Raw genomic sequence first — 144,179 nt, 5'->3', positions numbered from 1 at the left:
ACTAGAGTTTTCCCCATCCCCACCCCAACCTCCTGTGCCCTCTGTCATCCTCTCAGGCCTTAGGACTTGGCTTCACCGTGGAGCTTACAACCCATACCTATCCCATTCATTTTCTTCGTCCTGTTTGTTAAATTTCTACCAGAATCACTTCCTTGTCTGCATTTCTATGGCAAATGAAAGATAATTCCAGCTAATTTTAAAACATGTTTTGGAATTAGTGTGCATTGAGATCAAATATCAGCTCTGTTAATTGATAAGTATGTGCCTTGGAAAGTGTATTTAATTGTTCTGTGCCTCAGTTTCTTCATCTCTAAATTGGGAATAATGATATTTAGCACCATTATTGCTGCCCCCCAGAATCTCCACTCTCTTCATCTCTCCAGTTGTGTCAAGCATCGGTCTGCCAGGGAGCCTTACATGGCCCAATATATTGAGTTAAAAGTTCCCCCTCTGTGCTCTGTATACCCTGAGTACTTGCTTACATGATTATATTCACATTATAAGTGCCTGTTGCTCTTGACTGGATTGTAAGCTTTTTAGAAAACAGGAACCATGTATTTTTCACCTATGGGTTCCCCTGTCACCAATATGGGTTCTGGCATATGGTGAATCTTCAGTAAAATTGGTTGAATAAATGAAAGAATGCATACATGAACGAAGTGATCATTAACTTGAGTTTTGAAAGATGAGTGGTGGCAATCAGATAGAAAAGGAGAAGGAAGGAAGGGCAGTCTAAACAGAGGGGCTCCGTGAGCAGAGACTTGGAGGCATCAAGCTTCCGGGACCTTTGGGGAACTGAGAGTAGCTGAAATTGACTGAGATGTAGGGTGTAAGTCAGGGAGGCAGAGCACCAGGAGTTGAGGGCCGTCTGCTTCTAGGATCCACACTTCAGAAGCCTTCAGTCTCAGGATCCACTGAGGCTTGAAGGGAACAAAATATTCGTTCAGCTCAAAGGATGTTTTGTTGTTTTGGTTTGTTCCAGTTGAGTCAGTTCAGATAATGCATTGATTTGGTCACACTTTGAAACCATTCCAGTACGTGTATTTGTGGAGAAAAACAAACAAAAAATACTCTTGATTCAAGTCACAGTTCAAGGGAAAAAAGCACGTTTCTTTGATAAAAGAAGCACTTTAAACTACTTTGGCGTTTCACTGTCATCCATCACTCAAACTATTCTGTCTGTGTTGCCCCAGGGCAGGGTCAGACTATCTTTTCCTTCCGACATTTCTGGGGCTCCTAGAATGTGAGTTGTATCCCCTAGTGAAGTATTGGGAAGGGGATGTCTGTTCTTCCATTACTTCCTCCACTCACCCCTCCCTAAGGGGAAAAGAATAAGTTTTTTGAAAGATAGAGTAGGAGATTGACTCCCATTGGCTCAGAATTTTTCACACCGTGTTGGTGACTAATTAAAGGTCATGAAATCAGCAAAGGTTGAGATTTACTTTATAGAAAGATAAAGAACATTGTAAATATAGTTTCTGAGAAATTTTATTTTCAGTGTGTGTGTTTGTGTGTGTTTGTGTGCGTGTAATGCTGGGTCACAATATAAAGCATATCTCTTGTTGTGAGTCTTGGCCAAAACTTTTTACACCTGTGCACTCGTTGGTGTCCCTTGACCTGATGGACCATTAGAGGGCATTATTCCTGTATGCGGCGCCTATTTTCGCTTTTTCAGTCCAATTGGCCTGCTTCATTAGTGTGATGTTTACTCCGTTTGCTTTGTTTTCAACACAGTAAGATCATCTGTATCCATGGAGCATTCTAGAGGCAGGTGTAGAGGCCTGTGGTTTTCCTGGCTCTCTTGATCGATAGGTTGAAGCCAGCAATAAGGAATTGAATGGGTTAGTGTCCTGACAAAAGCACCTGGCCAACCATGAGGAGCAGTGGGGACCGAAATGCAGCCCTCATTTTATATGCTGAGCTCTGCACCCATGGAGCTACTTTCATCAGAAAGAGCACCTTTTCCTATTGCATTTAAAGCTTCCCCTAAGGGTCCTGCTGCTTTGCAGACTCAACCAAAGCTCAGGTAGTAGCCTAGACTTGGTGGGGGGAAACGTGCACAGCCTCCTTTATGACAGCCCATCTAAGTTGTAATTCTACAACCCAATGTCACCCATGATGAAGTTGATATTTCCTAGATGACACCAATATCAATTCTCAATAAGGTCTGAATTCAGAAAATGAAAGCTTGTAATGGTAACTTCAGAGCTTCTCTGGTGGCTCAGTGGTAAAGAATCTGCCTGCCAAGCAGGAGCCATAGGTGTGATCCCTGGGTTGGGAAGATCCCCTAGAGAAGGAAATGGCAACCCACTCCAGTATTCTAGCCTGGAAACTCCATTGGACAGAGGAGCCTGCTGGGCTACAGTCCATGGGGGTTGCAAAAAGAGTCAGACATGACTAAACAACAAAAACAAATGATAATTGCTAAGAAACCACAACATCTATGTGCCCATTTAATGAAGGGTAAGTTCCCTGCTTCCTCACTGCTTCTGGAAGTCTTTTATCAAATCAATATGTGTCTTACATTTAGAAATATAAGACATGATATTTCCGTGGGTGTTTCCAGCTTGGACCTGCTTTTCCCTACTATTGTCAACTCAGAACCAGAGCATCTGAGTTACTGAGAGACTTTATTCTTTCCTATTTCTTTTCCCTTCTTTTCTTTAAACCTATTCCTTTGTATTTCCTCTTTATCCCCTTTCCTTCCCAAACTCCCTCAATTCTCTCTTTTTCTCTTGTATTTGTTGAGGATCAGCTCTGGTTAGTCCATGTCATTAGTCCATGAGGGTCGTATCATTCTGTACAACACACACAGAAACAACAAAAATTGAATGTGAAGAAGAAGGTTTAAGTCACCCTGGTTATTTGTGTCTAGCCTATCCTCTTTCTATTTTGTATATTTAACTTGGTCACAACTGCAAAGACTCTGTTTCTGAATAAGGTCACGTGCACAAGTACCTGGGGTTAGAATTTCAGTATACCTTTTTAGAAGATACATTTCAACCTATATCAGTTTCAAGAGGGTAGGTAGAGTTAAGACTAGTGGGATGGCCCTGATGACTGTGACAGAAGTTGAGAAGGGGTGTGATTCTTGCAGGTTTGTAGGTCGTGGATACTGAAGCCACATCCTCCTGAGTCTGATTTGTAATGGAGACTACCTTTTATTTCTGGGCCTGAGCTGAAAGAACTGGTAATGAAGCAACCATGCCTGAGCTTTGAGCCTGTTCTGATGTGGAGTCCTTATCACAGAATATAACCTTGGGGAGTTGACCAGTTCACACCTCAAAGAATTATTGTTCTTGTTTTAAGAACCGTGGCTTCTTTGGAAGCCAGGAGCTCTGATTCAGCTTTGCATTTTGGACTTGACCTGCTGCCAGACAATCTTCTGTTTAACAGCCAATGTTCTTTCTTCTCTTTCCCATCATAGATATCATTTTCAGGTAGCCACTGAAGTGCCAACTCTTGGTTTTACTTCAACTTCCTCCATTAGAGAATAGTAACAGTGAAAACATTAATAGTTAACATGCCAAGAAATCTTACCACGTGCCACACTTTGTTCAAAGTGCTTTCTCTGTATTAATTCATTTAAGCCTCATAAAATTCCCTTGAGATAGGTGCTATTGCCATTCCCACTTTTCAGTTAAAGGAACTGAGATGAAAGGAGGAGGTAGCCTGGGCTCTGATGGGCCCCTCCTGTCTGCAGATAAGGAAGGGAGGTACAACCGTCTCTGCTTTAGCCTCCACCATCCTCTGCCCAGGGCTTCTGCTCCTCAATGCAAAGTTTCCTGCAGGCAGAGTGGCCTGTGGTATGGTAGAGAAGCCCTGCAGCCACAGTTTATTATTTACATGGACTCTGCCCAAATCGGCAGAGGGCACCAAGGTCTGTTGTACTCAAGACCTTCCTCTTGGGTACCTCTGTGCTAAGCTTAATTCTTTCTCTCCCAGACTTCCCCTCAGGCCTTCCCCAGGGGGAGCTTGCTAAACCACTTGTCCCATGTTTCTTTTTTTTCTCATGATAACATCGTGATCCTCAAGAAAGGGTTACCAAGGTAACCAGGAATGGTGCACATACAGTCTTTATGAAGACTTCAATTCTCCTTAATCGGATTATGCATTCTTGGCTTACTCTGTTCTTATAGCAAGAACACAACATTTTCTTCTTATGTAGTTTTCTTCTATTTTGTATTTTTCTCACAAAGTCTTATTGACTTTCAAACTTTTTCCAGAATTTACTAACAACTCAATTTTTCTGTTATCTAAACATGAAAGCTTCCTAACCTTCAATGAAATAAATAACCCCTTTGTGCTAAGCTTTTCCTCAACATTAAACACCTGGGGATTCCTGCATGTGTGAAATGGGGATGCATTAATGCCTTAGAATGGGACAGACCAGATATTTGTTCTCTCTCTTATACCACCGTGTACTGTGAGAAGTGACTTGGGAACATTATCAATAATTCAGATAGCAAAGGGGAACATTCTTGTTAAAAAAGACAATCATCACCTCCCATTTTCCTGATGATTAAAAGAGGCCATGTTTTGAGCTCCCTAAGTTCTGCCTCCTATCATATCATGCTTTCCTTGAATATCTAAATAATCTAACTCAAGGCCACATTCTATGTAACTAAGAGAAGTACAACATCGTCCCCAAGATTTCTGAAAATTCTTACCATTCTACAAAGTACTCCATTAAAACGCTATTCTTGCCTTTAATGACCTTGTTTTTAAAAATAATGGCAAGTGGTTACTGCAAAGAACAAAAGACATCCATTAAAGTAACTATCTGATGTCACTTTCTAATTTCCTTAGCTATTGCCAAGGATGGAATGTTTTCAGCCTGGTTCTTCTTAGGTCCCAGCCTAGCATTATTTCCTGGGATTTAGCACCCCGTGTATAGCAATTCTCTCTTGTCTCTTCTTTTTTCCCACTTTCAAGGACTCAACCCCACAATCTCCGGGGTTGAGGATTGGGGTGCCACAAAAACTCTTTTTCAGAGCACTTTATCTCGCCTTTTTTCAACTTCCTCCTTTCAGATCACAGCTAAGACTTGTATTAGTGAATTATTCATCATCATATACACTCACTTTAAGCAAGAGGGAGCTTTGAAAAAAATTTTTTTCTAAGTTCTCTTATCTCTTATTCTAAAAAAGGGTCCAGGACAACTCTTTTCCTATTAGCAGCTTGTAGAAGGGGGAGAAAAGAAAGCTGAGTGCCAAAGAATGGATGTTTTTGAACTGTGGTGTTGGAGAAGACTCTTGAGAGTCCCTTGGACTGCAAAGAGTCCTGACTATTCACTGGAAGGGCTGATGCTGAAGCTGAAGCACCAATACTTTGGCCACCTGATGCAAATAGCTGACCCATTGGAAAAGACCCTGATGCTGGGAAAGATTGAAGGTGGGAGGAAAAGGAGATGACAGAGGATGAGATGGTTGGATGGTTTCACCGACTTGATGGATGTGAGTCTGAGTAAGCTCTGGGAGTTGGTGATGGACAGGGAAGCCTGGTGTACTGCAGTTCATGGGGTTACAAAGAGTTGGACACAACTGAGCAACTGAACTGAACTGAACTAAGAAGGGGGAGAGAAGTGATGAAAAGAATTTATTCTCTCTATCCAGAACAAACCGTAGAGGTCATGGGATTTTACCTTTTTATTTCTTTCTGTTCCAGTTAAAGCACATGGTGGATGATCACAATGAGTCAGTAAACGTTGGTCTTCTCCAGGTCCGACTTACCCTCCTTGCTGCTGCTGCTGTTAAGTCGCTTCAGTCATGTCCGACTCTGTGCGACCCCAGAGACGGCAGCCCACCAGGCTCCACCGTCCCTGGGATTCATTCTCCAGGCAAGAACACTGGAATGGGTTGCCATTTCCTTCTCCAATGCGTGAAAGTGAAAATTGAAAGTGAAGTTGCTCAGAAAGTATCCGACTCTTCGTGATCCCATGGACGGCAGCCCACCAGGCTCCTCCATCCATGGGATTTTCAGACAAGAGTACTGGGGTGGGTTGCCATTGCCTTCTCCGACTGACCCTCCTTAGTTTCCCTGCAAATACAGGGAAAGCAGAATAGGGCCCTGGTGCTAAGTTTCTGTCAGTTATGACATTGGCTCACTCCTAAAGATGGAGCCCCAGTATTTTACCAGAAAATTTCAAGAGAAACTCAGACACTTTTTCTGCACTTGTCCTTGGTATCTGGCATCAGTCTAAAACTTACTGCAAAAGTCTTACAGCAACAGTAATGTCAGCATTTCTGCAAAGCTTACAGTGAGGTAATTTATACTTCTTTCCTGTGACTCTGCTTCCTAAATCCCCAGTGCATCTTCTCCATTTTTTGAGACCAAGGTTTCACTGGAAGATTCTGGGTCATCTATCACCATCTTCCAGATTCAGCAGGTTTTAAGGGAGTCCAGGAACAAGGTGTGAAGCCTAGGAAGGGGAGGATGTGAGAAGGTGACTTCAATTCACGAAGTCTGGGTGGTCACAGAAAGGGAGGTCTGATTGATTCTGTGTTTTTTTTTTTTTTAAATTTAGTGTTTATTTTTATTGAGGCCCATGAAAATGGTTTAAAGAGCCAAATTGTCCTACAAAATTTATAGAAATAAATCCAAATAGCTGTGTTCCACTCCTTTCCAATCGCCAAGTTCATAGTAACAATCACTTAGATCATTTTAGTCCCTTTTTGGGGGGCATACTCTTTCATATTTCACTTCTAAGTACTACTTTTTAGTTTTGGGGGTTCAGGTTTTCTTTATCTGGTATGCACTCTTGGATATGAGGCTTTAGTTATCTTTCTCACCTTTTCTCAGACTCCCACTGTAGACATGCGATTTCCCCCATTCCTGCCTTCCCATAGGTTTTATCTAATTGCAGTGAAATAAATCACCAGTGTTTCATTGTTGTTGTTCAGTCACTAAGTTGTATCTGATTCTTTGCAACTCCAGGCACTGGAGTGTGCCTGGCTTTTACATTATTTAAAGGATGTAAATGTTATTTATAAGTAAACCCTGTAATATATGAGGGTTGCATTTCTTTGGGGCACAGAGTTTTCTTTTTGCTGAAGTTATTATTTGCCTTTTGTGCTTGTTTCCTTTGCTGTACATCTCAGTAATAATACCCAGACTCCTTATTTCCCTGAATGTCCTCTGGCACATGAGGGGAGCCTCTCAATCTCATCTACTTGCAGAAATCCATCTAGAGCCTTCTCTGTCCAGAGACACAACCTTACTTCTGCCTCTCCCTCACCATCATCTGGGACTCTCCTGCTTTCTGCTGTTAGATCTCTTGTCTCCTGTGCTCCCTGAATCTCTTCCTTGTCTTATTCCCTTCTTCTTGTGGAACTCATCCTCAGCTAAGTTCCCAAGGAAAAGTGCATGAGGGTTAAATGAACATTCTTTAATTCTATGTGTCTGAAAATATCTTCACTCTACATTTACTCTTAATTTATGCTTAAAATGTGTCTTGAACACTTGGAATCATCTGATTTTCTTAGAATTTTGAAATTATTCCCTTTACCCTCTCTTGTTAAAAGCTAGGTTGTCCAAAGCCTTGTTGATTCTTGATCCTTCAAAGGGAAAATACTTTCCACCTCTCTCCAGAAATGTGTAGGATTCCCTCATTCCCATCCCTTTTTTTCTTGATTTGAGTTTTGGGAATCTTTAGACAGATCTTCGAAAAAAAAATCCATATGCTAAGTACTAATTAAATGGTGTAAGTTTTACTCTGAAAGTGCATGTCCTTCCATTGTGGGAAAATTTCTTCAGTTATTTTATTCAATATTCTTCTTTCCATTGTCTCTATTCTTTCCTTCTGGAGTTGCTGTCATTTGGATGTTGCATCTCCAGGACTGAAACTCAGGTTTCTTCCTTTGTTTTACCTTTTTTTTCCCCTCTCACTTTTCTCTCATGTTTTGTTTTTACTCTAGGGACTGAAAAATTGTCTCAACTTTAACCTCAAACACCTTGGTTGTGGTTCTTGACAATAGTTTACTGGTATCATAATTTCTGAGAGCTTTTTATATTTCTCTGATATTTTTTGCACTGCTTTTCAGTCCTGGGTACAACATGTTTAAGAATCATATTGTATAGCCTCTTTGTTTTAGATCCTACTTTCATACTGAAGTTTTTTCTACAATGTTGAGTGATGCTTAGGGGTTTGGGAACCCTAAACAAGACTGGGAACTGACTGTGGCTCAGATCATGAACTCCTTATTGAAAAATTCAGACTTAAATAGAAGAAAGTAGGGAAAACCACTAGACCATTCAGGTATGACCTAAATCAAATCCCTTATGATTATACAGTGGAAGTGACAGATATTCAAGGGATTAGATGTTAGACAGAGTGCCTGAAGAACTATGGACAGAGGTTCGTGACATTGTGCAGGAGGCAGTAATCAAGATCATGCCAAGAAAAAGAAATGGAAAAAGGCAAAATGATTGTCTGAAGAGGCCTTACAAATAGCTGTGAAAAGAAGAGACGCAAAAGGCAAAGGAGAAAAGGAAAGATATACCCAATCTGAATGCAGAGTTCCAGAGAATAGCAAGGAGAGATAAGAAAGCCTTCCTCAGTGATCAGTGCTAAGAAATAGAGGAAAACAATAGAATGGGAAAGACTAGAGATTTCTTCAAGAAAATTAGAGTTACCAAAGGAACATTTCATGCAAAGATGGACACAATAAAAGACAGAAATGATATGGACTTAACAGAAGCAGAAGATACTAAGAAGAGGTGGCAGGAACACAGAAGAACTCTCCAGAAAACATCTTCATGATCCACATAATCATGATGGTGTGACCACTCACCTAAAGCCAGACATCCTGGAATGAGAAGACAAGTGGGCCTTAGGAAACATCACTGTGAACAAAGCTAGTGGAGGTGATAGAAATCCAGTTGAGATATTTCAAATCCTAAAAGATGATGCTGTGAAAGCACTGCACTCAATATGCCAGCAACTTTGGAAATCTCAGCAGTGGTCACAGGACTGGAAAAGGTCAGTTTTCATTCCAATCCCAAAGAAAGGCAATGCCAAAGAATGCTCAAACTACTGCACAATTGCAGTCATCTCACATGCTAGCAAAGAAATACTCAAAATTCTCTAAGCTAGGCTTCAACAGTACCTGAACCATGAACTTCCAGATGTTCAAGCTGGTTTTAGAAAAGGCAGAGGAACCAGTGATCAAACTGCCAACATCCTTTGGATCATCAAAAAAGCAAGAGAGTTCCAGAAAAACATCTACTTCACAATAAAGTTAAGTCACTTTACTGACTATGCCAAAGCCTTTGATTGTGTGGATCACAGCAAACTATGGAAAACTCTTTAAAAAATGGGAATACCAAACCACCTGACCTGCCTCCTGAAAAATTTGTATGCAGGTCAAGAAGCAGTAGTTAGAACCAGACATGGAAGAACAGACTGGTTCCAAATCTGGAAAGGAGTGCATCAAGGCTGTATAATGTCACCCCACTTATTTAAATTATATGCTGAATACATCATGCAAAATACCAGGCTGGATAAAGCACAAGCTGGAATCAAGATTGCCAGGAGAAATATCAATAACCTCAGAAATGCAGATGACACCACCCTTTGAGCAGAGAGTGAAGAAGCACTAAGGAGCCTCTTGATGAAAGTGAAAGAGGAGAGTGGAAAAGTTGGCTTAAAACTCAACATTCAGAAAACTAAGATCATGGCATACAGTCTCATCACTTCATGGCAAATAGATGGGGAAACAATGGAAACAATGACAGACTTTATTTTCTTGGGCTCCAAAATCACCACAGATGGTGACTGTGGCAGTGAAATTAATAGCACTTGCTCCTTGGAAGGAAAGTTATGACCAACCTAGACAGCATATTAAAAAGCAGAGACATTAACATGGCCAACAAAGGTCCATCTAGTCAAGGCTATGGATTTTCCCAGGGGTCATGTATGGATGTGAGAGTTGGACCATAAAGAAATCTGAGCACCGAAGAATTGATGCTTTTGAACTGTGGTGTTGAAGACTCTTGAGAGTCCCTTGGACTGCAAGGAGATCCAACCAGTCCATCCTAAAGGAGATCAGTCCTGAATATTCATTGGAAGGACTGATAATGAAGCTGAAACTCCAATTCTTTGGCCCCCTATTCGAAGAACCAACTCATTGAAAAAGCCCCTGATCCTGGGAAAGATTGAGGGCAGGAGGAGAAGGGGATGACAGAGGATGAGATGGTTGGATGGCATCATCAACTCGATGGACATAAGTTTGAGCAAGCTCCAGAAGTTGGTGATGGACAGAGAAGCCTGGCCATGGGGTCAAAGAGTTAGACATGCTGAGTGACTGAACTGAGCTGGACTGATGCTTAGGCTTCTCATATTTATGTGTGTCTCTCAGAAGCTGCCATAAGGGTGGTATCATCTTCATATCTGAGGTTGTTGATATTTCTCCCAGTAGTCTTGATTCCAGTTTGTCTTCATCCAGCCTGGCATTTCTCATGATGTAGTGTGCATATAGGTTAAAGAAGCAGGTTGACAATATACAGCCTTGACATACTCCTTTCCCGGTTTGGAACCAGTCTGTTCTTCTATGTCCAGTTTTAACTACTGCTTCTTGACCTGCATACAGATTTCTCAGGAGGGAGGTCAGATGGTCTGGTATTCCCATCTCTTTCAGAATTTTCCACAGTTTGTTGTGATCCACACAATCGAAGGCTTTGGTGTAGTCAATAAAGCAGAAATAGATGTTTTTCTGGAACTCTCTTGCTTTTTCTATGACTCGACAGATGTTGGCAATTTGATCTCTGATTCATCTGCCTTTTCTAAATCAGGAGAAATATCAATAATCTCAGATATGCACATGACACTACCCTTATCATAGAAAGTGAAGAAGAACTAAAGAGCCTCTTGATGAAAGTGAAAGAGGAGTGTCAAAAAGTGGGCTTAAAAATCAACATTCAGAAAACTAAGATCATGGCATCTGGTCCCATCACTTCATGGCAAATAGATGGGGAAACAATGGAAACAGTGGCTAACTTTATTTTTTGGGGCTCCAAAATCACTGTAGATGACTGCAGCCATGAAATTAAAAGGCACTTGCTCCTTGGAAGAAAAGCTATAACCAACCTAGACAGCATATTAAAAAGCAAAGATATTACTTTGCCAACAATGGTCTGTCTAGTCAAAACTATGGTTTTTCCAGTAGTCACGTATGGATGTGAGAGTTGGACCACAAAGAAATCTGAGCACCAAAGAACTGATGCTTTTAAACTGTGGTGTTGGAGAAGACTCTTGAAAGTCCCTTGGACTGCAAGGAGGTCCAACCAGTCCCTCCCAAAGGAAATCTGCCCTGAGTATTTACTGGAAGGACTGATGATGAAGCTGAAAGCTCCAATACTTTGGCCACCTGATTCAAAGAACTGACTCCTTAGAAAAGACCGTGATGCTGGAAAAGTTTGAAGGCAGGAGGAGAAGGGGACAGCATAAGATAAGATGATTGGATGGCATCACTGATTGGATGGACATGAGTATGAGCAAGCTCCAGGAGCTGGTAACGGACAGAGAAGCCTGTTGTGCTGCAGCCCATGGGGTGGCCAAGAGTCGGACACGACTGAGTAATTGGTTGAACTGAACTCAGAAGCTGGTCAGAAGGCTGAGTGTGTGCTTCAGTTTCCTCCATTGTCCGCTTCACCACAGGAAGTGCTGTTTTGTTCATTTCACTGGGAAACCACTGCCATATTTAGGTGCTTATATCTTGGGGCCTATAGAACTTTGGTTTGCCTGAACTAGCCACTGAGACAAAACTGGAGTGCAGGATATTTTTCCAGGACACTGTGAAAGGAAGAAGCAGGATGGAGCAACAGGAAGAGAAGCTGGGATGCAGGCCACTCTGGTCGGCGCTCTGGGGGGAGTACTGTCCACCAGTGTGGCCCTTACTGGGCTGAAATGGCCACCTCTGCACCCCCCACCTCAATTGATGAGCCACTGGATGCAGGCTATCCCAAGACGGACTTGATGTTGGACAGGGCACTCCCCACAGCTGAACCAGACACCTTAAGGAGTTAGCATGACTGCCTGCAATGGTGAGGTCAGTCATTCTTTGAAGGTGAATCTGGGTAGAGCATCTCTGTGTTTACATATCCTCTAGGAAGTCTCCTCCAATCTCCTGCCTTTTTGCAGGATAGAAGCTGGTTCTGAGAGTTGACTGGGGAATTGGGCAGAGGGTGGGGGTGGGGGGAGGACATATTAGCCCGTAAGCTTTCTCATTATAACTTGCTTTGCAATATGGAAGCCCCATCTTTATCTGCGTCGTGTATCCTGCAAGCCAAGACCCTTTGTTTTATCCCTTCCGAAGTATAAATTTCCAGGATTTTTGCTGCGTGGAAAAGGGACTGACACTTGATTGAGATTTATAGAGAAAGAAATGTGGAGTTTAACTGCTTCTGCAACCTATAAAAAGAGAAACCTTCCTGCTATTAGCCCCCAGTCTTCCTGTTTGCGGAGGTACGCAGTACCACCAGTTTCTGATTCTCTGGGGACGTGTATGACATAAAGCAGCTCGTATGACCAGCTTCCCCACTGCAGCCTTGGATCAGCACTTTGCAGTTACCAGGTCCTCTCACTCATCCATCTGCTCTGCAGCTTCTAAGACTTCGTTGCTATTATGTCCTCTCGTGTTTTCTTTGTCCTTGAGGGTTTGTGCTTAATCTCTTTATTCTCTTTTGACTGAGTTTGGGTGATTGAAGTTGCCATCCTTGGTTGATTTTGTTTTTTAAAGAAACACAGTATGTACATTTTCTTTTCAAATAATTGCAGAATTTCCTCAGCATAAATTAGTGGAGCAGCACGGAATTATAAAATTAGTAAAGGTTTATATATTTATCTGCTAAGCACAATCTTTACCCATGTAAACCTTATTTAACTGTCAAATGGGATCAGAGTAGCTCTCTGAAAGTTACATGAAATCAAGTGTTTAAATTATTTGTGTTGCAGTAAATATATACTAAATTTCGTTCCTAGCTTTCTTGGAATCCTCAAATGAATGTGTTGTATAATTAAAACTTGACGAGGTCAAATAAAACCTTGAAATTGGATGGTGGGTGGGCTTGTTTATCATCTCAGCCTCTGCTTTCTCAGAGAGTTTCACAACAGAGTGCAAACTGGCCTTCCAGAATGATCCTGAAGCCAAAGATGGTGGAGCCCCAGTTCCCCACCTCTGGTTCACCAGTGGAACACTGGTTTCTTGGCATTTTCTGTTTCCACTTGTCTGACAGCTCATTTGTTTTATTTCCATTCTTGGCCTGGGTTTCAGACTAATAAGACAAATAGCATGTACATAAATTCACTATTGTCATAGATGCTGGTAGCTTCGCTTCTGTGGTTTAACAGTGACTGTAAGAAGTGAAAAATAAATTACAGTTGGGTGGCTAAGCGGTGTGCATGACTCATTTATGATTTTATCTTTAGGTTCCAGAGGGTGACATTCTTTGCACTGCGCTTAACAAACATTTTTGGGAAGACTTGCAAATTAGGTGGGGTTGACTTTCAGTCTCATTTTCATGTGTCATTATCTCCAAACTTCATTTTGAAATCTCAGTTCCTCTACATTAGAAGGACGTACACACATACATAAATACACATATATGCACAGAAACACACACACAAACATACAAATAAACATACTAACATGCACTCACAGACAATCCCCCTCTCCCAGTCACACACACATATACACAAACATAACCTGTACTAAGTTTGGTCCCTTGGCAGACTCAGGACCTCTGCTTCTCCCAGAAATTCCCTTGCCCAAGTCAGTTGGAAAGCCATCTTCCTTTTTAACTTCTCATTTCCTACAGTGTGAGACCACTGGCACTAAAAATATCAGGTTTGCATATTAAAAGTGGAGATAACTGGTTTTTGCTCTCTGAGAAGTCATTAAATTTTTTGTGCCACAGACCTTTCTGGCCTTTGGACTCACTTTTTATGAAACTGGTTTTAAACGTACACAATTAACTACATAGGATCAGAGAAGAAACTGGTTATACAATTTTCTATCTCAGTAACTGTATATAACTTTCCTGATGTAGTAATATATATGCTAATTTATTAACACATAAAATAGCAACATTTGGCATCAAGTTTAATAACTTCTGTTATTTCAGCATAAACACTATTTGGAGATATCTGAAACAATGGTAATGAAACATCAAAATATTTGTGGTTTCTGTCACAGATATTACTAATACTAACTAGTCTGTTGCCTACATTCAAAATGCTAAATTTCTGTTAGAGGTTAGTGAAAATAAAGATGTAAAATGTGTCCCATCCAAGGGCAGGGACTTCTTGAATTCTAATTATGTGTATTAAGTTAAAATGAAAAGGAAAAAAAAAAAACCCTCCTTTAAACCTATTGAAGTAAGAGTCTCAAGGAGAAGGCCTAAGAATCTGCATTTCAGCAAGTTTCCAGAGAAATGTGTTATTTTCTAATTAGGTCAGTCTTTTACATTTTTGTGTACTCACAAGGCTTGCCTCAGGATTGGACCAGCTTTCCAAGCCTAGTGAAGATTTTTCAGCCGGCTCGTATTTGTCAAGTCTTTCCTGATAATATTCCTTACCCTCTACACCCTTTTCTTAGTAGATTTAGTGTCTCTTTTATCTGGACTCCATAGCATTTCTGGAATGTACGCATCCCTCTGCTCCCTGCTCCACCCCATTATGGAAGAAAAGCATGGGACAGTGTGTTATGAATGTAAATGTTGTTATTCAGTTGCTAAGTCATGTCCAACTCTGTGACCCCATGGACTGCAGCACCCCAAGCTCCCCTATCCTTCACTATCTTCCAGAGTTTTCTCAGATTCATGTCCATTGAATCAGTGATGCTGTTTAACCATATCCTCTGCCACCCCTTTCTCCTTTTGCCTTCCATCTTTCCCATCATCAGGGTCTTTTCCAATGAGCTGGCTTTTCACATCAGGTGGCCACAGTATTGGAGCTTCAGCTTCAGAAACAGTCCTTTCAATGAATATTCAGGGTTGATTTCCTTTAGGATTGACTGGTGAGATCTCCTTGCAGTCTAAGGGACTCTCAAGGGTCTTCTCCAACACCACAGTTCAAAAACATCAATTCTTTTGTGCTCAGTCTTCTTTATGGTCCAGCTCTCACATCTGTGCATGACTACTGGAAAAACCATAGCTTTGACTATCTGGACATTTGTTGGCAAAGTGATGTTTCTGCTTTTTAATACATCTAGGTTTGTCATAGTTTTCAAAGGAATAAGTGTCTTTGAATTTCATGGCTGCAGTCACTGTCCACAGTGATTTTGGAGCCTTGTAGTTTGGAGACAAATATACAAGAAAATAAAATGCCACTGTTTCAACTTTTCCCCCTTCTATTTGCCATGAATTGATGGGACCAGATGCTATGATCTTAGTTTTTTGAATATTGAGTTTTAAGCCAGCTTTCCACTCTCCTCTTTCAGTTCAGTTCAGTTCAGTCACTCAGTCATGTCGTACTCTCTGTGACCCCATGGACTGCAGCACACCAGGCCTCCCTGTCCATCACCAACTTCCAGAGTTTACTCAAACTCATGCCCATTGAGTCGGTGATGCCATTCAACCATCTCATCCTCTGTCATCCCCTTCTCTCACCTTCAATCTTTTCCAGCATCAGGGTGTTTTCAAATGAGTCAGCTCTTTGACCCTCATCAAGAGACTTTTTAGTTCCTCTTTGCTTTCTGCCATTAAGGTGTATCATCTGCGTATCAGAGGTTATTGATATTTCTTCCAGCAATCTTGATTCCAGCTTGTGATTCATCCAGCCCAGGATGTCACATGATGTACTTTACATATAAATTAAATAAGCAAAGTGACAATATACAGCCGTTTTGTATCCTTTCCCAATTTTGAACCAGCTAGTTGTTCCATGTCTGTTTCTAACTGTTGCTTCTTGACCTGAATACAGTTTTCTCAGGAGGCAGGTAAGATGGTCTGATATTCCATTCTAAGAATTTGCCACAGTTTGTTGTGATCCACACAGTCAAAGGCTTTAGAGTAGTTAATGAAGAAGTAGATATTTTTTCTGGAATTACCTTGCTTTCTCTATGATCCAACTGATGCTGGCAATTAGATCTTTGGTTCCTCTACCTTTTTAAAACCCAGCTTGTACATCTAGAAATTCTTGGTTCACATACTGATGAAGCCTAGCTTGAAGGATTTTGAGAATAAACTTACTCGTATGTGAAATGAGCGCAATTGTGCAACAGTTTGAGCATTCTTTGGCATTGCCTTTCTTTGGGATAGGAATGAAAGCTGAAAAGTGAAAATGAATGTTACTATCAGCAGAAAAAACCCAAAGTGCGTGTAAAGTTCTGGACAATGTATTTCACATCTCTATTAATATAACTCAACCAACAGAGTATCCAGGAAATGACAGGCATTTTGGAGTGGTCTTTTTAGACCATTTATCCTGTCCCTGAGCTCCATTTCATGAGTTTGTGGATTTTGCCCTAGGAATTCCAAGAACATTCCTTGGTCACCTTCACTCTCTACAGAGTATGATCTGGGGCACTTTCCCACTTACCTTTGTTTCCCTCCCAAACCAAGACCTTTACCCTTCCCTTAACTGCATCATTCCCCCTAATCTATTCTTAAGCAAAGTCCACTCTTCACTGTTACTTATTCTCTTGTCTGTTTGTTTCTGCAGCTGATGGAGTCATGGTTCTGCTTTGAGATTAGAAGTGAAAGGACCAGAGAGGGCCTCTCAGTGCTCTGGTCTTTAAGTGGATTATATTTTTTAAAAATCAGATTTTTATTTCACAAAGACCAGCTCCATTAGATGCATCTTCTGTACCTTGTTATGCTGGAGAGAGTCTATCTCCTCTCTTAGTTTTAGTTACATTATCCAGGTCATTATCCAGAAGGACCAATGCTGAAGCTGAAGCTCCAATACTTTGGCCACCTGATGCAAAGAACTGACTCATTGGAAAAGACCTTGACGCTGGGAAAGATTGAAGGCAGGAGGAGAAGGAGATGACAGAGGATGAGTTGGTTGGATGGCACCACCGACTTGATGGACATGAGTTTGAGCAAGCTCCGGGAGTCAGTGATGGACAGGGAGGCCTGACATGCTGCAGTCCGTGGAGCTACAAAGAGTAGGACACGATGGGGCAACTATACAACCGGACAACTGAACTGACTGATCCAGGTCACCAGCTCCAGGAAAGTATGTGGTTGGGGAGAATGGTTAGGGAAGAAAATCCCATCAACCCACATTAAAGCTATGTGTTCACGTGCTTATTTTATCTTTCCCGTTAGGCTGATTTCTTCCACAGCGAAGTCTCCTATTTAAAAGAAGGTGATTTTTTTTTTCTATTGGTCAAATTAAACTCTTTAAGTTGAAATTCTCTGATTCAAGTATAATAATAATAATTGGATATTTAATAATAATAATAATTTCTGTTACAGGACTATATTATATAAAGCATTTCTTGATATCACATGCAGTCAGTTTTCAATAGAGAAGAGCTTTATTGTTATTTGTCTTTTATTGCCAACATTCAACAGAGTGCTGGCACATAATAGGTGCTCAATAAACTCTTAAGGACTTAAAGGATAAGGAGATTAAAAAACAAACAAACCAACCTGAAAATCAGGAAATTTAGGTCCAAGTCTTACCTCTGCTACTAACTTGCTTTGTGACCTTGGGCAAGACTCCTTTCTTATCTAGAGTCAGTGACCCCAGCTATCAACAGAAAGGATTAGTTTCTCTAACTTCAAAAGCAGGCATCCCAGTGTTTTAGAATCAACAGAAGAAACTTAATAATAATAAAAGCAGTTTTCACAAGGAAATCTTTTAGTTTTTGAGTGTGATTTTGTTCATCAGCCAGCTTGAGAAATACTGTCTCAATGTTCTCTTACTTCATCTCTCAAAGACTTTATTTTTGAGCTGTGTAAGTTATATAACTAGTCTTAACAGGAAAATAAATATGGAAACTTTCCCATACACTGAATTTTTATATCATGAGAGCATCTTTTAATTCTGGGGGATCTATCCCTTCATTTAGTCATTAAACATCTGTTTTAAGTACACTCTATGTCAGGAGCTATGGAAGAACCACGAATCCTAGAGGAAACAGCGCCTGATCTTTTCCTTGGAGGAACTGAGCGCTGGGGAAGGGGGAGACAAGAAAACCAGTGATCTCAATACAAGTAAGTGTCCTTGTCAGGATACAGGGGAAGACAAGACGCAGTGGCCCCAGGCGGAGGTCGGAACTCAGTCTTAGGTATTTAGAAGCAACCTCCTGAAGGATGTCACACTAGCTGCCTTCTCTCTTCCTTTTCCAAATACAAAGGGAAGCCTTCCTTGAAGTTTCACAGCTTTTTAAACCACAAACATGCTAAACTGGACCACAACCTGTAGATTGATTAAACATCCGAAACTCCCCTCTGTGAAATGGCAAAGCATAATTAAAACTTCCATGCTATTAAATCAGAGTGGGGGATGAGGGGGAAGACCACATCTTCTTTTTTTCCTAAGTGGCAGTTGAATAGAATTCTTAAGCATCCACCAAGTGCTCATTATAGACTCAAGCCAAGCTTCCTTTTGGCTTCCAGAGGAGTGGGAGGAAGTCACTCAGGAGCTGCCAGTTCCATCACTGGGTGGCTTAGGGGTGGGGTGGGGTTTTTTTTTTCCTGACTGCATCATTAAAATTTCCCTAGTGTGGACAGAAAAGTTATTAACTCACCAATGAAAAATACTTAAATGCCATTAAAAAGTTTCAGCTCTCTCATAATTCTCCTTAATGGTGTGAAAATCAGCTCTGGACTCCAATTCTGAGATTGCGTTTTCAAAGAACCCTGTGAGGGAAGTCTCAAATTACCTAATTACCATATTTATTGCCAGATTCTGTTTGCTAATCCCTGATGACTTTGTCAGATATATTTATGTGCTGTTCCTTTTCTTCTTTGGCCTTAGGTAGTGAGCTGGGTTTGTTCAACTTGAACAGAAGAGTCTTTTGGTTACAGATAATAGAAGGAAGCCGGGGCTGGAATGACCTGCAAGGCACACCCTGCCAGAGCCAGACCAAAAGGGAAAACCATGGCTGGCTTCCAAGCAATCATTACTGGCATCAGTCACACCATACTGTAATTGCAATGAATATAAATTAAGCTACACAAATAATCTGGCTCCTCTCCTGCTTAGAGGACCTGGGCCAGGCGTGCCCCGCCCCCCAATTCAGCTCCAGTCCAGAGAGAAGCAGTTTTCCTTCTTTCTTTCATTAATTGAAGTTTAACTACACAAAAAGTTTGTCATTAAGAAAAAGGAGCAAATAAATTAAATGGTAATCATACTTAGGTGTCCTGTGGTTCTATCCAAGAGAAAGAATGCCTGTGACTCTGAAGGTTTTAAAAGAACTGTAGCTTGATTTATGGGTGCCAAATTTCAGTTTTATACAGTTCAGCACACAAAGTAGTCTTGTTTTTGTTTTTGCTTCTCAGGAAGTTGGGCATTATTAAGAAAAGCAAAATCCTACTTCAACTCATTTCAGACATTCTCTGTGTCACATGCTTCCCTGGCCCGGGGTGGGGAGGCGGGGAAAGGGTGGGGGGCTGGGGGAAGCCTGATAGGCTAAAATGAACATAGCTTGACTTAGCAGTTCCTAGCCTATTTTCTTTCGCTGCTTCTTATTAAGATAAAATAAAGCACACAGACTAAGCAGAATAAAATAAAGAATCAATTCTTGAGAATTCTTTCTCTTTTAATAATCAAATATAGTATCTGAAAAGGTTTTGTGTTTACATACTGGTTATGGCTAGATAGTTTTAGTATTACTCTTGAGTTAAGATATTCTCAGCAACTTTTCCTCTAAACTAATACAATATTTTCGTATATGCTTTTCCTCCCCTTTTAGGTTAAAGACTGTCTTCCTATAATGGCTGGGTGGTTTTCATACATCATTTTAATATATTCTTATCTATGTTCTCCCTAAATTCTTGCAATATGCTGATGTATTACTCACCCCAACTCTAAGTCTGTCTTCTTTATATATCTTTTATTTGTTTCTCAAAAGATCCAATTGATTTAATTCCAAATAGATACTGTACTTAACACATAAATATTCTTAGCAAGGATACCCTTTGCTTACAACATGCAAATAGAGATTTGATTCTTAGAATATATTGTAATACCATGATAAGTAATACGCCTAGTAGTGAAAAGCACAGGAAAAAAAAAAAGTCCAAATCTTCTTAGTCCAATTATAGCATAAACCAACTCATAAGCCACAGAAGTTCTTCGTTAGAAAATGAAGGAAGGAGATGTAATATTTAGTGGGCATATACAAAGGTGAGAAACGGTGTGCAGTGCTTTCCCAAAGTTCTCTTACTTTTCACAAGAATGAAAGGTTGCCAGGTTGGCCTTATTATCCCAATTGACTATTCATCTATTGATCCATTCCTTATTTGCATACACAAGCATGCACAACCATTCTAAAATATTTGCTGGTTGCTGCTTTTAGCCAAACATTCAGCTGGGCTCTGCTATGCAAGGTGAGTCAAGCCTGTGTTTGAAGTACATATAGCTTAGTGGAGCAGGTGAAGGTGAGGGTAGAAAGAGGCAGAAGGATAAATCCTGAAATGCTGAGCGCCCCTCCAGAGATATGAATGAAATATCAGTGGAGCTCACAGCAAAAGCTAGAGTCATTGAGAGATCAAGGAACTTTCTCTCCTTTTCCCCCACTAGATAGCGACTCCAGAAAACAAGGGCCTTTGGCTAAAAATTTAATTTAATTCTTGGAAGGGCAGAAATTGCACTGATTTTCTTCCAGTAATGAAGGAAGCAGGCCTGGCCTTGGGCTCTGTTCATTTTCCCTGCAAGCTCCAAGAGACCTAATTTGAAAAAGGGGAAGTTTGAATAAAAGGACTAAACTCTGTAGGTTAATGAGAATTTACAGATGCTATCGGTAGAGATGAATGTTTCAAACTATGAAGCACTTTCAAAATTAGTGTCTTCAAAGATTGAAGGCAAAAGGAGTAGGGGATGGTAGAGGATGAGATGGTTAGATGGCATCATTGACTCAATGGACATGAATTTGAGCCAACTCCAGGAGTTAGGGAAGAACAGGGGAGCTTGGTGAGCTGCAGTCGATGGGGTCTTAAAGAGTCAGACATGGCTTAGTGACTGAATAACAACTTATGATTAAGACCTCTTTCCAAAAATTTTTTCTTGGGAGGTTGTATATTGAGTGAGTTTTGCCTAATAAGTGTGTCTGTACTTTCACTCGTGGGAGGTTGTAAAGGGGTGGGATTTGGAAGGTCTGAGAATGCTTAGACCATGCTGGGGAAATTCCTCCCCCTGTTCTTTGAACTGTCAAGGGCAGTCGTGGAAAGTTGTTGTGTGGGATTTTCTGACATCAAATGTGTGTTCATTTTTTAATGCTGCTCCTCTAATTCTCCAGCGTTAACTGAATGTCCAACAATTCAAGTCCTGACACTAACTTCCCAGTTAGTGCAGATCCCACAAGACTGCACCTGCTTCAGATACCAAATGCAAAGAGGATGCCCACACTACCCACACTTCTGCCCAAATTTGGAGGTTCCCACAAGTCCCCCATCTCTGGTTCTATAATTCACTAAAATGACTCACATGTGTGTGTGCTGTCGCTTCAGTTGCATCTAATTCTCTGTGACACTATGGACTATCTAGCTCGCCAAGCTCTTCTGTCCATGGGATTCTCCAGGCAAGAATATTGGAGTTGGTTGCCATGCCCTCCTCTAGGGGATCTTCCTGACCCAGGGATCAAATCCATGCCTCTTTCATTTCCTGCACTGGCGGGTGGGTTCCTTGCCACTAGTGCCACCTGGGAAGCCCCAAATGACTCACAGAACTCAGAAGCATGCTTGCTTAGATTTACTGTTTATTGTAAAGGAGAGAAATTAGAAACAGCCAAATGGAAAACATGCACAAGACCAAGTATGTGGAAAGTGAGGGATATGAACGACTCCCATGCCCTCTCTCAGCACAGTAGTATGTTCTCCAACCTGGAAGCTTGCTGAATCTCATCATCCAAGGTTGGTTTTTTTTTGGTTATTTATTTATTTTCAGTTGGCTGCACCTGATCTTAGTTGCAGCATGTGGGATCTTTAGTTGTGGCACACAGGATTCAGTTCCCTGCCATGTACTGATCTCAGGTACTCTACATTGAAAGTGCAGAATCTTTGCCACTGGACTACAAGGGAGGTCCATGTATAAGAGTTTTTATAAAGCAATCTCCAGCCATCCTTAACCTTCCTGGAGGTCAGGGGTGGGGTGGGGTGGCCGGGAGCTAAAAGTTCTCACTCTTTAATCATGTGTTTGCTTGTTCTGGTGGAGCCCTAACTCCGTATCTCCTCGTTAGCATAGACTGAGATATGGTCAAAAAGGGCCCCTTAGGAATCATGACAGACACTCCTCTGTTCTGTTCAATGGCTCAGTAGTGTCTGACTCTGCAACCCCAAGAACTGCATCATGTCAGGCTTCTCTGCCCATCACCATCTCCCAGAGCCTGCTCAAACTCATGTCCATTGAGTCAGTAATGCCAACCAACCATCTCACCCTCTGTTGTACCCTTCTCCTCTACGTTCAATCTTTCCCAGCAACAGGGTCTTTTCTTCCCATGAGGTGGCCAAAGTATTGGAGTTTCAGCTTTAGCATCAGTCCTTCCAATGAACACCCAGGACTAATTTCATTTAGAATGGACTGGTTGGAACTCCTTGCAGTTCAAGGGACTCTCAAAACTCTTCTCCAAAACCACAGTTCAAAAGCATCAATTCTTTGGCACTCAGCTTTCTTCACAGTCCAACTCTCACATCCATACATGACCACTGGAAAAACCATAGCCTTGACTAGACGGACCTTTGTTGGCAAAGTAATATCTCTGCTTTTTAATAGGCTGTCCAGGTTGGTCATAACTTTCCTTCCAAGGAGGAAGCGTCTTTCAACTTCATGGCTGCAGTCACCATCTGCAGTGATTTTGGGGCCCAAGAAAATAAAATCTGTCACTATTTTCATTGTTTCCCCATCTATTTGCCATGAAGTGATGGGACCAGATGCCATGATCTTCATTTTCTGAATGTTGATTTTAAGCCAACTTTTTGACTCTCCTCTTTCACTTTCATTAAGAGGCTCTTTAGTTTTTCTTTACTTTCTGCCCTAAGGGTGGTGTCATCTGCGTATCTGAAGTTATTGATATTTCTCCTGGCAATCTGGATTCCAGCTTGTGCTTTATCCAGCCAGCGTTTCTCATGATGTACTCTGAATATAAGTTAAATAAGCAGAGTGACATAATACAGCCTTGACGTACTCCCTTCCCGATTTGGAACCAGTCTGTTGTTACATGTCCCATTCTAACTGTTGTTTCCTGACCTGCATACAGATTTCTCAGGAGGCAGGTCAGGTGGTCTGGTATTCCCATCTCTTGAAGAATTTTCCACAGTTTGTTGTAATCCACACAGTCAAAGGCTTTGGTGTAATCAATAAAGCAGAAGTAGATGTTTTTCTGGAACTATCTTGCTTTTTTGGTGATCCAACGGATGTTGGCAATTTGATCTCTGGTTCCTCTACCTTTTCTAAATCCAACTTGAACATCTGGAAGTTCATGGTTCAAATACTATTGAAGCCTGGCTTGGAGAATTTTGAGCATTACTTTGCTAGTGTATGAGATGAGTGCAATTGTGCAGTAGTTTGAGCATTCTTTGGCATTGCCTTTCTTTGGGATTGGAATGAAAACTGATCTTTCCCAGTCCTGTGGCCACTGCTGAGTTTTCCAAAGTTGCTGGCATATTGAGTGCAACACTTTGACAGCATCATCTTTTAGGATTTGAAATAGCTCAACTGGAATTCCATCACCTCCACTAGCTTTCTTCATAGTGATGCTTCCTAAGGCCCACTTGACTTTGCGTTCCAGGATGTCTGGCTCTAGTTGAGTGACCACACCATCATGATTATCTGGGTCATGAAGATCTTTCTTGTATAATTCTGTGTATTCTTGCCACCTCTTCTTAATATCTTCTGCTTCTGTTAGGTCCATACCATTTCTGTCCTTTATTGTGCCCATCTTTGCATGAAATATTCCCTTGGTATCTTTAATTTTCTTGAAGAGATTGCCAGTCTTTCCCATTCTATTGTTTTCCTCTATTTCTTTGCATTGATCACTGATGAAAGCTTTCGTATCTCTCCTTGCTATTCTTTGAACTCTGCATTCAAATGGGTGTATTTTCCCTTTTCTCCTTTGCCTTTCACTTCTCTTTTCTCAGCTATTTGTAAGCCCCCCTCAGACAACCATTTTGCCTTTTGGCACTTCTTTTTCTTGAGGATGGCCTAGATTACTGCCTCCTGTACAAAGTCATGAACCTCTGTCCGTAGTTCTTCAGGCAGTCTGTCTATCAGATCTAATCTCTGCAATCTATTTCTCACTTCCACTGTATAATTGTAAAGGATTTGATTTAGATCATACCTGAATGGTCTAGTGGTTTTCTCTACTTTCTTCAGTTTAAGTCTGCATTTGGAATTGTGGAGCTCATGATCTGAGCCACATGTGTGCGTGCTGCATGCTAAGTCACTTCAGCCATGTCTGACTCATTGCAACCCTATGGACTATAGCCCTTCAGGCTCCTCTGTCCATGGGATTTTTCAGGCAAGACTATTGGAGTGGGCTGCCATTTCCTCCTCCAGGGGATCTTCCTCACATAGGGTTCAAACCTGCATTTCTTATGTCTCCTTCATTGGCAGGTGGGTTCTTTACCACTGGGGCCACCTGGGAAGCCCAGACTCCGTAACATGCATAAACTTAATTAGATCAGAGCCCTTAGAGTCTTGGTTATAAGAGTCCCATATGCAGCTTTCCTGTTATCAGTATTTCTTTAGACTGAAGAGCCTGAAAGGGAGCTTTGCATGCTTTCCTGATATCAGCCTTCTTCTGGAAATAACTATTCCTGTAGAGAATCCAATTTGGAGGGATTTGGAGTTTCAAAACTGAGCTTTAGAAGAATTGCTGCAGTAATAATGGCAAAGATAAGAGGAATGATGTAGACACTGATAATAACTAATATTTACTGACTGTTAGTTATGTGCCACCACAAGCTAAAGTGCCTTACGTGCATCATCTCATTTAATACTCAGAGCAGGATACTTTTGCACAGCAGATTCCATTTTCTTCCCATGAAAAAGTGGATGAGCAAGCTTGCAAGACATATGTAATTTGCCCAAAGTCACCCAGCTTGGAATCACCATGGCTGGGGATTCTACGCAAGTCAGCTTGATTCTAAGATCCGAGTTTTTAACATGGCATTACAGTTTTTTGTTTATAGGAGGCAAACATTTTATGTAAAAAGCCAGATAGTAGGTATATTAGGCTTTGTGAGCCAAAAGGCAAGACTGAGACTATTATACAGGTAAAAAAGAGAAAATACGTTTCTAAGAATTTTTCATTGATGAAACTCAAATTTTTATTTGTGGACACTGAAATTTGAATTTCATGTGCTTTTCTTATGTCAAGAAATATGATTATGCTTTATTATTTAGTTATTTATTTTCAACCATTTGAGAATGCAAGAAACCATACATAAGAAAGCAGAGTATAGGAGCACAATAGTTTGCAGACTGCTATTTAGCTGAAATGTCCTTGGGTAGGCGGTTGTAGATGGAGTGAATAGGATGCTTAACCAGCAATTAAAGGGAAAATGGAACCCTGGGATTTTGGCTCAGAAAACTGAAAAGATGCTGAATGCCAAGAAGGAAAACTCTAGTCATGTTGCCATTCAGCTGAAGCTTCTCTAGCACAACCTTCAGAAGTACTACCTACCTTTGCTGTGAGTAGTGGAGTTTCCATTTTGAATTTAGCACTATGAAAAACTCTTAAGGGAGAGTGAACAGAATACTTGAAATTGGAACTTGCCTAGAAAATCTAGCATATGTTTGTTTAGATGTAGGTTAAGTTTAGATGTAATAATTAGTTTGGAACTCTGCCTGCTTCTCTCTCTTTCTGACTGTAACCCACTTGCTCAAGTAGAAGAAAGAAGGGGAAGAAAAGAAAGAGAGAAAAAGGAGAGCAAAGAAGAGAAGAGAATATAACTATACTTACGGCACGTGTGTGTGCGCTAAGTTGCTTCAGTTGTGTCAGACTCTTTGCGAACCTATGGACTGTAGCCCACCAGGCTCCTCTGTTCATGGGATTCTCCAGGCAAGAAACTGGAGTGGGTTGCCATTTCCTCCTCTAGGAATCCCAGCCTAGGGATCGAACCCAGTCTCTTATGTCTCCTGCACTGGCAGACTTTACCACTAGTGTCAGTTGAGAAGCCCATACTTATGGCACATATTTCCTTTATTCTGTCTTCAGAAACTCTAAGATGTCATCATATTCCTTGGGGAATTTATGTACTTACATAGTATTCTGGAATTCAGCCAACTGTAGTGAAGGCCAAGTTGAAAAGACACTGAGAGGATATTCAGGACATGGCCCGCTCCCCATCTGGCTGGGTAACCTTCAGCAGGTGACTAACTACCTGGATCTCTGTGTCATCTTCTATAAACTAAGAGATGAACTCAAAATGTGGTAATCCTTACTAACTGAGACTCTTGGTTATGTCCACATCAGTACTAGAAATTGCTTCTCTAGGAAAAATATCAGGAGAAGGCAATGGCACTCCGCTCCAGTACTCCTGCCTGGAAAATCCCATGGACAGAGGAGCTTGGTAGGCTGTAGTCCATGGGGTCGCTGAGGGTTGGACACGACTGAGCAACTTCATTTTGACTTTTCACTTTTATGCATTGAAGAAGGAAATGGCAACCCACTCCAGTGTTCTTGCCTGGAGAATCCCAGGGACAGGGGAGCCTGGTGGGCTGCCGTCTATGGCGTCGCACAGAGTCAGACACGACTGAAGTGACTTAGCAACAGCAAGAAAAATATGAGCAGAGAGTACAAATAATGTAAGTGATCACATTTTGTCTTCCAGTGCTAGAACAGTCTTAAAATAAATTCATTTTAAAAGAGATAAGCTCCTAGAATCCCTTGAGGACCCTGCATCAAATTTTAGGAAAGAATATGGGGCTCTTATAGTTATGACTCAATGCCAAATACATTAAACTAAATCAGAACACTGTAGTTAAGACCCACATGGTATCAGCTGAATCCAGGGAAAGAGTTAAGATGGCTCAATAACAACCTGCAGATACTAAGGGATTTATATACATCACTAGGTAGCAGGCATGATGCTACCAATATGATGTGTTTTCAGATTTTAAGAATAAGTTGAAGTTGAAAAGAAGGATATGATCAAAAGAACTGGGATTGAGTCTGGGCTCTGCCCTTAGTAGCTGTGTGACCTTAGGGAACTTTTTTAGTATTCCAAGCCTCAGTTTCCCATTTTTGCAACAGATATAATATTTACTAGTCAGTGTTATGAGGATTAGACTTGTCAATTCATTCATCTATTCAATAAGCATTTCTTAAGTTTCCTCTATGTGCTTGATGCTAAAGATAAAAATATATATAGCTCATGATCGTGTTCCTCAAGAAGCTCACAGACGAGGGCAGGGTGATAGGGCAGAAAGTGTTCATGAAGCAGTGTGCCAGTGGTTTGAGGTGGCTCCTGTGGGAACAAAATGTAGTGATTCCCCATCCTGCCTGAATAGAGAGTGAGGGACCCAGAAGAAATATAAGTAAAGTTGGAACTGAATATTGACGGATGAGTAGCGATTAGCCCAGGCAAAAGGAGAAGCAACAGCATGCTTCAGGCAGAAGCGGCAGCATGAACAAAGAACTAGAGGGAAGAAAAAAAGTAGAATGTTTGCAAACTCCTGGAAACTGTAGTGAGAGGAGTTTAGGCAAAGGAGGTGATTTCTGACACACGATTTAAGGCTTGTGTCATTTTTGTTTAGTCCAGTTCTCAGGCAGGTGATTAAAGCAATCATCAGTGACACTCATGTTAGTCACATGTACCCTTGACATGACATGATGAGAATGGCATTTCAGTTCTGTGGTCTTCCTCCCCTCAAAACCCCAAATTCCAACCTAACCGTTTAAAAGATATATGACAAACCTGCGTGTGAAACCTCTAACCAGCAGCCCTCAGAAGGGTTCAGGTCATCAAAAACAAAGAAAGTCTGGAAACTGTTATTGGCCAGAGGAGGCTAAGGAGACTGCATGACTAAATGTAATAATATGGTATTCTGCATGGGATCCTGAGATAGAAAAGGATGTTAGATAAAATTTAGTGGCACCCAAATAGTATATAGTTTAACTAAAAATGATTGGGACTTCCCTAACAGTCCAGTGGCTAAAACTCTATGCTCCCAATGCAGGGGGCCCAGGTTCAATCCCTGGTCAGGAAACTAGATCTGACATGCTGGAACGAAGATTGAAGATCCCATGCACCATAACTAAAACATGGTGCAGCCAAATAAATAAGAATACTGGAGTGGCTTGCCATTTCCTTCTCCAGGGGATTTTCCCAACCCACGGATTGAACCTGCATCTCCTGTCTCGTAGCCGGATTCTTTACCCACTGAGCTTAGGGAAGCCTAATACATAGATGCACAGAAAAAAAGAAAAAGAATCTCTCTTTAAAAAAGTAATGATCCCTAATCTTGGTTCCTTAGTTATGACAAATGTACCATGGTTATGGACGATGTTAGCAACTGGGAAAACTAAGTGAGGGATATATGGGAACTTCTAAAAGTAAGCCTAAAATTATTCTGAAAATAAAAAGTTTATTTTAAAAAACGTAAAATATTCTACTATCTTTGAGCACATTTCACAACCTTACCATTACCTGGGAGGAATCTCCAAGTCTTCTTTCAATATAAGCTGTGCTGAGAAAAATGAATATTTGTGAGATCAGCTCTCATTAAACCTTATTTGAAGGTCAAAGAGAAACTGAGCAAGTTAGGAAGAGGTCCTTGGGTTTAAGATTTCAGTGAACTCTTTTTATCTGACACTTACTTTGATGTGATCATGTTGTAATCTTCCTTTTGAGTCTGGGAAAAGGTCAACAGAGCACTTTTCAGTTATCTTCATAGATCCTATCCTTTAACTGGAGGGAAAGTTTTACAAAATTGAGAAAGACAAATCTTCTACAGTGGGCAAGCCTGGGAGTTCCCTGGTGGTCTAGTGGTTAGGATTCTGGGCGTTCATTGCTGTGGCCTGGGTTCAGTCCCTGGTTGGGGGAACTGAAATCTGGCAACCTGCGCTGCTTGGCAAAAAAAAAAAAAAAAAATTACAGCAGCTGTGGGCAAGTTAAATGCAGTATGGTGGGATGGAGGACCCTGACACAGGAAGGACAGGAGTGGGTTGTAGGCTCGGCTTCAGCAGACCACTGCTCTGTCTCCTCATCCACATTATAAAATGAGGACTTTGGAATTTTCTTTTCTCCTTCTAGCTCTAATATTCTAGGATTCATTTTTTAGATAGTTGAAAGCATGTTCAGAAGCCTGGCATCTTTTTTTGCATGACTGAATATTTGCAAAGCCAAGAGGAATTCCTAAACCCTGATTTAACACAATTACATATATTTTGAAAAGAAACTTATTTTTCAAACTAATGAATTTGGGTGGCTCAGCCTAATGCAGCATATTTTCACAGAATTAACTAATCTATCCACCTCTTCTTTGGGTTTGCTTTTATCAGCTGAGGTAGTTTTAGGTAAAGTTTGTTTCTTTTTTCCTTTCCAGAGTTTCCCTTTCGAAGTATATATTTCTCAGAGTCCTCCTGTGGTCTGACTGCGGAGCATAGACAGTCAGGTCTCCCTGCCTCCTCCTCAGGATATAGTTACAGGCCTATGGAAAGATCACTCTTCCAGACCTGAATGTCTCAAGAGACCTGGAATTTAGCCCTTATTCTCACTAACTTCCAGTGTGGCCCTAGGCAGTGACTTTTCTTCTCTGAGTATCAATTTTCTTATCTATAGTCAAGAATAAACTACATCCTCCCCAGGGCTCCTCCTGGAGATGGATAAATACCTGTCTCATTCCAGAGGAGCCTAGGAAGGGAGGGGAAAAGCTTCACTCATTTATTCATTTTGTCAATCATTTTCTTAATCATTTATTGATTTCACTCTTCATACACTCAAATATATAGAGGGAGCCATGTTTAGTTAACCCTGTTTAGTTAGTTCCTATCAAGAAGCTTGTATTTAGGTAGAAAAAGCAAAGAACATTACAATTCAGTGTAATAAGAGTATATGGAAGGTACAAAGTTGCCTAGAGGAGGAATAACTACCTTTATCTGGTCAACCAGGGAACCCTGTCTCTGTTTCAGAATGTTTTCACTTACTGTTCGCTGGTTCTGTCATACTCTTTCCCCCAGACATGCTCATGGCTTGCTGTGCCACCTAAGCCAATTTTCTGCTCAAAATTCCCCCTTTGTTGAAGATTTCTGCTACTACCCCATCTCTCCCTTATTGTGCTTCATTTTTTTGTTTTTGTTTTCAATCTGTTTTATCATCTTACATATTCAGTTATTTATTTGTCATCTGCTTGTCCATTAGACGTAAACTCACAGGAAGGTAGGAATTTCTTTCCTGTTGATCACAAAATCTCCAGTACTAGCTCTGTGTCTTAGGAATATTTATTAAATGCTAAATGAGTGAATGAATAGTGAGTGATGCACAAAAGCTTCCTGGAGGAGATAGGTGCTAATTCAGCTGAACAATGGAAAGCATGAATAGGAGTTACTAGGGAAAGGGACAGAGAAAATAGAAATTCTAAATAGAAGAAACGTATGAGCAGAAGCCTGTAGGGATGAGGAAGCTCAGATTGTTACCCAAATGGCAAACAGTTTGGTGCTGCTGAAGTTTAGGATGAGATGGTGATGTGAGTGGCCAGCCATGAAGCTGGAGATGTCAGCAGACGGATCACATATGACTGTGCATGTGCCAAGCAAGGAAGGAGAGTGCTGGGCAATGAGGGTGAGGAGCTTTTGAAAAAACCCAGAAGCCCCTTATTTTCTCAAATCATATTATGACTTTTCTTTCACATCTTCATCAACTCCAACCCCCTTCTACTGGCATTTCTTTGGGCAGAGATTTTCCAAACATTTTTAACTATGAGCCTCAGTAAGAAATAAATTAAACATGATAGATAATAGATAGGTATGTGGATCACAACAAACTGTGGAAAATTCTTCAAGAGATGGGAATACCAGACCACCTGACCTGCCTCCTGAGAAATCTGTATACAGGTCAAGAAGCAACAGTTAGAACTGGACATGGAACAACAGACTGGTTCCAAATCAGGAAGGGAGTCCATCAAGGCTGTTTATTTTCACCCTGCCTATTTAACTTATATGCAGAGTACATTACAAGAAATTCTGGACTGGATGAAGTACAAGCTGGAATCAAGACTGCTGGGAGAGATATCAATAATCTCAAATATGCAGATGACACCACCCTTATGGTAGAAAGCAAAGAGGAACTAAAGAGCCTCTTGATGAAAGTGAAAGAGGAGAGTGAAAAAGTTGGCTTAAGGCTCAACATTCAGAAAATGAAGATCATGGCATCTGGTCCCATCACTTCATGGCAAATAGATGGGGAAACAATGGAAACAGTGACAAACTTTATTATTTTGGGCTCCCAAATCACTGCAGATGGTGACAGCAGCCATGAAATTAAAAGGCGCTTGCTCCTTGGAAGAAAAGTTATGACCAACCTAGACAGCATATTAAAAAGCAGAGACATTACTTTGCCAACAAAGGTCCATCTAGTCAAAGCTGTGGTTTTTCCAGTGGTCATGTATGGATGTGAGAGTTGGACCATAAAGAAAGTGGAGCGCCAAAGAATTGATGCTTTTGAACTGTGTGGTGTTGGAGAAGACTCTTGAGAGTCCCTTGGACTGCAAGGAGATTCAACCAGTCCATCCTAAAGAAAATCAGTCCTGAATGTTCATTGGAAGGACTGATGCTGAAGCTGAAACTCCAATACTTTGGCCACCTGAAGGGAAGCACCGACTCGTTGAAAAAGACCCTGACGCTGGGAAAGATTGAAGTTGAGAGGAGAAGAGGATGACAGAGGATGAGATGGCTGGATGGCATCGCCAACACAATGGACATGGGTTTGGGTGAACTCCGGGAGTTGGTGATGGACAGGGAGGCCTGGCGTGCTGCAGTCCATGGGGTCACAAAGAGTTGGACACAACTGAGCGATTGAACTGAACTGAACTGAGAGAAGTATGTGAATAGATAGATATTGAATACAATTCCATGCAACCTATTCTATTTTATTCTACTATGTGTGTCAAAATGAAAGTGTTAGTCACTTAGTCTGGTCTGACTCTTTGCAACCCCATGGACTGTAGCCTGCCAGGCTACTGCGTCCATGGAATTCTCTAGGCAAGAATACTGGAGTGGGTAGCCAGTCCCTTCTCCAGGGGATCTTCCCGACCCAGGGATTGAACCTGGGTCTCCTGCAATGTAGGCAGAGTCTTTACCATCAAAGTCAGCAGGGAAGCCTCTATTTTACTCTATTCTGTTCTAATCGATTTTTAAAATATTAGCTGCTCTTGCTAAATTGATTTCTCTACCCACTGTTTTCAAACTCACCTGTAACTTGATCATGATATAAATGTATATACACACATACATACACAGACACAAATACATACACAGGATATAAACAAATATATATATATATATGTATATATATATTTTTAACTGAGAATTCTCTTCAAGAAAGCCTAAGCAATACTGCTTTATGATAAGCCCAGGCCCAGACATTTCTGCATCAGAGAGCACACCCCAGGCAAATGGCCTTCGACCTTAAGATCACTCAGATCCCATGCTGGGAGTATTCTGTGATGAAGAGCCAGGAGGCCAGTTAATGGCCCTTGCCTTCAGCAGCCAAAACTCAAGGAGTGGGCTGCCTGTGGTAGTGTGCTCCTGAGCGTTGTCTTTCAAGGCATAGATGTATTAAATGAGTTCTTAAAATGACCTCATTCCTGGCAGGAAGCTTGAGGGGATGTGTGAGAATTTCTTGTGAAGATCATCATTGTTATCGGTCATCCTTGTGAAAAGGCATTAATAGACTTGCATTTGTCTGGCATGGTTGGAGTCTGCCTGGTTTATGGATTGCTGATTTTAACTTGCAGGAAGATAGATTTTTGCAATAAAGCTTTGCCTACAGCAGCCAGAGGGCTTCCAGATCGCCTTTAGTGAGGGAGAAGGTGATGTACCAATGCGAAAGAACATAGCATTGTGAATTTGAAGACCTGGGATTGAGTATAAGACCGTCTTCTTGGGTGGCCATGGGCAAGTCATCTAATCTCTTCAGACTCAGTTTCCTTACACATAAAACAGGAGAAATGATAACTTCCCTTGACGTCATAAAGGCATTTTGGAGATTTAAAAAAAAAACGCATGTGTTAAAGTAGTGCTTTGCAATATCCCACACTTTTATACAAATGATAATGGTTTCTATTGAACATGAATGACCATAAGTAATAAATACCTTCCAAGCAATAATAAAACTATCATCTTACAAATGAGGAAACATAGATTTAAAGCTTGACAAATGAAACAGCAATAAGTGATGATGCCAGGATTCAAACCCAGGCCATTCTGTTTTAAAGTCCTTGCTGTGAACCATTGTGTTGGAAAATTGGCATTTCAGAGAATGGATGGGCTCCAAGGCTGCGTGATTCTTGATGGAGAAGCATTGCTGTCTGTTTCTTAGTTCTGGCAGTGGCTGGTAGAGAGAACACACTCTGTGTTGGTTGAAAAGAAGTAGTGTCACTTGTCCTCCTCTTCCTCTTTCTTTTTGGGATTCTTAAATTATTGTTGTAATTTTTTTGGATGCAAAATTTGCTCTGTCAGCCCACATAGCTCACTGTCGCATTTGGAGTAGCAAATAAACAAGCAAAGGCTGGGCTGGCTTCAGCAATAAAATTTGTTCATGTTGAAAAATATATAATTAACCAAATGCCTGTTTTGTTCATTTTCAAATATGGACATCAACAAGGAACACAAGACATCAAAAAGTCACACAACAAAGGCTCACACTACCACTGCATTTTCACACTGCTAAAATGAACTTGAAGACTGAAATTGTTGTTAAGCTTAGTTGAACTCAATTAGGAACAAGCTCATTTGGAATTTTCTGCCTTTCCTATAAAAGGTAGAAATCAGGGCTTCCCTGGTGGCTCAGTGGTAAAGATTCCACCTGCCAATGCAGGGGACATGGGTTTGATTCCAGGTTGGGAAGATCCCCTGGAGAAGGAAATGGCAACTCACTCTAGTATTCTTGCCTGGGAAATCCTACGGGCAGAAGAGCCTGGTGGGGTATAGTTCATGGGATCACAAAAGAGTTGGACATGATTTACAGACTAAAGGGCAATAACAACAAAGGTAGAGATTAAATCCCATGGACGGAGGAGCCATCAGGTCGCACAGGGTCGGACACAACTGAGCGACTTCACTTTCACTTTTCACTTTCATGCATTGGAGAGGGAAATGGCAACCCACTCCAGTGTTCTTGCCTGGAGAATCCCAGGGATGGAGGAGCCTGGTGGGCTGCTGTCTATGGGGTCGCACAGAGTTGGACACGACTGAAGTGACCTAGCAGCACCAGCAGCAGCAGTTAAGACTTTTACCTGTCTTTACTCTGCACACACTACAGGGAAGTCGCTAGAGCTGTCCCTTAGTTTCTAAGGGGTCCTGGTTCCAGGACCTCCCCCCACCCTTTCAGGCACCAAAATCCAAGGATGCTCAAGTCCCTTATATAAAATGGTGTAGTATTTGCATATAACTTAAGCACGTCTTCTCATGTACTTTAAATCATCTCTGCTGCTGCTGCTAAGTCTTTTCAGTCGTGTCTGACTCTGTGCAACCCCATAGACAGCAGCCCAGCAGGCTCCCCTGTCCCTGGGATTCTCCAGGCAAGAACACTGGAGTGGGTTGCCATTCATTTCCTTCTCCAATGCATGAAAGTGAAAGTGAAAGTGAAAGTGAAGTCGCTCAGTCGTGTCCAACTCTTCGCAATCCCATGGACTGCGGCCTAGCAGGCTCCTCTGTCCATGGGATTTTCCAGGCAGCAGTACTGGAGTGGGTTGCCATTGCTTCTCTCTTACTTCTAACACCTACTACAATGTAAATGCTATGTACGTAGTTGTTAGTATGCAGCAAATTCAAGTTTTGCTTTTTGAACTTTCTGGAATTTTTTCCTAATATTTTCTATCCTCAGTTATTTGAATCCACCCACTGGAACCCATGAATATGGAGGGCCAACTTTACAGGAGTCCTCTAGGGCTGCCATAATGAAGTGCCTCGGGCAAAGTGGCTTAAACACCGGAAACTTACTTTCTCTTAAGTCTAGACCAAAGTTCAGGTATCTGCAGGGTAATTTTTTTCTGAACGCTTTTTTTCTTGGCTTGCACATTAAGTGTTTTCTATGTCTTCACATTGTCTTCTCTTTGTGTGTCTGTATCCTAATCACATGCTAGTAAAGTAATGCTCAAAATTCTCCAAGCCAGGCTTCAGCAATACGTGAACTGTGAATTCCCTGACATTCGAGCTGGTTTTAGAAAAGGCAGAGGAACCAGAGATCAAATTGCCAGCATCTGCTGGATCATGGAAAAAGCAAGAGAGTTCCAGAAAAACATCTATTTCTGCTTTATTGTCTATGCCAAAGTCTTTGACTGTGTGGATCACAAGAAACTGTGGAAAATTCTGAAAGAGATGGGAATACCAGACCACCTGACCTGCCTCTTGAGAAATCTGTATGCAGGTCAGGAAGCAGCAGTTAGAACTGGACATGGAACAACAGAGTGGTTCCAATTAGGAAAAGGAGTACGTCAAGGCTGTATATTGTCACCCTGCTTATTTAACTTCTATGCAGAGTACATCATGAGAAATGCTGGACTGGAAGAAACACAAGCTGGAATCAACATTGCTGGGAGAAATATCAATCACCTCAGATATGCAGATAACACCACCCTTATGGCAGAAAGTGAAGAGGAGCTAAAAAGCCTCTTGATGAAAGTGAAAGAAGAGAGTGAAAAAGTTGGCTTAAAGCTCAACATTCAGAAAACAAAGATCATGGCATCCGGTCCCATCACTTCATGGGAAATAGATGGGGAAACAGTGGAAACAGTGTCAGACTTTATTTTGGGGGGCTCCAAAATTACTGCAGATGGTGACTGCAGCCATGAAATTAAAAGACGCTTACTCCTTGAAAGAAAAGTTATGACCAACCTAGATAGCATATTGAAAAGCAGAGACATTACTTTGCTGACTAAGGTCCGTCTAGTCAAGGCTATGGTTTTTCCAGTGGTCATGTATGGATGTGAGAGTTGGACTGTGAAGAAGGCTGAGCGCCGAAGAATTGATGCTTTTGAACTGTGGTGTTGGAGAAGACTCTTGAGGGTCCCTTGGGCTGCAAGGAGATCCAACCAGTCCATTCTGAAGGAGATCAGCACTGGGATTTCTTTGGAAGGAATGATGCTAAAGCTGAAGCTCCAGTACTTTGGCCACCTCATGCGAAGAGTTGACTCATTGGAAAAGAGTCTGATGCTGGGAGGGATTGGGGGCAGGAGGAGAAGGGGACGACCAAGGATGAGATGGCTGGATGGCATCACTGACTCGATGGACATGAGTCTGAGTGAACTGCGGGAAATGGTGATGAACAGGGAGGCCTGGCATGCTGTGAGTCATGGGGTCGCAAAGAGTCAGACACGACTGAGCGACTGAACTGAACTGAACTGAACTGATCCTAGTCTCCTCTCATTATAAGCACAACAGATAGATTCGATTAGGGCCTTATATAAAATGGTGTAGTATTTGCATATAACTTAAGCACATCATTTAACCTTTACTGTCTATTTAAAGACCCTGACTCCATTGGAATGGACATGTACACACTGCTATATTTTAAATGGATAACCAACAAGGATCTACTGTAGAGCACACAGAACTCTGCTCAATGTTATGTGGCAGCCAAGATGGTAGGGGAGTTTGGGAGAGAATGTGTGTGCATATGTGTGTGCACACTCAATTGCTCAGTAGAGTATGACTCTGCAATCCCATGGACTGTAGCCCGCCAGACTCCTCTGTCCATTTAATTTTCAGGCAAGAATACTGGAGTGTGTTGCCATTTCCTATTGCTGGGGATCTTCCCGACCCAGGGATCAAACCCACATCTCCTCCATCTCCGGCATTGGCAGGCAGATTCTTTACCACTGTGACGCCTGGGCAGAATGGATATATGTATATGTATGGCTGAGTCCTTTTATAGTTCACCTGAAACTATCACAACATTGTTAATCGACAAGACTCCAATATAAAAATTTTTTTTAAATAAAACTCTAACTCCAAATATAATTACATGCTGAGATTATGGGATTTAGAAATTCAACATATGAATTTGGAGGTACAGTGAGTGGGCAGGGACATACAATTCAGTCCATTATAGTCACAAAGTAGGACAAAATTTTAAAAAATGAAAAATAGATCTATAAATGGCACTTCCAAGCTTTAATAGAAATCTTGGGACCTGTAAATGAAAGGTAGAAAAACAAAATTATTTAAGTTTGTGTATTTTTCACTTTCAGCTAAGGGATTTATTTTAATTTGTTTTCATGCTTCTGTTAACATAGTCCCTTTAACATTTGGGAATTGTGGCTTATTTCCCAAGGAGAAGGGTTATTTGATGACGTTGGTGATATGTAGGTTCTCACTTCATTCTGTGAGAACCATGCACTGCACAGACACATGTGCTTCTTACTGGAGCCAGGAGAAAGAAGAGAAATATTTCACCATCGAAGGGAAAGCTACCAGCGGTCAGATTGATTTTGTATTCCTCTAGAGCCTACTGGATTCAGAGTTGAAGGCAGGACGTTGTGGAGGCTCCAGATAAAACTTATGCTTGTGGGTAGGACCTCTACCCAAGCTAATGTGATACCCACCTCTCTGTCCAGACTTCATTGCCTGAGAATGTTCTTCAGACTTGTCATCTGACTCAGCCTGCCTTCTTGTCTCCCAAGTACTTATGCCATTTCTTCTCTTCCTTTGTCTTTCTTTAGGTCTGATTAAGTATAATTTACATAGAGTAAGATTCACCCCTTATTATAGGTATACAATTTGTAGGGTTTTGAAAAATGTATATATTATGTACTCACACCATACTTAAGATAGAGATGATATCTGCCCACCTCTGAAACCTCTCTATAACTCTTTTGCAACCTTTTTAAAGCATTTAAATAGCATAGAAAAGTGAAACCATCTGGGCCAGCTGGTAAGGATGTGAGTTGAAATTCAAATTCTCACAGATTTTAGGCAATGCCAAAGAATGCTCAAACTACCGCACAATTGCACTCATCTCACACGCTAGTAAAGTAATGCTCAAAATTCTCCAAGCCAGGCTTCAGCAATATGTGAACCATGAACTCCCTGACGTTCAAGCTCGTTTTAGAAAAGGCAGAGGAACCAGAGATCAAATTGCCAGCATCCGCTGGATCATGGAAAAAGCAAGAGAGTTCCAGAAAAACATCTATTTCTGCTTTATTGACTATGCCAAAGCCTTTGACTGTGTAGATCACAGTCAACTGTGGAAAATTCTGCAAGAGATGGGAATACTAGACTACCTGACCTGCCTCTTGAGAAATCTGTATGCAGGTCAGGAAGCAACAGTTAGAACTGGACATGGAACAACAGACTGGTTCCAAATAGGAAAAGGAGTACGTCAAGGCTGTATATTGTCACCCTGCTTATTTAACTTCTATGCAGAGTACATCATGAGAAACGCTGGGTTAGAAGAAACACAAGCTGGAATCAAGATTGCCAGGAGAAATATCAATCACCTCTGATATGCAGATGGCACCACCCTTATGGCAGAAAGTGAAGAGGAGCTAAAAAGCCTCTTGATGAAAGTGAAAGAAGAGAGTGAAAAAGTTGGCTTAAAGCTCAACATTCAGAAAGCGAAGATCATGGCATCCGGTCCCATCACTTCATGGGAAATAGATGGGGAAACAGTGGAAACAGTGTCAGACTTTATTTTTGGGGGCTCCAAAATCACTGCAGATGGTGACTGCAGCCATGAAATTAAAAGACGCTTACTCCTTGGAAGAAAAATTATGACCAACCTAGACAGTGTATTCAAAAGCAGAGACATTACTTTGCTGACTAAGGTCCGTCTAGTCAAGGCTATGGTTTTTCCAGTGGTCATGTATGGATGTGAGAGTTGGACTGTGAAGAAGGCTGAGCGCCAAAGAATTGATGCTTTTGAACTGTGGTGTTGGAGAAGACTCTTGAGGGTCCCTTGGACTGCAAGGAGATCCAACCTGTCCATTCTGAAGGAGATCAACCCTGGGATTTCTTGGAAGGAATGATGCTAAAGTTGAAGCTCCAGTACTTTGGCCACTTCATGAGAAGAGTTGACTCATTGGAAAAGACTCTGATGCTGGGAGGGATTGGAGGCAGGAGGAGAAGGGGACAACGAAGGATGAGATGGCTGGATGGCATCACTGACTCAATGGACGTGAGTCTGAGTGAACTCCGGGAGATGGTGATGAACAGGGAGGCCTGGCGTGCTGCGATTCATGGGGTCGCAAAGAGTCGGACACGACTGAACTGAACTGAACTGACAGATATTAGACTATGGAGGTTATCTACTTCTCTTTTATTTAACTCTGAAAGTTTGTGTCTTTCAAGGAGTTGGTCTATTTATCATCACATTTATTGGAATAAAGTTGTTTAAAATGGTCCCTTGTTATCCTTCCATGTCTTGGAGTTGTACTGATGTTCCCTCTTTCACTTCTGCTATTGGTCATTTGTGTCTTCTTTATTTGATCAGTCTGATTAGAGATTTATCCATTTTATAGATAAAAACTGCATTGAGCACATAAGATAACACAAGGGCAAGCAGATGAGATGGTTTTAAGAGTTTGCCTTGTAATCCCAGGATATTCTTCAAACAAGCAATTGCTGAAGTATGAAGGAACACTAGTAAAAAAAATTGGTTTCAAAGATGAACCACCGGTCATGGCAATGTTGATGATTATAAGTATCTTAATAATAAATAAGGTCTTGTGTTTACTATAGTCAGTCTGTGTGATTAGTAGTTTCCGTGGATCATTTTACAACTATTTTAGTTTGACATTTTACATACAAAAATGAGATAATAAGTACTCCAAACCTACATTAAGCCCAAACACTATCTACATGTTTCATATACTTTCCATCCATGGTTATTCTTTTTGCGGGAGGGAAAGGCAGGTAAGTTTATGTTTAAAAAGCCATTTTCCTAGACTGTGCTGGGCCTCTGTTGCTTTGCATAGACCATTGCTTGCGTTGTTTCTGCTGTGGGTGGTGAGGCTTCTCATTGCGGTGGCGTCTCTTGTGGAGCGCAGGATCTACCGTGCGGGCTCAGTAGTTGTGGGGCAGGGGCTTAGTTGCCCCACAGTATGTGGAGTCTTCCTGACTGAACCCATGTCCCCTGCATCAGCAGGTCGATTCTTAACCAGTGGACCACCAGAGAAGTCCCAGGAGATTTCCTGATGGGGTGCAGAACAGTGGCATTGCTATACGATTAGGTAGTATCTTACTCAAGCATCAAAGTAGAAAAATAGCAAATGAATGAAAACCAGTTAACGATCCACAGTCCCTCTTCTGAAACTGTATGGTCATATGTGTCTATGGGTTCTGAATTTTCATATTTTATAAAGGTGATATGGTGCACGTGTTCCCTCTGACACCCTCAGTGGGGATCTGGGGCAGCATCTCATAATCAAATACACTGGAAAGAAAATGACAATAAATAACCTCACAGAATTTGCTTCCAAATGAGTTACTCCAAAATGCTGTTTTTCAAAGACTCCCTTTGGATTTTGAGACTGAAGATAAGGAAGGACTATAAGCATGCACGGTCAAAATGGCCCATGAAAAATATTCCAAATCTGCCATAAAAAAAATGGTATATTGGTCTTGTGTATAGCGTTTCATCTTTCCACGGGAAAGATGGCTTTGCTGGAGGAACAGACAATTAATTGTTCCTCCAGGGTAGAACAGACTGCTCTTGCTTTAGTTGAGCACCATATGAAGTTACTGGCTTGCATTTAGGGAGCCATGTTGAATGAAAATTATACTTTCTCTCTTTATCTTTTGGCCAAGCTCATATAGTTGAATTTGAGGAGATTAAACCAATGTATGTTTGATACAACGGTACCACAGTGTACTTGCTTGAACAGTTTTACATGAGCCAACAGGAATAGACAAGAATAAAAATAAACACCGGTACCAAACTACAGCCTTCTGAAGCAGCAACACATTTATAAGAAGTTAAAATATATGCATAGAGATGGCAGAAGATGATGTATTCTGAGGTCTGTACAGAAGCATGTTAACGTGACAACACAAGCTAATGAACTGGTGGTATCCAATGTGTTAGCACTTCTTTGTGTGAGGTTTTGTACTGCAATTTTAAAAATAATCCAAATATATTTTAAAAATGAAATCCGTATCAAATTCCCTAGTACAGTTTGTCTCCATGATTTATTCCGCTGCTGCTGCTGCTAAGTCGCTTCAGTCGTGTCTGACTCTGTGCGACCCCAGAGACGGCAGCCCACCAGGCTCCCCTGTCTCTGGGATTCTCCAGGCAGGAACACTGCAGTGGGTTGCCATTTCCTTCTCCAATGCAGGAAAGTGAAAAGTGAAAGTGAAGTCGCTCAGTCATGTCCGACTCTTCACGACCCCGTGGACTGCAGCCTACCAGGCTCCTCTGTCCATGGGATTTCCAGGCAAGAGTACTGGAGTGGGGTGCCATTGTCGTCTCTGATGATTTATTCTAGACCTAGACAATAACATAGCAACAATAATAAAAAAATAACACTTTGATCATAATGAACATTTCTTGAGTGCTTACTATACGCCAAATACTATTGTATGTGTTTAAGACATTAACTCATTCAACGTTCGTTTATTCTTTCAGTAAATACGTACTGAGCATTTGCTTTCATTAGATGTTGTTTGGGGACTTCCCAGGTGGTGCTAGCGGTAAAGAACTCATCTGCCAATGCAGGAGACATAAGAGACTCGGGTTTGATCCTGATTTGGGAAGATCCCCCAGAAGAAGAAATGGCAACCCACTTCAGTATTCTTGCGTAGAGAGTCCCATGGACAGAGGACCCTGGTGGGCTACAGTCCACAGGTCGCAGAAAGTTGGACACAACTGAAGGGACTCACACAGACATGCAGACATTGCTTTAGGTCTGATACTCAAGCAGGAGACATTTTGCCTCCCAGGGGACACTGGGCAGCATTTGGAGACATTGCGTTTGTTATAACTGGGGAAGTGCTCTTGGCATCTGATGAATAGAGGTCAGGGATGCTTTTAAACTTCCTACAATGCAGGGCAGCACTCACCGCAAAGAAGTATCCTGCCCTAAAAGTCAATAGTGCTGCAGCTGAGAAACTCTGTTCTGGGTGACAGAGACACAACAGTGAAAAAGCAGGTAAAATGTCTGCCTTCATGGAACTTGTATTGCAGGAAGGAGAAACAATCCTTTTCAACTATTTATCAATTGTCTTAGAAGGTGGTGAAAGTTTTCTACTATGAAGGAAAAAAACTGGGAGAGGAGGATGTAGGAAGTGTGTGTGTGTGTGTGTGTGTGTGTGTGTGTGTGTGTGGTTGGCAGCAGGATGAGAAGTTGGACATTTAAATAGTACTTAGGAAAGACCTTGCCTAAGAGGTGACTTGGGAGGAAAGTCGTGTAGGGTGAGGGGGCCTGTGTGTGAATACCTGGGGAAGAATTATTTCCAGGCAGAGGGTTGCCAGAGGGAAAGGACCCAGATAAGAAATGGCAAAGAGAACGCTGAGACCTAAGGAGAGCATAGGAGGGGACACAGGGTAAGAGGGATGAGGGAGGGACATTGTGCAGGGTTTGCAGACAGGTGTAAGGACTTGAGTTTCCTCTGAGTGAGAAGGGAAGCCAAGGCAGAGTTTGTTTTTGTTTTAAACTAGATAAATAATATTTTAATATAATCTTACTTTAAATACAAATTATGCTTATTATCACAATGAACAAGATATCAAAATTTAATTTTTCAAAATTTTAAAGATAATATTGACAACACTGTACTGAACCACATTGGAACCCAAGGCAAAAGGAAAAATGCAAGCTGCTATGCAATGCTGGCCCTTGAACAACCAGAGGTTAGTTGCAACAACCCTCCAGATAGTAGAAAATCTACATGTAACTTTACAGTGGACCTTCTCTATTGGTGCTTTTGTATCCGTGGATTCAACCAACCAAAGATGGTGTAGTACTGTAGTATTCACTGTTGAAAAAAACTTTGGTAGAGTTTTGAGCTAAGGAGTGTCATGAGCTGTTTTATATTTCTAAAGGATCCTACTGACCGCTGCATTGAGAATTTGATCATTGAGGTCCAAGGACAGAAACAAAGGGCCCATTAAGTAGTCATGGCAACAATCCGGTGAGAGATTGTAGGAGCTTAAACAAGGGTTCCAGCAGTTACAGGTGAGGGGTGGTTGGATTCTAGACATACTTTTCAAGGTTGAAATGACAGAATTTTGTGAATGCATATGAAATATAAGGGGAGAATCAAGAAAGCTGAATTTTATTTGCTTGTTTTTAAACTGAGTCCCTTGAAGACTGGAATTGTTATTTACTGAAATGGGGAAGGCTAGGGTAGGAGTAATTTGAAGAGGAAATCAGAATTAGCATGTTTAATTTGGATGTTTCTAATATGAGGTTTCTATTCAAGCTTTCAAGTAAAAAAGCCCCCAAAATTGTAGCCAGTCTATAAAATAAATATTACCATTAGTCCCATTTTGCAGATAAGGAACCAAAAGTTACATTATCTAAGATCACCAGCTATTAAGTGATAACAGCCTAGATTCTGATGATACAAACTTGACTTCTTGCTGAAAATCTCATCAGCCCCTCTTCCTGGGATGGTACCTCCTGATCTCCATTTCAATGGATGGCCTTAACCAGCTATTAGAAAAATTCTCTGCACTAAAGTGAAGTCTTGAGATAGAGCCTTTTATGTAGTGGGTACCTGAAAATTAAGCTGCTATCCTCTGCCAACTTTTTCTCTGAATGATGTGCTAAAGCAAACCAGGATGTAAAACCTTAAAGAGAAGAGGAGGATTCTGCAGTAGCAGGCAGCTTAGAAAATGACCATTTATTGAGCGTCTACATTAGTTGGCCCAAGATCCTGATTCTGGGGGTGCTACAGACAAACTTGCTTTAAAATACAGTAGAGGTGATCTCCTGGGGCCAAAACTTAACTTTTCTAATTCTGTGTTGAGCAAGTAGGTAATGTGTGTGAGGGCAATATCTCTGTAAAATGTCTGCATAGACCATGTATTTGGCTTTTTCACCCCAGAGGTTAGGCTGATTCCCAATAAGCCCAGTTGAGAGGTCCATTCTTAACTGCTTTAGTGGCTACAGAGTCTGTATGGTTTTTCTTAGTTTTTGTTTATGTCAGTTCCTCACTCTAGAAAGTACACTTCCTGAGGGCAGGGGTTTGTCTGCTCTGCTTACTGTTTAGGACAGTGCCTGGCATATAGTAGGAGCTCACTGAATATCTTTTGAAAGAAGAAATGAATAATTCTCACTATAATCATCCCTGGGAGCTTGGTTCTATTTTTATCCCCATTTTACAGATGTGAAAACTGAGCCTTAGAGAAATGGAGCAAGGTACCAGTACCCCAAGCTACTCAGTAGCAGGAGGAAGAACCCAGTCACGTGTTATGAAATAAATGTCAGTCAGTTCAGTTCAGTCACTCAGTTGTGTCCAACTCTTTGTGACCCCATGGACACCAGGCTTCCCTGTGCATCACCAACTCCCAGAGCTTACTCAAACTGATGGCCTTCAAGACAGTGATGCCTTCCAACCATCTCATCCTTGGTCAACCCCTTCTCCTCCTGCCTTCAATCTTTCCCAGCATCAGGATCTTTTCAAATGAGTCAGTACTTCATATCAGGTGGCCAAAGTATTGGAGCTTCAGCTTCAGCATCAGTCTTTCCAATGAATATTCAGGACTGATTTCTTTTAGGATTGACTGGTTGGATCTCCTTGCAGTCCAAGGGACCCTTAAGGGTCTTCTCCAACACCACAGTTCAGAAATATTGATTTTTTGGAACTCAGCTTTCTTTATAGTCCAATTCTCACATCTATGCATGACTACTGGAAAAACCATGGCTTTGACTAGATGGACCTTTGTTGGCAAAGTAATGTCTGTGCTTTTTAATATGCTGTCTAGTTTGGTCATAGCTTTTTTTCAAGGACCAAGCGTCTTTTAATTTCAAGGCTACAGTCACCATCTGCAGTGATTTTGGAGGCCAAGAAAATAAAGTCTGTTGCTGTTTCCACTGTTTCCCCATCTACTTGCCATAAAGTGAGGGACTGGATGTCATGATCTTAGTTTTCTGAATGTCCAGTTTTAAGCCAACATTTTCACTCTCCTCTTTCACTTTCATCAAGAGGCTCTTTGGTTATTCGTTTTCTGCTATAAGGGTGGTATCATCTGCATATCTGAGGTTATTGATGTTTCTGCCAGCAGTCTTGATTCCAGCCTGTGTTTCATCTAGCCTGGAATTTCGCATGATGTACTCTGCATATATTAAATAAGTAGGGTGACATTATACAGCCTTGATGCACTCCCTTCCCAATTTGGAACCAGTCTGTTGTTCGTGTCCAGTTCTAACTGTTGCTTCTTGACCTGCATACAGATTTCTCAGGAGGCAGGTCTGGTGGTCTGGTATTCCCATCTCTTGAAGAATTTTCCACAGTTTGTTGTGATCCACATAGTCAAAGGTTTTGATGTAGTCAGTAAAGCAGAAGTAGATATTTTTGTGGAACTATCTTGCTTTTTTGATGATACAACAGACATTGGCAATTTGATCTCTGGTTCCTCTGCCTTTTCTAAACCCAGCTTGAACATCTGGAAATTCACGGTTCACATACTATTGAAGCCTGGCTTGGAGGATTTTGAGTATTTCTTTGCTAGCGTGTGAGATGAGTGCAGTTGTGTGGTAGTTTGAACATTCTTCAGCATTGCCTGTCTTTGGGATGGGAATGAAAACTGACCTTTTCCAGTCCTGTGGCCGCTGCTGAGTTTTCCAAATTTGCTGGCATATTGAGTGCAGCACTTCCACAGCATCATCTTTTAGGATTTCAAGTAGCTCAACTGGAATTCCATCACCTCCACTAGCTTTGTTCATAGTGATGCTTCCTAAGGCCCACTTGACTTTGCATTCCAGGATATCTGGCTCTAGGCGAGTGATCACACCATCATGGTTATCTGGTTATAGATGTAGAGCTTAGAAAACCCATAACTGAGTAGTAGTTATCTGATTATAGTAGTGGTTACAGTAGTGGTTATCTGGTTATAGGTGTAGATTTTAGAAAACTCATAACTGAGTAGTAGCAGTAGCAGAGTCTAATAATTAAATCTTTCTGAGTTCAATGCTCAGTTCTATTTGACCTGTCTCCATCATAATTCCATCGTAAGTGGGAGATGACAGTAATAATACACCTATATTACAGAGTTACTGTGAAGATTGAATGGTCCTCACACTCAGTTCAGTTCAGTTCAGTTTAGTCGCTCAGTCATGTCCGACTCTTTGTGACCCCATGAATCGTAGCACGCCAGGCCTCCCTGTCCATCACCATCTCCTGGAGTTCACTCAGACTCACGTCCATCAAGTCTGTGATGCCATCCAGCCATCTCATCCTCGGTCGTCCCCTTCTCCTCCTGCCCACAATCCCTCCCAGCATCAGACTCTTTTCCAATGAGTCAACTCTTCTCATGAGGTGGCCAAAGTACTGGAGTTTCAGCTTTAGCATCATTCCTTCCAAAGAAATCCCAGGGTTAATCTTCAGAATGGACTAGTTGGATCTCCTTGCAGTCCAAGGGACTCTCAGAGTCTTCTCCAACACCACAGTTCAAAAGCATCAGTTCTTCGGCGCTCAGCCTTCTTCACAGTCCAACTCTCACATCAATATATAATTGATTCAATCAATTATGTAATATAAATCAATATGTATTCAATATAATCAATATATATAAATAAATATATATTCAATATATAATACAAATATACTGCAATGTAACAAGTGCTATTATGGGTATTAGGTAATATTAATATATTTTGTTTTTTAACTTGTAACAGATATACACCTTGGTCCCATCTTTCACCTCGGTCCATCTTTCACCTCAAACTTGATATTTTCCACCTATGTGCAAACTTTAGCAAGGTATTTGCTCTTATACATAGTTAGCTAATTTCGGCATGTCTTATATTACCCATTAAGAAAATGGCTTTGGTTTAGTAAGCAGAATATGCTAGGATATGGTTAATGGGTAATTGTTTTGTACAACTTAGAAAACAGAAGAATCATAACAAAATCCTCTAGAGAGATAGTTTGATGAAGGTGTAACCAGTACATTTTCAGGTTTTTATTTTTAAATAATAACCAGTCTCTGATGCATTAATGGCTCAGAGCAGAGAATTGATTTCTCTACGGCGAGGTGGATTGTATTTCCTGCTACACTGCCAACTCTCATCTTTTGATATTAAGCTGCCTCCCTTCCATCCAATATCTGTCAATCTGGCTTTCAAGAGAGGAGCTTCAAAACAGTGTGGAGGCTTTGTCATTTTTGTGGATGTGTGATAGAAGATTTTGCGTGTGTGCTTTATTTGGTTGGAGCCATTTACTTGTTAGCTGAGCTAAAATTTAACTTGATATGATGCCCTGTGCAGTTAAATTCCTTAGCAGACTGGTGAGGCTCTTTAAGAGAAGGCTCTTGGAGTTGGTCCTTTTTCAGGTGCCCTGTGGTGCCTTAGGCAGAACTGCTGTTTGATCTGTGGAAATCTCCCTCTAGCCTGGAAGAACTGGATGGTCTCGGCTGAGGGGGGAATAGCATTGTTCAACTAGATCACAGTAGAACAAATCCCTGAGGAAACTTTAAAAACTCGAAAATGAAATCTTATTACTGAGTGTCCCCAACATCTTCTTTCAAAAAAAAAAAAAACAACGCCAAAAATAAACAAATAACAACCTTAGCTTGATGTGCAGATGTCAGAGATTACTAGCTAGGCCTCAGTGAAAAATTACTCCATTCATTCATTCACTCACTTATTCACTTGACATTGTTTATCATGAGTTCATTATATGTTGAGTATTTTGCTAGTGACAGAGGGGTGAGGTGGCTATACAATTAAGAAAATTTTAAAAAGCGCTTTCCTTATTTTCTTTATGAAAGCTGAGATTTCAAAGCACATGTCCCCCTAAACCTCTTTTTTTCTCTATTTAACAATTCATATGAAGCACATTAATACGCAAAGAATTGTGCTAGGCACTATGGATATATGAATGTGACCCTCAAGTCTTAGTCAGGAGAAACATAGTGTATGTATTCAAAATTCCTCTCCAACAGGTTTATGATCTGTGGTAGGCAGATTTCTAAAATGCCTTCTTCCCCAGATGTTTAGTCCTTATCCCCAAAAACGTGAATATGGTGAGATATCACACTCACGATTATGTTACATTTTTTGGTAGAGAGTTTTTGTGGAGTAGTTAAGATTATTGATTAGTTAACTTTGGGTAAATCAAAAGAATGATTGTTTTGGTGGACCTAATCTAATCACTTTAAAAGCAAAATTCTCTTTAGCTGATAGTAGAAGAGGAAGTCAGAGGAACAGAATTTGGTGTAAGGGAGGTTACTGAGATGGAGGAGGCCACAAGGCAAGTACCTAAAATCAGCCTTGAGATGCTGAGAGGGTTACCTTGCTGACAGCCAGAAAAAATGGGGGACTTCCTTCCCACAGCTCAAGGAATTGAATTCAATCAACAACATGAATGAGTTCTGAAGCAAACTCTTCCTCAGAGTCACGAGTTGACACTTGCCCTCAGCCTTGTGAAATCCTAAGCAAAAAATCCAGTTGAGTTTGCCTGGACTGCTCCTCTCTCTGAACTGTGAAATAATAAATGGGTTTTGTTTTCAGTAGCTAAGTTTGTGGTTGTTTCTACACAGTAATAAATGTGTAAATTTCCTCCTTGATTATTTTGCATTTTCAGAGATATTTTGTAGTTAAGGTATCTTAACATTTGAATGGATGCTAAGTGATCGATGAAGTTCTTTGTGACTGATAGTAAAATTACCTCCTTATAGTTGCACAAACCCATTTACTTAGTACTTTCACATACCATGCTCTCATTTGATTTTCACAGTTTATGAGAATCATTATCCCCATGTTAAAGATGAAGATCTTAAGTGGTAAGAGTGGGATTTGAATTCAGGTGCTGGCACTTCTATTTCACTTGGGCATATAATATACATGTTGGTGTGTGTGTGCTCAGTCATGTTTGACCCTTTGCAACGCTATGGACTATAGCCTGCTAGGCTCCTCTGTCCATGGGATTATCCCTGCAAGAATACTGGAGTGGGTTGCCATTTCCTCCTCCAGGGGACCTTCCAAACCCAGGGGCTGAACCTGAGTCTCCTGCATAGCAAAGTGGATTCTTTCTGCTGAATCATGTGAGAAGTCCCAGAAAGTTAGTAGGTTACCTATACAGCCTCTTTTTCACCTGCTTCCTCTTCATTCCTCCTATCATCATCATTGCTGTTACCAGTATTGAGGATGTTGTCCTCCTTCTGCTTATTACTAAATGCTCATTAACTAAATAATGGCAGTTAAAACAAAAATTTTTTAAATTTTGAAAGTCAAAACATTTATTGAATATCTATTGTGTATCTATTTATTAAATATCTATTATATATCTATTATAATAGATAATATCTATCATATCTATTATGGTACTTGCTGTCCAACATGGTAAACAGAATGATGAGTGTCCTTTTATTTATATACCTGGTATTGAGTCTGAGAAGTAGTCATCAAGGGGTGCATTTCTGATGCATGTAGAATATATACAAAGTAGAAACATACTTCTTTTTCTACAGCTAGCTTACAAAATAAGACAATCCAGCAATGTTTTCTCTGCCTCTCTGGGAAAAATTTTCCAGTTTTGAGATATAATTGACATACAGCATTATATATATAATATTGTATTAATATATAATTAGTATATACAGAAAACAATTTATATTATATTTATTAGAATTATTTTATATATATGTAAAACAATTGTAACATAGTTAAATTTTTTTCTTGTGATGAGAAATTATAACACAGTTACAATTCCACCACCAACCCTCAACAAGTGAAAAGACCTTCTAAGATCTGTTCTCTTAACAACTTTCAACTATACGATGCAGTGTCGTCAACTATTATCATAGTCACTGTGCCGTATGTTAGAACTTGTTTATTGCATAACTGGAAATTTGTTTCTTTTGGCCACCTTCATCTATTTATCATTCTCTCATCTCCTCTCCTTCCCCCAGCCTCTGACAACTGCCAATTTGTTCTCTGTTTCTATGAAATCAGGTGTTTTAGATTATGGATATAAATGAGATCATACAGCATTTGTCTTTCTCCATCTGACTTATTTCATTTAGCATAACTCTATCAAGGTCCATCCATGTTGTCCCTAAAGTCAGGATTTTCTTCTTTTTATGGCTAAATGATACTATTATTTATAATAATGAAATAATTATATTTTATATAATTTATAATCATACACACGATTAATTTATATAACCATATAATTTATTTATCATATAAATAATATTACATATTATTTATAACAATTAATAATATTTCATTGTGTGTGTGTGATATTGAGTATATAAACACATTTTCTTTATCTAGTCATCCATTAACGGACACTTAGTTTGTTTTCATGTCTCAGCTATTGGGAATAGTGCTGCAATAAACACGGGGATACAGATAGCCTGTGGATATGCAAAAATTTTCAATTTCTGTATGACTTTGTTCTCTTCTCTGCAAAAATGTTTCTTTGGGTCTTCCCAGGTGGCCCTAGTGGTAAAAAATCTGCCTGCCAATGCAGGGGATGTAAGAGACGTGGGTTTAATCCATGGGTTAGGAAGATCCCCTGGAGAAGGAAATGGCACCCCACTCCAGTATTCTTACCAGAAGAATTCCACAGAGGAGCCTGGTGGGCTACAGTCCATGGGGTTGCAAAGAGTTGGACATGACAGAAGCAACTTGGCACGCACATTCTTATTTCCAGATTTTTCTTTCAGAAAAATGTCAGGGCATTTTCATTTGTTCATTTGCTGGAGAGACTGGAATCTGGGATAGCATAAGGTGAATTTCCAAGCTGTAATCCTACCAGTTTCCTAAACCAGTGACCCATCCCTCCCAGCCTTCCTTCCACCTCACCAGGCCCCTGAGGATGGTGGGGCAGAGAGCAAGCCTTGGGAGGGCAAAAAAACCTGTACTCACTCGCTCACACAAGACTGCCTTTTGTCCATTTGAATCAACCCAGCTCCCTAGGGAGCCTGTCTGATCATGACCAAAGGCCGAACTGCTCTCATAATAGGGCAGAACACCTGCTCAGTGCAGTTCAGTCGCTCAGTCCTGTCCTATTCTTTGGGACCCCCCTGGACTGCAGCACGCCAGGCTTCCCTGTCCATCACCAACTCCCAGAACCTGCTCAAACCCATGTCCATCAAGTCGGTGGTGCCATCCAACCATCTCATCCTCTGTCATAGGGCAGTAGATGTTATATTGCATAACCAACCAAAGGACATGAATTAGAGCAAACTCTGGGAGACAGTGGCAGTGGAGGACAGAGGAGCCTGGCATCCTGCAGACCGTGGGGTGGCAAAGAGTCAGACGCAACTTAGTGACTTAACAACAACAAAGTGAAGCCACTGGGCAGCCACACAGAACTGGCTTCAAGATGAGTCCCAACACCTACTGCCTTAGGCTCTAGTTCCCCATTGTATTTTTCTCTTCCTTTTTATTTTTTTTTTTCTTTGAGGGTAATTTTTGGGTAGGAAGAAGTAAAGTCCCATAGTAAATTAAATTTGAAATCTGGTTTGAGAAGCTATCCAGCTATATTTGTTATCATCTATCAAAGAATTTGAGGCTAGCTGGACCTAACCAGTCTTTCAGCATCTGTTGTGATCTGCCCATATATCTACTATTTTCATGGGAATGAGATTATGTGGGGGAGCTCCCTGCCCCAGAGAACATTTGGTGCATAGACCATACTCAAAGATCTCTGTTGGCAGTTAATGGGATGGCCTAGAAAGGACATGGTGTGACCAGGGTTAGCTCTGGAAGGCCCCTTTAGGAGGGTCTTATGGGCTGCGATCTGTTGGGACTCATCTTGAAGTCAGTTCTGTGTGGCCTGCCCACTGCCTTCACTTTGTTGTTGTTCAGTCCCTAAGCTGTGTCTGACTTTTTGCGACCCCATGGACTGCAGCACGCCAGGTTCCTCTGCCCTCCACCATCTCCCAGAGTTTACTCTAATTCATGTACATTGAGTTGGTGATGCAATATAATCATCTCATCCTCTGCCATCCCCTTCCCCTTTGCCTTCAATATTTCCTGGTATCCAGGTCTTTTCCAATGAGCTGGCTCTTTGCATCAGGTATCCAAAGTATTGGAGTTTCAGCTTCAGCATCAGTCCTTTAAATGAATATTCAATGTAGATTTCCTACAGAATCAACTGGTTTGATCTCCTGCAGCCCAAGAGACTCTCAAGAGTCTTTGCAGCATCACCATTCTAAAGTCTTCAGTTCAGTTCAGTTCAGTTCAGTTCAGTCGCTCAGTTGCGTCGGACTTTTTGCGACCCATGGACTGCAGCACACCAGGCCTCCCTGTTCATCACCAACTCTTGGAATTTATTCAAACTCATGTCCATTGAGTCGGTGATGCCATTCAACTAACTCATCCTCTGTTGTCCCCTTCTCCTCCTGGCTTCTATCTTTCCCAGCATTAGGGTCTTTTCCAATGAGTCAGTTCTTCATATCAGAGGGCCAAAGTATTGGAGTTTCAGCTTCATCTTCAGTCCTTCCAAATAATATTCAGGACTGATTTCCTTTAGGATGGACTGGTTGGATCTCCTTGCAGTCCAAGGGACTCTCAAGAGTCTTCTCCAACACCACAGTTCAAAAGCATCAGTTCTTCAGTGCTCAGCTTTCTTTATAGTCCAACTCTCACATCCATACATGACCACTGGAAAAACCATAGCTTTGACTATACAGACCTTTGTTGACAAAGTAATGTCTGCTTTTTAATAAGCTGTCTGGTTTGGTTATAGCTTTTCTTCCAACGAGCAAGTGTCTTTTAATTTCATGGGTGCAATCACTGTCTGCAGTGATTTTGGAGCCCAAGAAAGTAAGTTCTGTCACTGTTTCCCCATCTATTTGCCATAATGTGATGGGACTGGATGGCATGATTTTAATTTTCTGAATGTTGAATTTTAAGCCAACTTTTTCATTCTCCTCTTTCACTGTCATCAAGAAGCCCTTTAGTTCTTCTTCACTTTCTGCCATAAGGGTAGTGTCATCTGCACACTATTGATATTTCTCCTGGCAATCTTGATTCCAGCTTGTGCTTCATCCAGCCCAGCATTTCTCATGATGTACTCTAAATATAAGTTAAACAAGCAGGGTGACAATATACAACCTTGACGTACTCCTTTCCTGCTCTGGAACCTGTCTGTTGTTCTATGTTCAGTTCTAAATGTTGCTTCTTGACCTGCATACAGATTTCTTAGGAGGCAGGTCAGGTGGTTCGGTATTCCCATCTCTTGAAGAATTTTCCACAGTTTGTTGTGATCCACACAGTCAAAGGTTTTAGTGTAGTCAATAAAGCAGAAGTAGATGTTTTTCTGGAACTATCTTGCTTTTTTGATGATACAATGGATGTTGGTAATTCTATCTCTGGTTTCTCTGTCTTTTTTAAATCCAGCTTGAACATCTGGAAGTTCACAGTTCATGTACTTTTGAAGCCTGGCTTGGAGGATTTTGACCATTACTTTGCTAGCATGTGAGATGAGTGCAATTGTGTGGTAGTTTGAGCATTCTTTGGCATTGCCTTTCTTTGGGATTGGAATGAAAACTGACCTTTTACAATCGTGTGGCCACTGCTGAGTTTTCCAAATTTGCTGGCATATTGAGTGCAGCACTTTCACAGCATCATCTTTTAAGATTTGAAACAGCTCAATTGGAATTCCATCACCTGCACTAATTTGTTCACAGTGATGCTTCCTAAGGCCCACTTGACTTCAAATTCCAGGATGTCTGGCTCTAGTTGAGTGATCACACCATTGTGGTTATCCAGGTCATGAAGATCTTTTTTGTATAGTTCTTCTGTGTATTCTTGCCACCTCTTCTTAATATCTTTTGCTTCTCTTAGGTACATACCATTTCTTTCCTTTATTGTGCCCATGTTTGCATGAAACGTTCCATTAGTGTATCTAATTTTCTTGAAGAGATCTCTAGTCTTTCCCATTCTATTATTTTCCTCTATTTGTTTGCACCGATCACTGAGGAAGGCTTCACTTAGATTACAGCAGTGTCTGGGGCAGGTGAGGGTAATCGTCCCCCTGGTCTCATGCTCAGCCATCACCTGTCTTATTGCTTGTGAGTCTGAGGAGACTATTCCTATGTGCCTCTCTCACAGCTGCTCCTTTGGGTCAGATGGAAGGAACCTGGGGGCATTAACCCATATTGTGTCTGGACGATCAGTAAAACGAGGCCCTGTCTGAGCAGACTCCCAGTTACTGGAGGGATTGTTGAACAAACAAGGAGCAGGAACCCAAGAACTCTCAGTGTTAGCTGTGCATGTGATAAGAGAGGGAAAAAAAATTAAAAGCCAAGATTCTCCTTTCCCCTTAAAAGATCCATTATGTCTACTTCTCTTCTATCAAGAACAGATTGAGAAAGAAAAACAAAAAAAACCTCAAAGTCCCATCTGGTCTGTGTCAACATTAGAAATGGTACATTGTGTTTCATCACAGGCAGGTTTGCCATGGCAGTGAGAGATGTATTTTTGGAATGTGCTTGAAAACCCAGAGTAACTGAAAACAGATCTTGACCCTTCAGGACCTTTCCTGCTCCCTGTTTTTGGGTTTTGCCAGCAATTGATGTTTCTAATTGATTTGTTTGCTGATGAGAACCCTGGAAAAATAAGCAGATAAAGGCAGCTGTATAGGCACACAGGTAAGAAGATCCCCATGGCCATCAGCATAGCATGGTAGTTTTCCTGCTTGACTTTGTTCTCTGAGTTCACAGCAGCTGTCTTGCTAGGTCTGCAGTGTCAAGGGTTCACATTTAAGGGATGCTATTCAAATCTCGTCACGAGGTAGACATGTCTCCCTTCTAGAGCCTCCCTGGAGCCTCCATTCTGTTCTTCCTTATCTCCTTCCTGGGATCCCCTCTGCTGGTCTGGTGATAAACACAGGGAGGCTGGCTCCTGATTTCTTGGCTTCCAGGCCAGAAGAGGAAAAGGCAGAGAAAGCCGTCTGTTATGACTCTCCTCTTGCTGCTTTCCCTTCCTGCCCTGACCAGTTTGCCCAGAGTCAACTCCATGCCCCTCTGAGGATGGAACACATTGTTATTTTCTGATGAAAAGGAAATGGCTGCCATCCCATGATACCCTTCAACACTTGTTCCTTTCTGTGCAACAAGTGCTCTCACACTGATGCGGGAAATCCTGAAAAATAATGCCAGCCTCTTCTCCAACTAGAGGTAGTGACAAAAGCCCCAGAGGAATCTCTGTTCAAAGGAGAGTCATAAAATCACTCCTTCAGTTGCATCGATTTAGAATGAATAGGCATTCATGAGGAGAAGTGATGATTGGACACTTTGACCAAGGTTATGCCCTTCTCAATGCTGAGATCCCTGGCAGGGAATACTGATCCCTCAGGAAAAGAGGACTAGTTTGCATTAATAGTCCAAGAACAAAAAGGACAAGAAAATTTGAAGCTAAGAAGGTGGGCTAGGTGGTGGTCTAGCAGAAAGCCCAGTGATGGTGATGGAGAAAATAAAGACCCTCAGGGCTTCCCTGGTGGCTCAGTGGTAAAGAATCCACCTGCCAGTGCAGAAGACATAGGTTCTTAGTTGGGATCCCTTTAATCCCCATAGAGAGCCATCTCAATAAACTGGGTATTGTCTCGGCCTTGAGAACTATGCTTGCTCTCTGATGGCCTGCTGCGTAAGTCTCCTAGAATTGAAGGAATGCAACAAGAGTAGGTCAGTACATTCTTCAGTTGACCACCGCTGTTTTGAACCAGTCCTCACAAAAAGGTCTTTGAAGGATGTCTTTGGTCAGACATTCCGCACCTTCTCTCTTTTCTCTCAGAAATATCTCAGAATACACATTCCCCATGTGTTAAGAATGAGACAGATGAGATTGCAATTACAAAAAGCTAAAGATGGAGTTTAGTCCTAAAATAATTCTTAAAATTCAGCTATAAATCTCACATGGATGATCAGAGACATCCCTGATCTGGCAAGACCCCACGTGCCTCAGAGCAACTAAGCCCATGTGCCACAACAACTGAACACGTGCTCTGGAGCCTGGGAATCACAACTACTGAGCCCACGGGCCACAGCTACTGCAACCCGTGCGCCCGAGAGCCTGTGCTCCTTAACAAGAGAAGCTGTTGCAATTAGAAGCCCACCCGCTGCAACTAGAGAGTAGCCTCCACTCTCCATAGCTAGAGAAAAGCCCCTGCAGCAATGAAGACCCACCAGGGCAAAAAATAAATAAATAAAAAATTTTAAAAAAGGAGAGACAGAACTATTGTGGCATCATGCAGAAAGAAGTGGTCTTAAAATACAGTTCCTCAAAAGAAGTAGCCCAGGTAGGTGGCTGAGGCTCATAAGCGGATAGGGGTAGAGGTGAGATGATTTTGGCATACTGTAGACCAGGCACAGTGGATGAGCTTTGGGATCTAGTGGCCAAACTTATCATCCAGCACGAGGGTTCTCTTGTCAGCGACTTCTATCAATAAGGTCTTCTTAGTAACCAGGACGTGCATCATGACATGTTATATAAGACCAGTCTGATAATGGCATGACGTGGCAGCAAGAAGAAATGATAACTGACAGATTAGACTGTATTCCTCTGTCCTCTTGCTGTTCAGAAGCAGAATCAGCTACCTCCTCTTTTCGAGGTGGAATGAACATGATGATGTATTTCTATAGCAATTGTTGGGAAGGTTTCAAGTCTTAGCCTTTCTTGTTAGTAAGTTAGGTGGGTATTCTGGTGGTTACTTTTTTTAAAAAAATGAAAGAACTATAGCCATATTTGGAAGTCACATGGTTGAAGGAGGAATATTTTATCATTTCACCTCATATACTCTCAGCTTGATTGTAAGATTTACAGCTGAATTTTGAGAGTTATTTTAGGACTAAAACTCCATCTTTAGCTTTTTGTAATTGCAATCTCATCTGTTTTATCCTTAACACATGGGGAATGTGTCTTCTGAGAGATTTCTGACAGCAAGGGAGAAGGTGTGGAATGTCTGACCAAAGACATCCTTCAAAGACCTTTTTGTGAGTATTGGTTCAAAACACCAGCAGTCATCTGAGGAATGTACTGACCTACTATTGCTGCGTTCCTTCAATTCTAGGAGACTTACGCAGCAGCCCATCAGAGAGCAAGCATAGTTCTCAAGGCAGGTAATGCCCAGTTTATTGAGATGGCTCTCTATGGGGATTAAGGGGATCCCAACTAAGTTTGTGTTGGTGAAAGTGCTTGAGCTTGAGGTTATCTTAAATCAGGCCAGCACTGCTGACATGGGTGGAATGGAATGCTTCTTGGTGCCTCTTCACGGCAGTGAGTGGAGGAGGGTGGGGGTTGGATAGGGCATGAGAGTGAACAGTCCTCACTTCAGCGTTTGATTGATGGATTCTCCATGCACTCAATTTGGAGTGAAAGTGATGAGCTTGAAGTGGTTTGGAAAATGTTTTCTCTGGACTGCAATTATTGATTCTTCAGGAGAGAAATAATGTATTTTTCTTCTTTTCACTCTCTACCAGTAAGTAGTAATATTTATGCAAAGAATGAAAGAATACTGATATGCACTCAGAAGGCCTGGATTTTAATCCAGAGTCCACCATTTTTAATCACTTCTGTGTCCTTGCTACACTTGTGAATCTAATACTTTTTTTATCTTCCTGAATTGTGACAATCTTGTCAATTGGGAAGGGAAACAAAATTAGTTTCCCAAACTAATTTATGCACTCCATAAGGAGAATGATGTGTCTGTATCTTATTTAGCTCAGAAGCTCATTGTTTAGCAAAAAGCTTGTTTGTTATACCTTATTAATGAGAACATGGGCTCTGGAGCGAGATTTCTTGGTTTTACATCTTGGCTCCTTCATTTCCTAGCTGTGTGACCTCAGGCAAATTGCTTAACTTCTCTGTGGCTTAGAATAACGATAACGGTATCACCAACTTCACAAAATTGTGAGAGAATTAAGTGACAAATACATTTAAAGTGTTTGGAACTGGAATATATACTCAGCAAATATTAACTACCACTTTCCTTATTACCATTGTATCATTTTTTTTTAAAGCTTAAGTATAGTTGATTTATAATATTATGCCCTGGTGGCTCAGACAGTAAAGCGTCTGTCTACAATGCAGGAGACCTGGGTTCGATCCCTGGGTCAGGAAGATCCTCTGGAGAAGGAAATGGCAATCCACTCCAGTGCTATTGCCTGGAAAATGCCATGGACAGAGGAGTCTAATAGGTTACAGTCCATAGGGTCGCAAAGAGTTGGACACGACTGAGTGACTTCACTTCACTTCAGGTGTACAATATAGTGATTCAGTATTTTTCAATAGTTGAATCAATATTGAATTTGAAAATATATTCAATATTTTCAATATAATTCTATAGATTATATTCCATTTAAAGTTTTAAAGTGATGGTTATGTTTCCTTTTGCCTATTATTATCATTGTTGGTAATATGTATTTGTCAGTGAAAACAACTCCACCTCAGTGAATCTGTTTTCTTATCCATGATCTGGGGGCTATGATACAGTAATAACAGTAACACCCTGAAGAGCTGTAGTGAGGATTAAATGAAACAACAGCTAACAGTCAAAATGTCTTTTCGAATACTGTATTTTGAAACTCTCTGGTATCATTATTTATAATATTAACTGTAGCACAGAGAGGAGAAATGATTTTCACAAAATTCTGCAGTGTGAGTGATGCAGACAGGGCTGGAATATTCTTGGAACTTCCTTCTGTTCCCAGAGCGTACTGCTTAGCTGTGGTGCACATAGCCAAAGCCTCTGGGATTACTGAGCCTTTTTCAGTATTTACATTAAGATACAGCCACAGATCTTTCAGCAAAGGATTATGTTTTAATCGAAGCTACCCTGGCTTTACTGTGCTCATCCTCACTGTCCTTGCACAAAGGTCTTACAACTCTGCCTTGATATCTGAGATGCTCGATATCAACAGTCAACTTGTTAAGTGAAGACTGGATGCTCTATGGATAAATTATAGTTGGTACTATTGAGTATCCAGAAGAGGTAGAAAAGGGCCTAAACTAGGAATTGGAACACATGAGATGAAGGGGTACTGTTTATCACTTATAAATCACGGTGTCCCAGACAAGCCCCATTGGTTATTTGGGATACAGTTTTCATATCTACAAATGAAAAGCTATCAGATTATTTCTGAGATTCCTGCAGAGTAAATGTCCTTGGAATCACAAGTCCTGTGTTTTGTCTTTCTCTTGCACTATGACCTTGGGCAAGTCACAATCTGTCTTCCATCTATAGGGTCCTCATTTGCACAGGGCTTTTCTCTGAAACAGACAATCTTTTTGCTGCTGGTATGTCAGTCACTATATCAGGCGATGAAAATGTGCATACATACAAAAACAGGTGTACACACACTGGGCTTCCCTGGTGGCCAATGGTAAAGAACCTGACTGCCAATGTAGGAGATGCATGTTCAATCCCTGGGCTGGGAAGATCCCCTGGAGAAGGAAATGGAAAACTGCTCCAGTATTTTTGCCTGGTAAATCCCATGGTCAGAGGAGCCTGGCGGGCTACAGTCCATGGAGTTGGAAAAGAGTCAGACATGACTTAGTGACTAAACAGTAACATACAGACATTAATGCATGCTGATGCCTATTGTATACAAAGAATTAAGTCATAGTTCTTTGCATACATTATTCAGCATAACCTTTATAACAAGTTTATGAGAATGACATTTCTGTCCTTATTTTACAGATGATGCAACTGAGTCTAAGACAGAGTAACTAACTTGCCCAAATGGCAACCTTAGTATAGCTAGGGATTGAACCTAATGAATTTGACTCCACCCGACCATGAGGTTACATAGTCACCTATCAAAGTTACAAAGGAAGTATCCTCTCTTCTCTAGGCTAACCTTTTGTATTCTGGTTATTCAACTAGTGGACATTTAGGGAATTTTGACTCATTGGGTGCTTAGATTTTAAACTGAAATTAACACAAGAGTTAGCTGGATTCATGGCAAGTTGCAAGACTATTCCTGTTCATTGAGCATTCTACCTCTGAACCCAGCAGCCTCCTGAAGCCTTCTGCCCTTTTCTTTGTTAGGATTTTAAGCAATTGGCATGAATGAAGGCGTGAACTGGACAAATTCTCTGTGACATGAATTTGGAAGGGTTGGCAGATCTACCAAATGAGAGACTAAAAATGAGAACAGATATGACCTGCTAAGAACTTTATATGCATTATTACATTTTAAACTCAGTTTTCAGCAGGACTATTATTATCTCCATTTTATGCACAAGGCGACCCAAGCTTAGCATAGAGACCATCCAAAGATGACACAGCCTGTGAACTGACCTTTTTTCCAAAATAAATTTTATAGTCAAAAACCCCCACGAAAACCACAAAAACCCAAACCTTGCAAAGCTGGCACACAGCATTCTTGTCATACTTACCTCATTTATCCTATTGTCAACATCTTAAATTATGGTGATATGCTTACCAAACTAAGAAACTGGCATCAATGCACTATTATTAATTAGACTCTAGCCTTTATCTTGATTTTACTATTTTTTTTTTCACATTAATGTCCATTAATGTCTAGGGCTGCTACAACAAAGTACCACAAACTGGGTAACTTAAAACAACAGAAATTTATTCTCTCACAGTTCTGGAGCTTAGAAGTCCAAAATCAAGGTGGTCAGAGGACCATGCTCTCTCCAGAGCTTCTAGGGAAGAGTCCTCCTTTGCCTCTTCTAGCGGTTTCTGGTAATCTGTGGAGTTCTTTTGTGCTACAGTGTGATGTTTGTGTCTTCTATGAATTCATAAGTTGAGATCCTAATGCCCAGTGGAGATGGGGTCTTTCGGAGGTGATTAGGTCATGGGGACTCAACCCTCATCAATGAATGAAATTGATGACCTTATAAGAGAGGTCCAAGAGAGCTCTCTCACTCTTTCTGCCATGTGAGGATGTAACAAGAATTCTAAGAACCAGAAAAGTGCCCTTACCTGACCATGCTGACACTTTGGTCTTGAATTTCCAGCCTCCTGAAGTGTGAGAAATAAATTCCTGTTGTTTAAAAACCACTAATCTGTGCAATTTTACTATAGCAAAATTGGTATAGCCTGAAGAGGCTAAGACACTCGGCTTGTGGTTGCATCATTCCAATCTCCACCTTCAACTTCACATGGGCTCCTCTCCTTGTGTCTGTGTCTCTGTGTACAAATTTCCCTCTTTTTATAAGAACACCAGGCATACAAGTTTTATGGCTCAATCGAATCAAGTATGATCTCAACTTAACTTGATTATATCTCCTTGTTGTTCAGTTGCTAAGTCTTGTCCGACTCTTTGCAACCCCAGGCACACCAGGCTCCTCTGTCTGCCACTAGTTCTTGGAGTTTGCTCAAATTCATGTCCATCGAATCAGTGATGCAATCTCAAGTTCTGCTACCCTCCTCTTCTATTGCCTTCAATCTCTTCCAGCATCAGGGATTTTTTTTCCAATAAGTTGGCTCTTCACATCAAACAGCCAAAGTATTGGAGCTTCAGCAACAGTCCTTCTAATGAATATTCAGGGTGATTTCCCTTGGAGTTGATTGGTTTGATCTCCTTGCAGTTCAAGAGACTCTCAATCTTCTCCAGGACCACAATTTGAAAGCATCAGTTCTTCAGCACTCAAACTTCTTTATGGTCCAACTCTTACATCCATACATGACTCCTGGAAAAACCACAGCTTTGACTAGATGGAACTTTGTTGGCAAAGTGATGTCTCTGTTTTTTAATATGCTCTCTTGGTTTGTCATAACTTACCATCTAAGGAGAAAACGTCTTTTTAATTTCATGGCTGTGTCACCATCTGCAGTGATTTTGGAGCCCAAGAAAAGAAAATCTGTCACTGCTTCCACTTTTCCCCCTTCTATTTGCCGTGAAGTGATGGGACCTGATGCCACAATGTTAGTTTTCTTAATGTTGGGTTTCAAGTTAGTTTTTTCACTCTCCTCTTTCACCCTCATCAAGAGGCTCTTTATGGGACTAGTGTTTAATAATCCGTGCTTCCATTGCCCAAGGCACTGGTTTGATCCCTGGTTGGGGAACTAAGACCTCACATGCCTCATGATGAGGCCAGAAAGAAAAACAAAGTCTTAGGGAGTGGGACATCCTTGGTGGTTCAGTGACTAAGACTCCAGGGCCTGAGTTCAGTCCCTGGTCAGGCAACTAGATGCCACATGTGGCAACTTAAGATCCTGAGTGCTACAACTAAGACCTGGTACAGCCAAGTAGATTATATATATATATATGATAGGCTCTTTAGTTCCTTTTCACTTTCTGCCATTAGAATGCTATCATCTGCTTATCTGAGGTTGTTATTTCTCCCAGCAGTCTTGATTCCAACTTGTGGTTCATTTAGCCTGGAATTTCACATGCTGTATTCTGCATAAAAGTTAAATAAACAGGATGACGATATACAGCCTTGTACTCCTTTCCTAATTTTGAGTCAGTTGTCCCATGTATGATTCTAATTGTTTCATGACCCGCATACACGTTTCTTAGGAAACAGGTAAGATGGTCTAGTACTTGCATCTCTAATTTGTTATGATCTACTCAGTCAAAGACTTTAGCATAGTCAGTGAAACATAATTGATGTTTTTCTGGAATTGCCTTGTTTTTTCCATGATGCAATGAATGTTTCAATTTGATCTCCTGTTCCTCTGCCTCTTTGAAACCCAGCTTGCATATCTGGAAATTCTCAGTTCACGTACTACAGATGCCTAGCTTGAAGGATATTAAGCATAACCTTACTAGCATATGAAATGAATGCAATTGTGTGGTAGTTTGAACACTGGAATGAAAACTGACCTTTTCCAGACCTGTGGCCACTGCTGAATTTTCCAAATTTGCTGACATATTGAGTGCAACACTTTAAAAGTATCATCTTTTAGGATTTTAGATAGCTCCACTGAAATTCTCTTACCTTCACTAGCTTTGTTCATAGTAATGCTTCACAAGGCTCACTTGACTTCACACTCCAGGATGTCCAGCTCTATGTGAGTGACCACACCATCATGATTATCTGGGTCATTAAGATCTTTTCTGTATAGTTCTTTGTGTAATTTTGTCATCTCTTCTTAATCTCTTCTGTTTTGTTTATTTCTGTCCTTTATAGTGCCCATCTTTGCATGAAATGTTCCCTTTGTATCTCCAATTTTCTTGAAGAGATCTCTAGTTAGATTGTCTGGGTTTGTCTGATGCTTTTTCTCATGATTAGTGTGGGCTTATAGAATTTGGGGAGAGAATACTATGGAAGTCACATGCCCTTGTGAATTGGCCCTTAAAGTCCAGAGCTCAGGTTTCAGTTATAAAACATATAATTAGGCATTTCTCTGAAGAAGACATGCAGATGGCTAACAAACACATGAAAAGATGCTCAACATCACTCATTATCAGAGAAATGCAAATCAAAACCACAATGAGGTACCATTTCATGCCAGTCAGAATGACTGCTATCCAAAAGTCTACAAGCAATAAATGCTGGAGAGGGTGTGGAGAAATCCCTCTTATACTTTTGGTGGGAATGCAAACTAGTACAGCCACTATGGAGAACAGTGTGGAGATTCCTTAAAAAACTGGAAACAGAACTTCCACGTGACCCAGCAATCCCACTGCTGGGCATACACACTGAGGAAACCAGAACTGATAGAGACATGTGTACCCCAATGTTCATCGCAGCACTGTTTATAATAGCCAGGACATGGAAGCAACCTATGTGTCCATAGGCAGACAAACGGATAAGAAAGCTGTAGTACATATACACAATGGAATATTACTAAGCCTTTAAAAAGAATACATCTGAATTAGTTCTAATAAGGTGGATGAAACTGAAGCCTATTATACAGAGTGAAGTAAGCCAAAAAGATAAACACCAATACAATATACTAACATATATATATGGAATCTGGAAGATGGTAACGATAACCCTGTATGTGAGACAGCAAAAGGGACACATATGTATAGAACAGTCTTTTGGACTCTGTGGGAGAGGGCGAGGGTGGGATGATTTGAGAGAATAGCATTGAAACATGTATAATCATATGAGAAATGGATCACCAGTCCAGGTTCAATGCATGAGACAGGGTGCTCAGGGATGGTGCACTGGGATGATCCAGAGGGATGGGATGGGGAGGGAGGTGGGAGGGGGGTTCAGGATGGGGAACACATGTACCCCCATGGCTGATTCATGTCAAAGTATGGCAAAAACCACTACAATATTGCAAATTAACCCCAATTAAAATAAATAAATAAAAAATTAATAAATAAAATGAAAAATAAAATTAATATGACTGTCAACAACAACAAAAAAGACAAAACATTCCTTAGAATCAGCTGTACTATTGGCTTACTCTTTTCCCTTTCTTTGGGGGTCTTGCATTGCCTTGGACATATAACTGGAGGCCAGTAAATTCCTGATAAATTGAATGATGCAGGATCTGCTGTCGCGTGCAGCCCCAACTCCCTTACCTTTCCCCAGATGTGGAACTGCTACCTCCCCTCTCTCGTATACGTGACAAACCTATGCACATTGCTAATGTTAATTAACATTTTTTGAGATCCACTAATACATCAGTGATCACTGAAGACATGGAGTTCGACATGACCCCTTCCTGGGAGGCCCGAAAATGCAAAGGACAGGAAGGCAGAGGTCACTTGCAAGAGCTGAGTTGTGTATAAAGATTCCTCAGTTTCTCAGGGCCCAGATGAATTGACAAGTGGGAAAATTAGAACTTGCTCTTCTCTTGAAAAGGTGGATTATGTGGATTCAAATCCTCTCTTAAATATTAATGATAACCAAACAAATCTCTCTTATTAAACATACCTCAGCCTTCACTTCAATTTAGTGGTAAGGGAAAGTAGATTTAAATTAGTGAATTAAAATTTTGGAATTCTAGCCTTGCCTTGAAGTTTTTTGCTTGCTTATTTATCTATTTACTCATATATTAATTTATTTATCCTGGGAGTGGGCAGGCTGATGCACAATGGAGTGGCTAGAAAGAGTACATCGCTTTGAATCAGCAGAACTTTTTATAAGTCCCAGGTCTCTTATATTACAAGCTGTACCTAAAGCTAAGACCCAGTTTCCGCAGCTCTAATGTCAGGATGACACCTCCCGCTGCAGCACTGCTTTCAACGACTCAGCATTTACTCTCCCATGTTTAGAGACAGTCCCTTAACTCCTCTCAGGGCACTACCCACCCCTGTTGGATGCAGTCTTCTTCCAAATGTCCCAGATTCCCTGCACCAAAGAGTAGACCCATGCCTTGCTTGGACTTCCTGTCCTGGGAAGTGCTATAAGAGCAGAAGTGACTGTGGTGAATTCATTCCAGAAGAGGCATCAGGAAGAGGCTCTCCACTGGTTCCCGATACCCGACCCCTGAGAATGACGAACTTCCATTTATTTTTTTCACAAGCCAGGTTCTTCCTCTTTCCCTTGCATTCTGTGAGACTCCTCCTGTTTCCCCCTGATATACATATTCTGTCTTCTTGTAGGAGACACAGTTAGTCTCTGCTGCCTGTGGCCAAGAGCCCTGATGCGTATTCCTTTAACTTTCTCAGAGCTCTGCCGCACTCTCGGAGCTGTTCCTCCCTCAGCTTCCATACTAGCTTATCCATGCCTGAGAGCTTACATAGCTCCTTCCCTTACGTCCCCAATATTTTTGTATTACCCTTGTCTAGCCATGAAATAGACAGTCCCCACACCGGTTGTTATGGGGTAGATTGTGTTACCCCCAATTCATATATTGTAGTCCTAATGCCCACTGCCTCTTTAAAGAGGTGACTAAGAGAAAATGAGGGCATTCAAGTTGGCATTAATCCAGTATGTCTGATGTTCTCAGAAGAAAAGGAAATTAGGACATACACAAACACGCACACACAGAGACACACACACACCCCCCCCCCAAGACCACGTGAGGACCCAGAAGATAATCATCTCCTAGACTAGGAAAGAGGCCTTAGAAGCCAACTCTGTCAACACCTTGATCTTGGACCTCTAGCTTCCAGACCTGAGAGGAAATAAACTTCTATTGCTTAAGCCAAACAATCTATGGTACTTTTTTTTAAGCAGCTCTGGTAAACAAATGCACTGGTCAAAGATAGAGACTCTGGGGTGAGCCCACCTGGATTCACATCTATGCACAACCGTGGACAGGTTACTTTACCCTGTTGTGCTAGCAGTTTTCGGTGGTGAGGAGGGCAGAGAGAGGGCAGGGAGGAAGACAGCAGAAGATGAGCTTGGTCACTAGGGTAAGTCTCAAGAGGAAATGCGAGAAAAGGACCAGTATGTAGTTTCCCTTTCCATATGGCTGGTCTTCTCAAGCCACCTTTCCTCCCCTCCACATGCTTTGCTGGTAGAGTTTCCGCCGTACAGGAGGAGCTGTCGGGGATGAGAAAGAGGCTCCCCTCCTAACAAGATAATGGTGAAAAATAAAAGAAAAGCAGTTAAGAGCAGAAAGGAGTTGCATTCATATGCTTTGAGGGAGTCACCTAACCTTCCTAATTGTGTTTCCTAATCTCTAAAATGGTGATAATGACCCCTGCATCTTACAGCCCAGTGGCAAGCAACTCAGGGCAGAAAAAAACCTTCTCTATGGGCTATAAATTCCTTAAAGGCAGGCACTCTGCTTGTACTATTCATCTTTTTATTACCACTTTACAATTCAAGGCTGGATACATGGTAGACATTCTGTTTATATTTGTGGATGACTAAGAAGTGGCTGTTGTTACTGAGGGAGAGAGTAGACAGATGGACGACTGCTCAGAGCTGGGGTTGCTGTCTCTGGGTTTTATGTGCCAGCCCCAGGCTAGTGCAGCGATGACAGAGTAGGATTTAAGGGTCAGGATGGAGCATACACTAAAAACAGTGATAGAGAAGAATACATATAGTTTTCTAAATTTAGAGTTTTCTGCTTGAATGTTCATGTCTGGAGTAGGTGAGAATTCCCAAACCAATTACAGTGAATTAGTTGTAAATGAGGGAGTATGTCCATTGGGTTGCAGTTGAGGGAGCACTATTGAAGTTACCTTTCTACTTTATCTCCCCCACAAATCCCCTAACAGATACGCACACACGCAGAGCAGCCCATCCATACATTACAGCAGACATGAAGACATAAATATGGATAATTTCTCTGCTGAAATGTACTCATTGCCTCCCTTTTCCTATGGGGTAAAATTCAAATCCTCATTCTCATATTTAAAACCTTTGCATCAGGCTCCCTGCCCACTTGTTTATCCCATTTCCTCCCTCCTGCCTTGTGTCCCAGAATCTGAACACTATTTGCTCAGCCGCCACATATTTGCACATGATTCGCCTTCTGCCTGGATTTGTCTTTTTCCACATGTCTGCCTGGCAGACTCTCCTTTTCACCCTCAGCTCCAGCATCTCCTCCTTACGTGCAGACTATGTTGATCCCCTCCATCAAAGCTCTTTGCACCAAAGTTTAATCACTTGTTTCTATATTCAGCTCCCACACTGTGCCTGGGGCCCCACCAGAGTAGTGTCTGCCATTTTTATCTTTGGACCCATAGATTTCAGCAAATCTGATGACCGAGTGAACAACTTTTCTGGTTTCCATTAATTGAAAGTTTACTACGTGTCATTCACTTTGCAAAACAATTTGCATACATTCATATCTCGTTTAGCCTCCTGATATGAAGAAACTAAGGCTAAGACAGGCTAAATAACTTGCCTGAAACCTCCCAGTAATTAAATGGAATGTGAGGTCTGGGACTCTGCAAACTGAACCAGTGCATCTACTGTGAGCATCTAATGCATTTAGTGAGCATCTACTGTGTTCAGCATTAGTTGTTGTAGGATTTGCTGGTATTAGCATAAAATATTTGAAAGCATCCTCTTTTTAACCAGCAGGTCTGGGAGAGGAAAGGTGATATTGTTTATTCAGAGAAGTCAGAAATCTAAGCAAAGGCAGAAAAGAGGAAGAAGACAGAGGAGAGGCCAGGCTGATAAACACTCCTGATGGAAAAGTTTCTTTGCATTCATTCCCATAGCTAAGAAAGAAGTGGGCTTAACAGCCCCAGAAGAAGGGCCCTGAGTACTAAATAAGGAAACTCTTTGAATGAGGTAGGTTGCAGTTCTGTCTCTGATGTTGATTGCTGGCTTTTCCATGATCCAGGGCTCAAATGGTGCAAGTCAACGAGAAATGCTACTCTAAATATGCTTTCCACTTAAAAACATAACTTAATCATAGCAACCAATGCACAGGTATCCCAAATTGATACCCCTCATCCCATCCTGCACTCTTGGCACAGGCTTCTGCCCTTCCCTGGACCACCCCCGACCCCATTTCCCTGGCTGACTGCTTATATTCCTTCAGGCTCAGTTCATGAGTTTTCTCCTCCAGGAAGGCTTCCTGATCCTCAGGTTTAGTGCTCCCATTTTGCATTTACTTAAATCATTATATATACCATGCATGCATGCATGCTCAGTTGCTCAGTCATGTCCAACTCTTCGCGATCGCATGGACTATAGCCCACCAGGCTCCTCTGTCCATGGGATTCTCTAGGCAAGAATAGTGGAGTGGGTTGCCATTCTCATCTCCAGGGGATCTTCCTGACCCAGGGATCGAACCTGGGTTTCCTGCATCTTCTGCATTGCAGGTGGATTCTTTACCCACTGAGCCATCTGGGAAGTCCTTTATAAATACCACTTACTCTCAGAAGTGGATTGACTTTGAAGTTAATGATACCTAAGTTTTGAGACTCTTCCTCATGTGAGTCTCTCTGGGTACTAGGCATCATTTATGACATAGAATGTTCTATGTGGTGAAAAGAAGGCAGTGGGCAGTCAAGGAGAACTTATATATATGTTTATTTATTGTAAATTGTGCCAAGGGATCTCAGAAGAAAGGGACCTGCCTGTGAAAATCTTTAGAAATTTATTGATTATTCTCATCCTGAATAAATATTCACTCATTTACTTCTGAAACTTCTTTTGTGAATTGGTCTTAATATTCTTGTTTTCCAGAGGACCCCACTAAATCATGTAAGCTTCAGGCCCCACAAAACTTACATCTCTATTCCGCTGCCCCTCCCTCTGCATTGCACCTGCCTCCATTTCTTTATCTCTCCCACTCAGAGCCATCCCTCATGCTTCACAGATGCTGGATTGCCTTTGTGTTTTTTGGGAACAGTTAATAGCACGCAGTCGCTGGGCACTGAGCATCGTTGTGGAAGTGGAAGTAGTCGTCACAGCCCTGCAAGGAGCAAAGCACTGCCTGGTCGTTTCGTTTGTCAGCGAAGAGCTGTCTCTCTCAGACCCTTCTCTAGACTGTTGTCTGTAAATGTAGGCAGCTGATTAAGAACAGCTCCAAGGTGCCTGAGAAACGATTACCAATAAAAAGGCTAAATCCTGAGTCATCAAGGAAAGATTATGTTATGGTTTGTTTTCTCAGTTTAAAATCAAAGGGGAAGTGTGTTTTTTTGGTTTTGAAAAATATCCTTAAAATTAGAATTTCCCAAACCTTGACAAATGTTCATTCATTTGTGGAGACTGCCCCTTACTTCAAACAACATTGACTAAGCATTAAATCATGCTGTGTTTCTTCTTTCAAAGCATTTTTAAGCCTTTTGAGAATAATATACAGGACAGTTGCCTCCTCTGTGAAGCCTTCTCTAATTCCTAGCAGACTCTGAAGAACTGATTACTTCTGCCTCTAGGAGGGAATAGTGCGTGTGTGTGCATGTGTGTGTTTCTAGGAGGGAAGTGTGTGTGTGTGTGCATGTGTGTGTTTCTAGGAGGGAAGTGTGTGTGTGTGCATGTGTGCATGTGTGTGTTTGTGAATTGTATATGTTATGTGCCAAGTACCATTCTAAACCCTTGCTTATATAAACTCATTTAATCCTCACAACAACCCTTTGCTGTGTTATCATGTCCACAGATTTCATGAGAGGCAGTCGGACTCGGACACCCACTGCTTCCTGTTTGAGTATATCTCTGTTTCACCACTTCTCTGTCCAAAGTGACATTGTCTGAGGACCAACTGATAAATGTGAGCTCTCTGGGTTAGCTGCTGCCTCTAGGTTTTGCATCCCTGGGGAGAGGGGTTGCCCAGTGGGTTGAGGAGAGAAGAGCTCAGCAGGTGACCAGGGCCTGTGAGTCAGTTCCTTCAGGGATTCATCACTGTTCCTGAGCAGAGGATTTAAGGCTCACTGATCCAGTCCTTTAACACATACACAGGGGGCTATGCTAGGTCCCAAGTCTTCCTTTTTACATTTGTGAAATCTGAAAGATACCATGTGTCCTTTACAATCCAGGAGTAAATTTAGGAGCCCTTTATAGCCAATAAAGTATGTCACAGATTCAAAGTATTTTAATAATTAGCAAGGCTTTGAAAATACATAAAAAGGCTGCATTACAACATTACCAACTAAACTGTGCTACACAAATCAACTAATATTGCTGGACCAATTCATTCATGTAATGCAATAATCTTCCCTCTCAAATCGATCCATCACACTGTCATTGGAATAATCCCCCTTTGAAGGCAATAAGCTGTAATAAATTCCATTTTGCCTATTTGGGGCAGTTCTAACAATAACAAAAATGCCCCTAATCCTTAATGAGAACCTACTTTGTATCTGGCACAGAGCCGGTTGGGTTGGCTGAAAACACAGCGATGCCTCTTGGAATAATCTCACCCAAATTACTTAACCTCTGAGAGCTTCAGTTTTCTTTTCTGCAAAACAGGGATAGCAATCATAGCTACAGGTGTGCTAGATGCAGTTGTGCAAACTGTAGGGTGAACAAAGGCACCGAATCCAAGGGAACACCATGCACTCATTAGTATGAGAGACTGGTATGCTTACTGCCTACAGTTCCCAGCAGATTCTAATAGGGTCTTTCATGCTAACAAAAATAGTTTATTAGGACAATTTTCCAACAGATGGAAGTAAAATGTCTTGAAGAAAGGGAGGCTTTTATTGCTTTATACATAGGCAAAGGGCAACTTCATGGGCCTAACTCTTAGGTTCATTATGTGGTTTTATTGAATAGATGTGTTGAAAGCACATAGAACCCATAAGAACAGTTCATAAATGGTAGCAATTCTGCATATTCTACCATTCATAAATGGTAGTTTTTCTGCATTTTCTGAAGTTATCCTCTTTATCCTATCACAACCTTAAAAGGAAACTATTTTTAATCCTTGTTTTACAAATAAAATGAGAATTGGAGAGATTAAATAATATGTTAAATTTCAATTAGGTGGTGAGTGACTGAGTTTAGGATCCTAACTGAAGCTTGCCTGAGCTGTTAACCACTGTGCTTAATTGCTCAGTCATGTCTGCCTCTTTGCAACCCCATGAACTGTAGCCTGCCAGGCTCCTCTGTCATTGGGATTCTCCAGGCTAGAATACTGGAGTTGGTTGCCATGCCCTTCTCCAGGGGATCTTCCCAACCCAGAGACTGAACCTAGGTCTCCCACATGGCAGACAGATTCTTTACTGCCTGAGCCACCAGGAGAGCCCTGTTAACCACTGCCTTGTGCTATTCTATGCGTGTCAGGGAAAATCCTGCCCCCGCCATCGGCCTGAGTTATGACCACTCCCACGGCGTCCTCATCCTGCAATATCATGGGAAAGACAGGGCAGAAGTCCATTCTTTATTGCTGCCCAGAGTTTCAGTATAACTTGTGTTCCCTCCATAGTATCCTAGCCTCCAAGGGTTCTTCTCTGTGTAGATAGGTTAAGACATTTTTCTGGAGCCTGCTTACCTATGTGCGGGCTTACCTTTCCCCGCACAATCCCCCTGAATCCTACTTGACCTTTCAAGGGCAGGAGTTGGAAAGGGGGCTGGGAGGACTGAAAATGGATTGCAAGCTTTCTTTAAATTCTGGCCCTTCGTACTACCTTGTTAAGAGAGAAGGATGAGCACAGAGAGAGGAGACTCCTAGGATACCCTCTCTGAGTAGAAGGAAACAATTGTCTCAGTCTGATTTCTGCTTTGAACCCTTACTCTTTATAGTGAGTCTCTGCTCATCCCATTTTCTTTCTCCTCATTCCCACTATTACACTTTATTGCGTCCTTGACCTTCATTTCTTCTTTGACTCCTAGCAAAATGCTCTGTGCTTGAGGAGGAATCAAGGTAGGGAAAGTAATGAGATCCTTGGGTTTCTCTAGAGGCTGGGAGGGTACGGCAGCTAACGCTGGTATTGGAAGCCAGGTCCATGGGTCATGCAGATGAGTGTAGTATGCAAACGTATGCATGTAAGTGCTTGGACTGGCACAGGGCAATGGACAAAATAGTGGGGAGATGTTTTGAAACTTCCTTTAATTTTTTATGTCTTTAAAAATTCAAGAGAATTTTCTGTTCTCTTGCTGGTTATATATACTTCTCTTAATACAAATGTAATTTTTCAGATTTACAATCATAGAATAAAGTCAATAGATCAGAGAGATACTACAGTCCTGAGACTGTGTGAATAACTTGTGTTGTGGTTAATTTTATGTGTCGACTTGGGTAGGCTATGGTGCCAGCTGTTTGGTCAGACAATAGTCTAGATGTTTTTATTTTTTAGGTAGGATTAATATTTACAATCAGTAGACTTTAAGTAAAACATATTACTCTACAGAATGCAGATGGGCCTTATCCAATCAGCTGAAGGCCTTAAGAACAAAGGCTGAGGTTTCTTGAGGAAAATTGAATTCTGCCTCCAGACTGCAACATAGAAGTTTTATCTGACTTTCCAGGCTTTGGACTCAAGACTACAACATCAGTTCTTACCTTCTTACCTGAACCTTCAGTCCACCAGCCTGCCCTTCAAATTTCAGGTTTGCTGGTGTTCACAATCATATGAACCAGTTATTTTAAAATACGTCTCTAACTTTCACACACAGAACACACACACGCACACACACATTTCTGGACATGTGTATATAACATAAAGATCTCAAAAGCCAAACAAATATGTTTACATACCTATCTCCTTTTGGTTTTGTTTCTCTGGAAACACCAGGCTAATAACACTGCTTGATACAGAGAATCTCAAGAGTATGTTATTTCGCCATAGATTATACAGAGAAGCCCCATGTATTAGTCACATAGACTGGCTTTGCAGTGGCAATAAATAAACCCTAAATCTCAATGGCTTAACACTATACAGACTCATTTGTCCCTCTTATCACAGCCCATCACAGGAGACACAAACTCAAATGACTACCAGGTCCAGACATGTGCAGTAAATGCCTGATGGAGACTGTGGGTACTGTCGTGACTTAGAGAGCAAATATCTTATCCTAAATTAAGAAATTGTTCTTACTTTGCGGGAAAAAGAGTGCATGGGTCCAAATATCTCAATCTTCCAATAGACAGAATACAGTGGGATTTTAAAATATGAAATGTCTGCCTCTGATATCCTGATAATATAGTACATTCCAATTAAAAAAAAGTTCTGAGTAGTACAAACAAAATCTTTCTGTAGGTTGCAATAGGCTCAAGGTCCTCCGGCTGGCAAATTCTGCTTGAAAATGATTGTCCAACAATATTCATTCTTATTTATTTTGCGCTCAGGCTCAGCTTTAATCAAAATCATAGTCTAGGAAAAGGCGATGAGGTCCTGTTTATGAAGCACAGGGAACTTCATCTGTCAGGACTATGTGGAAACTCAAGACACTCATATGATAAGAACAGAAAACTAGCCTGCATGGATACTTATAAATAAACATGTGACTAAGTGTACTGATCCCGAGTAAACAGACCAGGAAATAAGCGGAACCTTCAAAAGATCACTTTATCACTTGCATAGATTGGAGCTCTCCTTTGTTTAAAAGTTCTTGCCAGAAACATTTGAATTGGAGTTGGTTATCAGTACAATATTTTCTATTTGTTTGAATGACATTATCTTAATTATCTTCAGAAAAGGGATATTGAGTTCCAGGAAGAGAAGACAAGCTATAGGCCTGAATCCCTAGGCAGGGAAAGGCAGGAGAATGGTGTTGTGTGTGGTAAGGCAACAAGAATGAATTAAGTACCATCTGCATGTTTTTTGGGAAACCAGAACTGTTTCCTCAGAAATCATCCTGGACAATGGCCTTTAGTACTTAGCCAGGTGACAAAAAAACACTTGGAGTGTTTTCAACAGAGGAAAGCCATGGTATAGAAATAATTACACAGGAAATAAAAGGGCTTGATGATGAGAAGGAAGGAAGCCAGAAATTAGCTACCTCGAAAGAGCAGGAAGCTACTACTACCCTTAGATGGGAGGGGCTAAGGGTCAGGGTCTCCTACGAGGTCAGGACCATGGCAAACCATTGGCAAGCCAGAGCTAGAGCTGCAGAGAGACACAGTTGCTGCCAGAAATGCGACCACAGCAGCAAGGAGAAAGATTTTTTTCCCCCTTTCTTTTTTCATCCTAACCCTTCCAGCACTTTCTATTGACCATACCCCAAAACCAGCTGGTATTGAGAAATGCACTCTGAAGAGATTTGGTGGGGGTGCAAGAAGGACATCTAGAAGTACACAGGGTCAGGATGAGAATGGTCACAATTGACACCCAAATTCAGCCCCACAACTTCTCCCCCACAGCACATGTCCAAGGGAAATCACCAGGCGTCACAGTAATCCAAGGACCCAGGCAGAGGGAAGCTCCATGTGCCACTTCCTTCCACAAGCACATTGCACTCATCCTTGGGAAAGAGTGATAATGGTGGATCAGGCACTGTTTCTTAACACCTCTACCTAGAAGTGACTGCCTTACCTTTCTCACCTTTTATCAGACATAGCGAGTCATAGGGCTATGCCTCACACCCAAGGGGACAGGGAAATACAACCCTAAGTATTATCAGGAGGTCAGGAGTGAGAAATAGTTGGAAAATAGAGATAATGACTACCATAGGGGCCAGCTCAGAGTGTAAAAATATAGGCTCTACAAAGTATATTCACAATGATAGATAGTGGCATTCCTAGAGGGCAAAATGAAGGGCTGGAGCTTGTGAAAGTCAGAGCTTTGGGTCCAGGTAAAACTGAATTCAAACCCCTGCTTCTCTTCATCTTAGATGTGATATCTTGGATAAAATAATATTATTTCTGAATATCAGTGCCTTATCGGTAAAGTGTGTATGTCATTCACTCATTCATTCATTCAATGAGATGATTTGGCTTAGCACATAGTTGGGAGAGAAGCTTCAGTGAGGTTAGTTACTATTTTGTTGACAATTTTTTCCCAGTCAGTTGCACAGAGATCTGGGAGTTGGATTAAGCTCTGAGCAGCTCTGAGACACACAGAATTCTCAGAATGGACCCACCAATCCAGGCTCAGAAACTCACCCAGGCTTTGTCACCCTCCCATTCTGAAGCAGGTACCACCCTTACACAATTAAAGTGGGTAAGCCCATCCAGGTCAATTTGCCATCTTTATTTAGAGCAAATCATGGACAAGTCACTTTCTATGACATACCCTATTCCCTTCAACAGTAAAATCTGAAGTTAGGTATGAGTCCTTTTTCCAAAAGGAAAAAATAAAGTTCATAGAAACTAAGCAATTTGCCAAAGCTCACACAGTTAATGAATGAGTCACCAAGGCAGAAATTAAGTTAATGTATGCTCATCCTGAAGCCTGTTCAATATTCATTCATTCATTTATCTACTGTCCATTATTCATTAGGCATTACATTGCAATACTACAAGTATATCCCAGGCTTTATTGAGAAGTACAGAGTAGTATAATATAAACCTATGTTTATCTTCAAATATTTTAGGGAGAGTGAGCCTTTTACGACATAAGTCAGATCATGTTCACTGCTTTGCTGAAAACCCTGGGGTGGGTTGTCAGTTCACAGAATTAAATTCAAAGTTTATCATAGTCTTCCAGTCCCTACAGACATCTCACTACCTTATTAATCAGGTACTTCCTCTGTTTCTTTTCCTTGCTGTAACTTTTCATCTTGATGCTAATCAAGCTATGGTATTTACACGTTTGTTTATTGTTTATCTCCCTCCACTAGTACGTATGTTTTATGGATGTAGAGACTTCGTATGCTTGCTCATTGCCCTATTAATCATGTTTAGAATAGTGTGCCTGTCTGTATTTGTATACTAGGGCTGCCGTAAAAAAACACCATAGACTGAGTGGCTTAAGCGACATAAATGCATTTTCTCACAATTCTGTAGGCTAGAAGTCCACAATTAGCGTTGATACCTGGGGAGGCTGTTCGTCCTGGTTTCTTGCTGTGTCACCACATGGCCTTTCCTCTGTGTTCACGGAGGAAAAGAGAGAGAGAAGGAATGAGAACTCTGATGTCTCTTGGATTATGGTCCAACCCTTACGACCTTAAGTCCAGCACTGAACACTTTATCATCTTCTCATAGGCTTTATTTCCAAACCCAGTCACATTGAGTGTTAGAGCTTCAATGTATGAATCTTGGGGAAGTACAGTTCAGTCTATGGCACTGGTGCATAGTGAGTTCTCTATATTTATGGAACTGAGTTGCATTTCTTTTATCCTATTTCATGTTGTACCTTCTGCACTGGCTTTAAACACTTTGCTGTCATGCAGAAACCTCTCTAAATTGTCAGAGGGGGTTATTCTACTCTACAGTGAGATGGAATTATTGAAACACTGAAGGGACTTTATCCCAGGTGTCTTTTCATTAGTCACTCTAGGCTTCCACCTTCCCTGGTGGCTCAGACGGTAAAGCATCTGCCCGCAATGTGGGAGACCCGGGTTCGATTCCTGGGTCGGGAAGATCCTCTGGAGAAGGAAATGGCAATCCACTCCAGCACTCTTGCCTGGAAAATCCCATGGACTGAGGAGCCTGATAGGCTACAGTCCGTGGGGTTGCAAAGAGTCGGACACGACTGAGCGACTTCACTTTTCAGGCTTCCTTGGCCTTAGAGGAGCAAGGCACATCTCTTCAAAGTATATCCTGAGACAAGTTCATGTTCATCTTACTACCAAAAATGTATAGTGCCACCAGAGATGTTGAGTATGAGGGAGATGAGAATATCATGCAATTCATCCACATAATACTAGTAGAGGGAGTATTTGGCAGCTTTGTATTGAGCGAAAAAGAACGTGCATTTGGGAGTGGGTGTATACCCATGGGTAGAAACTGGAGAACACAGAAGTTGAAAATGCATGATATGAAATCACTTTTTTGTAGGTATGAAATTGTGGAAAATACATACTGGTCTGTACTGTCATTTGCTGGCACAGAACCCCTGAAACCCTTGACATTTCCTAAGTGGTAAGAGCACTAGGAGCATCTTTTGTTCTAATATTTGGTCTTTTACTCTGGCTCCTGACACAAGCTTCCTGAAAACCTTGTAATTTCCCGGATGACAGAGTGTCTTTTGTTCTGATGAGGATACTCTGGATAGGCTTCTGGATGAGGGCTGGTCATCAGAAAGACCAAGCCCTGATTAGAGGCTTGGAGTTTTCAGCCCCACCTCCATTTTCTAGAGTATGGAGAAGGGCTAAAAATGGAGTTAATAATCTATCATGCCTCTTTGATGAAGCCTCAATAAAAATCACAATAGTGCGGGGTTTGGAGAACTTTCAGGTTGGTGAACACATGGAGATTTGGGGAGACTGGAGTGTTTGGAGGACATGGAAACTCTGGGCCCTTCCGTACATACTTTGTCCCATGCATTTCTTCTATCTGGATGTTTATCTATGTCCTTTATCTGGATGTTTATCTGTATATCTTGTTTATCTATAGCCTTTTATAATAAACCAGCAAACATAAGTATGCTCTTTTCTTGAGTTCTGTGAGCTGCTCTAGCAAATTAATCAAATCCAAGGAGGGGGTTGTGAGCATCTCAGATTTATAGTTGATCAGTCAGAAGCACAAATGACAACCCAAACTTGTGGTTGGCATCTGAAATGGGGTAGGAGCAGTCTTGTGGGATTGAGCCCTTAGCTTGAGGGATCAGGAGGCAGAAGGAGAGCAGGAAAAAGAGAGGAAGGTGGGCAGGGATGAGGAGGACAGAGATTCGAGGAAGAGGAAGAAAGGAAGAAGCAACAAGGATAAGAGAGCTAAACCAAAGTCAGAGGTAGAGTGAGAGCAGAAAGGAAAGGAGGGCTCTGGGAGAAAAATTCAATGCTCACTGTACAGAATAGTTTGAGACCTGGGAGGTAGCATCTCTCTGAAGGAAAGAATGTTGCTTGAGTAGGTCTACACCTGTTCATCAGAATGTTCTCTGAGAAACTGAGAACTAGACATGGCTCTGAAGGGGGTTCAATGTTTCTCCATCGCCTTGCTAATTTCCCTTTGTATCCTGAGTTAGAGCCCTGGGACACCACCTCATCCCCATCTGAAAGCAGCTTGATTTCACAGCCCCTGGGCCCTTGATGTGGCTGCTCTGACTTTTTTTTCATGGGTTTTCCATCTGCTCCAACCATTGCAAATCCAATTTCATATTTGGCATAAAGTAAATTAGTTTCAAGAAATATCTTGTCATCATCCAAATCAAAATGCCACATTGAAAATGCTCAATGCCAGCTACAAATTGTCAGAAGGAGTTGAAGAAAGAAGAAAAGATTTTTGTTCTAGACAAGAGGGGAAGAAAAAATACGTATTTGAATGCATCATAGTGGCTCTGTGGTATCTAAATCATTCAAATAAAGCTGGAAAAAATATTTGAAAGCTTGACTAATCTGTTCTTTTATTAACATAGTCTTTCCCCTCCCCAGCACCCCACTTTCCTCTGTTCTAGCAGTGTCTTAACAAGAATGACTTCTGAGTGTGAACAAGTCTTTCTTCCGAATTTCTGAAAAAATAAATCCTATTTGCTGCAATTACAGGGGCTGTTCAAGTAACTCTGCTAGGTTACCCCACATCTCTCTGTCTTGCCACTCACCCAAGCCCTAGAAATGGGACTTCGTGGTCAGCACACAATCTCTTAACCCACCATTACTTAACCCGTTTCTTACTGGATTGTCTTAAACACCCTTAATTTCATTTGTCAAATTCTTTAAAGCATTATGTGCATGGTTATCTGGAAGAGAGTCTCCATTAGCAAGTTACCAAATAAAAAGTTGATCTTATTTCCTGTGATGCAGAGAAGCACCACAGGAAGAGGAACTGGAATGTTTTGAGAAGTGAGGAGACAGAAAAAAACAGAAGACTAAGGAGAGCCCTTTTCATTTGCCTACATTCCTTTATATCAGTCACTGTCTTTGCCTTTGAATTCCTCCCCCCTTGATCACTTAGCGAACTCAGTCAAGCTCTAAAATGTTCAAGGGTATATTCCTAGAAGGTCCAGGCTGTGCTTGGCATTTAGTGAGTATTCAAAACTGTCTGCTGAAAGAATGAATGCAGGAAGCAAACATTCCTCTTTTGTGTTACTTTTGCCAATTTCCCATCTTACCCCATAAGGTTAAGTTGAACACTTCCTTTTAACTCTCAGGAGTCCTCTACTGTGTCTCTTATCCTCTTTGCTGTCATGAAAGAATCTATTGTTATGTGAGTTCCTTAAATGTAGAAATTTTGTCTTATTGATCTTCTCATTCCGAGCATGTAGCACAGTGTTGGCATCTCATAGATACTCAATACATGTTGAGTAAATTGTGAATGAATGAAGGGTATATGAGCAAATTGATGGCTGCATGAAGGTACTGAACCTGCATGATAAGGGATTACATCAATCAAAGAAGCTGCAAGGCCCCCAAAGTTAAGTGACAAAACCCTAAGAACAAATTCGGGGTCATCAATCAAGATATCAGATATGGACTACATTCATATTTAGCATTGGAGAAGGCAATGGCACCCCACTCCCGTACTCTTGCCTGGAAAATCCCATGGACGGAGGAGCCTGGTAGGCTGCAGTCCATGGAGTTGCGGACATGACTGAGTGACTTCACTTTTACTTTTCACTTTTATGCATTGGAGAAGGAAATGGCAACCCACTCCAGTGTTCTTGCCTGGAGAATTCCAAGGACGGGGGAGCCTGGTGGGCTGCCGTCTATCGAGCTGCACAGAGTCGGACACGACTGAAGCGACTTAGCAGCAGCAGCAGCATATTTAGAATAACCAAAGAGCTGGAAATGGGGTGCAGAGTGAGCACCAAGCAAGCCTTAGCAGCACTTGTGAGTTACTCCTAGGGGCTCCTAACCCTTTTAGACCCAGATCACCAGAGCTACCAGGCTCTAAGCATAAAAAGTTGGGGGTTTTGTGCTGGCAATTAAGGCAGGTAGGCTTCTTAAGTGATGTGACTGAGGGACACCAAAGTCCTCCTCTGTCCAAAACTCCTTCCTCACTCAACATTTGCAAGAGGAAAATGTCCACAGAGCCCCTCTCATGTGGGAGCAACAGATTCACATTTTGGTCCTTTTAGTAGCTCTCATCATGGCCATTGATTTTGTTAATTAGGTACCCAGAAGCCAGGAGGGGTCTGAGGGAAGGAAGTAGGTATTTTTGGTGAAGAGTGGGACCAGATCTTCAGAGCTTAAAGTTCGTTTCACTAACTCAGTAACTGATACATTCAAAAAGCTCACTGAGTTTCATCTGAGTGCCAGATACTTTGCTAAGTACCTGGAATACATGACCATTGTATTGGATTATAGGCAAGAAATGAGATCCTTTCCTCTTGGATTATAGGCAAGAAATGAGAACCATATAGTATCAATTGTATCCACTCAGTTTTGGAGTTATGACATGAAATTGAATGTGTGGTAATGCACCATGCTATAGAATCTCTATTCAAGGCAATAGATGTGAATAAACTCTAGAGTGTACACACTAATAAAATATGGTATATAATTAGGAAGTGATGAGTTTGGAATGTTTATTAACCTTTGTTTTTCTAATGTAGTGTATAAATTTTAAATTTATGTAATTTAAAATGGCTGTCACAAAATTCCTGAACATGTAACAGTCGGCTCTCCCAAGCTGGTGCAAGTAATTTCATCTTCTAAGGGAGGTAAAATTGCACACATGTAAAAAGACTTATAATAAATACAAAATGAAATGTGAACTTCCCTGAGACAAATTTGGAGACTGGGAACAAAAGAATAAGACTGAGCTAAATTTTCAATAGCTTCTTCCCATACAAAGTAAGTTTGCTGCTGCTGCTGCTGCTGCTGCTAAGTCGCTTCAGTCATGTCCGACTCTGTGCGACCCCATAGACAGCAGCCCACCAGGCTCCCCTGTCCCTGGGATTCTCCAGGTAAGAACACTGGAGTGGGTCAAGTAAGTTTAGGTTAGTTCAATAATGGGATCATATGCCATTTTAAGAGGGCTTTTAAAAGTCTAATGTTTTCTTTTGCTTTTTTGAATACAACTGACATATAGCACTGTATACATTTAAGATGTATAGCATAATGATTTAACTTGCACATACCGTAAAATGATTACCACAGTAGATTAGTTAATATCCATTATCACATATAGGTATTAAAAAAGAGAGAAAGAATTTACTTTTTCTTGTAATGAGAACTCTTAGGACCTACTCTCTGTACAGCTTTCAAATGTCCCACATGGCAGTGTTGACTATAGTCATCATGTTGTATATTATATCCCCAGAACTTACATTATACGTTTGACCACCTTTATCCAATTTCCCTTCCCCCTCTAGATTTTAACACAATCTTAAATAAGTCACTAGATTTCCCACTGCCTCCATTCCGTCTCTTGGGAACTCAGGAAAAGTGATTCTGATCCAGATTTTAGAGCCTAGATCAGAAAAAGAGACCATTCCTTCCAGGAGGAAAGGACAGCTCCTTTCTAATGTCAGACATTAGAGGGGTCTAGTGAGTGAAATATCATAAACAATTGTGGATTAGGTAAATAGGTGGTGCCAATGCATTTCCTGTCTTATTTTCAAAACTAAGAGAGAATTCAATTCTTTTAGGTTAGACCCTCTTTTTTTCCCCATTAGAAGTCTATGTAGAGTCCTAAGAAGTGGAAGCATTCACTTCTTAAATCATATTACCAAAGCTTCTTATCTCTAAACTCTTTTTAAATCTACCATATTATAACAGTACCTACTGAAACTAGGTACTAACAATGAAAGAAGTCATTTACAAAAGTATATTATAATAATTTTTCTTTAGTTGTAATTTTCACTTATATAATATTCCTTTATTTTTCCCCCACCTAGATATGGAACCACTCAAGTTCAGTTCTCAGTTTGGGAGAACTGGCAAAACTCTGTAATATTAATACTAATATCATAGTTCAGTTCAGTTCAGCTCAGTCGCTCAGTCATGTCCGACTCTTTGTGACCCCATGAATCGCAGCACGCCAGCCCTCCCTGTCCGTCACCAGCTCCCGGAGTTCACCCAAAGCCACTTCCATCAAGTCGGTGATGCCATCCAGCCATCTCATCCTCTGTAATCCCCTTCTCCTCCTGCCCCCAATCCCTCCCAGCATCAGACTCTTTTCCAATGAGTCAACTCTTCGTATGAGATGGCCAAAGTACTGGAGTTTCAGCTTTAGCATCACTCCTTCCAAAGAAATCCCAGGGCTGATTTCCTTCAGAATGGACTGGTTGGATCTCCTTGCAGTTCAAGGGACTCTCAAGAATCTTCTCCAACACCACAGTTCAAAAGCATCAATTCTTCGGTGCTCAGCTTTCTTCACAGTCCAACTCTCACATCCATACATAGCTACTGGAAAAACCATAGCCTTGACTAGATGGACCTTTGTTGGCAAAGCAATGTTTCCGCTTTTGAATATGGTATCTAGGTTGGTCATAACCCTCCTTCCAAGGAGCAAGCATCTTTTAATTTCATGGCTGCAATCACCATCTGCAGTGATTTTGGAGCCCAAAAAAATAAAGTCTGACACTGTTTCCCCATCTATTTCCCACAAAGTGATGGGACTGGATGCCATGATCTTCGTTTTCTGAATGTTGAGCTTTAAGCCAACTTTTTCACTCTCCTCTTTCACTTTCATCAAGAGGCTCTTTGGTTCTTCGCTTTCTGTTATAACGGTGGTGTCATTTGCTTATCTGAGGTTATTGATATTTCTCCTGGCAATCTTGATTCCAGCTTGTGCTTCTTCCCAGCCCAGAATTTCTCATGATGTACTCTCCATATAAGTTAAATAAGCAGGGTGACAATATACAGCCTTGACTTCCTCCTTTTCCTATTTGGAACCAGTCTGTTGTTCCATGTCCAGTTCTAACTGTTGCTTCCTGATCTGCATATAGGTTTCTCAAGAGGCAGGTCAGGTGGTCTGGTATTCCCATCTCTTTCAGAATTTTCCACAGTTTATTGTGATCCACACAGTCAAAGGCTTTGGCATAGTCAATAAAGCAGAAATAAATGTTTTTTTCTGGAACTCTCTTGCTTTTTCAATGATCCAACAAATGTTGACAATTTGATTTCTGGTTCCTCTGCCTTTTCTAAATCCAACTTGAATTGCCAGCAAATTTGGAAAACTCAGCAGTGGCCACAGGACTGGTAAAGGTCAGTTTTCATGCCAACCCCAAAGAAAGGCAATGCCAAAGAATGCTCAAATTACTGCACAATTGCACTCATCTCACACGCTAGTAAAGTAATGCTCAAAATCCTCCAAACCAGGCTTCAGCAATATGTGAACTATGAACTTCCAGATGTTCAAGCTGGATTTAGAAAAGGCAGAGGAACCAGAGATCAAATTGCCAACATCCGCTGGATCATCACACAGCACTAATAATTGATTTACATGCTGACTTTTTTTTTTTAATTCCAAGATACTGGACAGCAGAAGACACTACTTTATGTAATACATGTGACCTTCATCCAGTGAACAAAAATTTATCATGCACATATTTGCCTTGTATCAAGTCGAATAACAAATGAAAAAAGTTCAACCTTCAGTTCAGTTCAGTCTCTCAGTCATATCTGAGTCTTTGCAGCCCCATGGACTGCAGCACGCCAGGCCTCCCTGTCCATCACCAACTCCCAGAGCTTGCTCAAACTCATGTCCATTGAGTCAGTAATGCCATCCAACCATCTCATCCTCTGTTTGTCCTCTTCTCCTCCTACCTTCAACCTTTCCCAGCATCAGGGTCTTTTCCAGTGAGTCAGTTCTTCACATCAGGTGGCCAAAGTATTGGATTTTCAACTTCAGCATCAGTCCTTCCAAAGAATATTCAGAACTGATTTCCTTTAGGATGGACTATTTATATCTCCTTGCAGTCCAAGGGACTCTCAAGAGTCTTCTCCAACACCACAGTTCACAAGCATCAATTCTTCAGTGCTCAGCTTTCTTTGTAGTCCAACTCTCACAAGTTTAACCTTAGTAGTCTTCAAAAAAGCAAATAAATATGAGCTACCATCTTTTCATAATTAAATTTGTAAATGTCGAAACTTCTCTGTGCAAGATAAGCATTGTACCAGAGAAAGAAGAATAAATTACAACACCATTCGTGAAACTAGCTTATCAGTGTGCATCAATGTAAAGCTACACAGATGTTTTCCCAAGATTATTTATATTAGCAAACAATGAAAATAACTAATGTATACAATAATAGGAGTATGTTTAATTAGATTTACATATTTATACATTTTGATATCATATAAAATGGAATATCATGCAGCTTTTAAAATAACATTTTAACAGAACTTTTAAAATACAGGTAAATACTTTCCATTGAAGGGAAATGGGCATTCAATGTTATATGTGCTGCATAATGTGAATTATATTGCCAAATCTGAAAGGAAATAAGCCCAAATATTAATAGGACTTCTCTCTGGATGATGGAATTATAAATGACTCTTCTTTCTTCTTTTTTGCTTTCCTGTTTTCCCCAAGAATTCTATTATGGACAAGTATTACTTTCATAATACGAACATAGTGCAGCCCCTGTCCCCGGCTCTCTAAAATCCCTGAGGCAATCTAGAAATAGAACAAATATCCCACCAATCCATACATTAACAACAGCAACAACAAAAAGTTGAATAAATCATGTCACCGTTCAAGTGAGCCCAGGTGCAGAGCGGCCTCAGAGACATGGATTGAATGAGAGTGGTGGGAAGAGGGGGCAGCGCAGACTAGAAGGAACGGTTTTGGGTGCAGGGATGTCTGCTAAAGGAGGAAGTGGTCGGATGATAGAACCACAGCCTAAGGGGAAGAGAGCACATCCCGCAGGAATATTAGCGCACTCAAGGAACTGGAACTTAACATAATTAGACCAAAGAAAGGAAGAGAGGATTGCCATGGAGCTGAAGTGGGAGGAAGTCAGGCTTAATGGGAAATGCAGCTTAAGGAGTGGTGGGTCCTTCAGATGGTGCAGCTCCCCTGCTGTTCATTTCTCTGGTGTAAGATGGTCTTTCATCTCTGTTTTTCTCCCTTCTCCCCTTTTTATTAATAGATAACTACCTTTCTCTGCACATTCATGGTTTCCGCTCCTTCATAACTTCAGCTTGCTTTTGCCTACAGCCTGCACTGCGGCTACATGGTTTCTCAGCTCAAATGCTTTAGATCAGCCTTATTTTCTGTGTTTGAGATTCATGGGAGAGAAACTTGACTGATCCTGCTCAGTTCTGGTGTCTAATCTTAGTCTAATCACATGTGGCTTGGGGTGAGGGTAAGAAGGGGTAAACGTGAGTGCCTAGGACGAACTTTTCAACAAAGAAAGAGTGTGGGGGGATTCACTAGGAACTTGCCCAGACATTTCTGGATTGAGGCAAAAGGATGCTAGGGGAGACTGATTCATAATGATGAATGTCAGGGGAATCCTGTGACTCTAGTGTCAGCTACTGACTGCTGATGGCAAAGGAAGACTGACAAACCACACCTAAGCTGACAATGATCTCTCTGTAAATTGCAATTTCTACTCCCTTTTACACTTCAAAATTTATGCAAATGACATTCACAAGCTGGCCACCTAACTTTGACTCATCTAGTTTACCAGCAATTCCTAGTCTTTTCAAGCAAAATCTTCCTCTTCAGCCTCTTATTCTTGCAACCTCTCTCCCATCACACTCAGTCTTCTTATTCAAGAGTGGCATTATTTTAGTGAAATAACACTGATTAATACTAATGAATTTTTTCCCAAATATTAATCTTGAAGTTTCAAACATAGAGAAAAGTTGCAAGAATAGTACAACAAACCACATGATTAATTCATTTAGATTCACCAAATATTGACATTTTGCCACATCTGATCAATCTTGCTCCTGTCTTTCTTTTCTCTGAACCATGTCAGAGGAAGATGCGCATATAAAAAAGACTCATAAACCCTAAACCCCTCAGCATAAATGTCCTGAGAAAAAGGACTTCCTTCTACACAAACACAATATAAAGTTCACACTTTAATTAATTTAACACCAAAGCAATTCTGTTATTTAATACACACAGTTCATATTCAGCTATCCCTGATCATCTCAGTAATCACTTTTATAGATACCTCCACCCCCATGCAGTCCATTCAGGACTCAAAGGTCACATAGTATATTGAGCTAGCTTGTCTGTGTAGTCTTCTCTAATCTCTAACAATTTTTCTTGGTTTCTCAGTCTTCCAATGTGATCCAGGTTAAGCATCCTTAGGCAAGCAGGTACTACAGGTGAGATTGTGTCTAGGTCAGAATATTGTAACAGGTGGCACATCATGTCCATTTCTCCCACTATTATTGGTATGCTTGATCACTGTGCTTAATTCACATTTTAATTGACCCACAAAATTGTATTTTAATCAATAATAAATTACCTTCTGCAGGCTAGGTGGCTGATGGGAGATTGCACTGCTATAATAGTGAAGCTATTGTTGAAAACTGTAGCTCTAGCTAACTTCCTTGAAACACAATATTCCGTTTAACTCTGCAGGATGTTTACTTGCTTGGACGAGAGAGGCAGCATAGAATACTAATCAGTTCAGAGTGTAAGCCTTGGTATCACATTCTCTGGGTTCAGACCCTGGAACCATCACTTACCAACTAAGTGACTAAACTTCTCTTCCCACTCTACAAAATGAGAATAATAACTGGCCACCTTTTAGAATTGTTATTTCAATTAAAATAATGAATGTAAAGTGCTTGGTACTTTACCTGAGATAGAGCTAGTGTCCCATAAATATTGTCATAGTATTATTACATATGTGTTCTTTGTAAAAGCAAAGGATTTTAAAATCACTGTAAATCAAAACATCCCCAGAAGCGTAGATTTGTGGATGTCCATTGCTTTGGGAACAATCCATATTGTTTACTTTGGTGCCCTAAATCACTAGTTCTCAAACTTTGCATTTAAGTAAGAATCACTCTTGGATGTTGCTAAATGGCAGATCCTGCTTCAGTAGTCATAGGGTAAAGCCTGAAATTTTTACAGGTTCTCAGGTGACATCAATGCTACCAGTCCATGGGCCATACTTTGTGTACCAAGTCTGTAAATTACTTCCAACAGGAAATGCCCTGTCAAACTTCTCAACTTATACTCTCAGGTATAGGGCTGTGTTGTTATATTGAATCATCTCAGGAAGCTGCCACTAGGCTTGTTTGTTTTCCTTTTGGGGATATTTCTAGCAGCCATTAGCCAAACACCACATTGATTAAACTACTATGACTATGACTACTCATCACTTTATGTTTCTACAAATACACCTTATCTATGTCTATATTCCTGTATCTAATACATGCCCACAAAGGATGAAATGATGAAGAATTCTTTGAGTTGACTGGAGTTTAAGTACTGATTCTTACATTTTTTAAGCTGGTAATCTAGGTCTTGTTATTTAACCATTTTGAACCTCAATTACTTCATCTGAAAATGGCTATAATAAAGCCAACCTTATGGATCCTTTGTGTTAAATTTTATTTATATCTATCTCTCTGTATCAGTTCACTTCAGTTCAGTTGCTCAGTTGTGTCCGAGTCTTTGTGACCCCATGGACTGCAGCACATCAGGCTTCTCTATCACCAACTCCTGGAGCTTGCTTAAACTCATGTCCATCGAGCTAGTGATGCCCTCTAACCATCTCATCCTCTGTCATCCCCTTTTCCTCCTGCCTTCAATCTTTCCCAGCATCAGGGTCTTTTCCAATGAGTCAGTTCTTAGCATCAAGTGGCCGAAATACTGGAGCTTCAGCTTCAGCATTAGTCCTTCCAATGAATATTCAGGACTGATATCCTTTAGGATTGACTGGTTTATTGAACTATCTGTATATATAGAGATAAGGAGAACAGAGAGAGAGAGAGAGGAAAAAAATATAATGCTCTGATTAATATATCCTGGCATGTGGTAGGTTTCCATAATAGTTATTTTCTCTTACTACTACTTGCGGACATGCTGGGGTCTATTTCTATTTTCATCAAGTAATTTTTAGGGATTACAGGGTCATAGACCCACAGAGTCACCTCATTTTAAGAGTTAGAAGTAAGCTGTCAGTGTTTCTCCAGGACCTGTCCTTCCTTGAAGGTAAATGCATCCTCTCTCTTTCTTGAAAATTCAGCAGAAAGAGGACATGGGTCCTGAAAAGCTCACAGGCACTCATTTGCCTGCATGATGTCTTCACATTATATTACCCACCTTCATTCTTTGTGGTCAAGATTCCAATTTGCTTCAAACTCAGTAAGCAGAGATGTGTGCTTAAAATTCATTTTCACACACACTCCAAATGAGGAAAAGTCCAAAAGTCTCTAAAGTCTCTGAAAAGTAAAGTTGTTTTTACTTCTATTTCCCTATGGGCTGCAGGGAGCCTTTAGCGAGTGATTTAAGTCTGTATCCTAAGGCAGGTGAGCTGACTTATGGGGAGAATGCCATTCTGAGATGCATATGTCACTTTGATTAAAATTGGATTTCTCTTTGGGATATACTGTGTTTTCCTTGGGACATTCAATGCCTTAGCCTCACTTAGTTGAGAGGACAGAGTGTTACATTATATAACAGAATTAAATGGATTCTTTGAGTGCTTTGGGCAGAGTGTTAACTTTGGCACAGGGAGATATCCTCTCTTCTCCATGCATGATGACTGCAAGAGGGGAAGCTATTTTCCATTGTCTCAGATACATGACAAGAACCTCAGACCTAGGTCCCAGTGCCTCAGAGGGAAGAACCACAGAAGTATTATACTACCAAAGTTAACATCTTAAAGATGAGAGCCCAATGACAAATTCAATAATTGGTTTCATGGATGAGAGTCAAATTGGTGAAGACTTGTTCCAGATTCACAGCTTCACATGAGGTCTGGACCTACAGAAGCAGAAGATATTAAGAAGAGGTGGCAAGAATACACAGGAGAACTGTACAAAAAAGATCTGCATGACCCAGATAATCATAATGGTGTGATCACTAATCTAGAGCCAGACATCCTGGAATGTGAAGTCAAGTCGGCCTTGGAAAGCATCACTATGAACAAAGCTAGTGGAGGTGATGGAATTCCGTTTGACCTGTTTCAAATCCTGAAAGTTGATGCTGTGAAAGTGCTGCACTCAATATGCCAGCAAATTTGGAAAACTCAGCAGTGGCCACAGGACTAGAAAAGGGCAGTTTTCATGCCAATCCCAAAGAAAGGCAATGCCAAAGAATGCTAACTACCACACAATTACACTCATCTCACATGCTAGTAAAGTAATGCTCAAAATTCTCCAAGCCAGGCTTCACAATACGTGAAATGTGAACTTCCTGATGTTCAAGCTGGTTTTAGAAAAGGCAGAGGAACCAGAGATCAAATTGCCAACATCTGCTGGATCATGGAAAAAGCAAGAGAGTTCCAGAAAAACATCTATTTCTGCTTTATTGACTATGACAAAGCCTTTGACTGTGTGGCTCACAATAAACTGTGGAAAATTCTGAGAGAGATGGGAATACCAGACTACCTGACCTGCCTCTTGAGAAATCTGTCTGCAGGTCAGGAAGCAGCAGTTAGAACCAGACATGGAACAACAAACTGGTTCCAAATAGGAAAAGGAGTACGTCAAGGCTGTAAATTGTCACCCTGCTTCTTTAACTTAGATGCAAAGTACATCATGAGAAACACTGGACTGGAAGAAACACAAGCTGAAATCAAGATTACCAGGAGAAATATCAATCACCTCAGATATGCAGATGACACCACCCTTATGGCAGAAAGTGAAGAGGAACTAAAAAGCCTCTTGATGAAAGTGAAAGAGGAGAGTGAAAAAGTTGGCTTAAAGCTCAACATTCAGAAAACGAAGATCATGGCATCCAGTCCCATCACTTCATGGGAAATAGATAGGGAAACAGTGGAAACAGTGTCAGATTTTATTTTTGGGGGCTCCAAAATCACTGCAGATGGTGATTGCAGCCATGAAATTAAAAGACACTTACTCCTTGGAAAAAAAGTTATGACCAACCTAGATAGTATATTCAAAAGCAGAGACATTACTTTGCCAACAAAGGTCTGTCTAGTCAAGGCTATGGTTATTCCAGCGGTCATGTATGGATGTGAGAGTTGGACTGTGAAGAAGGCTGAGTGCCGAAGAAGTGATGCATTTGAACTGTGGTGTTGGAGAAGACTCTTGAGGGTCCCTTGGACTGCAAGGAGATCCAACCAGTCCATTCTGAAGGAGATCAGCCCTGGGTGTTCTTTGGAAGGACTGATGCTGAAGCTGAAACTCCAGTACTTTGGCCATCTCATACGAAGAGTTGACTCATTGGAAAAGAGTCTGATGCTGGGAGGGATTGGGGGCAGGAGGAGAAGGGGATTACAGAGGATGAGATGGCTGGATGGCATCACTGACTCGATGGATGTGAGTCTGAGTGAACTCCGGGAGCTGGTGATGGACAGGGAGGCCTGGCGTGCTGCGATTCATGGGGTCGCAAAGAGTCAGGCACGACTGAGCGATTGAAATGAACTGAACTGAACTGAACTATTCCAGATTCACAGCTTCACATTAGGGCAGAGCTGGATCTAGGAACTGAACTCCTGATTCCTTGGAGGACACTTTTTAACAGAATTCTGCTTTTCCAACAGGCCTAGCATTACATTCTTTCTCATTTGCTGCAAGAGTGATCAGTTTGTAAATCCATGTGTGGTTACTGTTTTCCATGGCACACCAGCTGGAAGTATCAAAGGGTTCCAAAAGGTGAGCAACAGTTTCTGACTTGATCCTAAACAGCAAAATCTATGGGACCGTGCTCCATCCTAACCCTCCCTTTCTGGTCTTAGGGTCTCTTGGATGGTCTTTGGTAAATTCACAGAGGGCATTGATTCTCCAGAAATCGCAAGCATTTCTGATTTCTGTAATTTTGCTGTATGTCTCTCTGATTTTTTGTGCCTAGGGATAGCTGCATCTTAAGACCATATCCTTAGTTGACTCCACCTTCTAGTCCTTCCAATAATGTTATCTGGTATGGCCACTACCTTGAATGAAAGAAAGACTCTTCTCTCATGGTTAGCCAGTTTTGACTTAGAACAGAATTGTCTTGGTCTCAGCATTTGACAGCCTCTACTTTTAGAAAATTTTTATTTAATGGGCACCTTCTACTGAAAACAATCCTCCTTCTGGAACTTTGTCCACACATCCTCGCAGGGACTGAGCCAGAAGATAGTCCTCTGTAAAATTAGAATTATTCCATGTTTTCAGAATAAGATACTAATGCTTAGAGATGGTAAGGGTCCCACAACAATTAAATGGAAGAATCAGAGTTTGATTCCATGTGCACCTGTCTTTATTGCCCACAGCCTACACATTAATCCACACTGATTTTCTTACCCAGCCTGGCATTCAAGTTGAAGAGGAAAGGATGTTTGATGACCTCAGGGTCTTCAATATCCATGAAATCTCAGCCTTGGCTTTTCAAGGAAAGGAAGGGCAGGGAAGCATGTACCCAGCGTGCAGAAGCTACCCCATTACCTTCCAGACCTTTGAACTAGGTCTTTGTGAAAGCTACTACTGTCCACTTAGTCAGGAAAAGTTTGCAAGGCCTGGACTTCTAGAGACTTCCCTGCTTATCTCTAGAAGTAAGAAGCCCAAGGAAAGTTCTTCCTCTCCCCTCAACATCCTATGAAAAGAATAGAGTCTTCTTTGCCATGAAGAGAGAATACAGCCCATAACCACAAACCCATTCATCTCTCTGAGATGAGGACAGTCATGGTGGTGATAGTGATGAAAGTGATGAGGAGGAGGAAGAAGAGGAGGAGGAGGGAGAACACCTCCATGGACCAGGTAATCTGCCAGATACTTGACACAGTATATTTCTAGAACTTTTGATGACTTTGAGAAAGAAATATGATTACTCTCACTTTAAATGTGAGAAAACTGAGCCTCTGAGGGGTTCACACTAAAAAGCAAGTAAAAGTCAGTACTGGTATTATTTCAGGAGAGGGGTCATTCTCTTTTCTCCACAATTTCTCCCATAACCATTTGCTACACAAATGCTCAATTACTTTGGACGCATGACTGTCTCATGACAATGGAAGCTCATGTCCTCTTTCACATGTGGGAATGATTCTAGCAACCATTCTAGCAATTGAAGAAATGCAAGGTGCTGTCAGAGGATTCAATTATTTATGACCCAACCTGATGGAAGGCAAGGATTCTGGGTCACACTTCTCACTTCAGGAGACATACCTTTTTGCACCCCTTCCTCCAGAGAACATGAGAACTGTGGTTGCAGTGATTCAATCACAATGAGTAAACTTAACACAGGAGGAAAATGTCAGTCAAATGTGTTCTCTTCACATTACATTCCTGTCTTCATTACCTTGGCCCAGCCCACCCATCTCCTATTCTCGAGGGGCATGAAGGGGACAGCCACGTAGGGGAGAGGAGTGTTTGGCTGATTGATGTGGGGTTTTTGTGAAGAAGGCAATCAAGGTTTTTGAGTGGAATTATTGAAGTCTGCCTGCTTCACTGATGATGGATCTGAATGAAAACTGCCTTTAAAGAGTTCTGAAAAGGGAGATCAAAGCCAGTCCCCCAAAGAGAGAACACTTTATTTATAGTTTCCACATTAATTCAAAAAAAATCTGATGAGCAGGTTTGCCCATGCACACACTTTCCACAAAAACAAATGCCTCTCAGGTTGCTTTTATTCTAATATAATATCAGTGCCCAAGGCGAGAAACTTTCTGTGCTTTACTCGGCAAAGCCTGTCCAAATTTACAATTAAATGGAACTGACACAGCTGATAATACTGGAGCTTGTTTCTTTTTCAGCTGGGGCCTTTCTTTTGGAATCTTGGTTATTATGTTGGCTGCGTTCCAAACTGATGGAACTCACTGTACCATTTTCCTTGCAGGCACTGGGACACTGAGTACAGTTAGAGCAGTGGGTCTCCAGCAGGGGAGATTTTGTCCTCTGGGGAGACACTTGGCAATGTTTGGAGACATTTTTGATCGTCACCACTCGTGGTGGGAGAGTTGTTACTGCTAACTCTAGTGGGTAGAGGTCAGGGATGCTATTAAACATCCTACAGTGCATAGGATAGCCCTCCCTTCCCTGCCTAATATCTGGCCCCAATGTCAATAACACTGAGGTTAAGAAACCTGGAGATAGAGGACAGCTGGCTGGTAGGGGAGATTGGAGAGGCTCTCATTCCTGCAGTTGCAGGAGTGGTCTCATCAGTGGACTTTGCTGGTCAAAATTCTCCATGGGAAGGATGTACAATAAGCCCAAGAGGAAACCAGAATGTCAGACAGAAACAAAAGAGCTATAAACAGATATTTGCTTTAAGATTATGGAACCACATTGGCAGAACCATGGAGATGCATGAAGGAAAGGAAGCTGAGTAGGTTTGAAGCAGTGTCTGCCAGTAGGTCTTGCTGTCTATCTCTCAGTGTTATTGTTCCTGCAAGGTAGAATGTGAAAACATGGCATCTTTTGGAGGGCTAGTAATGAGAAAGATGCTTTTGGAATATTTCCACTATTTTTCTCTTAGGTATCAGGATGTCTTGAATAGGGGTCTCAGAGAAGTGACCTACTGATGAATTATCCATTTTGTAGGTTAGTCTTTCATTCTGTCAACATGACATTTAGGAAAGAAGCAATGAATAAATGAAAGAAAGAAGGAAAGAGGGAGGGAGTGAGAAGAAAAGGAGGACGGAAGGAAGGCAAGCAGGCAGAAAGAGAGAAAGAACAAGAAAAATAAAAGGAAGAAAGAAAGAAAAAGCAGGAAGGAGAACAGAAAGAGGGAATGGGGGAGAGAAAGAGGAGAAGCGGGGGAGATTGTCTGAAGGATTATAGGCATCGCACAACCCCAGCATTCTCTGTCTCTATCATCACACCTGGCCTCAGTCACATGTTTATGTTACTAGCCTGATCCCATAAACATTTCAATTTTTTACTCTTCTTGTCTCAGATTTCATCATTACCTCCCAGATGTTTAGCACTGGAAATATTCCTCAAACCATACTATGACTTTGTCTGTCCACAAAGCTGGCCTTGATTTCCTCCATTACACAAAGAGAAACCTTAGCATTTAGATCACTTTTCATGAGAGGTGTGGGAAGCCAGCCAATTGCTTTATGGTCACTTTAAATAAAGGATCATGAAATGAATATTAGATGAATAACCACAAGCATCATCTAACCCAGTTGTAATTTCCTATTAGAATTACCTGGGAGCTTTTGTAAAACACCCTTCCTCCAATCCTACCTCCAGGATTGAGGTAGGATTTAATTGGTTTAATTGGTCAGGAGCAAGCCTGGGCACATGTATTTTTTGAAAGTTCCCAGATGGTCATAGATGCAGCCAAGGTTGAAAACCTTGATTTAGTTTGTCTTCTTCATTCTCAGAATAGGAAAGTGAAGGTCAGACAGCCATAAAGTTTGCCCATAACCTGTCTGCTAAACTCATGTATTTCTACCTCTTTTGCATTCTCTTGTCCAACCAGGGCTAAGTATGCAACAGAAAAGATAAGAGGGAAACCCAAGTGTGTGCTAGGAGTGTTTCCAGCTCTTACTGGCAGAAAGACCAGTTGATTGGCAGCTTTGGGAGGGAGCCAGCCTCTCCTGAATTTCACAGTTGAGCAGAGGACTGTGGGTCTTCTGGTTCTCAGAAATACCCCATAGCCACGGTGGGTGGCTTGCCATGTTGTCTTAGCTTGAGAAACACCTTCTTTTGCTTGCTTTGTTTGAGTCCAATATTTTCTTTTGTTAGAATTTCAGCCATATCAGCATTATCTAAGGCACAGATGGGGGTTTGCTTGGAAGGATATAAAGATGTTTGTTCTTCCTTGAAAAAATAAAAAAATTCAATTGGTCATTATAGTGATGTTTATAGGAAAAGAAACACCAGTCAAATTTCTGTTAAGCAAAGCAAGAGCCTGGAGTGTGTGATGGGGGTTATAGTGACCAGTGTTTGTAAGAGGGACCAATGTCTGGTGGTGGCTTGACTCAGTTGTACAAAACAGTAAAGGCATCACACCTCCTGGGTCCAAATTCCAGCTGCACCAACTATACATTTTGCAGATAGGCAAGTGCTCAAGCCCACACACAGAGTTAAGGCCATAAAAACACAGTCTTTCAAAATCCCACCTCTTCCAAATATTTTAAATACACCAGGCCCTTTCTGTATCTATTCTCATTTACTCCCACAGTGTCCCCTGTGTGGGGTTGATAGTCAAGTCCACAGTTTATGAAAGCATCAACTGAAGATCAGCATGATGAGGAATCCTCTCCAAAAACCACATGGGGAGGGATTAGCAGAGCGAGAATTCAAAGCCAGTATTCTTTAAACTAGAGATGAACATATGTACTTGTATGCTTCATGGGTTTTTATTGAAAGCTTGCTTGTGCTTGGAATGTAGGTTTTAGTTCTTTGGAATGAGCTAGACTTGATAGCTTTAATCAAGAAATTGATGTATTGAGTATTCATTGGAAGGACTGATGCTGAAGCTGAAGCTCCAATACTCTGGCCACCTAATACAAAGAACTGACTCATTGGAAAAGACCCTGATGCTGGGAAAGATTGAGGGCAAGAGGAGAAGCTGGGGACAGAGGATGAGATAGTTGGATGGCATCATTGGTTCAATGGACATAAGTTTGAACAAACTCTGGGAGATGGTGAAGGACAGGGAAGCCTGATGTGCTGCTGTCCATGGGGCCACAAAGAGTCAGATATGACTTAGCGACTGAACAACAAAAATTTTCATATTGTCCTCAGATGCACTTTCTGGATATTCATTCCCATCTTTGACTGCATTTCAGACGGATCACAAGGCTTTTCTCACCTCCTTCTAGTTACTTTCAATTATTATGAGTCTCATTTTCAGATATTTTAAATAACAGCAGTTACTCTCTAATTCAATTCAGTGCTTTTCCCCTCCCCATTCCTTCCAAACCCTTTGATCCTTTTCCTCCCCACCCCTGCTCAGGTCAGACTCACATTCTTATAATCTGTAAAGTGAAAGAGGTATTTTCTGGGTCCTACTTGCTTGTTTCCCCTCCTTTCATTTGATCTTTCTTCCCTCCTCCTCTGCTCCCCATACCACCTCTGCTTTCCCCAGGACCAGCTCAAGGAGAAAACTGAGAAATTAAAATCTAAAAATGGTTTTACACGACTGATGCTATCAGACCCAACACCTGTACCCTCTTTCGGCAGACACCCAAATCTGGTATTGCCTCTCTTGCGGGATATGGCAGGTTCTTTGGAGGCACCCTTGCGTTTGGTGGATCATCAGGAAGATGCACAGGGCTCAGCAGATAGTGGTACACACAGCTGTAATTTATTATGACTAAAGGATACAGAGCAAGATCAGAGGAAGGAAAAGACACGTGGGGCAGAGTCAGGGAAACCAGGCACAAGCTTCCGAAGACCCTTCTCAGTGGTGTCACAGAGGACACACTCAATTCTCCAGCAAGGGGCTGTGACATGTATGAAGTGTTGCCAGCTAGGGAAGTTCACTGGGGACCACACATCCAGAGTTTTTATATAAAGGGTGGGTTGGTAGGCAGCCTCTGCCTGGCATGTGCTAAAATTCTAGCTTGCTAGAAGGAAAGCAGGTGTTCAGTGTAAACCACATGGTTTTGCACAATTTAGGCAGAGGGAGCCAGAACCATTATCAGTTCTGGGAATAGTGGGAACACTTTGAGTTCCTAGACACACTCAAGGCCAGTCAAGGCCAACCTTGTAAGCAGGTCTTTCATAGGAGAGCAGTCAGGTCTGCTGTGTTAATCTATTTTGCACACACACACACACACACACACCCTCAGTTCAAGGGGCCCTCATCTTGCACAGTTCACCAGTCTTCTCTCACTAGCATGTTGAACCCCAACTCTCAGTGCAAGGCCAGCCAGCTGCATAATTCTAGCCTCCTCCTCCTGGGAAGTCTTGGCCCAGGCAGATTTTCTCTGAACCCGTGGGGACAGTGGACGCCTTTGTCTGCGGGCTCTGAAGTTCCAGCCCTCTCCTGCCGCAGCTTCCAGCTTTGCTGGCAGTTCCAGGCAGCCTTCTGTCAGACTTAAGTGCCTGACAACTTATTTTGTCCCACCAAACTCTAAGACATACCTATACGTCCTCTTGAGAATTTTCTGCCTACTCGGGAACACTGTTAACCCTGGAGGTCACTGAAGCTCACTTTCTTGGGCAGCGAAGACTTTTCCCTCTATCCTCAACAATGTTCTGTGAAGAAATCGCTACTGGACAAATTTTCAGGTTGCTCTTATGTAAAGAGTGGAGGTGGGTGATGAACTAAAGGGTTCAGGAAGGGACTTGGCAACTCCTTAGTTTCTTTGTTGATATTTCCAGTGCTGCTTCTAAGAATTTTCAAGTACTTGCTATTTTATTGTTTAGAGCTTTAGCTTTTGCCAAAATTCTGAGAAATAAGGAAAGTCCCAATTGGCATCGTGTTACTCGATTTCTGTTTCTATAGCTTTCATTCTGTTCCCATTGGCCACTGCTCTGGTCCAGGCTTAATGACGTCCCAGTTTCCCTGGACATTTGTGGCTTTTCTGTTTCTCTCACTTACATTCTCTGTTCCATGCAGTGTTCAGAGTTATCTTTCTAACATGCTTTGGTTTCGTCATTGACCTGTTTAATCTCTGATGGCTGTCCTCAGGCTGTGGAAATGTTCACACTCCTCAGTGTGGCTCACAAAACCCCTCAGGGCCTGACTTACCTGCTTTTCCAGTTCCATGTCTGGCCATTTCTGGTTTGCCTCCAAAATTCTTGTTTCCTTTATGTTGGCCTCTTTCTTTTTCTAGACCTTTGCTCCTGCTGTTTCTTCTGCTCATCTACGTGGGGAACTTCTACTCACTCCTAAATGGCCCCAGGTAGAATGACCTGGTTCCCTTGCTGTGCCTTATAACACTCTGTGCAACCTAGGTCTATCCATTAATACTATGTCAATTTGGGCAAAAATACTTAACTTGTTTGTGCCTCAGGTTTATCATCTGTAAAATAGGGAGGGTGACAATATTACCTACCTCATGGGGGCATTAGGAGGACTACACTAAATAAGTAAATATTATAAAACATTGAAAACTATGCCTGGCATAGCTCACACTCTACAGTATTTGTTACATAAATGAATGCCTCAAATTTACATGTTTTAAGATCCATGTGCCCCTTCAAGACAATGAACTGTAAGGGCAAGGAGTCTTCCCTATCTGTTTTTGCCTGCCTAGTGATAAGCATTTATAGGTGGTCAGTAAAGATCTGGGAAGAAATAATATGGATTAAATGACATGGTGTGTGAGATTTCCCTTAAACTAGACCAAGAGGGAAAGGAATGAGTATAGGTAGAGATAGAAAAAGGTTGGATAATTGTTGAAAGTGGTTATGAATACATGGGAATTCATTGGGCTATTCTATTTTTATACACATTAGAAATTTTCCACAATACAGAGTTAATTAGAAAAAAGGAACATTTAAAAATCTGTTCAATTAGTGAATTAATGTTCTCCGTTTTTTTTATTCCTCTCTTTCTGTACTTCCTTCTTAGTATTTAGCTTCAAGCTCTGATTTTGGAGGGAAGAGTAAAGTAGGAAGATGGGATAGCTAGGAATCTTTGCTTTCCTGGGTATGGAATGTTCATTTTCCCATTTTGGAACTAGAAATTGCACTGCTAAGTATGTCTGGAAATGTTCTTTCTCTACACAACAGGTTGCTCTCTTACTTGAAATGAGATAGTCGTTTATGAAAGCTTTGCCAGGAATTTGTGGGTTTTTCTTGTTTTCATACTTGGTCAGAGTCACCCAGTCATCTTGGAGCATCCCAGTTTGACAACTGATAAAGTCATTTCAAAAGCCTCACATTTCCTGATTTGCATTTTCTGTTGCCTGCTAAGGACATGGCCTCCGGAAGGGGCTGTTCTGTCAGACTGCAGTCTGTCCCCAGTGTTGGCAGCTGGCTGATAGCTACGTCTGGCTGCAGGAGACCCCAGGTACTTACTGCTGTCCATCAAGCACGGGAAAGGACCACCTCAACTGTCGAAATGGAGCTGGGTGTTGTCAAAATCCTTTGTAGCCATGTCGAAGGGGGCTTTCTTCTGCTCTCCTGGAGAATAGCAATGAACTACGGTGCACCTAAAAGAGGGGCTGTTTAACAAAGATGGAAGCGAATTCATTGAGTGACTGCTAAGTGTCTGGAACTGTTGTAAATGCTCAGCATACATCTCTTTATTTCATCCTCACAATGACTGTCAGGCATATTTAAATTCTAAATTGTAGATTAGGACTGAAGTTCAGAGAGGTTAATTATTAACTTCACTGTCTTGTAAGTAACGAATTTGGGATTAGAACCCCCAGTCTGGTTTCAATGGTTGAGTCCTTTCCACGGTGGTTTCCACTGCTTTCTGCAGGTTTCTGTATCCAAAGGGAGCGCAGGGGCTCTCTCTGGCACTGTGGGAGAGGGGAGGGGTGCATCTGAGTGGCAGCTCTGTGCGTTCCAAGGGTGACACCACAGAAGGAGATTGCTGGTGCTGTGAAACACTTTTATTCACTTCCTTAAGCTCTATTTTGGATTTTTGCTTCTTTTGTGCAGAAATGGTTCATTTTCCCTTATCTTTTAATGCTCAGTATGCCAGGTCATACTGTTCATAGGGTTCTCAAGGCAAGAATACTGAAGTGGCTTGCCAATCCCTTCTCCAGTGGACCACATTCTGTCAGACCTCTCCACCATGACCCGCCCGTCTTGGGTTGCCCCGCAGGCATGGCTTGGTTTCATTGAGTTAGACAAGGCTGTGTTCCTAGTGTGATTAGATTGACTAGCTTTCTGTGAGTATGACTTCAGTGTGTCTGCCCTCTGATACCCTCTTGCAACCCCTACCATCTTACTTGCCTTAGAAAGCATCACTACAAAAAAAGCTAGAGGAGGTGATGGAATTCCAGTTGAGCTGTTTCAAATCCTGAAAAATGATGCTGTGAAAGTCTGCACTCAATATGCCAGCAAATTTGGAAAACTCAGCAGTGGCCACAGGACTGGAAAAGGTCAGTTTTCATTCCAATTCCAAAGAAAGGCAATGCCAAAGAATGCTCAAACTACCGCACAATTGCACTCATCTCACATGCTAGTAAAGTAATGCTCCAAATTCTCCAAGCCAGGTTTCAGCAATACATGAACCCTGAACTCCCTGATGTTCAAGCTGGTTTTAGAAAAGGCAGAGGAACCAGAGATCAAATTGCCAACATCTGCTGGATCATGGAAAAAGCAAGAGAGTTCCAGAAAAACATCTATTTCTGCTTTATTGACTATGCCAAAGCCTTTGACTGTGTGGATCACAAGAAACTGTGGAAAATTCTGAGAGAGATGGGAATACCAGACTACCTGACCTGCCTCTTGAGAAATCTGTCTGCAGGTCAGGAAGCAACAGTTAGAACTGGACAAGGAACAACAGACTGGTTCCAAATAGGAAAAGGAGTACGTCAAGGCTGTATATTGTTACCCTGCTTATTTAACTTCTATGCAGAGTACCTAATGAGAAACGCTGGACTGGAAGAAACACAAGCTGAAATGAGGGTTGCCGGGAGAAATATCAATCACCTCAGATATGCAGATGACACCACCCTTATGGCAGAAAGTGAAGAGGAACAAAAAAGCCTCTTGATGAAAGTGAAAGAGGAGAGCAAAAGAGTTGGCCTAAAGCTCAACATTCAGAAAACAAAGATCATGGCATCTGATCCCATCACTTCATGGGAAATAGATGGGGAAACAGTGGAAACAGTGTCAGACTTTATTTTTGGGGGCTCCAAAATCACTGCAGAAGGTGACTGCAGCCATGAAATTAAAAGACGCTTACTCCTTGGAAGAAAAGTTATGACCAACCTAGATAGCATATTGAAAAGCAGAGACATTACTTTGCCGATTAAGGTCCGTCTAGTCAAGGCTATGGTTTTTCCTGTGGTCATGTATGGATGTGAGAGTTGGACTGTGAAGAAGGCTGAGCACTGAAGAATTGATGCTTTTGAACTGTGGTGTTGGAGAAGACTCTTGAGGGTCCCTTGGACTGCAAGGAGATCCAACCAGTCCATTCTGAAGGAGATCAACCCTGGGATTTCTTTGGAAGAAATGATGCTGAAGCTGAAACTCCAGTACTTTGGCCACCTCAGCGAAGAGTTGACTCATTGGAAAAGACTCTGATGCTGGGAGGGATTGGGGGCAGGAGGAGAAAGGGATGACCGAGGATGAGATGGCTGGATGGCATTACAGACACGATGGATGCGAGTCTGAGTGAACTCCGGGAGATGGTGATGAACAGGGAGGCCTGGCGTGCTGCGATTCATGGGGTCACAAAAAGTCGGACACGACTGAGCGACTGAACTGAACTGATGCTGGGTCAGTTTTTCTGTCTCCCATTTTTCTGCATAAATGTCACTACCTGTCACTAGGTGTTCGTTTAGGGCAGTTTTGCAGCTAATAGAGGCTTCTGTCCTTGTTTGAATGACTTGTTTTGCTTTGCTTTTAATCAGAGTGCTGAGTTATTTCTTCTCTCTGCCTCTCTCTCATCTTCTGTGTCTTTGATGCTTATGTTTCCACCCAAATGTTTTTGCTGACAAAAGAAAAAATATTAGAAATAAAGAAGGTAGCAAGCATGATTAGACTTTCTCAATCTGGAACTCAGGAAAAAACCTGTGGCATTTCACAGTGACCAGACTTACAGCTTATTGTATACTAGGAGGGGCTGCCACCCAGTTCCCCAGGGGGTGTGGTGTGTGGGTGGAGCTTCCTGAGAGAAGAAAGCCCCAGGGGATTCACCCTGATGGCACACCTGGGGTGGGATTGCAGAGCAACCTCTCTGTACCACAACCTCGATTCTGCTTTGCAGTGTTGATATTTGCTTTGCTGTGTAAGCTTCATCTGAAGGTATCAGGGTTTCCTGAGCCAATTCAGACTTCCACTGGTCACCAGTTGGGTAGCAGTCCCCTCTCCACAGTAAGAGGGAGTTTAGAAGACTTCTGCTGACCAGAGCCTGCTAGGACCCACCCCTCCCTAGACTCTCTGCTTCCCAAGACTTGCCCCTGGCCCCTCCCCACCAACCCCTCCTCCTCCTGGTCCTCCCTGGCAACCTGCATACCAGACAGTCAGCTGTTCTCCTCTGCCGGACATCTGCTTTCTTAGAGAGGAAAAATATATAATTTTGTCTTCCCCAAACCAACTCTGCCTAAATCAGAATGAACTCATGCATGTCCTCTCATTTTGCTAATAGAAAGCTGAATCTTTTAGAAATGGGCTTCATCACAATAGTCCTTAAACCACTTACCAACTCGGCCTTGGCTTCTAGTTCTTGGGTGGAACAGAACCTTCACTGAAATAGGAAGTAAACACAAGGCAGGTAGGGTCAGGACATCTTTAAGGCTGTGATATCATTGTTGTTGGTTCTTTGTGGACTCCTATTGAGGCCTGCTTCCCTGAGAAGAGCTTTGTCTTGTTTACCTCCAGCAGGCTGCTTTTTCAATCAAACAATAGGCATCCTATTGCCCAGTTACCAGAGGCAATCACTGTTTACTTGCCTTCCGGAAGACAGATCAAGGGAAAATGGCTCTTATGTTCCCGCATCAAAGACTGAGGCTTTGTTTACTGAGATAATGAGCTGCTCTCAGGCGGGGGGATGAGTCATTTATTTATCTGGATCTCTCCTTTGCATCTATAATAGAACCAGGACTTAATAAATGCTCAATAAATGTCTTTTGAAGGGAGAAATGCATAAATATTTGGTGCTTCTAATACCATTAGTGTTAATAAAAACTGTTGTGGGACATCCTGTGAAGATGAACTAAAAGAACCTAGTAGTGTTATTATTTGTTTCCATTTTATTTAGGAGTACCTGCAAGAGGTTCAGTAACCTGCTCAAGAGCACAGAGATCGTAAAGGCAGAATCAGGATTTAAACTCAAGTCTGTCTGTTTCCACAAGACACTGAGTTTGGTGCACGTCACTGACAAATGCTAGGGCACTGACTTCACGCAGATAGCTATGGAAACACAAAGTGAGTCCCTGCCTACTCTGCCCCATAGAATTAGAATTAGAATCTTTCTTTTCACAAAGAAAACACTAAGTGATTTGTGATTTGGATGTTGAGATTTGTTCTACAATGTGGAGAAGGGCAGGAGAGCGTCCAAGTTGGACACTACACACACAAAGGCAGAGAGCAGCCGGGAGGAAGGCGGGCTGGATGGCTGGGGTCAGTGTGGGGAGATGTTCCCAGTGGAGCAATGAAGAGGATGGAGGGCAGTTAGCTGGAGCCACAGTGTAGGTGAGGCACGATTCTGACTGACTAGGACAGCTTCCAGAGAATTCCATAATTAACTGGACAGTTGAAACATAAATTTGTCTTCTCAGAATTCAGCAGTGGAAAAAATCTTCCTGGGAGAAGTTTTACTGGAAGGGTGACCTCCCTACTTTCCCACTAGCATGGTGGAACTTCCAGCAGAGCACATTCTAGAAGAAAATATGAGTTCAATTCCCTTAAGGAACTTAAAACAATGCAACAAGTTGAACGCTTAAGTCTTTGGGTTTCCTCTTTGTAAACATTCTGCCTGTTGATGCCCTCACTGTCAGTTGCAACTGAATAATTTGTGTAAGTTAATGGCCCTTTTCTTATCCCTACAGACTGAGGGAACACCGCAAAGGAACCCTTAGAATGTGAAGTCATACACGACATTTCTAGCAACAGGTTCATATTTATGGCATGCTGGTTGACAGTGAGGCAGTGGCTTGGCTGCAGGTACTGTCCCACATGCCTATTTCCTTGTCATTGAAGTAGGTCTGTATCACTGTTTGAGATTATCAAACTCTGAGGACAACTTCCAACCAACTTGCTAGAGTGAGAGGCAGAGTCCCTTGCTGTAAAATAGAGCTTACAGCTCTATTTTGATGATGATATTTGTTGATGATATGTGTCCATAATGTATTAAGGTGATCGAGAAATCCTCTAAGCCTAGCCCTCATTTTACAGAAAAGAACACGTCACCTCTCTGGTGACGTGAAATACCCAAAGTCACACAGGAGCTCTGCCTTGTCCAATGCAGTAGCCGCAGGTGACTAGAAACCTTGAAATGAGACCAGTCTCATAGGAGTGTGCTATTGGCATGAAAGGCATGGGGGATTTCATTGACATAGTATGAATATAAAATAGTTGATTTTTTTAAATATCATTGATTGTTGGAAAGATAATATTCTGGATATATTAGGTTAAATAAGGTGTATTATTAAAAATATACCACTTTACTTTTTTCATGTGGCTATTAGAAAATGCAAAATTGATGCTATGTGACTTAAATCATACGGCTAAGCAGTGGCTCAGACGGTAAAGCTTCGGCCTGCAATGTGGGAGACCTGGGTTCCAGCCCTGGGTTGGGAAGATCCCCTGGAGAAGGAAATGGCAATCCACTCCAATATTCTTGCCTGGAAAATCCCACGGACAGAGGAACCTGGTAGGTTACAGTCTATGGGGTCGCAAAGAGTCGGACACGACTTAAATTATGTTTTTATTGGACAAAGCACTTCTAAAGCTTGAATGGAACACAGGTCTCCTAACTTTGATGTAATTTAGTGTGGGATGGAGGGTAATGGCTGAATCAGAGGAAGCCAGAAGCTGAGAGATAGGTTAGGAGGCCACTACAGCGAGCGCACCAAGGCAGGAGCTCTGGGTGCTCACTGTTAGTCATACGAACAAGTTCCTACCACACCGCCAGTTGTCCCCCTCATACCTCCCCTCTCTCCCCCGCTCCTTTTCTAATTATCCAGAACCCTGAAGCTTGCCTTCTCTTTTTGTGTCACTCCAGGTGTGCAAGATGTGAAGTAGTAGGTCTCAACATTGACCTGTTTCCACCAGCTTCCCCTCTGCTTCAATTTACGGCTGCTCTCTCACGCCTTCTCTGTGGTTCTTCAACTTTAAACAACTTTTCATTTCTGTTCCCTACAGCACTTTTACTTAGAAATCGTTTCAAAACAGCACTTTACTTTGAAAAGAGGTAGAATGAGTACTTAGGAAAGGAATGAGAACTTCTTTTCACTCCCTTCCCCGCTTTTTATCTTAACCCCAGCTGCTGAAATCTGGGTTCCAAAAAACACAGAGGAGTTGGTGAAAGGAATGATCAGGCTGCTTATGGAAAACAGCTTTGAGTATTTGTGTTGAGTACTAAGCAGTCTGTTCCCCTGCTGGCTCCAGATCCTTTCTGTGGAAGAGTTCTAAGCTCAACTTCTACAAACAAGACATAGGAACTCTTCCTTCATTCACTTTCTAAGGGTTTAACAAGCATCTACAGTTTCCTGTGTTCTTGCCTGGAGAATCCTAGGGACGGGGGAGCCTGCTGGGCTGCCGTCTATGGGGTCGCACAGAGGAGGACACGACTGAAGCGACTTAGCAGCAGCAGCACAGTTTCCTAGGCACCGTGCTGGGCTCTGGAGCTACAATGGTGCTCATGGCAAACATAGCCTTATAGCAAACAGAGGAGAACTCCTATAGCAAACAGAGGAGAAGGATACAAATCAGTGGGTTGGGGTGGCTGATGGCTGTCAGTTCCTGCAGACTCTGGTGGCCTCAGCATGAGCTGGCAGCTCACCTCTTTGACCAGGATAAAGTTGCTGATAGAAATGTGGCCCTGACAAATCCTGGAGTCCTAGTCCAGTCTGGACACTATTTCTGAGTTCATTCAGAATTTTGAAGGCTGTATTTAGATTTGGTTCCCTCTATCCCATCCTTTCTAGTATTTTAGTCAGCCCCTAGCCTCCTGGACTAAGGTCACCTCTTCTGGACTCAGGGCTGCAAAAAACACAGACTTCTCACCCCCTTATTTCACCGGTGCCCCCATCTGCCCTTCTGCAGGTTGCTCTTTACTCTGTCCCTCCTACACCTGCACCATGGGATCTCAGGACTAGGCTCAGCCTAATCCTGAGGGGCATGACTTAGCGACTAAACCACGACCACCCAATGATCATATTGTTTCGTTCATAAGTACTCTAATGTTTTTCTCAAAAAGTTAAGAATTCTTCTTGAAAACAAAATGCCATAATCTTATCATACATAGGATAAAATTAGCAGTAGTTTCTGAATTTTAAAAAAGGCAAGCTGATGTTCACATATTACTATCATCTTAATTTTTCATACTCTGGATGAGGATTGAAATAAAATGTATAAATTGCAATGCAGTGGTTTATATTTCTCTTAAGTAGCTTCAGTTTATAGATTCCTCATCCTGCTTGCTTGCTTGTTCTTTCTCTTTCATGATCTCGATCTCTCCTTATACTCACAATTTACTTACTTCTTAAAGAAATCAGATCATCAGTCTCTAGAGTTCCTCACGGTTTGGATTTTTCTGTTGTTAACATGTGCTTCTGTCTCTCATGTTTCCTTTACAGTGGTGATTGGTTTTAGAGGTTTATTCCATATTTAATTTGATTTTTGGCAAGAATCCCTCATAGGTGGTGTTTTGTACTTCCATCAGCAGCCTGTCTGAGCTGTCAGACACCAGTGATCATTGTTTCCTAGGTGGTCCATCATCCGTCCTTGCATCTATCAACAGCATCATGAGTTGCAATATGGCAACATTCCATTTCTACCACGCCTTCATTTGTCAGCTAAAATGCTTCTGTAAAGAAACGTTTCCTTATTTATTCTTTGGTTCCCCTAAGACAAGTTCTTACAGGAAATGAAGAATAAATGTTTTATCTTTTTCCTTTATTTTCAGTTTTAAAAATAAATGAGATGGTTTTGTAACATTCTCCAAAGGAAAGACAATTGTATGCTTCTTTTAATAACTTTATAAATTCAAGGATAAAACCATGATTGAAATGTTTCAATCTGTTGTGATTATTCTTGATGCCCAAATTATCCCAATTTAGTCCATCCAGTAGGAGTCTCTTAATTTGACTCCTGAACTCTTAAGACCCTTCAGTACAACCTTAGTAGACATTACAGCTTCTATCGTAGCATCACATCGTCCTATCACTTCATCTATAAATATTTCAGAGATTCCTTGAGTTCTTTTAAAAGTGGAAGACCACAATCTGGATATTAAGGATGCTCATTGCTACTGATAGGGTTGGCTATATTTCTAAGCCTTTTCAGTGAATAGAGGCAGGAGATAAAGATAAACTGTCGGGAGTTCATATACTGGATACTTATAAATCAGATGAGGACTACATAGTTTTTACTCAATATCTTTGATTATACAGTTGTATTTCTTTTCTCTTATGTCAAGCATTGTATTTATCAGTGACACCAATACAACTATTCATTTTCTTTCTCAAATAGTTCACACACAACAGATTCAGAACAATATGAACACTACCATAAACCATATGATTATTAAAATCAATTTCACATTTGTTACAGTTCATTTTGTCCTTAGGGTACATACGCTGAAGCTGTTTAGTAAATTACTGTGTTGTAAAATCATTTGAAATATTTTCTCTCCTGTGGTTATGGCACTGACTCAGTATACTATTGAAGTCAATTGTTTTACTTTTGACAGATATAGATTGCTTATAATTTATTTTTAAAATCATGCAAAATATTAATATGTTCCAAAGTTATACCATTAACTAAACTATATACACTGTAATTTAGCTACTTTTTGTTTCCATTTCCTATTTCTTCCTTCCCCATGGAGAACTATTTCTTTATAATTTTTTGTTTTATCCTTTTGTGTCTTTTACATATAAGAAAATATGTATGTAGATGCATTCCCTCCTCCTTTATGAGATAAAAGATAGTATGCTACACATATTCTTATACATATTTTTTCTTCCATATATCACTTTAAAAATATTATATGAAAAGAATCATGCCTCATACAGCCTTATAAGGATTGGCTTGTCTTAGCTAGCGTATTTCTCTGGAGATTGATCCAGGTTGTTGTTCTTTATTATAGTATCTATGGTATGGATGTACCACCATTTGAAGGATATGTGGGTTGTTTCTAGGTTTTGCCTATTACAAATAAAGCCCTAGTCTTAATTTCTCTGGGATAAATACCCACAAATGTTATTGTTGGGCTGTACATTAGTGTGTGTTTTCCAAAGTGGCTGTACCGTTTTACACTCCATGAAGATTCTAACCCATCTGCATTTTTCTCTCCACCTCTCAGACTATTCATATGTTAGTTTCGTATATAATGTCCAGGTTTTCAGTTGTGTCACTTCCTTTGGCTCAGTGGTTCGTGGTGGGAATTCTGGATTGTTTTTTTTCCTTATAGCTAAAGTACCATATCTCTCTCATTGCTTTCAAGACTTTTCTTTTTTTTTTTTGTCTTTAAAAAGTTTTCAGAAGTTTCAGTATAATGTATCTTGTGAATTTGGAGTTTTTGGTTGCTTTTCTTTTTTGATTTGGAGGTTGCTTAGCGTTTTAATTTGTAGGCTTACATCTTAGGAAAAGTTTGGGAGGTTTCCAACCATTATTTCTTTGAGAACCTTTTCAGCCCCTTGGTGACACTGATAACAGAAATGCTAGGTCTTTTATTATAGTCACACAGGTCTTTGAGACTGTTCTTTTTATTATTATTTAATCTGTTTTCTCTTTATAAGACTTGGTGATTTCCATTGCCCTATCTTCACTGACTCTTCCGTATTCTCCTTCCCCCCATTTTGCTGTCGAGCTCACCCAGTTTGATTTTTTAATTTCAGCTACTGTATTTTTCATTTCTAAAATTTCCATTTGGTTCTTCTTTATATCTCTTATTTATTTGCTGAGACTAGATTTCTTTGTTGGAACTCTTTTTTTTTTTTTGGCCACGCCGTGTGGCTTGAGGGAATATAGCTTCCCCAACAGAGATTAAACTCAGGCCACCACAGTGAAAGTGCTAGATCACCAGGAAATTCCTGAAATTCTATTTCTTCATTTGTTTCACATTTGTCTGTAGTTCTCACTGAAGCATATCTGTGAAGCCTGAAGCCTTATTTAAAATCTTTGTCAGATTATTCCACTATTTCTGTCATCTCGGTGGTGCCATCGTTAATTATCTTTTTCATTCAGTTTGAGATCTTTCTAGTTCCTGAGGTGATGTGTAGTTTGCAGCTGAAACCTGGAAAACTTTATGTTATGAGACTCTGGACCTTATTTAAAGATTTTGTTTCAGCCAGTTTCCTCTAATACCATTCTCGCAAGGAAAAGGTTCAGGGGATACTGTCTTGTTATTCTCAGGTCGGGTACAAGTCCAAGTTCTCCACTCAGCCTCTTTTGACACCCAAAAGGGAATGTAATGATTCATTTTATATGTTAATATGAGGTAGGCCATGGGATGCTCAGATTTTAAAATTATTTATGGATGTTTCCTGATAAAGATTAACACTTGAATTCTTTGACTCAGCAGATTTCCCTCCCCATTGTGGCTGAACATCATCCAACCTGCTGAGGATCATTCTTCCATTCCTTCTTTCCTTACTGCTACACATAGAAAACTTCCAAATTTGAGAAGATTTTTCTCCCTCGTAGAAATGGTTAAATCCTCCCACTGGTCCACACAAACATTTTTTCAAGAGACGTTGAAATCCAACCTAGCTGTTTTCCAGATGGATAAGGAACTATGTCCTCCAAAGGCAGTGCCTCTTATCTAATTTGCACAAAGGCATCTTTGGACCAGAATCCACCCTAATTATAGAAGCTTAGAGTTAGGGCAGAGTACTGGGAACAATGGCATCAGTGTTGGACCCTGTGATGGAGGAAGGGAAAGGAAGAAGGGCAGTGAGGCAGATAATTACCAGACAGAACCATTCTGAGGGAAGAATTAAGATGGCAATTTTGGTTTTAATTATTGCTAATTTTTTCACATAATGTTATATGGTATAAATACCACCTGTTAATTGTTCTGGAGTTGGATGGGGGAGGAGAGTTCATGGATGCAATAAAGTACTGAGTCTTGCTAAGAACTGTACACTCAGCCCTCCATATCCATTGATTCAGCATCAGTGGATTCAACTGATGGGATAAAAAATATTTTTAAAAAAAATTACAAAAATTTCCAAAAAGCAAAACTTGAATTTACTGCAAGGGCAACTATTTGCAAAGCATTTACACTGTATTATGTATTATAAGTAATTTATAGGTGATTTAAAGTATACAGAGGCTGTGCATAGGTTATATGCAAATACTGCACCATTTTATATAAGGGACTTGAGCATCCTTGGATTTTGGTATCCTTGGGGAGGAAATGGCAGGCTGGTTCTGGAACCAATTCCCAGAGGATACTTAGGGACAACTGTGCTTGAGCTAGAATGAGAGACATCCCACTTAGGCAAGGAGGGTGACAATAACATCTAGGGACACAATTATCAGATACTGATTTTTTTTTCAGACCTGTTTCATTCCATAAAATGAATGTTTGTTCAAAAACTCAAGGCAATCTTTACATCTTGATCTAATTTTCTCTAGTAACATATTTTAAAGCTCTTGATAGCTAATGATGTTGATATCTCATAAAGGTTTATCAGCCTCTGCATGCACATGCCAAACCCTTATTTGTGCCAATACAAGTGACTTATTTGTATGCATTGATAGAGTCTCCTAGAGGTCACATTCTATATAATACTGAATTTTAATAAAGACAGCCTCGAGTCTCTAGCTAAATTCCTGCTATTTTTTTTTCTTGAAGTTCCACATTAACTAATATTTGGTAAAATATAAAATTACAGTTGGGTTTAAAAGAGAAATTTGTTTCTGAAAGCATGTTAGACACGTCACCTGCGTTATGCAAATTGGCACCGAGGCAAAATGGAGATTTAGTCTTATGAAAATCTCTTCTCTTTGAATTCTATCTTTATTTAAAATAAGGACAATTTGAACTCCCAAATGGAAAATTCCCACAAACCTACAGACTCTGTCAGGGACTGGCTTTTGTCCAGATAAGCAATGTCTGTTTAGTTCTCAGGTTATGCTAAATGAGGGATGGGGGCTAAATCTTAAGCAAACTTGATATTTAGACTCAGTACAGGAACAAATGTTATTCTAGGTTTCTTCATCCTTGTCTTCAAATTATGACATTGCTGTAATCAACTCCAGGGTTGAAATATAAGATTAAAACTCTACTCACACTACATTGAGATACTAAATAAAAATCTTGGGTACAAAAGTTGGTCGGTGGACATAAGTCGGTCCTTGACATAATCTGTAGATTTGCCGGATATTTCCATTTGGAAGTTCAAGTTGTCCTTATTTCAAATAAAGATGAGGGAGAGGTTTAAAAGGCAGGGGAACATATGTACACCTATGGCTGATTCATGGTGACATTTGACATAAAACAACAAAATTCTGTAAAACAATTTTCCTTCAATTAAAAAATTAATAAATAAAGATAGAATTCAAAGAGATTTTCATAACAACTGGGAATAATTAAGATGATGCTATTTTTTTTAAAAAGCATTTTGTAGCTGATGTGTATGGAAGAAATATTGCTATACAACCAGAAAAATATGGATTCAAATCTCAGCTCTGCTGCTTGCTGGCCAATACAGGGGCGGCACTTTGAAGCTTATTTATGCTTCAGCTTTGTCATAATATTTGTTTGAAAACAAGGCTAAAAGAATTGTTTCGCAAACCTCTAGAACCACCTTATGCTGCCCCCATGTGTCTGAGGCAAGAGTGATTATATTCACCCTAGTTTGCATGTTAAAATAATCTGGAGACATGAACAGAGTAAAAGGCTCTGTTAGTTTTTGGTTTTTTTTTTTCCTATTAAAAAAAAAGACAACTCCCAGGTGAGTCTAATTATGTAACCAGATTAGGGGAGGACAGAAATAGATCATAAACTCCATAAGGACAGGGGGTTTTGATTGTATAATTCGTGATTGTGTTGTTTTGTCTAGAAAAGTATCTGGCTGATAGTGGTGCTCAGTTAATATTTATTGCATAGATAAATTGAGTGAATGTGTACTTGACTTCATTTAAAAAGTGATAAGACCAGTCCTTGAGTCAGATACTGCTGCAATGTTTGTAGTTATTGAGCCTTGCCAGTGTCCCTGGAACAGATCTTTAAACCTTGGCTTAAACTCTTCTAATGGAGCTCTTTTAAGTTTAGAATGAAATCTGTACTTTTTCTATGGCATCTAAAGCATTGTACAGTCTGACCCCTTCGTATCCTTCAATCCTCATCTCCTGGCACTCTCCCGTTTCAGTCACCCAGGCGCTGCTACCCCCCTTGAAGCCATCGGGCTAGTTCTTACCTCAGAACCTTTGCTCCGACCATTCCTTCTACCTGGATTATTAGTCTGCAGATCTCCCTGTGCCTGATTCTTTCTTATCATGGGAATATCATCCCAACTCATCTCCTCAGACACACTTTCCACGGCTACCCTATCTAATGGTGCCTCGACTACCATCGCTCTTTATCCTATTACCGTGTTTCAATTTCCTCACAGCAGTTCTTATTATCAGGGGCCACCTTTTTATTTATTTGTTAATTTGATATTTAAATTTCCTCAATCCCCACAAAAATTTACCACTAGAACAGAAATCTAATCTTCTTTTTTCATGCAGTATATTCAGCACTCAGAACAGTGCCCAAGGCCAATAAAAAATTATAAAACATTTGATGAATGCATAAAACAATAAAAGAAAGCCATATCCATTATTTACTTACCTGTGGGAAAGGTACAGCTCTCATGTAATAACATGTATAATTTGCCTCACCCAATGCCTGGAAAATATCAGGTACCCAAATAATGTAAGTTTCCCTTGACTGTGCTGTTTCTATCTGAGCTTAAAGGAAAGGGCTGCAAAGAATCCTGTATAAAATCATCTAAAATCACAGTGGAACCAAAGTTTTCTTTTCTTATGTGTAAATAACTAGGAATGGAAAATCCCATGGATGGAGGTGCCTGGTGGGCTACAGTCCGTGGGGTCGCAAAGAGTCGGACACGACTGAGCGACTTCACCTTACCTTACCTTACCTTACCTTATACGTATTTAGATTTCTGAAAAATTGCACACTGTTTTCTAAAGTGACGACATAATTTCACACTTCCATCATCAAGGTACAGGGTTCTGATTGCTCCACCTTTTCACCAGCATTTGGTATTGTCAGTCTTTTTAATTTTGGCATTCACAAGGATATAAAATGGTATATCATTGTTATTTGATTTTCATTTCTATTGTGACTAATAATGTTGAGCATTTTTCATGAATTTATTGGCCATTCATATATCTTTAATTGTGAAATGTCTTTCAAATCTTCCATCAACTTTTCACTAGTATGTCTTTTTGCTGTCAATTTTTAGAATTCTTTGTTCTAGACACAATTCCTATGTCAAATGTATTGTCAATGCGTATCAAGGCTTATAATGCACTGACAATATCTTCTCATTTTTCAAGTGTTTATTCAGTTTTAAAAATTTATTTCTTTATTTAATTGGAGGATAATTTCTTTACAATATTGTGATGATTTTTGGCCATACATCAATCTGAGTCAGCCATAGGCATACATTTATCCTCTCCATCCTGTAATGCCCCTCCCACCACCCTCTCCATCCCATCCATTTTGATGAGTTTTTATTTTTATGAAATCTAATTTATCAACTTATATTTTATGTCAAGTTCTTTTTATGCTGTATTTAAGAAATCTTTGCCTACTCCAAAGTCCTAAAGGTATATATATATATATTTTAGGAGCCTTATGGTTTTAGCATATACATTTAGTTTCATGATCTACCTCAGATTAGTTTTTTGTACACAGTTTGATGTTGGGCCTCCAATTTTTTGCATGTATGTATCCAGTTGCTTATTTGGATTTTTATGAAAATACTACATTTATGAAATTTATGAAAATACTACAGCATTATGCATAACAGGGAAAAAAGGAAATTACCCAAAAATCCGTCAATAAGAGAATGGAAGAACATATTTGTGTTTATTCTAATAATGGCATATTAATCGGCATTACAAAACCTACATAAACTGGCATGAACGAAGCTCAAACATGTAATGTTGAGTGAAAGAAGCCAGAAATAAAGGATTGCATGCCACTGATTCTATTTATACAAAATTCAAGAACAGACAGTGTTAATTTTTGGAATGAAAATCACCACAGCAGTTGCCTGTGGAGGGAGGGTGGTTTAATAACAGGGGACATGAGGGAACTCCCTGCGGGGATGGGAATGGCCTGTGTCTCAATCAGAGTAATGGTAATACAGGTATACATTTATCAAAACTCATTGACTTATGCACTTCAGGTCTCTGTGTCTTACTGTGTAAATTTTATCTTAAAAATATGGAATAACTGTTAGTGACAGAGAGATTGCAAGCACAGACTGGGCCATTACATATAAAGGCAAATTTTTCCAAATGTTTCAATATCCCAAGTTCATCTCATAGCCATTGATGTTTATAGTAGTGAAATTTAGATTTTTTCCCTCAGAATCTTCTTTTAATAATTCAGAGAATCTATTTAGAGAGTTTTAAAATATAAAACTTTTAATATTTGAGAGGTTTAGATCTTTAAAGAGGCATACCTTACTTAAGACAACCTTGTGAACAAGACATCCCTAATAACTGACAATGTATGAAGTGCTTATATAAGTACATAAATTTAAAGAACAAATGCATATATGTGTATGTATCTACTCTAGAGTCGTAGAACAAAGCCACAAAAGACTATATGTAACTATATTATAAAAGATTGATGTGCTTCCTGGACTTCACAGTGTTTTCTCAAACTGGATTAAAATACTCAATTCTGAAACCACAGCTAAAATTGCACATTAACAACAGAATGCTTGCAGCCATAAATGTGTAACTGCATTGGGATTTTCTAGAAGAATCCCTTTGAGCCTCTCAGACTCTGACAGAGAAGAGTCAGCTGGCAACATTTCTACCCCAGACCATCAGCAGAATCCTAAGCAGCTTTATTTCATGCTCCCTGATTTTTTTGTGAATGTGCCTTTCTATTGAAGCTCAGAACTAGCGTGTTTATTAACCATGACTGTCTTTGCACATCTATCAGCATCACTGGGGCTATAAGGAGGAGAAATACTGCTGCTTCTTGGTGTCAGAAGGATGGGTAGCTTCCAGGGAACCTATTAAACAGAGCCTTCTATTGGGCCATGAACAAGACTCAGAGTACTAGCACACTTCCCATTGTCTTATGGGGAATGAGTTATCAGACTATAGTCAGAATTATGAACATTTGATCTCCTTGCTGCCCAAGGGAACTTGCTTTTATATATATGTGTATATATATATATGTATGTATATATACACATATACATATATATGTATATATATATACACACACACATACACATATATATGTATATATATATGCCTAGTACTACAGAGGTTGTTTCTGAAGAAGCTACTTGAAGGGGTTAAATGAAATCATGCATAATTCTAAACTCCATGGTCTTCATCACTGCCTGGGAGTTTCCTTTCTCACAAGAGCTAATCATATATATATATTTGGCAGCCCGGTTTTGTGAGAGAATGTGTTAAGAAATTGTTATCTATAATGCAAGAAGATAGATAACTGGAGATCAGTTTGGAAACTCAATGCATCCAGCAGGCATTCATTGAGGATCAATTATGTGCTAGATTCTAGGGGCCCAAGAAATTTATAGAAGCTCACTGAACTGAGTATGGGATCAAGTATTCAAGGTGATCATGCTCTGGGGTGGAGTTGATGGGAAACAGTAAAATAGACAAATGTGATCTACTTACTGGGTACAACAAATAGCCTAAAAGGAGTAATCAGAACTGACTGTTGAGCTTTTATAGGCTATAAAAAAACACTGATAATACCTAATTGATCACATCAATTGCAAAAGATATTCTTTAGGTACTCCCTTTATTATATTACATTCAAAGGACTCATTTGCATGTGAAAATCTACATTACATTCAAGGGACTCATTTGCATGTGAAAATCAACATCAAATATGGAGTCTGAAATAAAGAGACTCCGGTATGTTCAGGCATTAAGCAAAATACAATCCAGGGTAGTTAGTTTTACTCTGCATATATGCTTCTTACTAAGGCTACAAAATATTGAGGTCTGCCCTGGACAGATGCCAAAGTCATCCTTCTGAAGGAGCCAATACTGGTCTGGTTACTTGCTCTAAATATATGTTTCCAACAATTGCTCCTTGCAGGAACTGTTCGCTTCTCCTCTGATGCTTCTTCATCCACGATTGGATGTTTGGAAGGGAGTAAATGACATTAACTGTATTTCTCACAAACAAATGTCTTTTCAGAGAGCTATAAAATAACAATCACAGCATCACTGGAGCTATTCCTTGAGATGGTTGTTTTGCATTTTCAACTTAAAAAGAAATAGGGCAAGTTTTGAGCTTTGAATTTGTAAAGAAAGCAGGCAAATTGCACTGAAGTCCACTCATAAAATTGCTTTCCTTAAAGGACAATGGGGCTTCCCTGGTGGCTCAGAGGTTAAAGCGTCTGCCTCCGATGTGGGAGACCTGGGTTCAATCCCTGGGTCGGGAAGATCCCCTGGAGAAGGAAATGGTAACCTACTCCAGTATTCTTGCCTGGAGAATCCCATGGATGGAGAAGCCTGGTAGGCTACAGTCCACAGGGTCGCAAAGAGTCGGGCACGACTGAGCGACTTCACTCACTCACTCAAAGGACAATAACTGTAGAAAACATTCCCTTCTAGAGCTGTCAAAATTCAGGGCTGCTAGCAAGATATTTGCTACCGACTGTTAAAAGGGTATATGGGAAAAGACAGTCTTAATGTTCCTTTAGGATATTATAGCTTTGGCTATGGACACCCCAATACTAAGAGCTGTGTTACAAACTTGTCTGCAGCCACAGCTGTGAAACTTTTTTGGAAAAGCAGGCACAAAAATCAGAATCAAGTTCTCTGAAAAGAACTCATTTGTTCCTCCATCCCCTGGAGCAGGCTAGTAAAACCAGCTCTGTTAGTGACCAGAGAGTTCAAACTCCTTCCCCTTACAACTTAGCTGATGGTCAGAAATACCGAAACCTTTGGACGCGTAAAGGGCAAACAGTCAATCAAAATCACATTGCCTCTTTGCAAAATTGTGAAGAGGGGTGAACGGTCTTTAAAGTGAGAGAGTCTATTTTCAACATAGATTCATGTATTCTGTTCTAGGGAATCCATCCCAGTCTTGGTCATGTTCTGAATTCATGTGCAGGGGTTTTAAATGCTACTATTAGTAAGTAGGGAGGGAGGCAATTCAGGTAATGAGACATGGAGCATTTTAGAGCTGAGACTTTAGATGCCATCTCTGTACTATACCTCTCATTTGCAAAAGAAGAAAATAGAGAAAACAATATATTATTCAAATGACAAAGTTGGCCCAAGTCTTCCCAATTGCAGTGTGAGGCCAGCTGGGAGCTTCTCCCAGTCTTGGCATGCATGCTGTGTACTGAGTATGCCTGGTGTATTGGTTATGGGGTACTTGAACATCAGGATTACCATGAGTGCATTTTCCTTGGCTTTACCAATTATAAGAATACAGCCAGTGTGCAGAAATTAACTGTTTTTAGGGAAGGGTAGTGAGCAATGCTAGGAGGTGGGTGGAAGAGAAAGAAGCCAGCTAAGTCTATGAATTCCTACATTTGAGGAAGACACCACATAGAGGCTTGTGTACATCATCTCATTTCATTTTTATGACATCTCTGCCAAGGGGATATTTTATCTCCATCTGAAAGATGAGGAAACTAAAACTTTAAGAGACAAAACTGGGATTTACAACTAGTTTTCTCAGGTTCTTTATCAGTTAGAGATCATTTGTTTACAAGTGACAGAAAACCCAGTCCAAACTGCCATAAACCAAGAGATCTGTTAGTGTATGTAAGCACTGAGGCCAGAAGGATCCCTGGCTTCAAGTTTGGCTGGACTGATCATCTCATTTCACCATCCCTCATTTCTCAGTTTTGTTTTCCTTCCTGTTACCTTTGCTCTCAAGCTCAGGTTTGACAATAATATGGCTGTCCAAGGTTCAGGCCAAAAGCCTCCCAAGTTCAAATTCAGAAGAAAAGTAAAGATTTCTAAGCAATTCCGACAAGCATCATATTGCATTTCTGAATGAGTCACATGCCCACAAGAGTCAATTAAGGTGGCCAAAGGGGTTGCAGTGTTCTGATTGGCCGTTCCTGAGTTACATGACTAATCTAGCGCCGCAGGTGATGTTACACATCTGAGGCATACAGTCTGAGAATGGAGGGACTAGTTCTCCATTCTGCTAGCAGAAGATGGGTGAATGGCTAAGAGATAAAAACTGCAGCTGTCATTCAGGATCTTAAGTCTGATGCCATTAATAAAATCTGGAAAGAGCATGTAGAAGCAAACCACTGGGGAAATACACTTGAAGCTTGGGAACTGTAGTAAAACCTCACTAATATTGTAGGATTGTGCACCACTGGGGAGGAGAAGAGGTGATGAAATTTAACCCACTGAGTGTGTCATGGTGATATCATTAATCAAAATATGTAGGCTTAGAGACAAAAAAAATCTGCTCTCACAAGTTTCATCAATCACCAGAGAACTAGGATACAACATGTTAATAAATGTTGACCAAGTGGTAATATATGTACCTGATGTAAAGCCGTTTTAGTATCATGTTAGAATAAATTCCCCAGGTGGCCCACTGGACTTGAGTTGTCAGGTGGAATTCAACAAACATACCCTGAGTACCTCAGTTTGGTCTGTACTGTGTAGCGAATAGGGATAGAAGCTGGAATTGGAGGAAACCCCAAATAAGAATGAATCAGCAAAGTCAGATGCCGGGAACACTGGGCTGGACGTGGGCTGTGGGCCATGTGGGGCACATGGCAGACACTTGCAGCACTCCGCTCATGGCCCCCTCCCTCGCCAGCTCATCATGGACCCACCACGCTTCTGGCTGCGAGAGAACCAGGGAAGTAACTCCTGTGCCATCCTAGCCCTAGCAGCTCTCATCAATGCCTGGTAGAAATGGATATCTAAAAACACCCCCAGCTCCCTTGTCCCTCTGGTGGAGTGACTCAGAGATATTTCACGTGGCTCCTGGGGTTTCTCCAGTGAAATAAAGTTTCAGTCATCCTCAGTGGAAGCTGGTTGATAATATATTGATCGTCTTCCATTCCTTGTATTACTTCTCCATCTCCTCTACTGACCTTCACCTCCTCAATAAACTGCTTGGACTCAATCCTTTGCTTTAGAATCTACCTCTGGGGGAAACACCTAGATTGGAGATGGAAATTATGGCTCCTGAAGATGTGAATGTGTGAGTTGTGGGTTAGGAGATGTCCAAGGATTAAGAAAGTGGTTCCAGTGTTTCACCAACTCAGGAATTCTATGTGTTTTGGTTTTCCAGAATTCCAAATGAGACTTTATTGAGTAAAAGGATTAAAAGAGGGTAGCCTAACTTTGAGCCCTTGAGAAGAAATCAGAGAATCTCAGCCATGGAAGCCAAAGTGACCTCAGTCTCACACTGGACATTTCTTGATCTTTCTGCAATAGCAGCCTTTCATGACTTCCTCTCTTCCTCACCTACAGCATCATTTCCTTCTTCCTTGATGTACTGTTGTTGCTTATGATTTTTTTCTGTCTGGAGAATATTTACTCCCTTGTTGGGCTTATAAAATCCTCCTTTAAAGCTCAGCTCTTCAGTTCTTCCAGAGCAATCCCTGCTTTCCTATCTAAGAGCACCTCCATATTGTATCCATTTACTGTATTGCACCCCACTCTCTCCAAATGCTCCTGCTCCCAGCTTCTGAAAGAAAGAAGGCAGGAGTTCTGTTCATCTTGAATCCTTGCCCTTAGCACAGGAGTTTGCTGCTGCTGCTGCTAAGTCGCTTCAGTCGTGTCTGACCCTGTGCGACCCCATAGACAGCAGCCCACCAGGCTCCCTCGTCCCTGGGATTCTCCAGGCAAGAACAGAGGAGTGGGTTGCCATTTCCTTCTCCAATGCATGAAAGTGAAAAGTGAAAGTGAAGTCGCTCAGTCGTGTCCGACTCTTAGCGACCCCATGGACTGCAGCCTACCAGACTCCTACCTCCATGGGATTTTCTAGGCAAGAGTACTGGAGTGGAATGCCATCCCTCATTAAACAAACAAGTCAAAGAAGAGGAGGGGAAAAAGGAGAAAAACAGTGTTCTAGCAGTCTGCAAAATTAGCAGCAAATACAACTAGGGGAACAAGGAATTGCATACCTATCCTTGAAACCAATTTGGTAGCATGGAAGAATAGAAAATATTTGTTGATCTTACCCTTGGAGGCATATGCTTTGGAGAAGTTTTAGGGGATGGAAGAAAGAGAAGCAAAGGGGCAGGAAGAGCAACATCTGTTTACGAAAGAGCAAATGGTTCAGCCTGACTGGAGTGTGAGTGAAGTCCAGGGGACAGGGAGATGAGGCCAGGCATGATGGACCTTGAGACTAGGGCCATGGACCGGCAGCAAGCTCGACCAAGAGAAATGGAAGAAATGCAGAATTCAGAGCCACTGAAGCAGAATCTGCACTGTAACAGAATTCCCTGGTGATTCGAATCCCACTCAAGTTTGAGAAGCATTAAGAAGTCATTGCTGGAGAAGGCAATGGCAACCCACTCCAGTACTCTTGCCTGGAAAATCCCATGGCAGAGGACCCTGGTAGGCTGCAGTCCATGGGGTCGCTAAGAGTCAGACATGATTGAGCGACTTCACTTTCATGCATTGGAGAAGGAAATGGCAACCCATTCCAGTGTTCTTGCTTGGAGAATCCCAGGGACAGGGAAGCCTGGTGGGCAGCATCTATGGGGTCGCACAGAGTCAGACACGACAGGAGCGATGAAGCAGCAGCAGCAGCAGCAGCAGCAGCAGCAGCAGGAAGTCATTGCAGATTTTAGAACCGGGATGCACTCAGAGAGAGTCAACAAGGTCACTCCATCATCTGGGCAGAGCAGCACATTTGAATTTACCAACAGCCTTAAGTTTCCGGTTCTCATTTGTCTTCCTAATAAAGCCAGATGAACTTCACTGCACACTATCAGTGACCTGCTTTGCCATCTCCTTCCCTTTATAGACGGCTTTTACGTGGGAAGCTGTATGACAGGAGGGAAGGGTGCTGTGCAGCAGTGTCTTTTGAGTGTAAGGAGAGGCATGTCTATGCTTATTCTTCCATCCTGCTCCCTCTCCTCACATTCCCCTCCCCCAAGTCTGCCTTCTTTCCTCATCAACTGCATAGAGAAGACACCCCCATGCATTCCAGGGGCTAAGGATCAGATGAAATGAACAGAAGTCTGTTAAAAGAAATATCCGAAGTGACCTATAATTTTATACTTAAAACATTTAAATTTATATTCTTGTTTCAGCTAACCCAATAAGAGTTTCAACATTGGATTTTTAGACTAATAGTGATTTCAAAATTGTTTTGAAATTTACTATTTTTAAAAACAAAAACCTATTCTTGGCTTCCCTTTATTATTGTTGTTTGATTGCTAAGTTGTATCCAACTTCCTGTGACCTCATGGACTGTAGCATGCCAGACTCCCATACCCTCCACTATCTCCTGGAATTTGCTCAAATTCATGTTCACTGAGTTGGTGATACTATCTAACCATCTCATTCTCTGCCCCCCTCTTCTCTTGCCTTCAATCTTTCCTGGCATCAGGAACTTTTCCAATGACTAAGCTCTTCGAATCAAGTGGCAAAGTAATGGACCTTCAGCTTCAGCATCAGTCCTTCCAGTGAATATTCAGGGTTGATTTCCTTTAGGATGGACTGACTTGATCTCATGTGAGAGTTGGACTATAAAGAAAGCTGAGCTCTGAAGAACTGATTTTGAACTGTGGTGTTGGAGAAGCTCTTGAGAGTCCCTTGGACTGCAAGGAGATCAAACCAGTCCATCCTAAAGGAAATCAGTTCTGAATGTTCATTGGAAGGACAATGCTGAAGCTGAAACTCCAATACTTTGGCCACCTGATGTGAAGAACTGACTCATCTGAAAAGACCTTGATGCTGGAAAAGATTGAAGGTGGGAGGAGAAAGGGATGACAGAGGATGAGATGGTTGGATGGCATCACCGACTAGATGGACATGAGTTTGAGCAAGCTCCGGAAGTTGGTGATGGACAGGGAGGCCTGGCATGCTGCAGTCCACAGGGTTGGAAAGAATCTGACACAACTGATTGACTGAAATGAACTGATTTGATCTCCTTGAAGTCCAAGGAACTCTCAAGAGTCTTCTCCAGCACCACAATTTGAAAGCTTCAATTCTTCGGAGCTCAGCTTTCTTTATGGTCCAACTTTCACATCTGTACATAACTGCTGAAAGAACTATAGCTTTGACTAGTCAGATCTTTGTTAGCTTTTTAATACACTGTCTAGATTTGTCATAGCTTTCCTTCCAAGAAGCAAGCATCTTTTAATTTCATGGCTGCAGTCATAATCTGCAGTGATTTTGGAGCCGAAGAAAATAAAAGCTGTCACTGTTTCCACTTTTTCCTCTTCTATTTGCCATGAAGTGATGGGACCAGATGCCATGATCTTAGTTTTTTGAATGTTGAATTTCAAGCCAGCTTTTTCACTCTCCTCTTTCACCCTCATCAAGAGGTTCTTTAGTTCCTCTTCACTTTCCGCCGTTAGAGTGGTATCATCTGCATATCTGAGGTTGTTGATATTTCTCCTGGCAACCTTGATTCTATCTTATGATTCATCCAGCCTGGCATTTTGCATGACATACCCCGCATAAAAGTTAAACAAGTAGGGTGACAATATACAGCCTTGATGTACTCCTTTCCCAATTTTGAACCAATCCATTGTTTCATGTCCAGTTCTGTTGCTTCTTCACCCACATACAGGTTGCTCAGGAAGCAGGTAAGGTGGTCTGGTGAATTTTCCAATTTGTTGTGATCTACACAACCAAAGAGTTTAGCATAGTCAATGAAGTAGAAGTAGATGGTCTCCTGGAATTCCCTTGTTTGTCGATGATCCAACGAATATTGGCGATTTGATCTCTGGTTTCCTCTGCTTCTGTGAAGCCCAGCTTGCACATCTGGAATTCTCAGTTCATGTACTGCGGATAGCTTGAAGGATTTTTTGAGTATAACCTTGTTAGCATGTGAAATGCGTTAAACTGTCTGGTAGTTTGTACGTTCTTTGGCATTGCCCTGCTTTGGGACTGGAGTGAAAACTGACTTTTCCAGTCCTGTGGCCACTGCTGAATTTTCCAAATTTGCTGGCATGTTGAGTGCACCTCTTTAACAGCATCATTGTTTTGGTTTTTAAATAGCTCAGCTGAAATTCCATCATTTCCACTAGCTTTGTCCATAGTAATTCTTCCTAAGGCTCACTTTACCTTACACTCCAGGATGTCTGGCTCTAGGTGAGTGACCATACCATTGTGGTTATCCAGGTCTTTTTTCTTTTTTCTTTCTTTTTTTTTGGTATAATTCTTCTGTGTATTCTCGCCACCTCTTCTGAATCTGCTTTTGTTAGGTCCTCACCATTTCTGTCCTTTATGGTGCCACCCTTGCATGCAATGTTCCCTTTATAACTACAGTTTTCTTGAAGAGATATCTAGTCTTACCCATTCTATTGTTTTCCTCTATTTCTTTTCACTGTTCATTTAAGAAAGCCTTCCTATGTCCCCTTGTTCTTCTCTGGAACTCTGCATTCAGTTGGATATATCTTTCCCTTTTTCCCTTGTCTTTTGCTTCTCTTCTTTCCTCAACTGTTTGTAAAGCCTCCTCAGACAACCACTTGCCTTCTTGCATTTCTTTTTCTCTGGGATGGTTTTGGTCACTGCCTCCTGTACAGTGTTATGAAACACAGTCCATAGTTCTTCAGGGACTCTGTCTACCAGATTTAATCCCTTGAATCTATTTGCTTCATTCTGTCCAAAACAATAATTGCCCTTGGATCTTCCCCAGAAGCATATTAGACACCTTCCAACCTCGGGGCTCATTTTCTGGTGTCATATCTTTTTGCTTTTTCATTGTCCATGGTATTCTCTAGACAAGAATACTGGAGTATATTGCCATTTCTTGCTCTAGTGGACCACATTTTGTCAGAATTCTTGACTATGACCCATAGTCATCATAGCTGGTAACTTCTTTGATTTATGTAAGCCTCTTCTGCAATATAAGGCTGTGATCCATGAAGGGGTGTTTTCCCCTTATTCCTGGAAACTTACTACCTTTCCATAGCTTACACAACCAGACAGGTAAATTCCCCAGAAAATTTACCAGAGGCAATATATCAGGCTATATTAAGATAATACCTGGATATATTAATTGTTTTATTAATCTGAGGACTCATGTAGCAATTCCATATGACCAGATAACAATTATAATTTGGTTGGTATGGTGGCTACCTGCATACTGTTAAGCATGCCTGCTTAAATCTATTTCTTAGCATCATTAAAGAAACTATCATTTAATTCTGTCTTTGTCAAATAGCTTTGGGCTATATCTGTAGGAGGCCAGCTATAAGTCAATTACCCAGCTACCAGGAAATAGATATGCCCTCTTGCATCTGAGTAATTGAATCTTCCAATTTGCATCCAGATGTTCCTGTGTGGAAGCTGCCTATGACCAAGAAATATGTACAGTGCAGATCAATAACTCAACAGGATAACTTTTTTTTGTTTTAATTCATGGTTTTCCATGTACTGTGTAAAGAGTGAATTGCATTGTTTATTTAATATCTTGCACGCAGTTGGGGCTTGGTGAGCATTGTTGGAATATGAGCATAAATAGAGCAGGCTTGAAAATGGCATATCTATCATCCACTCTTTGCATCTATTCAGTGTTCTTCTTTGGATAGCCTGCATTGATTTCAGTACATATAACCATTGTGTGACTTGATTTTAAGTGCCTTTAAACTTAAATAATGATGCTCTATGGGAATATGCAAATGAGATTCAGTTGAAGAGCATGAATGTTGATAATAGGAGAATTAATTAAGTCATGGGAACTATCTCTGCCACTAATTCTCTGTGATAGACTTGGCCTGATTACCCTATTTGAACATATTGCTGGGATTTAACGCAGCGAGAGTTTTCTAGTCTGAAATAAACTCTTTCTAATTCAGACTAGACAAGGGTAGTTTGTATTTGCAAAGCAGAGTGGATTCATGAAAGGGATGTTAAGGGAGGGTTTCTGGGTGGGCTTCTAGATGGTTGGAAGTATGTTAGTGTCTGACCAAGCAAAGAAGGGAAGAGGGCTGAGAAATCAGTACAAGGAAAGGGAAATTTATTAGATTCCTTCTCTAGTGGGTTGAGGTTTGTGGATCTACAAATGAAGACCTTTTGGGGAGGACATATAATCCCAATGAACTAAAACCCTTTGTGAATCTTTTATTTCTAGAAGGAAAAGAAAGTACACAAGCTTTAAGTGAAACAGACTAGGGTTCTAACCACACCTATGCAACTAACAAGGTCTCTCTGAGCCTCTGTTTCCTTGTTTCCAAGCTGGGGTTGCTGTAAATATGAAATAATATATGCAAACATTTGTCACTGCAAATGCCTGGCACATGCTAACAGCAATGTTGATATTTATTCCCCAAATGGAAATTCCTAGGATTTTAGCTTGGACTTAAGGCTTTAATGCTTTCCTGGGCAGGCTGTGTGGTATATCTCTGCTTTGGTTTTCTTACCAAAAAAAAAAAAGGGGGGGGGACATTTTAGTACCTATTTTATATAATTGTTTTTAAAAATAGCTGAGAAAATACATGTAAAGCAATGACAACAGTGTCAGGCACATAGTAAGTGAGTGATGATATTGAGTGTTTTAATTATTATTTCATATTTTTAACAAACAGCGATAAGAAAATCTATATGAATCCACAGAAATGATAATAACAATAGTTACAATTAACTGAATGTCTACTTTACTGGAGGTGCTCTAAGTATATTTTTATTTAATTTTCACAATCATACAGCAAGATAGGTGTTATTATTCCCACTTTACATGAGCATAATCTGAGGCCCTGAATAGTTGCACAGTTTATCTGAAACTACAGAGCTAGTTAAGACAAAATTGGGGTTTCAGACTTCCCCAGTCAGTGCTTGGTCAGACACTGACATACTTCCAACCATCTAGAAGCCCACCCAGAAACCCTCCTTTAGCATCCCCTTCATGAATTCCAAAATCAATGCTCTGTTTGCTATACCACATGAACAAATGTGACTCTGACTGGTTAAGGGAGCACCATGAACAAATGTGACTCTGACTGCCTAAGGAAGCACCATGACTTATGCGCAGGTGCTCAGACGTGTCTAACTCCAGGGTCCTCCAGGCTCCTCTGTCCATGGCATTTCCCAGGCAAGAATACTAGAGTGGATTGCCATTTCCTACTGCAGGGGATCTTCTGGACCCAGGGATAGAACCTGAATCTCCTGTATCTCCCCATTATGGGTGGATTCTTTACCACTAAGCTACCTGGGAAGCCCCCATCTGCTTTATAAGTGAAGGGTAGCAGATCGTTTCTGCAAAGAATATTTAAACTAGGATGGAGAAGAGAATGTTTTAGCCCTGTGTATGTACAAGATTTGTGTTTAAGATTGTGAAGGTAAAGGAAAAGATGAGAATTCTTAAAACAAACTTGGTATGTAGACATTCAGTGTTCTTGCTATCTGACACATTCTCTCATCCTAGACTATCTCTTTGATTATACCATGTTACCCATCTCCTAGATCAGTGATTCTAAAAGTAAAGAGGGGTGATTTGATCCCCCAGGGGATAGTAGGCAGTATCTGGAGGCAATTTTAGGTGTTACATCTTGAGGCATAGTTGCTAGAGGCTTCTAGTAAGTAGAGACCAGGGATATTGCTAAATATCCTACAAGGCACAAAGTAGTTATTCACATGAAGAATTACCAGCCTAAAACACTAATAACGCCCAGATTAAGAAACCATGAACTAGATTAATAGCTTCCTAATCGTTTTCTGTTCGTTTATTCTCTTCTGTTCCTCCAAACTTTTCACTACTGAATCGCTGAAATGATTTGCATAAAGCATAAACCTAACGATACTATCCTTTTACTTAAGAAACCGGTGGTTCCTCTTGATCACAAGTACAGATTATTTAATATGACTCAGGACTTGAGAATCTGGCTCCAACTGGCCTTTCAAACCTCCCTTTTAAGATGTCCCTTATACAATGTGCACTTAACCACCTCCAATGTTTCCTCTCTCTTACATAACTCTGTATCCACATACACTTGACCCTTCTAGGCATTTTTTTCTGCTGCATCTTGACGGTGTTTCTCTGTCCCTGAATTGCAATTTCCACTTCCACGCCTCATTTTTCTATTCCTCATGTGTTTACTTGGGTACCTATTGAGTGACGGCCTTGGGTGGGGCACTGTGCTAAATCACATAGATACAGTGGTAAGAAAGGCAGCTTCAACTGCTTCTCCTGTGCAGCTTGGAGTTTAGCAAGCTGAATGAATAAGTGATGTGATAAGGGAAAAAAGTACTTGAAAATATGTAACCTGGATGAGGTCAGTTGTTGAAGAAAGCTTCTAGGAGGAATTGACTTTTAAGGTGAACTGCAAAGGTGGTTAGAGTTACTCAGGAGTTGGCTATGTAAACATGGTTGAAAGAGTCTTTACCAACCTACCTAAACTTCAAGATAGAGTTCAGATGTTAACCTCTACTAGGCACCTTCCCAGATTTCCCCGCTGGAGATTAATTTCCATCTATTTGGCTCTCAGAGACCTTTTAAAGTGTATTATAATATTTATCACCATCTGCCTTGCATTATGTATTCATGGTAAACATGATAACTGAACTCACGGTAAATATTTAAATTGAAAATTGCCATACTTTACAAAGGATTTATAAGCAATGTTCTCTTATCTCAGAACTGCAGTTTGAGTGCTGTGGAACAGTTTTCTCCCTCATCATAATAGCTCTACCAAACTCCACACATATATCTTTAAAAGGGGATTATTCTGGTATGTGGTGTTGAAACTGGACAATGAGAAGTAGAGGGAGCAGCATGCACACCAAAGTTCAGTCTTTGCTGTAATTTAGGTAAAACCCTGATCCATGCACTCATTCATTCATTCCGTGAATATTTCTTGAGCACCTACAATGTGCCGACTGCCAGTGTTATGTCCTGAGAACACATTTCTGAGCTAAACTTACGCAGTTCTCATCCTGCGTCTAGTAGAGGACAGACATTAAGCAAAGAATAATAACAATAGTTGTAGGTTTACTAACTGAAATGGCTCCAATGAAGGACCCATCAAATTACAAGTCAGTGGATCCATTGAAGGATACTATGAAGGTATCTGACTAAGGGATTGATCTGGTGTGGGCGATGCAGAAGGAAGTAACATTGGAACTGAAGTCTGAACATTAACAAGTCTGGCTAGTGATGCGGAGGGAAAGAAAGAGAATATCAAGGAGAGGAAACAACATGAGCTGAAGAAGGAGCATTTACAGAAGGAGCACTGTGAATTAGGGAAACTGAAAGAAGACCAGTGTGTCTATGCAAGAGACACAAAGAGGAGTAAACCGTGGGATGAGACTGGGATGGGCGAGGGCCAGGTACAGGGCCTTTCAAGCCCTGTGCATGTTTATGGCTTTTATTCTAGGAACAATGGGAACACATTGGATGATTTTAAACAGAATGACATGATCCGATTTGCATCTTAAAAGATCACTCTGGTACTATGTATGGAGAACCAGAAGTTGCACATGTAATGGGGCCCTGAAAACTTGCTTCATTAATAACTTGCATATGTGATAAACACCAGAATGTGACATTTGATAAATTAGCTGCCAGTCATTTAATATGGCCTTAGCAGTAGCAAACCCTGACCCTTGCTGTTGAAGAGAAAAAGAATCTGAAAGGAAGGTGGGGAATTAAAAGAAAACTGAATAATTATTCAGCTCTCAGAGTCACTTTTCCCTAGTAGGAGTAGGAGTAGAAGACACTGGAGGAAAGTCTAAGCCCATATTTCACAAGCAGGAAATAGGAAAAGGATGCTATTCTGAGACAGTGGTTTTAATGCATATTTGCTAACATCTTTGGGAATCCCCAATGGCTCTGCACTTTAGAGGTGTTGTCAACACTGGCGCTGACCGTAAAGTTTAAGGTTTACATGGGTTTATCTGTACCCGAGGATGACACAACCTCTGAGATCAAAGTTTCCACAAAAGCCTTGAATCATATTAAAGGAGAAATCATGCCAATGGGTACACATTTGTCACTTAAAAGAGTCCATTAGAAGGAAGTAAAGAGGACCTCCGAGGGAGAGAGAGAGAAGCGGGAGGGAGAGAGAAGACTGTGCTTCTTTGGGCTTTGTGTGAGTAATATAGCAGGAGACTCAAAGATTGCCCTTGCCAAATGATTTTTGCTGAACCCTTTGTCAGGAAACAAGACTGGGGCTCAGAAAACAGAAGCAAGGTCGCAGCAAAGGGTAATAGAAAGAGATCCCAGCTCCCGGCCTGAGAAGCAGGGAGGGATGAATTACCAGGCTCCTTCTGTGACCCAGCTGGGAGTGGAGATGGAATCGGCAGTTGTCCTGCCCTGACCTCATGCTCCATTTCAGTTCATTTACATTAGCATCAGATGGAAGGCTGCAGGATGTCCACGGGAAACCAAAGGCACTTAAATATCCATGGCTCTTTCTTGGTGCTTAGCCCAAAGTGAGACTACACAGAAGACATGAGTGCAAATTGGCTACATCTCATATGCACACCTAGGCCACATAGTTAAATGTACAAGATTTATATGTATGTATATAAATAGGTATATGCACACATTAAAATGCAAACTTATATATGTTGTCATGTAGCTAATCATGCTTGTTCATAGACTACATCCATATGTGCACACTCATGTACATGTGTGCATGTGTATACATACTTGCACATGTAGCTGTGAATGTGTAGAAGAGTACACATTAGAACATACTGTGTTTTTATAAACATATATACATAAAGATAGATGTATAGATAGATACACATGTTTACATATGACATATACATATACTTGCACACATATGTAAATATCTCAGTATAAAAAATTATAAGCTGAAATGACTAGGTTTAGTTCCATTCTGTGTGGAAAAAAGTTGGATCCAAAAGAAGACGAGAGCCAGACATGGCTTCAGGCCCTGGCTCACATGCACCCAGAGTCCTGCCCAGATCAAATCTTCCTCTGAACCTCAATTCTGTGCCATTGCTAATTTTATTTTAGTTTTGCATTTAAGAAGCTCTTTGTATCAGGTTTGTCACAGAAGTCCAAAGAGATTCCCAGAAGAGATGGCATTTGTTGCAGTCGGTGAAGGGAATCAAAGGCAGAGAAAATAGCATCAGAAAAGAGACAGGTTTATAACACTAAGAAATTAATTTGAGTTCTTCTTAGAATGCCTGGGAGTTAGAGGAGGAAAGAAAGTTATGCACCATACGGGCATACCTCATCTTATTGTGCTTCACAGATACTGTGACTTTTACAAATTGAAAGTTTATGGCAAGTCTGTTGGTGCCATTTTTCCAACAGCATTTGCTTACTTATGTCTCTGTGTCACACTTTGATAATTCTTGCAATAGTTTCAAACATTTTCATTATTACTATTATATCTGTTATGGCGATCTGTGATGAGTGATCTTTGACGTTACTATCGTACTTGTTTTAGGGTGTCACGAACCACACCCACAGAAGATGGTGAACTTAACTGATAAATGCTGTGTGTCTTCTGACTACTCCATCCACTGGCCATTCCCCATCTCTTTCCTTCTTGTTGGGCCTCCCTGTTCCCTGAGACACAACAATAGTGAAATTAGGTCGGTTAGTGACCCTAAAATGAGCTTAGCTCCCTTAGAAAGGGAGTATCATGCATCTCTGACTTTAAAATCAAAAGCCTTCTGCTCTCTGCCCTTTTCAATACAATACTCTTCTTTCTCAGGTTTCCAAACAAAAAGAAAGAAAGAAAGAAAGAAAGAAAATGTCTTAAAAGATCTTGCCTAATAGAAAAACTCAGGGTTTGGTGTCTGGAGAAATGATATGGCTTTGCTGGTATGTCTATAAAATCTAGTCTTGATTTTTTTCTTATATAGAGCATGGCATCATTTAGATCCTGAAGCAAAAGAAAATTCCATGGTATTTAATCCCTTCATTATCATCTTTTTCTGGTATGAACTGAAAACTCTCCTCTGGGAAGCTGGTTCCTGACCTCTAAATCAATTGAAAAGAACCTGGAGGACATCCATGGTGGTACAGTGGATCGGAATCTGCCTGCTAATGCAGGGACATGGGTTCAGTCCCTGGTCCAGGAAGAGTCCATATGCCACAGAGCAACTAAGCCCCTGAGATGCAACTGCTGAAGCCCTCTCACTCCAGGGGCCATGCTCCACAACAAGAGAAGCCACCACAATGATAAGAACCCCGGGCACCACAGTGAGGAGTAGCCCTGGTTCGCCACAACTGGAGAAGGCCCACAGGTGGCAACAAAGACCCAGCAGAGCCAAAAATAAATAAATACAATTTAAAAAAAATAAATAAAAAAATAAAAAATAAATAAATAAATAAAATAAAATCAAAAGCCAGAAATACTTAAGCTTAGTGAGGAAGGCATGTTGAAAACTGAAATAGGCTAAAATTTAGGCCTATAGAGGCAAACTGTTAGCTTTAGCCAAGTTGTAAAAACAGAGAAAAAGTTCCTGAAGAAAATTTAGCAGTCAACACATGAATGATAAGAAAGTGAAAGAATTTTATTGCTGAATACGGAGAAAATTTTAGTGGTCTGGATAGAAGATCAAACCAGCCTTAGCATTCCCTTAGGCTGAAGCCAGATCCAGAGCCAGACTCTAGCGGTCTAGAGTTCTATGGAGGCTTTAAGAGATGAGGGGGCTGCAGAAAGCTAGCAGAAGTTGGTTCATGAGGATTAAGGGAAAAAGTCATCCTCATAACATAAAAAGTGTAATGTGAAGCAGCACTTACTTGTGTAGAAGCTTCAGCAAGTCATCCAGAAGATCCAGCTAAGATGATAAATAAAGGTGGGCATGCTAAACACAGAGTTTCAATGTAGATAAAATAGCCTTATGTTGGAAGAAGATGCCATCCAGGACTTTTACAGCCTGAGAGAAGTCAATGCCTCGCTTCACAGCTTTAAAGGATAGGCTAATTCTCTTGTTAGGGGCTACTGCAGCTGGTGACTTTAAGTTGAAGCCAGTGCTCATTCAGCATTCCAAAATATCCTAGCAGTCCCAAGAATTACAGTAAATCTACTCTCCTATGTTCTAGAAATGGAACAACAAAGCCTGGATGACAGCACATCTGTTTATAATACGGTTTACTGAATCTTTTAAATCCACTGTTGAGATTTACTGCTCAGAAAAAAATTCTTTTCAAAATATTGCTGTTCATTGACAATGTACCTAGTTGCCCAAGAGCTCTGATGGAGCTGTACAATGAGATTAATGTTGTTTTCATGTCTGCTAACAACATCTGTTCTGTAGCCCGTGGATCAAGGAGTAATTTTGACTTTTAAGTCTTGTTATTTTGCAAGATTGCAGTTGCCATTGAGAGTGATTCCTCTAATGGATCTGGGCAAGGTAAATTGAAAACCTCCTGGAAAATATTCATCATTCTAGATGCCATTGAGTACATTCACAATTCATGGGAAGAGGTCAAAATATCAACTTTAACAGGAATTTGGGAGAAGTTGATCCCAGCCCTCACGTATGATTCTGAGGGGGTCAAGACTTTAGTGGAGGAAGTAACTGCAGACGTGGAGACAGCAAGAAAACTAGAATTAGAAGTATAGCCTATGATGTGACTGAATCGCTGCAATCTCACGATAAAACTTGAAAGGATGAGGAATTGCTTTTCTATGGACGAGTGAAGAAAGTGGTTTCTTGAGAAGAAAACTACTCCTGCTGAAGATGCTGTGAAGACTGTTGAAATAACAAAGGATTTAGAATATTATATAAACTTGGCTGATAAAGCAGAGTCAGGATTTGGGAGGATTAACTCCAATTTCAAAAGAGTTTCTACCATGTGTAAAATGTAGTCAAACAGCATTCCATGCAGCAGATGAATTATTTGAAAAGGGAAATATCAAGCATTGCACCCAATTTTATTGTTGTCTTATTTTAAGTAATTTTCACAGTCACTCCAATCTTCAGCAACCACCACCCAGGTCAGTCAGCAGCCATCATCACTGAGGGAAAACCCTCCACTATCTAAAAGGTTATTGTTGTTTTCGTCTTACTAAAGATTCAGACTGGGAAGGCTGGCATGCTGCAGTCCATGGGGTCACAAAGAATCGGACATGACTGAGTGACTGAACTGACTGAACTGAAAGATTCAGATGATGTTTAGCTTTTTTTTTTTTTCTTAGCAATAAAATATTTTAAATTAAGGTATGTACTTTTTTGTAAGCATAATGCTGTTGCACCCTTAATAGACTGTAGTATAGTGTAAGTAACTTTTAGATGCACCAGGAAACCAAAAAAATTGTGTGACTCCCTTTTTTGTGATATTCTCTTTATTGTGGTGGCCTGTTACAGAACCAGCAATACCTTTGAGGTCTGCCTGTATTTTGAACACTCCTGGCCTCTGCCAGGAGAATGGATTGTGTTGGGAGATTTTAAGCTTGGGAATGATAATCAATAGTAGATTTGTGTTTTAGGAACAGTGGTCTGGACATAGGGTGGTAGATATAGGCATATCTCTTTAAGAGTGAAGACCTTTAAAAAAAGCCTTTCGCAACCATCCTGATGGAATGTGAAGTTTCAAAATCAGACAGGATCTGTGGGAAAGAACATATCGATCTCCCTTCAGTAGTACCAAAGGATGTGCTGCAGGTACTCTGCACCTGTTGCCAGCCTCAGTCATTAATCTGGACACCTGAGGCTCGAAGTCTTATTCAGTGTTGTTTGGAGCACATACTCATCGGAAGACTGTTGGATGACTTGTGACTCAGACCTCTTTTTATTGACTTGCAGATTGCAAATAGGCAACATATGTATCACTTTATTAGTCTGGAAAGACCAACACCGGCCCCCTCCCCACAACCTGAGAATAAAAAATCAATGAGAAAAATTACCAGTGATCACAACAAGATGGAACCGCAATGAATTACTTAGAGAATGGTGCAAAGTACAACAATAGGCAAAACTGAAAAGTATGTTGGTTACACAGAACCACACACAATACAAAACAAAGAGTAAATGTAATATTAATGCTGTACTATGCTTATTTGCTTAGTCTTGTCCAAACTTTACAACCTTATGGACTACAGCCTACCAGGCTCCTCTGTCCATGGAGATTCTCCAGGCAAAAATACTGAAGTGGGTTGCCATTTCCTTCTCCAGGGGATCTTCCCAATCCAGGTATTGAACCCAGGTCTCCTGCATTGCAGGTGGATTCTTTACCATCTAAGCCACCAGGTAATATTAATAATAACTTGGAAATGCCATGATATTAAAATGCCATACTCTTCATATGCTATTTTTGCCTTCATGGATATCATGATGGTTTAAGAGATTTGGGCCTAAGTAACAAGGTGATGGCAACCCACTCCAGTACTCTTGCCTGGAAAATCCCATGGACAGAGGAGCCTGGAAGGCTGCAGTCCATGGGGTCACGAAGAGTTGGACACGACTGAGCGACTTCCCTTTCACTTTTCACTTTCATGCATTGGAGAAGGAAATGGCAACCCACTTCGGTGTTCTTGCCTGGAGAATCCCAGGGACGGGGGAGCCTGGTGGGCTGCCGTCTATGCAGTCACACAGAGTCGGACACGACTGAAGTGACTTAGCAGCCAGCAGCAACAAGGCCATATGAAGAATCTCTCTTACTTTTTCCATCTCTAACCACTAGACACTGTTTTAACTGGTATCTTTTATAAGGCCCACTCCTGATACTCTCCTAAAGAGGTTAATTTTAAATTTAGCTGATTGGGGGCTTTAATTCTGTCTATAAAATCTCCTCACTTTTTCCATGGAGCAGGATATAATCATGGAAGTGATAATGCATCACCTTCTGCACATTCTTCTGGTTAGAAGTGGCAGGTTTTACCTACACTCAAAGAAAGATAATTACGTACGTGAATGTATCATTGAAGACCATCTTAGAATCCTGCTGACTACAAAGGAGGATGAATAAGTTTATCACAGTGATTTGATTTTATCACATGCAAGTCTGAACTGGTAGCAAATCAATTAACTCACCACTGAAGGTCAGCACTTGCATACAGAGTATTTTCCCATGAGTTTTGAATGCATTCTAGCTATCTTGTTTTATTTGTTTTGGTTATTCATGTCCACCACAATTTCCAGGATGTCTTCAGGTAGTAAACATTAAGATTATTTTCATTTTAATTGGAGAAATTATTTCTCAAGAGAACAATATCTCTAAGAATGTGATTGGTCAAGTTGTTTACTGACAGTTTCTACTTTTCTATTTGCACTTCATGTTTTGTCAAATATCTGCAACATTAGAATTTATTCTGTATTGAGCTGCAAATTTCCAAGCTTTGCTATGTAAGCTTTTGAGATCATTCTTGCTGTATTTCAAATTTTTTTTTTTTTTTTTTTTTTGCGGGGAGAAGGAAAGAGAAAATGATTGAAATGTGATGGTTGAGATTGGCAGATTGAGGTGGACACTTTGAGGGCTACACAGATCCCCTTCCAGGAATGACGGATTTACTGCCTCAGTTGTTGAAAGTGTTGCTGGAAGATGACCCTCATCTATCAACCCTCCCTGAGGACTGTCATGGGCTAGAGGAAATTGCTTTGCCCAACATCACACCTCTTTCCAGGGATTGCCTACATCCAGTAATTGATAAAGGTAGGTGTATCAGGGTCTGAGGAGTCCTTCCAACTCTAGAGCCAGCTGTGGCAAGATCTGATCCAATTAGGGGACTGCACGCAAATTCATCTGCTCCCTCTTCCCAGTCCTGCTTTCTTGGCCTCCTTTCTACAGGTGAGGATCTTGGGAGGACTCCTTAATAAATGATCTACATGCTAAGCTCTTATTTAATCTGCTTTTGAGGGGACCCAACCATTCTAAAGGAGATCAGCCCTGGGTGTTCTTTGGAAGGAATGATGCTAAAGCTGAAACTCCAGTACTTTGGCCACCTCATGCGAAGAGTTGACTCATTGGAAAAGACTCTGATGCTGGGAGGGATTGGAGGCAGGAGGAGAAGGGGACGACCAAGGATGAGATGGCTGGATGGCATCATTGACTCGATGGACGTGAGTTTGAGTGAAGTGAACTCTGGGAGTTGGTTATGGACAAGGAGGCCTGGCCTGCTGGGATTCATGGGGTGGCAAAGAGTCGGGCATGACTGAGCAACTAAACTGAACTGAACTGAACCTACAACAGCAGACAAAGGATTTGGGCCAGTGAAGAGTTGGGCCCCCTTTGTTTTAATCCTGGTCTGTTAATTTTATCATCTTTGCCAATTTTAGGTCAGTTTTCAATATGAATATGGCTGCTTCTTTGAATATCTGGTAACTTTTATTGAATGCTGATAATTTAAGTGTTACTTTGTTGCACGCTGGGAATTTTTGTGTTTCTATAAATATTATTGAGCTTTGTCTTGGAATGTGGTTAAGTTACTTTGAAACAGTTTGTTCTTTAAAAACTTTCTTTGTTAGGACCAGACATTTAGTCTAGGGTTTATTTTCCTGCAATTCTAAGACAAAACTCTTCTTTATATCAATTCACTCAAGATGCCCTGTGAATTATATGGTTCTGTTCTCTAGTTGGTGAGTATAGCCTGTATGAGTTTTGCAAATGTTTCTTCTGATCTTCTGGGGTGATTTTTTCAATAACTTTGAGGAGTCTCCTCAAATGCATGCACGGATTATTACTTAGATGAATATTTGAGAGGGACCTTCTGTAGATCTCCAAAGTTCTCTCTCTGTGCAGACCGCTAACCTTCAATATCATGCCCTACACACTCTAGGTTGCCATGTTTCCTCCAGATTCTCAGCTCTGTGTGCTTACCTCAGGAAATTCACTGGGTTCTACTTCTGTTCTCAACCCATGTACAATCAGAAGATCTTCTCTAGGTACAACTGAGCCTCTGCAGGTTTTGTCTACATGGATTCAACCATACATGGATTGAAAATATTGAAAAAACTGCTGCAAATTTCCAAGAAGCAAAACTTGAATTTGCCACATGCCAACAACTATTTGCGTAGCATTTACGTTGTATTAGACATTATAAGTGGGCTGCCCAGGTGGTGCTAGTGGTAAAGAACCTGCCTGCCAGTGCAGGGGACTTGAGAGAGGTGGGTTTGATCCCTGGGTCAGGAAGATCCCTTGGAGGAGGGCATGGCAACCCACTCTAGTATTCCTGCTGGAGAATCCCATGGACAGAGGAACCTGGCAGGCTATAGTCCATAGGGTCACAAAGGTTGGACACAACTGAAGCAACTAAGCCCACGTGCACACAGGAATTATAAGTAATCCAGAGATAATTTAAAGTGTATGAGAGGATGTGTAGAGGTTACATGCAAATACTACACCATTTTGTGTAAGGAACTTGAACATCTTCAAAATATGGTAATCCCAAAGGGATGATTGTAGTCACATTTGTGAGGACCATCTAATTTATTTCCTATCTCAGGGATCACTGCCTTTCATTGTTTGATGTCCAATATTTGAGAATGGTTTCGTATCTTTTGGGGGGTTTTTAGCTGTTTTTAGCTTTAGCTATTCCAGCTGTGTAAATACATTCTTTTTACTCCCTATTGGCAGGAAGTAGAATTCCTTCACCTGAGAATTTATCCATATTTAAAATTAAATTTTAAAAAGCAGTTCCAGTCACTGGAGAGCTAACTGGCTGGGATCATTTCATAGACTTTAGTTACTTTGTTTATTCATTTGATTAACGTTTGTTGTTACTACGCCTCCTCTTCTGCAGTACCCATATTTCTTCTGTAGCCCGAGCACCTGCAAAGGTGATGATATCTGTAGCACTGTGACCTCACCTGTCTCTCTAGCTCTAAGCCTGGCAGTAGCTTCCAACTATTGCTAATCTCTGAGTTTCCTCTGGGAGACCACCATGGAGGCATGTTCCCTTCACCACAAAGGGAACATAGTTGACCAACAGGCCCAGCTGCTCACCACTCAGTGGATCTACTTAGTGTGGTAATGTTTTCTCCAGGCTGATCCCAGCCTATAGCAGGGGATCTAGATCCAGCTCAATCTCACCTAGTATAGGACTCTGCTAATGGCTCTCTGCTGCTTGGAGACTCCATTCTCCTGTCTGACATCTTGGCAGAAATGTGGCTGCAGTCTGAGGTTCTTCCTACCCAGTCCTTCCTTCCTGTTCTCATTTCACAGATGTTAGGTTTATCTGACTGAAGACTCTAGTTGCCTGCCTGTGCTCCCTTCTACTTTCCCCAATAAATCTTTTGCCTACTTCAGTTCAGCTCAGTCGCTCAGTCCTGTGCAACTCTTTGCGACCCCATAGACTACAGCAAGCCATGTCTCCCTGTCCGTCATCAACTCCTGGAGCTCATTCGAACTCATGTCCCTCAAGTCGGTGATGCCATCCAACCATTTCATCCTCTGTCATCCCCTTCTCCTCCTGCCTTCAATCTTTCCCAGCATCAGGGTCTTTTCCAATGAGTCAGTGCTTCACATCAAGTGGCCAAAGGATTGGAGTTTCAGCTTCAGCATTAGTCCTTCCAACAAATATTCAAGGACTGATTTCCTTTAGGATGGAGTGGTTGGATCTCCTTGCTGTCCAAGGACTCTCAAGAGTCTTCTCCAACACTACAGTTCAAAGGCATCAATTCTTCAGTCCTCAGCTTTCTTTATAGTCTGACTCTCACATCTATACATGACTACTGGAAAAACCATAGCTTTGACTAGATGGACCTTTGTTTGTAAAGTAGTGTCTCTGCTCTTTAATACGCCGTTTAGGTTGGTCATAACTTTTCTTCCAAGGAGCAAGTGTCTTTTTATTTCATGGCTGCAGTCACCATCTGCAGTGATTTTGGAGCCCAAAGAATAAAGCTGTCACTGTTTCCACTGTTTCCTCATCTATTTCCCATGAAGTGATGGGACCAGATGCCATGATCTTCGTTTACTGAATGTTGAGCTTTAAGCCAACTTTTTCACTCTCCTCTTTCACTTTCATCAAGAGGCTCTTTAGTTCCTCTTCGCTTTCTGCCATAAGGGTGGTGTCATCTGCATATCTGAGGTGATTGATATTTCTCCCGGGAATCTTGATTCCAGCTTGTGCTTCATCCAGTTCAGAATTTCTCATGATGAAAAAAGTTAAATAATGCATATAAGTTAAATAAGCAGGGTGACAATATACAGTCTTGACATACTCCTTTCCTGATTTGGAACCAGTCTGTTGTTCCCTGTCCAGTTCTAACTGTTGCTTCCTGACCTGCATACAGATTTCTCAAGAGGCAGGTCAGGTGGTCTGGTATTCCCATCTCTTTAAGAACTTTCCACAGTTTGTTGTGACCCACACAGTCAAAGGCTTTGGCATAGTCAATAAAGCAGAAGTAGATGTTTTCTGGAACTCTCTTGCTTTATTGATGATCCAACAGATATTGACAATTTGATCTCTGGTTCCTCTGCCTTTTCTAAATCCAGCTTGAACATCTAGAAGTTCACGGTTCATGTACTGTTGAAGCCTGGCTTGAGAATTACTTTGCTAGTGTTTGAGATGAGTGCAATTGTGCAGTAGTTTGAGCATTCTTTGGCATTGCCTTTCTTTAGGATTGGATTGAAAACTGACCTTTTCCAGTCTTGTGGCCACTACTGAGTTTTCCAAGTTTACTGGCATATTGAGTGCAGCCCTTTTACAGCATCATCTTTTTGCCTGCTAATCCCACCTCATCATTGGCCTTTTGGGAACCCAGAGTGACACACTGACTTTCTCTTGTTTGGCTTTTCAGTTATCCCAGTACTCCATAACTAGGTTGCCCCATTGTTAAATTTCCTCTACTGGACCATCTGGCCTGACTACTTTTTATGCCGACTTATTGTTTAGTTGCTATAAGTCATGTTGGACTCTTAACAACCCCATGGACTGTAGCCTGCCACGTTCCTCTGTCCACAGGATTTCCCAGGCAAGAATACTGGAGTGGGTTGTCGTTTCCTTCTCCAGGGGACCTTTCCAACTCAGGGATCAAAACTGGATCTCCTGAGTCTCCTGCATTGCAGACAGATTCTTTACTGCTGACCACCAGGGAAGCTCTTAAACATGAAGTCCTAACTATTTCAAGAAGATACTTTAGGGATAATAAGTGGCCCATTTATTGGGTAGGGCTTGCCCCTTGCCTCTGCTTCAACCAGAGGAGGTCACCATTTCAATGTTGCTATTGGGCTACAGCAGTGAAATTCTGAGTGTAAGTGGACAGCTTGCCTCTCACATATTCATTTTGATCACCAGGCATTCTCACACCCCTTGCTTGCAGCCAGGGTCTGCCATTTGTGCAGCATGAGACATAATGAAGTGTGGATATCACCAGTTAGAAGGCTTGAGGATAACGCTCAACAAATTTCTGGCAACTCCAAGTATAGACGATCTTGAAGCTTGTCCTGCTTCATCTCAAATGGTGTACAAATAGCAGAGGGTTTATTTGGCATCCTGGGGTCTGGAACTATTTATAAATAGCACATACTGAGTTTGAGACATGAATAATGTGTCCCACTGGCTGGACAGGGGTAGGGGGTTGACTTTGATTGTCTTTTTATTCCCCACTCTCTCTAGAAACCTGATCGATTGGGGCTAATTTGCAAGCTGCCTGTTTTAGGCAGGTGCAGGCTCTCAGACACTGCTGTTAATGTAGTTCTTTATTCTACTCTGAACTTTTGCCTCCTTCAGAAACAGAGCTTTGCCAAGAAAAGCAAGTTCTGTGCTTGGTAGTGAGCCAATTAAAGCATATGACCATAGTTCTAGACGCCACTAACCTTCAATTTCAAGACAGCATCCTCCCAAAGAGGGCTAAGTAAGGGGTTTGGATATTTTCTCAAGTTTTGTGGAGTGGGAGAAGGATTATGGTGAAACATTTGACCTGGTTCATATAGACATTTTATTACCTACCCATATGTGTTCCTCTTCCCATAATAGGCCTTCCAATCATGGTGATTGGGACTTAGTTGTGCCAAGAGTTTACTATCTGAGCCTCCATTCAAGCCAGTAAAATAAGAATTGTAATGATATATGCACATCCTATTTTCACAAGACTATTACAAGAATCATATTCAAAACAAGCTAACATACATAAAGACCCTATTAATATACAGTGCTGTCCAAGTTCAAATAGCTTTAGATGCCAAGTGATATAATAGAGAAATAGATAAAGTACAAGCTGTTCTTCGAGGGTGAATAGTTTAACATCTGAATTTGAGGTAGACACAGACATTTGAACCATAATGGAAGGGGACAGAAAGTACAGCTATAAGCTGAACTTGTTAAATGGTCCACTTGTCAGATGAGATAAAAGCAAAGAGGGTTTTTTGTTAAAAAAAAAAAAAAAACTGTATTATGATACTGTATGAGAAAGAGAACATTTGTTAGCTATTGATGGGAAGTTAGCCCATGGCACATAAATGGTGCTTAGAACACAGAAGTAAAGATGATTACTATTGCTATCATCTGTGTCTAATCAGAATCTATAATGATTAAGTCATTACTTTTAGAGAACAGGGTGTGGCATTTTGTGAAGACCAAGATTTTCGTATGAACCGTAAACAGATTTGCCTCTCTCACTTAAAAAAACACATGGTCAAGAGGCTAGATGAGAGCTTTGAAACTCAAATTTGGTTTCCATTCCTGCAGCACCAGCATCACCTAGAGCTTTTCAAAAACAGGATCTCAGGCCTATCCCAGACTTACTGAACCAGGATCTTCATTTTAACAGATCCCCAGGGAATTTTTATGGATGTTAAAATATGAAAAGGTTTGGTTTTAAAGGAACCATCTCTCTCTCTCTCTCTCTCTCTCTCTCTCTCTCTGCAAGTTTCTTGGGGAATATCTACATGGAGAAACCATGCTACCAGATCATATATAGGGATTATTCTAATTCTGGATTTCAGGAAAGGGGACTTTTGTCACACCTGACATTCCCCTATTAGCCTGATTCTCACCAAACATATCATTCGTAACATCAGTCTTTCCCCTCAGCTCACTCTTAAATTCCTCTTATGCTCCATCTGTCATCCTCTTCTTTTCTCTCATTCTTCACTCTCTTTCACCATGGTTTTCTGCAAGGCTCCATTAACAAGCAAGAGCGCACGCATGGTGAACAGAGAGTGCCAGCTGGATACTTCTCTTTCAAACTCTGCCTTCAGGATGTCATGCTGGTAGCCCGAAATCAGTCATGATAAGAATATTTACACTGTGGAAATTGCAAACAATACAAATGAAATCATCCCTTTGTCTTAGCTAGCATACTAGCACAGGACTGCCTCTCTTTTCTTTCTCAGAACTTTTTATTCTTCTCCTTCTTTCTCTGTTATTAACCCTCTTTACTTCTTCTCTTTCATTTCTGCTTCTTTTCTCTGATCTCTTCCTTCTTCTCTTCTGGGAAACCACCATCAACAACAGCATGACAATACAACAAAATAAAGAACAATCAACATTCTCTTAACCCAAACAGCATTTAAACTTCCCGAACCTCTTAAAAAAAAAAGCAGGTGTAAGTTACTACAATACCCCAGTTAAGGAGAAGAAAAGTCATGAATTTTTAAATGAAATTAGAAATAATGAAGTATCAGTTTTCTCTAACCAAACATAGATCAAAGCGTTCAGAAATATTCTGTTATTTATCGAATCTCTCTTTAGATTAAAACAAATTTCTTCCTCAAATATATATATTTGAAATAATGGAAAAGTAATGTTTCAGTAAATTAAATCATTTTCTTTAAATTCTAAGCCCTGCTCACCCTTGAACTACATGAGTTCGATCTCTGTGTGTCCACTTGTATGCAGATTTTATCCAGCAGTAAATACTACAGTATCATACAATCCACGGTTGCTTTAATCTGTGGATGCGGACCCACAAACACAGAACCACAGATACAGGTGAACCTCAGATATGGAGGAACTATGGATGTGGAGGGCAAACTATACATGGATTTCAACTACATGGAGGGTTGGCGCCAAGTTGTTCAAGGACCAGCTATTTTAGCAAATGTAGGCTAGGTGTCAAGACACTATGCTGGGATCTCTTATATCTGTGACTTTTTTTCTATTATTTATTGCATATAGATCTATACTCAAGTATTTCATAAGATCAAAAGTTTTAGTAGGCTGAACTGGGGAACTAAATACTTTGCATTGTATTCTTACTGTAGCAAACTATGGGTGACATTCTCATCAACCAACTCACCGATTAACTATGAAACCAAAGGATATTTATAAGTTTGGAATTTTGTGTTTATTTTTCTTTTATCATAATATTGGTATGTTCTTTGGTACTGACTACCAATCTGGACGCTGATGTTCATAAATAAATGTTTTTGTGTTTATCAATGCTCAGCTTCTCATGTAGAACACCTGTCACAATGCAGTAACTGATAGAAATGGCTGTACAGAGGATTAAGAGTATATTAGGTTGATGAGATTTTAATTGTTCATTAAATCAATCATTTCTTGAGTGTTTATTTACTCCTTCAGTCTGTGACGTGCGTTGACTACGCACCACGTCTAAGTGATGTGGGTGCAAAAATGAATAAGACATGCCCTCCAAG

Source organism: Capra hircus, chromosome 14 (genome assembly GCF_001704415.2).
Source record: "Capra hircus breed San Clemente chromosome 14, ASM170441v1, whole genome shotgun sequence".
Lineage (NCBI taxonomy): Eukaryota > Metazoa > Chordata > Mammalia > Artiodactyla > Bovidae > Capra > Capra hircus.
This window is presented reverse-complemented; position numbering follows the sequence as displayed.